General features: G+C 45.2%; 1 protein-coding gene across 1 annotated transcript; it reads left to right on the top strand.

Moving 5' to 3' along the window:
* The first annotated feature begins 35,969 nt into the window (after positions 1-35,969).
* Positions 35,970-97,966, top strand: GRXCR1 (glutaredoxin and cysteine rich domain containing 1). The gene is made up of 4 exons (XM_054990606.1): positions 35,970-36,362; positions 74,807-75,046; positions 91,816-91,881; positions 97,787-97,966. The coding sequence occupies exons 1-4, from the start codon at positions 35,970-35,972 to the stop codon at positions 97,964-97,966; spliced, it is 879 nt and encodes a 292-aa protein (XP_054846581.1).
* Positions 97,967-144,179: the final 46,213 nt, after the last annotated feature.

Raw genomic sequence — 144,179 nt, 5'->3', positions numbered from 1 at the left:
TTCACTGCTAGCAAAACGACTGTCATTACTTTTGGGGACTGGCATGGCAGACTCTCCCTGGCTGTGCTCTGAGATCTCCTGTTGCTTGTCCATGGGGGGGGGGGGTTGTCTGCCCCTCCTGAGAGCGTATTCAGTGTCTATGAATTCAATCATAGCTGCCTTGCAACACACAATATATTTGAAGGACAATCTGCTTCCGTTTGTTGCTGTGTGCTATCTATGGTCTTCGGGCAGCCATCTGTTGGCCATCCCACCTCTCAGGGTGGCCTGTCTGGTATCAGTCAGAGCTTGGGATTTTTCCACTGTGGCCCCTGCTTTGTGGAATAGGCTCCCTGAGGAAGTGAGGGAAGATATTGGAGATATTTAGGAGGAGCTGCAAGGCCTCTCTGTTTGCCATGGCCTTTGAGGAGTTTCAAATGGCAGGCAGTTTTTAAATTTTACTACATTTATAACCCACCTTTCTCTGCAATGGGAACCCAAAACAGCTTAAACCATTCTCCTCTTCCCCGTTTTTTCCTCACAGCAACCCTGTGAGGTAGATTAGGCTGGCCTAAGGTCACCCACTGAGCTTTCATGGCAGAGGGGGTGGGGGAATCAAATCTGAGTCACCCAGATCCTGGTGTGTGTGTGTGGGGGGGGGGGGGGTTGGAGGGTTGTTATTGGATTTTGTTTTAACTGCAAATATTTTTAATCTGTTATTATAAGCTGCCTTGAACCATGAGGAAAGGTAAGGTAAAAATGCTTTAATAAATAATATCTTGCTGGGACCTGGCATGGGGCACAGTTCATGATGACACCCAGGGCTTTTTTTCTGGGAAAAGAGGTGGTGGAACTCAGTGGGTTGCCCTTGGAGAAAATGGTCACATGGCTGGTGGCCCCGCCCCCTGATCTCCAGACAGAGGGGAGGTGAGATTGCCCTCCGCACTGCTCAGCGGCGCGGATGGCAATCTAAACTCCCCTCTATCTGGAGATCAGGGGGCGGGGCCACCGGTCATGTGACCATTTTCAAGAGGTTCTGGAACTCTGTTCCACTGCATTCCCGCTGAAAAAAAGCCCTGATGACATCCCAACACACCTCTGCTGAGGGAGATTAACTGCGCCCTCCTTTCCTGGAAGTAAGCTCCATTGAAGAAACCTGAGTAGGCATCTAAGTAAGCCTGCTTAAGATTGCTGTCTAGGCAATCCAGAGCTGTGGAGGCTGAAAATCTCACAGAATTAAACTGATCTCCAGGCAACAGAGATAATAACACAGATAGTTCCCCTGGAGAAAATAGCTTCACTGGAGGGTGGACTTGAGGACATTATACCCTGCTGAGGTACTTAGCTTCACCAAACCCTGCCCTCCCTAGGCTCCACCCCAAATCTCCAGGAGTTTCCCAGCCCAGAGGTGGCAAATCTAGATGGAGACGGGTCTGAGAGACCTCTCAGTGATCCATCCCCAGCCAGAAATGGCAGCCAGTCCTTGTCTTAGGGAAGAAAAGCAGGGAGTGTTTTGCAAGCACAACCAACACACCTCAGACTGAAGATAACAAATCTCAAGTTTCCAAAGGAGGCACCAGACCTGCACCTTTCATTTTATAAATTAAGCGCCATCATTCATCCCATATGGGATTTTCTTTTGACTCATACAATCTATGGCAATTCTCTGAAGGTGAAAGCACATGCCCTTCCTGAGCCTTTGGGGCTGCAGTCTGCAGAGCACTTTAGCACCAGCCCATCTCATCTTAGATCTGTTGTCGACTTACGGCCATCTATGTTCCCAAAAAGACATATTAAGGAAAGCCAATATTTGGAAGGGGCTGTGGGTCAATGGCAGAACATCTGTTTGACACGCAGAAGGTCCCATGTCCAATCCCTGGCAACTCCAGTTAAAAGGCTTAGGTAACAGGGAATGAGACTCCGAAGAACTGCTGGAAGTCTGGGAAGGCGATGCTAAACTCGACAGGCCAAATGTCTGACTTAGCCTGAGGCAGAGTCACGGGTGTTCATGTGTATCTTGCTTAGCCTAAAAATCCTCTTAGGACATATCTGATCCATGGCATAGCGGGGTGTGCCCTGGAACACGTCAACCCACCCCTTATGTCAATATTTACTGGTAGGCCTGAGCTTGAAACGTGAAGTAAATAGATGAGAACAAGGAGCTTAAAGTGGTTCTTTCTTCTTCGTTTTATCTTCACAAAACCCCGTGAGGTAAGTTAGACGGGGATAGTGCGAGTGGCTCAAGGTTCCTCTGTAAACATCATGAAGATTTGATCCCGTCTCCGAGATCTTAGGCCAACACTATAACTATGACACCATATTCAATCTCTGAGCACATGCAGAGTGCTTGTTCTTCACTTCCAGATAACCACAATTTACTGCAGAAAAATCTGGGTCAGACTGGGCCTTCAGAAAGATCCCAGGGAGAATGCATGAACTTCAGCAGCTGGAGTGCCCTTTCCTTCTTGATCGCTGCTGCCGGGTTTAAAGTAATAGCTCGGTGACATTTATAACTTGATGGTACAGCCATGGATTTCTTCCCTTTCATTACTAGGCTACCCTAGCTATTTTTGAATCTCACCCTTAAGGTAAATTTTTAGCCATTTTTATTCTAAAGACTGTCCAACTGATTTCAAAGGGAACTATTCCAAAGTAAGCATCGTCAGAGAACCTTCATAAACGAAGAACTACTTAGTTCAAGAGAAACTCGGGTTTCTGTCAATACGTTTTCCCTCTAACACTAATGAAAAGGTAAAGAACATTTCCAGAGAAAACTCAGTTTTCCATAAAAACTTCTTTCTGCTCCTGCGGGTTCTGCCTAACCCAGCTGTTTTTTTCCAATCCACATATGTGGGTTCTAAGTCTGGAGAAATCCAGACTGCAGAGACAAAAATCGTCTGAGATAAGGGGCAAGTGCCAGGGAACATGGCAGGCATCAGAAAGAGGTTTTAAAAATGTATTCAGTTAAAATAATGATTTTGGATAAAGTTGGCAGCTGCAGCTTAGCCATGCAAGAATTTTGCCCCCTTGAATTTTGAAGAAAGCAAGCCTAACTGAGGGCCAAGCTACAAGTGACGAATGACACTTGAACAGCAAGTGTATTTCTCCCTGTTCACTTGCCCTCCACTCAATCCACTTGCCATTCAAGTGTCATTTGTCACTTGTAGCTTGGCCCAGAGGCAGCTCTTGCCCAGTGGACGTTTTGATGCATTTATTAGTATGTTGGCACACATACCCTCATGTGGCAGCGTGGAAGAACTACATCTGCACTGAAAGGTGGTGATGTTGAAAGCTGTCAAGTTTTATCCTGGGAGGAGGAATCTGAGAAACCCCCAACCTGTCTCTCTCTGTCGAGAAGTACAATGTCACAAATGTTGGCCTGGGCAACCCATTGGACTTGCATGCCATCTCCATTTCTTCAGAAGCAGGGTTTTTTTTCAGGGGGGAACGCGGGGGAATGGAGTTCCGGAACCTCTTGAAAATGGTCACATGGCTGGTGGCCCCGCCCCCTGATCTCCAGACAGAGGGGAGTTGAGATTGCCGGAGGGCAATCTCAACTCCCCTCTGTCTGGAGATCAGGGGGTGGGGCCACCAACCGTGTGACCATTTTCTCCGAGGGCAGCCCACTGAGTTCCACAACCTCTTTTCCCAGAAAAAAAGCCCTGTTCAGAAGTAAGTTGTTCGGTGACAGTGACAGCATTTGTATGTAGTGGCCCTGTAGAGACCAACTAGATTTTCAGGGTATAAGTTTTGAGAGTTAAAGCTCCCTTCTTCAGATACAGGGAGGAGTGGAAGTTTGAGAAGAAAAGAGCTTTGACTCTCAAAAGCTTATACCATGAAACTCCTGTTGGGCCGTTTTCACACGGCCAGGCGCCCAGAAGATCGCACGAAACTCACGGCATAAAAGCGTCTTCCTGGCACAATTTCTCAGCACGATCCTGTTCAATGGCCCTTTTTCTGATGCCATCGGGCCATTAAAGGAGATCGTGCCGGGAGATCGTGCTAGGAAGACACTTCATGCTGTGAGTTTCGTGCTATCTCCCGGGGTGCTTGTGAAAACGGCCTTGGTCTCAAATCCTACTGTTCTACTGTAGACCAACATGGCTGCTTACCCGAAACTATCTGTTGAGAGTATACCAAAATGATGTATGTAATTTGCATAAAGCAACTCATGCCTATATCTGCATGGATTCCTATTGGCCCAAATAGAAACCACACTTGGGGAGCAATGAAAAACTATCCAACTCCAATGTATCAAATATATAAATTTATCACTATGTGTGCAAAGTGCTAAGTGCATAAATTGGAACCCACCCATCGATTGAATTGACAACTACATGGGGGTACTCAGTACCGGGATGGTCATTCAGAAGTTAAAGAACAAATGACCATTCATTAAAGAGACTTATGAACCGGCACTGAAGGACTACTGTCTATTTGGATTGTTTTGAAATTTATGACCTTTGTATATATTCCCTTCTTGGACGGAAGAGTGGATTATTGTACTGATATGTGAACAGTATTGATTGTATTTTGACTCATTGATTGTATTTATTGCACTTAGCACTTTGCACACATAGTGATAAATTTATATATTTGATACATTAGAGTGGGATAGTTTTTCATTTCTCCCCAAGTGTGGTTTCTGTTTGGGCTTGTAGGTTTTGCTTGGGGACGCCTCTTTTTGGTTTGTGCTGGATTCCTATTGGAGCAGTATTTCTGACGGAGAGAACTTCGTTTTTGAGTTAAAATCAGAAGCTCATTGTTTTTGCACCTGAAAAAAAAATCACTTTTAGTAGTATATGTAGAAGTATGAGTTACCCGCTCCAAATGATGTCTCCCCCCAGTGTTTCTTTGTGAGTCGCTGCAGTGGACATGTTTTCTAATTGGATGGAGACAAGCTCAGCACAAGGACTCCTGCTGAGCTGCGTCCCCCCAGAACAAGTGATTCTGCTCTGTCCAGTCACATGTGCTGCAGAACTGGAGCACAATTACTAACTCTCAAAAAAGGCTAATTGTGAAGGCCAGGCTAGACTAATGAAGCAAGCAGGGGTGCAGCAAGCGACTTCCTCTGTGGGTAGGTATTTCAGGATCACAGGGACCTCAGAAGTTTTTTCATACGGCAACTCACAGCTGTTGCACCGCACACTACCGCAGCCAGTTTCCTTTCCTTTATATTGTCGAAGCTCCATGAGCAGTGGAATTACCAGTATCAAGCAACAATGCTCGCAGTTTATCTAACCTCTCTAGCATCTCAAGCACTGACAATGGGGCCACTTCCGCCCCCACTGCTACACCAACGCTATGCATTACCAGATCTGTTAGGAATAAGGTTGCCTGCCTTGCTGGGATGTAGCAGGAAGAAGAAACTAATATGGCTGTGGGACATGGCTACAGGAAAATGACATGGTGTGTCTGTCCCAACTAATTCCATCTTGGCTATACAGTCCTACACTAACCGTGCTATGGCAGTCAAGGAGGAGGGGTTGCTATTACTCTTCATAAGTCCATCAACTTTCACAGGCTTCCAGTATGAGCTATAGCTGGCACTGACTGTATACTCCTGTCTTTGGGAACGAACGATAGACTGGGTATTCCGCTTCTTCAGAGACTGCCTGGCTCCCCAACAAGCATCCTGTCTGAGTTGGCAGAGGTGCTAGCAGATGGGGTGGAGACACCTAGACGTATTGTTCTGGGCCACTTCAACATCCATGCTGACTGTTCCAGGTCATGTCTGGCCCAGTAATTTACAGCTTCCCTGGCAACCCTGGGTCACAAATAGTGTCAGGCCCTACACATGAAAGAGGCCACACCTTGGACTTCATATTTTGCACTAAGCCTTTGAGGTAAAGTCTTGTTTCAGCATTGGAGATTCATCCTGAACCATGCTCAGACCATAGTTTGGTGTAGCAGTTAAGAGCGGCAGGACTCTAATCAGGAGAGCTGGGTTTGATTCCCCACTCCTCCACTTGAAGCCAGCTGGGTGACCTTGGGCTAGTCACAGCTCTCTGGAGCTCTCTCAGCCCCACCCACCTCACAGGGTGTTCTGTTGTGGGGATAATAATGACATACTTTGTAAACCACTCTGAGTGGCCGTTAAGTTGTCCTGGAGGGCGGTATATAAATCGAATGTTGTTATTATTACTATTATTATTATTATTAAAAGTGAATATGGCCCCAACAGCCCGCAAAAAGGGGGGGAGTCCGCTCACAGTCGGCGTGCTTTTTCCTGCACAGACTGTTTGAGCGAGAAATCCATCACATTTGACACAGGCCCATTAGATGCTGAGTAAAAACGACAGCAATTGTTTGTGTTTGAGAAACTGCTCACATTTTTTTTTAAAAAAAGCTGCTGTTGTGTATTCAATCCATAATCTCTTTATAGATCTCAAGACCTCGACTGCACTCCGTTTAATTAAATGGCATCACTGTGGGTTGAACCTCAAATCCATATTGTTGCCATTGGTTGTTTTTCTGGCTTCGGAGGCAAAGATTCTGATCTGGAGAATGTTGCTCTGCCTGTTTTCTTTGCCATCTAATTTGTATTATGCACTTCTGATTCAGTTCGTTTCATCTCAGAAGAACCCGAGCGGCTCATTTGGGCAAAGAATTCCCTGACTCCATATTGACTGCCCAACCAGCCGAGAGGGCTGATATTCAGACAAGTATCAGTGACTCTAACAGTAACCACCTTACAGTGCAATTCCTAGCAAAGCCACACCCTTCTGAGCAAATTGCATTCAGTGGGCTCAGTGGCACTAGTTAGTTTTATAGATGGTAATAGTGAGCAATAGGGTTGCCAACCTCTAGGAGGAAATGGTTGCTTTGGAGGGTGGATTCTATGACATTACATCCCGCTGCAGTCCCATCCCTCCACAAAGCCCACCCTCCCCAAGCTCCACCCCCAAATCTCCAGGAATTTTCCAACTTGCAGTTGGCAACGCTAGCAAGTGACAAACAGTGGCTACTAAAGCTCTTACCAGCTAGATTGAGCTCTACTGAAAATGTACCTCCTTTTTTCCTCCTTTGCAGTTGATCCACCCTATCATCCGAGATTAATTACAGCCCAACATCCCATCCGTCTGGCACAATAAAACTCTTCTCTCGTCCAGCACATCCGCAAGTCCTAGGATTACTGGAAGAGGCAATCAATCCAGATCCCTGGCTGCCTTGATGGAAATGGCTTTTAAAAAAACGGAATTATTTCCAAACAATGAAATGATGGGTTTAATTAATTAGCAAGCTTCCATGTTCACTGGACGTACGCGGCATGCTTGAATGGCATGCTTGGCATTGTCAGCTTGTGGCTAGATAAGGCTCTTCCTACAGGTTCCCTTTCAAAAGCAAACAGGAGTCCATTGATTGAATAAGGAAACTTTACTGCAGAAAAGGTCCATTATAGTCCACAGTCCTGAATAGGAGACTCAGGATGGTACACAGTCATTGTTACCAATGAAGGGCAAAGCATGAGGTACAAAGTAACAATACCCATCTGGATTTGCCTCCCCCCACAGTTCTCATAACAACATCTCTCAGTCCTGGGAAGCTGCTCTCCTCCAAGGCCAATGCTTGGTGGAACGGTGTTAGACAAAACAGTCGCCTCCGGTGGGAATGCTGCCTGGGAACTGGTGCACCTGGGAAGAAAGCACTTAAACACTAGAAGCATTAGAAAATGGAGTCAGTACAGTTTAGATATATACTGGACCTGACATTCTGCCCCCCTTAAAACAAATCCCCCCCTGGTTTATATGGGTAGCGAGTATGAAAAGCTTTGGTTAATCTAGGAGCATGAACATGTACAGAATTCACCCACTCATCGTACCCAGAATCAAAGTCCTTCCACCTAATGAGGTAAAAAAGCTGATTCCGTTTGAGTTTAGAGTCCAAAATTTGTTGTACTTCATAGTGTATTTGGTCGTCAATTAAAGTTGGAATGGGTGGAGCTTTGATGTGCCACTTGTCATCGGTAGGAGCTCTCTTTAGAAGACTGACATGGAACGTATCATGAACATGGCGTAAGTTCTTGGGCAAAGTTACAGCAACAGTCACTTTATTGATTATTTTGCGCACAGGGAAAGGTCCCAGGAATTTCAGAGCAAGTTTGCGGCTTGTCTGAGCTAGTTTCAGGTTCTTTGTGGAAATATACACATGATCTCCAGGTTGTAAATCCCATTCGGCCACACGATGGCGATCTGCGTATTTTTTGTAATCCAGTTTGGCTTTTTCAAGATGTTTCTTAATAAGAGTCCATTGTTGCGCCGCCTCCCCCCACCACGAAGATACATCTGGCAGATTAGAGGAATGGAGAGGGGGAGCGTCCAACGGGAAGGGGTTGAAGTGAGCTCCATAGACAATTTTGAAAGGGGCCTCTCCAGTTGAAGCGTGTACACTGTTGTTATATGAGAATTCGGCCAGAGGGAGAAGGTCTACCCAATTATCTTGTTGGAAATTAATGTAGCAACGAAGAAACTGTTCTAGTATCTGGTTTGTTTTTTCGGATTGTCCGTCGGTTTGTGGGTGGTGGCTTGAACTGATGCCTTGCTCAATATTCAACATTCTCAAAAGCTCCCGCCAGAAGTTGGCAACGAACTGTCCGCCGCGATCCGAAATCACCTTGGACGGAAAAGAATGTAATTTTACGATGTGTTTTAAAAATAAATCTGCTAGTTTTCGAGCTGTGGGTATAGCAGTACAGGGAATAAAATGAGCTTGTTTGGAGAACAGATCTACCACGACTAAAATGCAATTATGTCCTTTTGAAACAGGTAGATCAGTGATAAAGTCCATAGATATTATTTCCCAAGGTCTGTTGGGTGTTTCCAATGGTTGCAGGAGACCCGGAGGTTTTCCTTTTCTGGTTTTGGCGCTGAGGCAAACGGGGCAGGAACTAACATATTGGGAAATGTCTTTGCGCATGCCCGGCCACCAGAACTGTCTTTGGATTAGATGCAATGTTTTCAGATACCCATAATGACCAGCAGTGGGAGCATCGTGACAGCGCTGCAAAACCTCCAGCCGGAGGCTGTCCGGGACGTAAAACTTGTTCCCCGCTAGCCAATCCCCCTGTGGGGATTGGACCAGCTTGTTTCGCGGAGCTTTATCCCCCTCCTTTTCCACCTCAGTTTTAAGTTTCGATTTCCACTCCTGGTTGGCCGGGAGGGGCTGTTTGGCTCGACTGCGAGTAGTTACCACGCCCCCAAGTTGCGTAGGCGAGAAGACCGTGTCGACAGTCTCCTCCCGTTTGCTCTTGTGTTGGGGCATGCGCGATAGGGCATCCGCCAAAAAGTTAGTCTTGCCCGGGAGATAATTTAGAGTGAAGTTGAATTTGGAAAAGAATTCCGCCCATCGCAATTGCTTGGCATTCAGTCTGCGTGGGCTTCGGAGGGCCTCCAGATTTTTATGATCTGTCCAAACCTCGAAGGGGTATCGCGCCCCCTCCAGCCAATGTCTCCAATTAGTAAGGGCTGCTTTTACTGCAAAAGCCTCCTTCTCCCACACATTCCAATTCCTTTCCGCCTCTGAAAATTTTCTAGACAAGAACGCACAAGGCCGCAACTTTCCATCCTCCCCCTTCTGCAGTAAAACCCCCCCTATTGCTGTATCGCTGGCGTCGACTTGCACTATGAAAGGGGACTGTTCGTTGGGGTGGGCGAGGATGGGTTCCGTTACAAATTGCTTTTTCAGGCATTCGAAAGCAGTTTGGCAATCGGAGGTCCATTGTAGCTTGGAGGAGGGTTTTTTAGCTTGGTCCCCTTTATTTTTTGTTTTCAACAATTCTGTTAAGGGGAGCGTGATTTGGGCGAAATTTGCTATAAAGTCTCTATAGAAGTTGGCAAAACCCAGGAAGGATTGTAGTTCTTTACGGGTGGTGGGTGTTTGCCATTCTTGAATCGCTTGTATTTTGGTTGGATCCATTTTTAAACCCTCTTGGGAGATGCAATACCCAAGGTAAGTGAGTTCGGTTTTATGGAATTCACATTTGGACAACTTGATGGGTAGTTTATTATTCATCAATGTGGCCAGGACCTTTTGTACCATTTGAATATGTTCTTCCTCTGTGTCTGAATAAATTAAGACATCATCAAGGTACACCACCACCCCTTTGTACAGAAATTCGTGCAGAACTTCGTTTATCATGGACATAAAAACAGACGGGGCTCCCGTCAACCCAAAAGGCATAACTAGGTATTCATATTGTCCGAGGGGCGTATTAAATGCGGTTTTCCATTCATCCCCTGCCTTGATACGGACGTGGAAGTAAGCATCTTTTAAGTCTAATTTTGTAAAGATCTTACCTTGGGCCACGACGTTGAGAAGGTCTCGGATGAGTGGTATAGGATAGGCGTTGTTGGTGGACACTGCATTAAGTCCTCGAAAGTCCGTGCACAGTCGTAGTCCCCCATCCTTTTTTTTCACGAAAAGAACCGGAGCGGCGTGGGGGCTGTTGGCTGGGCGGATGAACCCTCGTTGGAGGTTGGTGTCGATGAATTTCCGGAGCTCTTCTCGTTCATGGAGACTCATGGGATAGAGTCGTCCTTTGGGCAGTGAGGCTCCGGGTAAAATTTCCACCGCACAGTCCGTTCGTCGGTGCGGGGGTAGAGTATCAGCTTCCTCCTCGGAAAACGCGTTTAGAAAAGGCCAATACGGTTCGGGTATTTGGTTGATTTCTTCTTGAGTAAGAAGGGCCTTTTCAGTATGAGTTGGATCATTGCCCCAGTTTTGGTTCCAACGGTGATTTTTGCAGTTGGCATGATTAAAGGTGATACTTCCTTGTGCCCAGTCTATGTAGGGATTGTGATCACATAGCCACTTGCTGCCTAGAATTAACGGGTATTTGGCAGTGGAGCTGATGACAAAAGACCTCTTTTCCCAATGTTGTCCCATGCCTGTGATCACTGGGATGGTCTCAGTGGTAACGGGGTTCATATTGGTGCCATCCATTTGTTCAAAGATTACTGGATTTTGTAATTCCCGAGTTGGTAAGACTAGTCCATTGACTAAAGCTGGGGCGATGATGTCTCTCGAACAGCCCGAGTCGATAAGGGCTTGCACTCGGATGTGCATTTTTCTCTCTGGGTTGATTAAAGTTACTGGCATGAATAAGATGGACCCAGGCGGCCGGTTCCGTGCAGGGACGGGCTTGGGGCGGATCTGTCGTTTGGGCCCTTTTACGACAGATCCATCTCGTTTCCCGACTGGGGGCTTTCTGGATTGACTTCTGCGTTTGGGGAAGCGGGGTCGTATTCCATAACTTCTTCCGCTTCCAGTCCTCTCTCTGAGGCGGGCCTTTGGGAAGCGCCGCGGCCTCTGTTCGCGCGTGGCGCGGGAATCGGACGTTGGAGAGTAGGAAATGGAGCAAGGGTTGGGCGCCGTAGTTGAAGCGGAGGTCTTTGCACAGGCCGGTAGGGGCATTGTGCTGCAAAGTGACCGGCTTGTCCGCATTGCAAACACAGCCCTTGTTGCCATCTAGCATCTCTCGCTCCACGGGTGGCGTACCCAGCTCCCCGTCCTCCCTTCTGTAAAGTCAAGGGTCTTCTTTGTCCCGTTTGTTGTTGTTGTTCAACCAAACGGACTTCCAAAATGCGATTTTCAACTTCGCATGCAAGTTGGATCCAACCTAACAACGTAGGGGGATTGTCCTGCATGAGGGCTCTGTCCAAAAGTCTCGGGTTTAGTCCTTGCTTGAACAGAATGATTTTGGTGGACTCCTCACACCTAGGGCATTTGGCGGCCAATTGTCGGAATTTCGTAATATAGTCTCTCGCCGACATACTGCCCTGTTTAAGGGCTTGCAATTCTGTTCGGGCCCTGGTTTCCTCTAAGGGGTCTTCATATTGCGCTCGGATAGCATCCACCAACCCCTGGAGAGTATCGAGTTCCGGGGCCCCGATATTGTATAGTCCTACATACCAGTCCGCTGCTTTGCCTTGTAAGCGGGAGCCGAGATGTTCAATTTGACTGGCCTCGCTGCCGAAGAGGTGTCCCCACCGGTTGAAGAATTGCACCACTTGCACTAAGAAAAATCCCAGTTTGGAGGGATCTCCATCAAAGGTAGCTTCCAGTTTCACCCAACCCATCGGGAGGTCTTGCCTCGGAGCCGGTGCTGGGTAGAAGTCCGTCGGAAGCATCAATGGCACTTGAGGTATGGGGGGACCCGGTTGTGGTAGCGGTGCTGGTTGCGCTGGCGGCGGCCTCACCGGTTGAGCCGGGGGTGGCGGTCTCGGCTGGGCTGGCGGTGGTGCTCTCGGCTGGGCCGGTGGCTGCAGTCGTGGTCGGACAGGCGGCTGCAATCTCGGTCGGGTTTGCGGTGGCAATACAGGAGGTGCTGGCAGTAGCGGTTGAGGTGGAGGTGGCCTGTGCGGCTGTGTAGTGACTGGCCGCTGAGGGATGGGTTGGTGGGGTCGTAGTGGTGTAGGTCCCACCGGTTGGTTCGGAGGTGGTAACACGGGTTGATCAAGTGGCAAACGTATCGGTTGCTGCAACGGGGTTAACTGCGGTCGAAGCGGAAGGGGCCGCAGCGGCGAAGGTCTGATGGGTGGTGGGTCGCGCGGGCTTGCCCCTCCCGACGCCGTGATCCTGGGAAGCAGAGGCTGATCTTGAGGTGCCGGTAGGCCGTCCCTCGGGGTTAGTTGAATAGGGACCGCTTCTTGTGGTTGTTGTGGCAATTCCTCCCCAGGAGGAGCCGGAGGCTCTTCCGTCTGAGTCGGCTGTACCGTCGTTGTAGAAGCAGGAGGGGGTATCACCGTCGTCTCAGTTGGACGGGTTGGTATTTCTTCCCCCTCTCCAGGTCGCTCAGCGGGAGTCTCCTCGGCAGGTGTATCCCCGTCTGATTTAGGGGTTTCCGTTGGAGTCTCTCCGGGTGCCTCAGCTGGAGTATCCCCGCTAGGCGGAATTTCGTCTAATCTAGGGGGTTCCTCGGGCGTTTCCCCCGGTTCTCCAACGTCCTCCACTGGATAGGACATAACGCTTTGGAGGGTGGCTATTTGTACAGCCATTTCTTCAGGTGAAAGCCTCTCTCCTGCCCCCATCGATGAGATTAGGTGGATGGCATGAGCCAAACTTTCCTCCATATCAATCAGTCTAGCTTCCAACTGTTGCATTCGGCTTGGACCCGGTTGCCCCGCAGCGGAATCTCCCTCGGTTGTACTCACCGGGGAAAACGGCCCCCAAGGCGGAGGATCTCCTTGATCGACTCTCGATCTCGCTGCTAAAATTCCTTTGGCTAGACCCGTCACTGCCGAGATCCCGGAATCTACAGCATGGGTGCGACTTTGCATCTGCACCCAACTTTGTTCAGGAACTTCCGTTGGCTCTTTCCATGGGGCAAGTTCCGAATAATCCCAACTCAGGGCGCCGCGGTGGGATGTATTCCCGTCCGTACGTTCGGTCGTCCTGTTCCAAAACAGCCACGGTTGGCTGCTATCCAGCTCAGGGACAGTTCCTAGGCTTCGGCGCCCGTCCATCGAAACTCTAGGATGTAGTCCTCCGGCCCGGCGCTCTCGCGTTTCTCGGGGTCTGGGTCCCCACTCCGACGGGGTGGGTAACGAGATCAAGGGGAGAGCGGTAGCCTTCGGCCTGGTCCCCTCACCACCGAGGTCGATGAGAGGCGGTGTGGAGGTCGAAGCTCCGGCCCCGACCGATACCGATTCTTGAGGTTCTTGGGGTTGCGCTGTTTGACTGTCGGGGGACGCATACGGATCAAACAAGGGATCCTTGTCCGGGACTCCCTTGGATTCCGCTGGGCCCGACTCAGGCATGATTGGTAACAAAATGTCAGCTTGTGGCTAGATAAGGCTCTTCCTACAGGTTCCCTTTCAAAAGCAAACAGGAGTCCATTGATTGAATAAGGAAACTTTACTGCAGAAAAGGTCCATTATAGTCCACAGTCCTGAATAGGAGACTCAGGATGGTACACAGTCATTGTTACCAATGAAGGGCAAAGCATGAGGTACAAAGTAACAATACCCATCTGGATTTGCCTCCCCCCACAGTTCTCATAACAACATCTCTCAGTCCTGGGAAGCTGCTCTCCTCCAAGGCCAATGCTTGGTGGAACGGTGTTAGACAAAACAGTCGCCTCCGGTGGGAATGCTGCCTGGGAACTGGTGCACCTGGGAAGAAAGCACTTAAACACTAGAAGCATTAGAAAATGGAGTCAGTACAGTTTAGATATATACTGGACCTGACAGGCATAAGGTTTGAAATATCCCTTTCCATTTTATATTGGCCAGTGTGGCCAGTGAGGCAGACTGGGACCTGCAGCCACTGTGGTGTAATGGTTAGAGTCACACTAGAATCTAGGAGACCCAGTTTGAATCCCGACTCTGCCGTGGAAGTCTTCAGCCCCTCCCTCTCAGCCTCACCTTTCCCGTAGGGTGAGAAAATGGGAGGAGGGGGCAATGTTGTAAGCTACTCGGAACACCCATTGGGGAAAAAATCAGGGTCTAAGTAGCGAAATAAACAGACAACATCGAAGGTGACTTAGAGGAAGGGACTCTATACTGGAAGCCTTCAAGAAACAGCAGAGCCATGCGGAGGAGCCAAGGGCTGGTTCTAGCTTGTGGGGGGGGGGGGCTGGCACAGAGTTCCCAGGACTCCCCTCCCCTCCTCTGCCCGCCACTTATACTGTCCTCCCCCCCACCTGCCTTAATTTCCTTCCCTTATCTGATCATAGCCCTCTGCCATCCTGCACCACCCACAACCCATTCTCTGGTGGCACTGGGCAGTGTGTGCAGCTGGAAACACGGGTGAAGGAGCATTAGCAAGTGAGTGGGCACAGTGGACTTTACCGAGGGTTGACAGTTACCTTACCCTTCAGCAGGAGAGTGGGTACCTGGCACTCACCCTCTTGGCATTCCCATGCCTGCATCATCACTTCCGGGCAACTGCATCACACGGACGTAGAAGCACGTGTGCACGTCACCAGGGGCGGAGCAAGGGTTTACCTCGCTCGTGCCTGGCCGGCCGGGCACCCCCACGTGCGCACGAGCGCGCGCGCACACCGGCCTGCGTGATGACGTCACACGTAACATTATCACAGAAGCGCACGCGCCGCCGCCGGCCCGATTGCTGCACAGGCTCAGCATCAATGCTACTTCTGCTCTCACTGGAGACACTCACTCATTTAAAGGGAGAAGAATGTCTTTTTGCTGCCCCTCTTGATAACCTTCAGGCAGCATTGTTAGCAAGAAGACCGCATACGGCTGGGCCAGAAAGAACCTAAGAACATAAGAGAAGCCCTGTTGGATCAGGCCAATGGCCCATCCAGTCCAATGCTCTGTGTCACACAGTGGCCAAAAAACCAGGTGTCCTCAGGAGGTCTACCAGTGGGGAGGGACTCTAGAAGCCCTCCCATTGATTCACCCCCCCAACACCAAGAATACAGAGCATCACTGCCCTAGACAGAGAGTTCCATCTATACCTTGTGGCTAATAGCCACTGATGGACCTCTGCTCCATATGTTTTTCCCGTCCCCTCTTGAAGCCGTCTGTGCTTGAAGCTGCCACCACCTCTTGTGGTAGTGGATTCCATGTGTTAATCACCCTTTGGGTGAAGAAGTACTTCCTTTTATCCGTTCTAACCCGACTGCTCAGCAATTTCATTGAGTGCCCATGAGTTCCTGTATTGTGAGAAAGGGAGAAAAAATACTTCTTTCTCTACCTTCTCCATCCCATGCATAATCTTGTAAACCTCTATCATGTCACCCCTCAGTCGTCGTTTCTCCAAGCTAAAGAGCCCCAAGAGCGTTAACCCCCTATGAAGAAAGGTTAACGCTCTTGGGGCTCTTTATCTTGGAGAAATGACGACTGAGCTCTGTGGTACTTCCATCCCTTTAATCATTCTAGTTGCCCTTTTCTGCCCTTTTTCCAGTGCTATAATATCTTTTTTGAGGTGTGGTGACCAGAATTGTACACAGTATTCCAAATGAGGCCATACCATTGATTTATACAGGGGATACTAGCGGATTTGTTTTCAATTCCCTTCCTAATAATCCCTAGAATAGCGTTGGCCTTGAACATGCTGTGTTCCAGGGTCTGTTTATCTTCTCCCGATCTTGCTGGTTTTCTGTGTGCCATATTGTCTCCTGGGGGAACATTCAGTCTTTCATTCTCCCGCATACACTCTGAAGCAGGACCCTCCAGGAACTGTTATATCACACGATCACCTGGGGCTTTAATCTCCCAAGGCTGTTGCACAGTTCTGGGCCAGGGATGCAGCACAGCGCCTATGTTTTTCTTACTCCACTAGAACTATCCCTATAATCTTAACTGAGATGTAACAGACTCCTGGATTGAAGGGAGTCAAAACGGAGAGTTTCTGCTTGCACCTAATTAGCCTCATCCTAAAAGTTTCCCCAAAGCCTATGCGGCTCTGAGTGACTTTCATGCTGAGGTGTTAATGAAGCTGTTCGTGTGATTTAACTACAGTGCTGCTCCGTCCCCTCGGTGCACCTTGGCAATTGCCTGGGAGGCCAGAGGTGGAGGGGCACCAACCATCCCAGTCGCTGCCCCAGTCCCTTGCGGCGCTGGGCTCTGCTGTGGCAAGTGCCAGCCCTGAGAGGGTGTCCCAGTCCCAGTTGGAGGTCTGCGGGGGTCTGTTTCTACCCTCCCTTTCTTGGCGGGCAGAGATGGACCCAGGCACCACCAGCCCTCTTCCTCCTTCCACCTCGCCCAGATGTGGGGCAACAAGGACACCGATAGTCATGCAGGTGGGAGGAGGGTGAGCTGTGGCTTCCTCATGGCACAGGCAGGTTTTTGCCATGCAGGGTGCCAGAAATCATCAGACCAGCTCTGTTTACCTACCGACTGACAGAGCTGTCCTTTGCAGAGTTACACCTTTCTAAGTCCATTGACATTAAGAGACTTAGAAAAGCGTAACTCTGCTTAGGACTGCACTGTGACTTACATCATATCAGTATACTACATGGTATTTTGTGGAGAAAAGGTGGAAGAAAACTGTTTTTGTTTACGGAGCCTAGGGAGTTTTGGTGCCTAAATCACATTTTGCTCAATGTAAAAATTTGCAAGAGGAAATTTTTGAGAGAATAATATGGAGGCCATGAGAATGACTTAAGTTGCTTTGGGTCCTCATTATGGAGAAATTGAAGTAAATTGGGAACTATAGGTGAAGATGAGGGGCAAATCAACAGTGTTTAGCAGGTTTGATGGAAAGGAGGAGGTAGGGAGAGATGAGCATATGGAGGCTGCCAGGAGGAGGCAAAGAGGAAATAGTGTGGCAAAGGGGACACGGAGGAAAGCGTATCTCCTGCAACTCCTTACGGATTCCCCACCATGCAACTGGGTTAAGTTCAGCTGGCACCATGCGATTGGCCCAGAGGAGAGAGGCTGCCAGGGGTTAGGGAAAGGGAAAGACGGGGACAGACAAAGGTGGGTGGAAAAGAGAGAAGGAAGCAAGAAAAGAAGAAGAGGCTGTGGGGGGCAGGGAATGGAAAGGGGATGTGGTGGGCAAGGGGAAATCTTTGTGGGTTCCCACTTCTACCTTTTCAGGGCTTTTTTTCTGGGAAAAGAGGTGGTGGAACTCAGTGGGTTGCCCTCGGAGAAAATGGTCACATGACTGGTGGCCCCGCCCCCTAATCTCCAGACAGAGAGGAGTTGAGATTGCCCTCCGTGCTGCTTGGCGGCGCGGAGGGCAATCTCTACTCCCCTCTGTCTGGAGATCAGGGGGTGGGGCCACCAGCCATGTGACCATTTTCAAGAAGTTCCGGAACTCCGTTCCCCCGTGTTCCCCCGGAAAAAAAGCCCAGTACTTTTGTATTGTTAATATAAATCAGGCCCAGTTGGTGTACTGTCCTATGCATCTGAAGAAAAGAGCTCTGACTCTTGAAAGCTTATACCACGATAAATGTTCTTTACCTTTAAAGTGCCACTGGATTCCCATTTTATTTTTTATGAATATACTTGTGTAACATATGCCTCGATTTTTCCCCTATGATGAAGGATTCTCTTTACTAGATTTCAAGGTGAATATGGTATAGGAATGGCCCAGAAACCACTCTTATTGTTTATTTATTTGTTTTTAAATTTATTTATAGTCCGCCTTTCTCACTGAGACCTGAGGTGGATTACACAGTGCAAGTCAATAAGAACAATTGCTATTCAAAGAACAAATACATTCGGGTATGGGTTGAAGAAATTTGAAAGGGGCATAAACACAGAGATGAAACATTGCTGAAACAAATGTAAGTAATTAAATGTGACATTTTTACAACTTGAAAACTACCCAGTAGCGGTATATCTACATCAACAGTACCCAGTAGAATAGTCTACATATCGAGCAAGCGCCACACCCACTGCCCCCTAGAGGGGAGGCAGCCCACTTTCGAGTCCAACGCTTGTACACAGGGCCAGAGTAAACTGGTGGCTCCCATTGTATCGAATGGGAGTTTCCTGGGGGCATCGGATTTGGGAATGTATAACTCCAAGATCCGTGTTGCAATCTTGATCAAACTTGGGGGATGGCTGGAGGAGAGTCTGCTGATCACTCCCTGTGAATATGGGCTCTCTAAGTCCAACGGGGGCCGTTCTGGCCCCCATGAACAATGAACACCAAACATGTTCGTTAACGAGACATGTTCGTTACTGTTCATCTGTTTGTGTTTGTCGACGGCAATGAACTACGAACAGCGTGTTGGTTTTTTACCCCCATTTGTGTCCATGTCTACTCCCAAACACTGCTTCAACAGTATGTAGATTTTTCAAGCTGTGTCACCTAACATGTCAAAGATCAAGAGAAAAGGCAGACTAACAGGTAAAAAAAAAAATCTGCTTCACGTAACAGTCTAATATATAATGGCCTTAAATGTAGTAAATACGAAGTAGGAGATTTCATTATAATAGCACCATCCTTTCTCCCACATGCTAGGAAGCAAAAATGCAACTTTTTTTCAATATATTCAAATTTCACATGGTCACTCTTTCACCTAGTTTGAGTTGATTGTATGGAAATGTGTTATGTGAGTCACAAGCAAGAAGAGGTGACCATTTTGGCACACATACATTTTCCCACTCTTGTTATCTCCTGTTGAGAGACAAAGGTTACAAGAAGTTGTGTTAGTCTGCGAGCATATCATGTAACACCTTTGACTGGGATTATCTGAAATATGACAAAAATGCACATCATAGAAGAATATGCATGAGATTAAGTTGTTTCAAGGCATGGTTGTCAGATTACACTACATTGTTGAGACAAAGGAGAGGAAAAAGAACTGGTATCCTCCTTTTTATCAGTACAAAACCAGCCAAATGTCTCTCAACAGGACAAAGGAGATAGGCACATGCTCTGCAAGGCAAAAAAAAACTAAAGAGAAAAAACATAGTGGTCCTTATATTGACCACACAAGAGGCAAATGGTATCTATATTATATTTAGATAACAGCTTTTCACATAGTAATACATTTGGAAGCACTTGATTGTAATATACTTGAATAAGGCAGTAAGAGATTTCCACTTAAATGCTAACAGAATGCTGCAGGAAAAAAAGTTGTAATACTGTATTTACTCAAAAGGAAGACACCCCAAATGTAAGATGACTCCCCTCCCCGATGTTATACACAACAAAAATTATTACTGGCCTTAACTGTAAACCCCTCCTCCCACCTCATACTGCCTCTTAATTTGTTAGTTTTAAGCAGACTACTAAAATATAAAAAAACTAGACCACATTTAACTGGCTGTGAAAATCAATCATGAGAGCATAAAATTTTGCAATTGAACGAGTGATAGGTCTACTATTATCTGCTAATAAAAGAGGTAATGTCTCCACGTGATCTGTTTTTTGGAACAAAGGAAGAATTAAAAGATTTCTAGCCTCAGATAAATGACTGCATTCAAAAGTCACATGATACAGAGTGTCCCTACTACATACTCCACAGTCTCATACTCTGTCAGGGTGTGGTACCCTAGGATTCCTTCTTTGCAAAGCCCTAGATGATAAGGCATTTAGGCACACCAACATAAAGGCACACCTATATCGAGGAACAGTCAATTATGAGTAATAGTCAGGAAGCTAGCCAGATGGAAAGAACTGAGTAGGGCAAACACATGGTGCTCTACAAATCATGCTACTGTAATCATATTTAAATAAACATGCTCATAGCTTCCTGCCTGGTAACTGAATGAATAGAGTCCAAGGGAAGGTTAAGGAGCTGGTCGTTGCTCTGTAAGTTTATCTCAATGGGAAATGTAAGAGTTCTCTCTGATCAAACTGAGGTATCCCTCTTGGATGTCAGAGTGTAAAATTCTGACTTCAAGTGAAAAAGTCTTCAGCCAAGCTCGAGCTTCAAAAGATGATTGTTCCAGTTCAGCTTGGAGAGCCACACCTGCTACACAGTTCAGAATTCCAGAGAATTGGATTCAGGTATTTAAGGAGAATTGAATCAAAGACTCTCTTAGTTTAGTTAGAGAGCCAGGTTGGTGTAGTGGTTAAGAGTGTGGGACTCTAATCTGGAGAGCCGGGTTTGATTCCCCGCTCCTCCACTTGAAGCCAGCTGGGTGACCTTGGGTCAGTCACAGCTCCCTCAGAGCTCTCTCAGCCCCACCCACCTCACAGGGTGTTTTGTTGTGGGGATAATAATAACATACTTTATAAACCGTTCTGAGTGGGCATTAAGTTGTCCTGAAGGGCAGTATATAAATCAAATGTTGTTGTTGTTGTTATTATTATTATTATCAATCAAGATACCAGCCCCATATAAACTTTGTGCAGCCACCTTGGCACTGAAAAGTTTAACGGCAGTTGGAATATTGGGGGCCCCAGACGAAAAAAAGAAATGACAAACGGTGTTTGTTGCTACTGTTGCCAGTCTTTTAACATGAGCAGCTTGCACTGACCAAGTTAATCTCTGGTCAAACCAGACCCCAGATATTTAAAATGGGGGACCTCCGCGATGTTATTGTCATGCATTTGCCACTTTCGAGGTACAGCAGATTTTTTGACCTTGGTTTTTTGATATTAGTTAACAATCAGGCTTTCTTCTAAATGGTAAAAGATAAAAAAGCCTTTATCAAAGAGGACAGTCCTGCTGTTGTTCTTGACAGGAGAATGGCATCATCAGCAAAAAGTAAAATAGAAACTTTAACATTAGCAACTATAACCTGTATGTGAATTTAAGACCCTCCCCTCCAGGGCTTTTTTTCAGCTGGAACGCGGTGGAATGGAGTTCCAGCACCTTTTGAAAATGGTCACATGGCCGATGGCCCCACCCCCTCTGTGCTGCTCCAGCGATCTAAACTCCCCTCTGTCTGGCGATCAGGGGCGGGGCCACCGGCCATGTGACCATTTTCGCCGAAGGCGATTTAAACTTTAAAAAACTCCAGAGTTCCACCACTGAATTCCACCACCTCTTTTCCCAGGAAAAAAAGCCCAGCTCCCCTCCATTTTATGACATATCTGGGGAGAAAAACCTAGTCTTGCATTTGAGTAAATACTTTAGTTCCTATGTGAAAACCAGCCTCCTTGAACACCAGCAAATTGGTAGGAACCAAAAAGGACTCACCAAGAGCCAGTTCATGCCTGCCTGCTCCGTCAGCATCCAGGGTGACTTGCATGAGTGATCGAAGCCACAGATTGAACTTTCATACTGCCTGGTATCACTTTTCAGTGGAGCAGATTCACACCTTCAGCGGAGACATCAAAAGCAGAGTAATTGAGTGGCAGTCACATGTGTGTGAATGAAATCCTTTATGGTGACATAGTCCCACTGATTTAAATCCTCTGAGGCCTCACATTGTGGTCCTCACATGAAATGTCTGAAGACAGCAGCGAGTAGCAGTGCACATGGCAAAGCTCACTGAAATTCCGCCAAGCGATGAATGGGCAAAATAGGAGAAGATCCTGGCTGCCACCACCAACTGGTAACCAAGGGGGAAGACAGTTTGTTCTCTCAAACCACTGTGGTTTTGTTGCTCTGCAGGACATCAGGTGCGGTGTGATTGAGTGGCAGAGCTTCTGCTTGGTATGTTAAAGGGCCCAGGTCCAATCTCTAAATCTTCAGTTTAAATGGGAAGTGGGCCATCCCTTAAAGAGCGTGTGGAAACGGCAAGAGGAGACAAGAGTAGATATGCCAGTGGTCTGACGCATGCCTATGCGTCTCCTCCAGCTTCATGCGTATGTATAGCCTCCACTCCCATGAATCAATAAAATGGATTCTAGGTCTATCTGTGGTTATCAATCAGGAGAGCAGGATAGGAATTTCTTTGCATAGAGCTGCTGGGATCCAAAGTTCAGGATTAACAACGTTGCTTTCATGTCCTGTTCGTGGGCTTCCCAGAAACACCTGGTTGGCCGCTGTGGGAAACAGGATGCTGGACGAGATGGGCCTTTGCTGTGATCCAGCAGAACTCTTCCTATATTCCTGTGATGCCACTGGCATGCACAAACTGCATGCAGTCACTGAGAACTGCAACTGAATTGTGTGACAGCGACTACTGTATTTTTGGTAAACGTCTGGACAGTGTCTTTAGAGCGTTCCTTGAATGAATGAAATCTTGCCCTCAAGTCAGGGTTGACTTATGGCGAACCCTGATGGGGTTTTCATGGCAAGAGATGAACAGAGGTGCAACCTTGGTCTTTGCTGGAGGAACCTCTGCAACCTTGGTCTTTGCTGGAGGTCTCCCATCCAATTACTAACCAAGGCCAACCCTGCTTAGCTTCTGAGATCTGATGAGATCGGGCTGCCTGGAACTATCCAGGTCAGAGCAGAGCATTCCTTGGCACACTGTTATTAGACATCAGTTGGAAGGGCGTTTTTAAAGCTTTGCCAGTACATGCCTCTGAAATATAAGCATACCTGGAGAAAACACATGTGGGATGGTGACCAATGAAAGGGCATTCTTATGTGCACAATGTTATCTGTATTTAGTTTGCCATATAAATATAGGAGCGGAATTATATAATCCTGCACAGTACTGTATGGCACTGTCTTGTGTTTTGGTATCCACGCAACCCCCACAACAATTAGATGTTAAACACATAGTCATAGAAAGATAAATAAGGTATTATGGAGCTTTTAATGCACTTGTCAATAATCGAGGAAACAGAAAATCTGCTATTTTGCCACAACCACTTTCTAGTCCAGGATTCTTAATTATTACATTTTGCTGAAAACAATCTCAGCTTAAAAGTGGACCAAGAAGGTCCTAATTTTTTTAGTAGAAGCATTACACAATCACTTAATGTTCTTAATTTTTGTTGCATTTTCTATTTTATTACATTAATATTTTCCCATAAAAATACTAATTGTTCATTATTTGTATGCAGGGCTTTTTTTCAGTGGGAATGCGGTGGAACGGAGTTCCGGAACCTCTTGAAAATGGTCACATGGCCGGTGGCCCCGCCCCCTGATCTCCAGACAGAGGGGAGTTGAGATTGTCCTCCACGCCGCTCAGCGCTCAGCGGCGCGGAGGGCAATCTCAACTCCCCTCTGTCTGGAGATCAGGGGGCGGGGCCACCAGCCATGTGACCATTTTCTCCGAGGGCAACCCACTGAGTTCCACCACCTCTTTTCCCAGAAAAAAAGCCCTGTTTGTATGCATCAATGAATTAGGGACACTACCGGATTTCACAAACCCAGTGTGTAGTCTTGAATATCCCCATTTCAGTTGTGCTTCTTCCTTGTGCTAACTTCTGTGAATTTCTTTTTTTTCTTATAGCCTGTTCCCTGTTAAAACTATTTTGCATTAATTGGATATAAATGATGTATAGCATATAAATGTTGTTAAAAGAAACAAATTAGGAATGCTAGAAAATCAATGCAACAAAAATATTCACAACAATGATATGCAAAAGCAAAAAGAATTTTAAAAGGGTATATTTGTACAGTCTTGCAAGAAATCAACATATGCATTATCCATATACTATATATATAAATGGCATGCATGTATGCATATTAGTTGTATAAACCATGCAATATTAAAATAAACCTAAACGTCAAGCGCAAAAATCAAACAATCAAAAGCACTGACGAAACTAAATGTGAAAAGAAACAAATTGGGGAATATTAATGTATCCCTTCCCCTACCTACTTGCGCCCCACCCCCCGCTAACCAATTTTAAAAAACAGAAGAAATGTAGGAAAAATGAAAAGCACAAAGCTTGAAACTTTTTACATTTTTAATTTAAGAACCAAATTTGGATTGGAATCATGACATGGGGGGATTTATCCTGCCCCCTACAACATTTTCCTGACTTGAAATAACCCTGGGTATGTTATTTTCCCTATCGGGAATGGAGGCTGTATGTGTATTGATGGTGTACATATGCAGCTGCCCCAGTGGGGCAACCATGCTTTTTTTCAGCTGGAACACGGTGGAACGGAGTTCTGGAACCTCTTGAAAATGGTCACATGGCCAGTAGGCCCCGCCCTCTGATCTCCAGACAGAGGGGAGTTTAGATTGCCCTCCGCACTGCAGCACAGAGGGCAATCTAAACTCCCCCCTGTCTGGAGATCAGGGGGCGGGGCCACCGGCCATGTGACCATTTTCTCCGAGGACAACCCATTGTGTCCCACCACCTCTTTTCCCAGAAAAAAAGCCCTGGGGTTACACTATAAATCATGAAATAGGCTGCAAATGCAATTTTAAAAAATAAGACATTCAAAAGTTAAACAAACGAAGGGGTGTCATCAAAGACACTTCTTGCCTAGGGCAATGCAGGGGCAACCCTTCTTAGAAGTCTGTCTGTGAAACAGGTTGGGACAATCCAGAGAAAATCAAGCTGGAAAGAAGAGCACCTGGATCCTCGGGGAGGTGAGCGAAGCTACTTCCCGCACATGCACACATTCAGGCCACTGCCACAAGAATCCCCTTAGGTTGCTGCTATGCCTTTTAGGAATGCGATGTGTGAAGTTGTGCTCAAGAATAATATAGTCCACTCCAGGGTTAAAGATCTGGGCCGTTTCCACATGGCTTACCTGAAGCCGCGCCATGCCGCAAACTTGCAAATCGTGCCGGAGAAAACACGAAATATCGCGTTTTCTTGCACGAGTTTTGCGCGACATCACGGCTTCAGGTAAGCCATGTGGAAACAGCCCTGCTGTTTAATGGACTTTGGTTGTTAGTGACTGATTAGTAATAAAAGGCTGGTCAGCAGTATCCTTTTCTGCCTAGAAAACTTGGGAAGAAATAGTCTTTCTTACTTCTTCTTTTCTTTTCAGGAATGTGTAGTGTTGTTCACCAACTAATGTTGCCTGCAACTCCCCCTAGCGAGGCTGCTATGAAAACTACAGCCATGAATAGGAAGTGCCTGAGCAATACTGATCCCTCTTTTTCATTATAGGTATATATTAAAATCTCAATAGGCAAAATACCATTTTTCACAATACTAGGGAACTGTGAAATAAATCATATTCATCTAAGCAATAGAATGAAAAATAGCAAAATGCGACTTTTTGGAAAGGGATGAGAAGAGTTTGCAGCAGGAGAAATTCCAGTTACTGTGATTGTTTTCTTTTGACTGCTATTTGATGGAAAGTCAACAATCTCAAGAAAATACACTTGCTTGAAGTTCTTGAGTAACTACTCATTTGGAGTGGCCAGAGATCCTTCAAGGAGCCCGATTTCAGTCTAAGAGCAAAAACAGTTTGGAACAGCAGATCTGTTCTTGGGCCTCAAAAAAGCTGCTGGAGAAATAAGGAGGGTGGTGGTGGGGGGGGGGAATCACAGAATTAATGCTTCTCCCCTGTGCAATTTCCTGATTCCAAAATGCCCCCTGGGGCTGATTTAAGCTACAGTCCAGGGGTGGCGGTGGGGAGGCAGGCGCAGTATAGATACCTGTATTTCTTCTTTACCAAGGTATAAAGCTGTCAGGAGGGAGATTTTCAAATGAGGAAGGGACCCACATGGAAGAGTTAATCCTCCCTTCCAGTGTCCTGGTACATATTTGCTCCCTGCCCCCAATTAGTGCCTTTTAAGGGCTTGTCTTCAGAAAGGACTATGCAAACCACTGAAAGTTCATATCCTTACCACTGTAATTGTTATTTCTCTCTAACTGTGATATCTCACCAGGCATTGTTGACACAGTTTCAAGCTTGACTACTAAATCATGAGGACGAGAAAGTTGTAGGTACCATTAGTGGATCGTGCAAGACGGATATGTGAGCCGCACTTTCTCAATGAGGAAATTAATCATCTAAACCACGCACTCCAGGCAAATGGCTACTCCAGAAATGAAATCCGAAGAGCAATCAAACCCAGGATGAATCAAACAACCAAGGAAAAACAGTCTCCTACAGGAAAAGTGTTTTTGCCATATATCAAAGGAATTACTGATCAGATGGGAAAGCTTATGAAAAAGCATAACCTTCAAGCAGTATTCAGACCCACCCGAAAAATACAACAGATGCTACAATCAGCAAAAGAAAGTAGAGACCCCCTCACCTCTGCAGGAGTATACCGTATACCCTGCAGCTGTGGACAAGTTTACATCGGGACCACAAAGCGTAGCATCCAGACAAGAATAAAAGAACATGAAAGACACTGCAGACTTGGACAACCGGAAAAATCAGCAGTGGCTGAACATAGCCTAACTCAAACAGGGCACAGTATCTTATTCCAGGACTCCAAAATACTGGACAACACTTCCAACTACTTTGTCAGACTGCACAGGGAAGCCATTGAAATTCACAAGCATAAGCAAAACTTCAACAGGAAAGAAGAAACCTTAAGAATGAACAGAGCATGGTTTCCAGTTCTGAAAAACACCAGGCTAACAAAACACTCTATACCCGACAATAGCCCTGCAGAGAAGATTAGCACATCAAGCACCAATCCATATGCAAAAGAACCTCCTCAGGATACAGTGAAGCCTCCTGCCATTAGCATTCCACACCCTGGGAAACTCTTACAGGATGACTCAGCTCAACCCCACCCCTCCTGAGTAGATATAAATGACCTGCCAACATCTTTTCCACACTGTGACACTGAGAGATCTCTGTCTTTTGGTGCTACACCTCTGAAGATGCCAGCCCCAGCTGCTGGCGAAACGTCAGGAACTACAATGCCAAGACCACGGCAATACAGCCCGGAAAACCCACAACAACCAACTTTCAGAGTGTCAGCCACACATTACACTATTGGGAATTCATTTCCGAAGCCTGTGAATTCCTGATTGATTTGGATGGTGGAGTGGGAGCAAAAGGGGATTCATTTCCCCCACCACCCTCCATGCTGTTTTGCCAAACTGAAATAGCCCCAAGAGCATTAGTTGCCCCCAGAGCTTTTTTTCTGGGAAAAGAGGTGGTGGAACTCAGTGGGTTGCCCTCGGAGAAAATGGTCGCATGGCTGGTGGCCCCGCCCCCTGATCTCCAGACAGGGGGGAGTTTAGATTGCCCTCTGTGCTGCAGTGCGGAGGGCAATCTAAACTCCCCTCTGTCTGGAGATCAGAGGGCGGGGCCCACTGGCCATGTGACCATTTTCAAGAGGTTCCGGAACTCTGTTCCACCGTGTTCCAGCTGAAAAAAAGCCCTGGTTGCCCCACTGGGGCAGCTGCACGTGTAAACCACCAATACACATACAGCCTCCACTCCCAATAGGGAAAATAACATACCCAGGGTTATTTCAAGTCAGGAAAATGTAGTAGGGGGCAGGATAAATCCCCTGCATGTCATGATTCCAATCCAAATTTGGATCCTACACGCTTAGATTGAGTTCCTAACAGAATGATACGTTGCTGATCATAGAAAACTTGGAGTTGGACAGCTCAGACTCAACTTGCAAAAGGTCTAGTTTGGCCCTTTGGTTAGGTTTGTACTGTAAGGTGCGCAGAATGCTGAATTCTGCACTTGATCTCAAACTCCATGTCTCTACAGAGCAATGGAATAAACAGAGAAAATACAGCATGCCTCGCCCCACCCTTTCTCTGCTTGTATTAACAACTATGTAACTTTGGCTTCCATGGGGAAAACTGATCTCAAGCCAGGTAGTCATGAAGAGAGACCAGAGTATTTGTTTTGGAGAAAATCAGAAACCTTTTAGTTTAGATTGTTTGTTTTTGTTGTTTTTTCTGTATTGTGTATGTTTTTGTACCTTGATTAGTTGTTTCGGGTTTTGTTTGTTTTATTCGTATAGGTATAATTGTAGCTTTATTAGGTTTCTTTTTAATTATATAAAACTTTTAATAAAAAAATTAGGAAGGTACAGGTGTAACTTGTTCAATACAAGGAGCAACATCAAGTAAATATATATATCTAACTTAAGAACTGGGAGAGTTCGTGTCTATGACAGCGTGATCCCACCTTGTGACACTTGCATTTATAAAAATAACAATGAACCAACTTGGGGAAAAAAAATCTTATTTGGAACAATAATAAAGCATATACAACAACAATCATGTAACAAATCGGGCCTGTTTTACTCAAGCAGACCCGGGTCTCATTCTTTCTGACTTCTTCTGGCCAGTCCCTTGAAATGCAACAACTTGTAGCTGTGCTCTGCATTGGGATGTCTTCTGTTCTTCACAGGAGTCGAAAACATTAATAGAGAGTTCATAGAAAGGAGTGCTTCTGAGGCGAGAGGGCTTCTCCCTGCAGCTTCAGGCCCTCCCGTCTCTCAGGGGAAATTGTGCCTATTTTCCTTATTAGGAATACCCCAACTCTTTAACCCCTTCTAGTTTACCAAGGGTTACACAGGGATCCAAGCTAGTGAAATAGCACTTCTTCACCAGCTGATCTTAAGGATAGACTATTGGAAGCCTTTTATCACTAACTCAATGTTTGGTTATTTAGATTTATTCTTAACTCTCCCATGACAGATGTTTGTTAGTCTAACATATTACTTAAAAAAAAGTTTGTGCGTGAGAATTTGGCCCTCCCAGTCAGCAGCCCACAGCTGTCGGGTCCGGGGGGGCTGTAGTTGCAGCCCCGGATGAGGAAAGGGCAGCAGGCCTCTTCCCAGGCATCCTGGTATTTTGCTGGGTGGGCGGGGCCAAAGGCATATAAGCCAGTTCCGCCTCCCGGCCCGCAGTTGCCTCCTTGTGGTGGCCTGAGCAGAGCACACCTCAAGCTCTCTCAGCCGAGCTCCTCTGAGGCTGGCTTTGCTGAAGGTCCTCAGGGCTAGGCGGCGGCCACTGCCATGGCAACAACAACAACAACAACAACAACAACAACAACAACAACAACAACAACAACAACAACAACAACAACATTCAATTTCTATATCGACCTTCAGGACAACTTAACTCCCACTTAGGCTGTTTTCACACAGTCTATAAATCGCACGAGACTCACGGAAGGCTGCCGGCTTCCTCACGTGATTTTTAACACCATCAGATTACAAAACGCCGTAAATCACTGTTTGTGGCGTTTTGTAAACAGATGGCGTCAAAAATCGTGCCTTCCGTGAGTCTCGCGTGATTTATAGACAGTGTGAAAATGGCCTTAGAGTGGTTTACAAAGTATGTTATTATTATCCCCCATAAGAAGCTGTGTACTGTTCCAGCAGCAAGATGAATATATTACTCAGTTAATCAATATGTACTAGACTAGAATGCATGCCTATAGTTTTAAGCAAAATCAAAAAGAGTCCAGTAGCACCTTTAAGACTAACCAATTTTATTGTAGCATAAGCTTTCGAGAACCACAGTTCTCTTCGTCAGATGCATGGAGGGCAGAAAGAAACTGGTCAAATATAGAGGAGGAGAGGGGAGGGGGGAGGAGGAGAGGGGGGATGTAAACAACTCCTTTGATATGGAGATGCAAACAGCTCCTTTTGGTGTGGGGATCAGTTTGCTTGTGTAAAGGTTCAAAGGAGTTTGCCGTGTTAGTCTGTAGCAGCAAAATCAAAAAGAGTCCAGCAGCACCTCCAAGACCAACCAATTCCACTGCAGCACAAGCCTTCGAGAACCACAGCTCTCCCCGCCAGATGCATCTGACAAAGAGAACTGTGATCCCCGAAAGCCCACGCCAGGCGCCACTGGGCTCCCCGACCTCGCCTCTGTAAATGAAATCAGTTACCTGTGATAATGAGATAACCATTCATAGTCCCTATTCAGTCCCAGCTTGACAGAGTCAAATTTGCATATGAATTCCAATTCAGCAGCCTCCCATTGGATTTTGTTTTTGAAAGGTTTCTGTTGAACCACAGCGACCTTTAAGTCTTTGGTGGAATGTCCTGGTAGATTGAAGTGTTCTCCCACTGGTTTTTGGACGTTTCCATTTCTAATGTCAGATTTGTGTCCATTTATTCTTTTGCGTAGAGGTTGGCTGGTTTGTCCAATGTACAGAGCAGAAGGACATTGTTGGCACATGAGGGCATATATCAGATTGGAGGATGAGCAGCTGTGAGAGCCAGAGACAGTGTAGTTGATGCCATTGGGTCCTGTAATTGTATTCCCTGGGTAGATATAGGGGCAGAGCTGGCATCTGGGTCTGTTGCAGGGCCTGGTGCCTGTGCTGGTGACTCTGCTGGCCGATTCATGATTGTGTGTGAGAAGTTGTTTAAGGTTGGGGGGCTGTCTGTAGGCAAGGAAAGGTCTTCCACCCAGGGCTTCTGAGAGAGAGGTATCATTTTCCAGGATGGGCTGTAGCTCACTGATGATACGTTGGATGGGTTTGAGCTGGGAACTATAGGTGACAACCAGTGGTGTTCTGTTGTTAGTTCCTTTAGGTTTGTCCTGGAGCAGGCTGTTTCTGGGTACTAGTCTGGCCCTGTTGATTTGTTTCCTCACTTCATTTGGTGGGTACTGTAGCCCCAAAAATAGTTTTAAGAGAAGTGCATCTTGGGAGTTGTAGTGTCTTACCCACAGGTTCAGTTCCTAGGGCATTCAGAACCCATCAAAACTTGTTAGGGCCGTTTCCTCCTTAGTTCATTCACACCGTCGCAGGGAGAGGAGCAAGTCATGTCTCTTTTTTTCACCCCATTCACTGGGTCTACAAAGTTCCACCAAGAGCCTTCATGCATGAAAGATGCACTCTCTCCTTTTGCTATTTAGTAAAACTTTGAGTAGAGATTCTTTAAATGTATGAAGAAGTTGAATAAAAAACATTTAAATTTGTAACCTGTGCGTGTGCGTTGATTCTTGACGACAAAGGGTTGGGATTCCCTCCTTGTGTCGGAACAAGCTGTGCTCTCCCCCTGCTTGCTACTGTCTGGTCTTGCCAGGTAAATCCCCAAGCACTTCACTGCATCACTTCAGTGTACGAGTATCTTTAAGATACTTTATTGATGAGATATACCAGTATCAAGATATTCAGACAGTAGCATTGGCAGAAGTGACGCAGGGTGGCAAAGCAAGGTTAATTATAGGGGAACGTTCCCGCCCCTGGGAGATAAAGTCCGTTAGGGTTTTGGCGCGAAGGTCCAGGATCTCAGAGAGGAGGGGGGAAGGGGAAGGATGAGCTCATCCCAGTCCTTTAGAGAGGGTGATATGGCTCCGCCTGGAACTTCAAGGCCACGTTCTCAAGCCGGCAGGGAAAGAGTAACCAGACACCTGCAAGATAAGCAGCTAGCAGCCAAGCAAGCAAGCAAACATGTTCCCTTTACATATTCTCAGAGGCAAACATGACAGATCTACAACAAGACAAACCTGGCAGATATACTGGGGTGTATCTGACAGCTACCTTCAAACTCCAGGAGGAGAGCCAGGGCCCAGCGCCAGGCACAGTGGTTTGGCAGAGACTTTCCCCCCTTATTTACATTTGGGCCTGTTGTCTGTCAGTGGGGAGGGCTAAAACAGGGTTGGACCCAGCCCCTGCAGGCCTCTGGCCTACTTAGGCTTCTCTCTTTCAGCAAAGGACTCTGCTGCAGGCCCCTCAGGATTGCAGCCAACTGAGGGGTGGATTCCTTCACACGTTATGGCTACTGGCCCAGCAGGGGCCTGCATTCCCAGGGTGGATGCTGGTAGTGCCCCCCCCCCCCCAAATGTGTTTTTCCTGCTCAACTTTGCTGCCTTTTTTAGGCCTAAAGAACTGCTATTAGACTTTCTCACTCACGCCACCTGATGGCATATTGTGTTATTGCGTCTGCTTTAGTAATTGGGTTTTTGTGCAAAGAAAGAGAGGGGCAGAAGAGGAGAGTTGAAGTTACCCATTTGATTGGCAGTGTGCGGGATTTGATGAATAGCATTTCATTTACAACAAACAGAACAAATTGATGTTAAAGGACAATCATCACAGTTACTAGGTGTCAGGCTTTGTGGGTTGCTGTAACAGCATGGTGGAATGCCATCCAAAAGCCACACCAGAGAAAGGGGGAGCATGTATGTGCCCCACAACCTGGAGACCCCTGAGGCAAGTTTCCTCATCTTCTGAGTATGAGGGGGCATCAGGGACCTAGTGGCACATCTAGATGCCAGGAAAGGCCAGGGCCCAGAAGAGGGAGGCTACGTGGGGAATCTTCTGAGGCAGAAACCCGCAAAGCTGTCACGCAGGGGCACAGAAGTCTAAGATGTTACCTGACCTTTCTAACAGATTAGCGCAACTGACTGACGGTAGCCAATTTGGGCTAGTCTGCCTTAATCTGGTCCTTTTGCGGTGACAGTGGACCCAATTGACATAGTTGGGCCCATCTGGCCTGTGAGGATCGTCTAGCGCCCCTGGTGGTGATGATTCTGGCGAACAACTTCCAGTGGGCTTGACAGTGGAAAGTGACATGGAAATGGCCAAAGGAGGCTGGTCATTGAAGCCTGAGCTGGTAGCAGTGGCTGTGCAACCACTTGGTAATGTACTGGGGGCATCTGCCATGCTGGTGGTGAGGCAAGCGGATTCCCTTTGTCCGTGTTTGGTCCACCCCTGTCTGGGTTGGTCCCAACTGGGAGAGCTAAGAGGGTTATTTGGTAGTTTATTGTATTTCGTATCTTTTTTTAAAATTTGGAGTGGTAAGCTGCCTTGAGCCATGGGGAAAGGCAGAGAATGAATGAATGAATGAATGAATACAAACTGGCCAGCTCTGTTACTGAAGCCCAACCACCACAGGAGCTTTTGTTGCCTATGTCATTTCCAGTTTTCAGTTATTCACTTCTGTTGGAGGACACTGGATGATAGTCAAGTCCAGAGTGGCTATGGTGAGCTCGTCACCCCAAGCACATGCATGTTTAACATAGCTAGGATTCCCCGCAATTAGACAGAATTAGATTCTGATCTTTTCCCAGTTGCCACTTCTACGTTTTCATTGTGAAGCCTGGAAACTGATTCACAGTTGAGGCTTGCCAAATGTGTTGCCATTTAAACACATTCACTACTTGTATCTCCTTGTGAACAGGGTGCTAAAAGTGGTTCAGATTTGCCAGAATGGAAATTCATCCTATGTTCCTGGTACAACTGAACTCAAAGACTTCAGCAAGAGATGGTGAGTTTTAAAACGGATCTCACCCCTACAAACTGGATTCTTAGATGTCACAGAAATTCATGTATACAGCTATGATCTTCCCAGCAGCTGCTGCTCAGAATGCTGTTGTTCCTACAAACAGGCCATGTTTGCTTCTCCAAGAACTGAGCATTCAGAGGTACACTGTCTTTACACATGGAGGTCTCATTTAGCTATCATTGCTAATAGCCGTTGAGTGAATGAATTTATATAATCCCTTAAAGCCATCAACACATTATAAAGCAGTTATTTCCATACATTAAGTACATGACTTGAAAATAACAAGCTACTTTACACTCATTACTGTCAGGCTATGGATGACAGGATATGGTAGATAGATCCCTGGACCATTGCAGCAAGTCAGGACTGCTCATGTTTAGTTTCCAGTCCACTCTTACCCCAAGATCTCTTTTGCATACACTACTATCCAGAAGTGTATCCCCCATCCAGTATTTGTGCTTCACGTTTTGGTGGCCCAGATATAATACTGTGCACTTCTCTATGTTGAATTGCATCCTGTTCACAACCGCCCACTTCTCCAGAGTATTCAGGTCTTATTGAATTTTAACTCTATCTTCTTGGGTGTTTGCCACTCCTCCCAATTTGGTATCATCAGCAAATTTAATGAGTAGCCCGTTTACCCCTTCATCCAGATCATTGATAAAAATATTGAAAAGTACCGGGCCCAAAACGAAGCCCTGCGGCACCCCATTGGACACCTCCCTCCAATCTGATGAAACGCTATTGACTACCACTCTTTGGGTGCGGTCCTCTAACTAGTTCCCTATTCACTGAACTGTCCTATAGTCCAGTCCGCAGTCTTCCAATTTACCTATTAGAATGTCATGGGGGACCTTATCAAAAGCTTTACTGAAATCCAGGTAAATCACGTCGACAGAGTTCCCATGATTCAGTAAACTCATCACTTGATCAAAGAAGGAAACCAGGTTGGTCTGACAAGATCTGTTGGGGACAAAACCATGTTGACTTTCCCAGATCACTAAGCGGTCCTTAAGATGCTTACAGATCGATCCCTTTAAAATCTGCTCTAATATCTTCCCAGCAACAGATTGACTGGCAAGTGTTTCCTGGGTCATCCTTCCTCCCTTTCTTAAAGATTGGGATAACATTCGCTCTTCTCTGCAAGTTCTCTTGAAAGTAGTCTGAGCACTCTTGGGTGCACACCATCCAGCCCAGGGGATTTATATTCATCCAGTGCAGCCAGCTGCCTCTCCACAACCTCTCTGTCAATGTCAACTAGCACCCCAGGTGTCCTGTCCTGTCTTCTACCATCTCTAGATGGGCTCAAGTTCTTCAGGGAGAAAACAGAGGCAAAAAAGTCATTAAGCCTGTCTGCTTTTTCTCTGTCCTCCATCAGAGTTTCTCCTTCTACTCCCAACAGTGGTCCAATTTCCTCTTTAACCTTCTGTTTTCTTCTCACATATCTATAGAAGTTTTTCTTATTGTAGAGAGCCCCCCTGGCCAGACCCAGTTCATACTGAGCTTTGGCTTCTCTGATGGCTGATCTTCAGTACCTAGTAACACTCATATATTCCTCTTTAGGGGTCTATCCTTCTCTCCATTTCCTGAACATTTCCTTCTTCTCCCTTAGCTTATTCTCCAACAACAATACATTTTGTCCTTCCTCCCCTTATTTCCACCCATATACTTTCCACCGGGTTGTCAGCCACATTCTCCAGAACTTGCTGACAATCAAGCTGTCTCCTCACATACAATGCTACTCTGCCACCTCTTCTACCCTTCCGGTTTTTCTTGAACAACTCTTACCCATCCACTGGCGCATTCCAGTCATGGGAATCATCCCACCAAGTAATTCCTACTATATCGTAGCCCTCTGCTTGCAAGAGAAGCTCAAGCTCTTCCTCCTTATTACCCGTACTTCGGGCATTGGTATATAGGCACTTGTACCTTTGTTTGATCTGTCCTACCCAGGTGGGCCCCTGTCCTACCCAGGTGGGCCCCTGCTGTTATCACTTCTTCATTGAAATCCCCATGTTGATTGTCCCTTTCCCCATGTGGCATCAGTTTAAAGCTGTCCCGATGAAGCTCTCCAGGTTCTTTCCAAACATTTTCTTCCCTGACAGCCCCACTGAACATCGACAGTCAGGTGTAACATGCAACTGGCCTGAGACTGCTCCAGAAGATGTCATTTGAGGACATCAGGATTCCGATAGGCATATTTGGGATTTGCCAAAGAGCCGCCAAAGAGAGAAGCTCAAACTCAGGAGTTCATGTCCAGCTTTTGACCTAAATTCTTCCTTTACTACTTCTTCTTCTCTGTCAACACATGCAAATCAGCAGATTTGTCTTGGATATAGTTTTTTTAAAAATAGAAACTTTCACCCTCTTTTTTCATTTTTTCCTTCTGCCCCTGAAAAAAGCACACAAAGAGTTGTTAATATTTAATCAATGATCTCAATTTACAGGTTTTAGTTTAAAGGTAACCATAGCACACACACACACAGACATGCATTATTGATTGTCGAATGGCACGGAAGGTTCTTGGGAATCCTCTTTCCTCTTTAGACGTTCATATGAGCAGCACCGCTGACACCGGCAAACAACTTTGATATTGTTTTAAGTGTGAGAAACTGGCGAAAGTGATGACAGCCGACACCAGGAGGATGTAAGCAGTTCATCTTGACGGATGGGACAATGATTAAGAGCGACACCAAGGGCGAGGGCGAGAGGCAGCCAAGGAAAGTCCGGTTCAGAATTGCATCTTCCCATAGTGGGAGAGTGCTCAAGGAGGTGTACGCGGATGGGGAAACATCCGACTCTCTGGATTCCGAATGCACGAGCAGCTCAGAGACAGACCAGAGCAGGCTCAGTGAATCTGAGGGGCCGCACAACGGAAAATTAGGATCTGAGTACGACGAGAACGAGAAAGGCTCAGAGGATATGCTCATTTTTGTGAGAGCCGCCAAAGAGAGGGGATTTAGCGTGAAAAGAGTCAACATCCTCAGCAAAAATGGTACAGTTAGAGGAGTCAAGCACAAAGTCAGTGCTGGTCAAGTTCTCTTTGACAACATGTCAAAAGTGTTCCAGGTAAGTGAAGTCCACTTTGCTCCTTAGTCAACAAACACTTTCTGTCTCCTCTTCTATGCGCACCCCCAAAGCACACTTTTTAGTTTTGCTGAAGGAGTGTTTGGTCTATGCATGCTTAGGAGTTAGAGCTCATAACACTTCCTCCAGTGGTTAAAGTCTCAAATGAGCAGTTCCAGCTATCAACATTTTTGCAGCTGAAAAATTAAATAAAATTGTCACTTTTGCTCAAGAAGAGCTCATTCCTTTAACTAGCAATGTCCAAAATATAGTGACTTGTTGTCTAGATCCAAAGTTTACAACAGAGAAAGAAAAAGGAAAATATCCCCAAGGTGCCTTTTTCCTTTGAGCACTTCTGAATTTACCATTTAGCGTGGTTTTTGTTGGATCCTGCATACACACACTCTTCGCTTGCTCCCAAGTCAAGTGCTAAGAGAACAGCACTTGACATGCATCCCAATTGCCCATATATGGGAAACCACGTCACTGCCGAGGGAGGAGGCACTGGTGCCGAGGCAAGCGTCGGGTTCAGTTCACTCATTCAGAATCTCAGTAGTTCCTATGTGGGATAGGGACAAAACATCCCACAGCACCGCCCTCCACGCCTTGCAGCCCTGTTCACAAGTTGCAGTGGACGCAAGTACAATCTACATCCAGTGCACACTTGGTTTTCCTTCACACACATGCATCGAGTCATTCTCATGTTACATTCAATGCATGTAAGCCTGAGCATGTGACTGAAATTGAACATTTATCTAGATGCTCGTTCCTGGTTTCATTTGTAAAGTGAACGTGCCTTGGTTCCTTCTTACAAACAGATGTATACATGTATATGGAGGATGTACATGGATCCACTGTAACTTGTGAACTGGGCTTGTGTGAGATGAGTTGTATACAATTAGCTAACATGGTTGACTAAGCATTTCTTTTACATCAGATGCAATGAGAGGTATAAAGGAATCACAAAAATTGGTGCATCCATGTATGCTCAGCGGGCAGCGCTACCTCATGGTGCATTCTGTGTCGATGGATTGATCCAAACTGATGGAGACTCAAAAATGGCCGTTCTGCTGGAATTTGTCATTCAAAATGGTCTACTTAGTGTCACCTGGTTGCGAAGATTTCCCCTTAATCCTGTTACCTAGGGCTTCTTCAAACATAACAATTTCTATATAGTCGAATATACAGTCTGGTCCAGTAGCACCTTAAAGACCAACTAAATTTCCAGGATATGAGGTTTCGAGAGTCAGAGCTCCTTTGGTCGTTGCTTTAAATTCTCCAGAGTACTTCACGTGCTAAAGCACATCAGGAGGAGTATCCCCATACTGCAGATGGGTGTGTGAGTGGAATAAGTTTGTGGTGGCTTCTCCTAGACTTTTCAGTTGGCTCCAGCTAGAAGCAAGATTTGAACTGCGGCCTCCCCAATCACTGCTCAGTCTCTTAATCACTAGTTTTTGGGTGGAAAAAGTTACATACTCTTTGCAAACTCTTTAATACATTATGTAATACATTAAGTTTCATTAGGAAATTTGAAGAAACTGCTTCTATAGATGTTCAAAGGCTCATATATTCTTGTTCACCCTGGCAATTCTGATCCTTAATGAAGTTTGGCTCAAATTAACCTCTAGAAGCTCATGCTGTTTAATACAAGCCCACGGGATGTAATCCATCCATAGAGGACAGTTAACTGCAGGCCTAATGTCCTCTGGAACGTGTTTCATTTGGGCCGGGTCATGTCCATGCTTCATAATGAAGAAGGCGGCTATTTCTTGCAATATAAACCAAGCCCACAATACAAATAAATTTTCATTCTTTCCTTCATGTGATTTTTTTCAGGCTGAAAATAATGAATGTTATTTACACATCATGTTAAGGTTTGTAATCATTACGTATGGAAAGCAGTTATTTTTAGATTCTGCATATAGATTAAGGTTGGAAATATTTAGGTATATCACCTTCCAGTAAGTCGTTGTCTATCAGTATAACAGGCTTAGCCAGCATGTCTTCTATCCTTTTTATTTCCTTCTATTCTTTTTATGTGTGTGTATGTGGGGAGGGGGGTTCCCCCTTATTGGGGGGGGGCAGCTGCCACTTCTTTTGCCTCTTCACAGCAGCCCCCACATACCCATCTTTCTGTCTGTCAGGGCTGGGGCAGCAGGTGGGGAAAGAAGGACGGAGGAAATGCCTCAGCCGTCCCTTCCTTCGGTCAGCCACCACTGCTTACTCTCCTTCTGCCCTGCAGAAATGCAGCAACAGCAGGCTCACCTCCTTTCCCTCCCCTTCCTCCAGAGCCAAGCTACAAGTGACGCCTGACACAGGTTGGACACTTGTCAGCTTCCCTCAAGTTTTGATGGGAAATGTAGGCGTCCTGGTTTTACAGCTTGGCTCTCCATTACAACTGCAAGACCAGGATGCCTACATTTCCCATCAAAACTTGAGGGAAGCTGACAAGTGTCCAACCTGTGTCAGGCGTCACTTGTAGCTTGGCTCTAAGGGCGTCTCCCTAGTGAGGCTGAAGACTTTGGGTGGAAGGAGAAAGATGTGTCTCTGGCATCCTCACTCCGGCCATCTCCTCTGCGTTTACCCATCCAGCTTCTTTTGTATCTGGTGGCAGCAGCAGCCGCTGCACCAACAACAACTATCCACCAAGGTTCTTCCCTTCCCCTTATCTCTGCTTGGTTTCTCCCAGCCCACCCAGTTTCTTCCTCTCTGCCATTGGCTGCCTTCATCCCCCAGCCCCAGATTTCCAAGGCCTGTTTTCCTGTGTGTGGTCTGTGTTTGTGCAGATGACGCTCCCCCCCTTTTTGTAACCCCCCCCTCATTTTGTAATGTTTGGGATATTTTTCCTTAGGTTTCTTCTACATTTGTGGGAAAATCCCCCACCCTGTTTGTACACGACCCAGTTATGTGCATCTTTTGACCCACTTTCTAAGTACATGTTCAGAATTAGATGAACCCTTACAAACATCCACCTACTGATAACAGCAATTCATAAGCAAAAGCATTACGGGGGAGGGAGAACCTAATCGGAGCTCTCCTAATGAGGCTGCAAGGAAGTATTCAGTGGAAATGGTTTCCATTGAAGTATTAGAAGGGAGTGCGGCTTTCCCTGCTATGGATTCAATGGAAATGGTTTCCATTGAATCCCCCACCCCCAGTTCTGCATACTTCCTGCACAACTTCCACTGAGTACGTCTGTCCACTCAGATGTAAGTCCTGGTCTTTTCAGCGGGACGTACTTCCAGGCATTATGGTTATGACGATCCTCTTCCTCACAGTTTTACCTCTTCTTCTATGGCCTCTACTTTTAGAGCTGCCTTGCTGAACACTTGAAGCTAACTCAGACTGACTAAGCTGGTCTATCAAAATCAGGACTGTCTCCTCTGACTGGCCGAGGTTCTACAGGAACTGAGGTTGAAGACTTTTATCTTCCTGATTTGTTCAAGTGGAGATGCCAGGAATCGAACCTGGAATCTTCTGCATGCAAAGCAGGCATTCTTTGACTGAGTACCTTTCCTGAACGACTGACTCGGGGCCCATTGATTCCCTCAACATATTCTAAAGCAACCTTCCAAAAGCAAATTAAGGTAGAGGAGATTGCAAGAGCAGGAACAAAAGCAGATCAAGCCCACAGGTAGAGGGAAAATTCAGAGGGCCGGCTCTGAGATTGTTCTCTGTTATGAACCTGCAGATAGACCCCTAAATGAGGGGTCTCATGATAATACTGCACTTCAGGGACTTCTGCAACCACCACAAAGCCTTCAGAAGGCATTCTTCAACAGATGTAAACCTCTCCACACAGGAAAGTTAGTGGAAATGTGCCTTCATGTTGCTTCTACACAGTTTGTATTGCCAAAAATGAAATTATGGTTTCCAACACCTTGTGCCCAACTTTCTTGCTTCCACACTGCAAATATTTCCTCCTGCCCTCCAAACTGGCTGTAAAATTGAGCATGTAACTTTCACTGACTTGCAATTGTGAAAGATGTATTCTAGAAGATGGGAATTCAGCAAACCTGCCGCACCTTTCATTACAACCTTAAATCGATCGATCAAAATGAAATTGATGATTTTTTAAAAAAGTAACTCTCCAGCCCTTTTTGTTGGGGAGATATGCCTTTTCCATTATACCTTTACCTAAACAAATGAAACAGAATTCTGACGACCTGCTGCCCCTATTATTACAACTGTAGATCGATCTATTGATATGAAATTCAACAAGACCTGAATACTCTGGAGAAGTAGGTGGTTGTGAACAGGATGCAATTCAACAAAGACAAGTGCACAGTATTACCTCTGGGCCACAAAAATGTGAAGCACAAATACTGGATGGGGGATACACTTCTGGATAGTAGTGTATGCGAAAGAGATCTTGGGGTAAGAGTGGACTGTAAACTAAATATGAGCAGTCAGTGTGATGCGGTGGCAAAAAAGGCAAACTCAGTCTTGGGTTGTATCAAAAGGGCCATTGCATTGAAATCACAGGAGGTCATAGTCCCTCTCTATACTGCCTTGGTCAGGCTGCACCTGGAGTACTGTGTGCAGTTCTGGAGGCCTCACTTCAAAAAGGATGTGTACAAAATCGAGAGTGTGCAGAGGAGAGCGATGAGGGTGATCAGGGGTCTGGAGACTGAGCCCTACAAGGAAAGGCTGAGGGCCTTGGGAATGTTTAGTTTGGAGAAGAGGAGATTGAGGGGGGACATGATTGCTCTCTTTAAATATTTGAAAGGCTGTCAAGGATTTGTTCCAGTTGGCAGCAGAGGATAGGACCTGTAGCAACGGGCTTAAATTACATGCAGATAGGTACTGGCTGGATATTAGGAAAAACTTTTTCACGGTCAGAGTAGTTCAAAGATGGAATCAGCTGCCTAGGGAGGTGGTGAGCTCCCCTTCACTGGCAGTTTTCAAGAAGAGGCTGGATGAATCTTTGTCAGGGATGCTTTAGACTCATCCTGCCTTGGGCAGGGGGTTGGACTAGAAGGTCTGTATGGCCCCTTCCAACTCTGTGATTCTGTGATTCTGTGTGAATGGGTGGGACAAATAAAACCAAAAGAAACATTATGCCCGAGGAAAAAATAAACTCAAAGTAAGCTTTTCCAAAAAGGACTGGGTTAAAAGTTGTCTCAGAAGAACCAGAAGAAATCTGGGGAAAATCCAAAAAACTTGAAGTCAAAGGTAAAAAAAATGCATGTGGAGGACAGAGAACAAATTGAAGCAGTATGGGGCCAGAACCAACAGAAAAAACCTAAGTGGAAAACTGTTCAAGGTTTCATATCTCTCAATGTCCCTTAAAAGGCAATACTTTTCAATGGTGGCAGTTCACACATTCTGCCAATCACATGATCAGCACAGATGTGTGAATCAGCCCAGTGCTACATGGGGCTTCCAACAGTCCTGGAGAAAAATGTCTGGTCCCTTCAATGGAGACTTAATTTGTAGAAATGGACAGCCTTGAAGATACATTGTCGAAGGCTTTCACGGCCGGAGAATGATGGTTGTTGCGGATTTTCCGGGCTGTATAGCCATGGCCTTGGCATTGTAGTTCCTGATGTTTCGCCAGCAGCTGTGACTGGCATCTTCAGAGGTGTAGCACCAAAAGACAGAGATCTCTCAGTGTCACAGCATGGAGAAGATGTTGGCAGATAATTTATATCTACTCAGGGAGGTGGGTTTGGGCTGAGTCATCCTGTAGGAGTTTCCCAGGGTGTGGAATGCTAATGGAGGGAGGCTTCACTGTATCCTGAGGAGGTTCTTTTGCATATGGATTGGTGCTTGATATGCTAATCTTCTCTGCAGGGCTATTGTAGGGTGTAGAGTATTTTGTTAGCCTGGTGTTTTTCAGGACTGGAAACCATGCTCTATTCATTCTTTCCTGTTGAAATTGTGCTTATGCTTATGAATTTCAATGGCTTCCCTGTGCAATCTGACGAAGTAGTTGGAAGTGTTGTCCAGTATTTTAGTGTTCTGGAATAGGATACTGTGTCCTGTTTGAGTTAGGCTATGTTCAGCCACTGCTGATTTTTCCAGATGTCCAAGTCTGCAGTGTCTTTCATGTTCTTTTATTCTTGCCTGGATGCTACGCTGTGTGGTCCCGATGTAAACTTGTCCACAGCTGTAGGGTATGCGGTATACTCTACTGTCTTTTGCTGATCATAGCTTCTGTTGTATTTTTCTGGTGGGTCTGACTAACCAACTTTATTGTAGCAATAGCTTTCGAGAACCCTGTGAATTTTTTTGAAGGGGGAAGCACTCAGAAAATGTTTACAGGAGGTGCCTGGACCTTTCTTAAAAATCCAGGTATTGGTGTGCATAACAGTGCTGCTTTTTAAACACAGGGGCATATGCACATCAGCACTCAGTGGTAGGGCTGTGAGCAATGCAGCTTTGTTGCCTTCACTGACATGATTATACAGCCAAATCTGATTGGCTTCATTAGACCATGAAGTCATCATCACAGTCACTACTATGTGATCCCTAATTGTCTGGGATCAGTTTCCAAACAAAAACATCACATCAGAGTAGCAGCATAAAGGAATAAGAGAGTCAGCGTGCTCTCTGACGAAGAGAGCTGTGGTTTTTGAAAGCTTATGCTACAATAAAGTTGGTTAGTCTTAAAGGTGCTACTGGACTCTTTACTATTTTGCAACTACAGACTGACATGGCTAACTCCTCTGGATCTATGAGGGTGGTATAGTGGACAGAGTTTGGGGTTGGGATCTGGGGCCCTGGTTCTAATCCCCACCCTGCCAGGGAGCTTGCTGGGGAACTTTGGGCCAGTTACACCCTCTGATCCTAACCTACCTCTCAAGATTGTTGTGAGGATAAAATGGAGAAGGGGAGAATGTTGGAAGCTACTTCAGGTCCCACTGGGGAGAAAAGTAGGACATTATTATTCATAACGACTGTGCAGAGAAATGGAAAAAGTGTGAAAGGGTAGAACGTAGTGGGGTTTTTAAAAGACCCTTTTGTGCCCTTAGAAAGAATTACTTTGCATCAGAAAGTGAACATCCCAAAAAACTAGCAAAGCACTCATTTTCACAACCGGCAGTGAAAATTTTCACAACACAATGGATGTGCCACAACTTGGGATCCACAATCTTTCAATAGATGCCCTCCATGCATCTGACGAAGAGAACTGTGATTCTCGAAAGCTTATGCTACAATAAAGTTGGTTAGTCTTAAAGGTGCTACTGGACTCTTTTTGACAATCTTTCAAGAAAGTAGTTTTTACTGATGCCGTAATGGGAGCATGACTTCCCCCCCTCTTTTGATTCCTGCTGGTGTTTGGACTGGGGAAAAGGTTGCTATAGCAACACCTCCTCCCTTATCTTCTTCTGTTTACTTCAATGAGGAGGGAAGTGCAGTTGCCCTGACAACAGCTTTAGCCCTCCTCTTGGTGTGAATTCAAGTAGCCAGAAAATAAGATGATGTAACAATTTCTTGGTGGTCTTTTTTATGTTTTGTAATTCAGAACAAAGTCCTTCAGTTTCCCAGCCTGTAACAAGCAGAGGGGTGCTTTGATGCTATTAATGTTACCGAGTTTCTCTTCCAAGTCTTCCAAAGTCACAGCCAATCCATACATTTACAAAAGCCTTCTGTCCCCCCAGGTGTTTCATTCACAGGTGTAGTCTGAGCATTCAGGACTTGGACCTAGCCTCCCAAATATGCCTGGGCCTGGCTGGATCAGGACCATAGCATATGGGGAGAGGCAGGGCTTTTTTTCAGCAGGAACGCAGTGGAACGGAGTTCCGGCACCTCTCGAAAATGGTCACATGGCCCGTGGCCCCGCCCAATGATCTCTAGACAGAGGGGCGTTTAGGTAGCCCTCCGTGCCGCTCGGCCTGGAGATCAGGAGGCGGGGCCACTGGCCATGTGACCATTTCCGCCGAGGGTGATTTAAACTTTAAAAAACTCCCCCCCCCCCGTTCCAGCTGACCCAAAGTGACATCGTTGTGCAGTCCTGAGTTCCACCACTGAGTTCCACCACCTCTTTCCCCAGAAAAAAAGCCCTGGGGAGAGGTGCTGAAGCCAGAAAGGGCCTGAGGGAGCTGCTGTGTGCCCCGTTGAGGAAACTTACGAGTAGCCAATAGAACATGTAAGTTTTATTATATTATTTATATCCCGCCTTTCCCTCCAATGGGGTGCCAAAGTGGCTGAGTTCTCCCAGAGCAGCAAATATAGCAGCCCCTGGGACTGTTTCAGGTCCGGAAAACGATGTGGTAGGAAAATTTTAGCACCTCTGCCCTATGCATGAAAGTCTGGATCCAAATTGTGCCCACTCAGACCTGGAAATTAGCTTCTCAGCATGGAAATCCAGCACACACATCTGATTGACAGGATCTGCGGCAACCACAGGAACGTCATAATGTGTGAATTGGCCCTATAGTCTTCATTAGCGGGTGGAGTGCTCTACTTAGTGAGGGGAGATATATGAGTTCAAATCTCAACTGGTTTGTGCTGTACTGATCAGCTTTATTGAAATCCTCTCCTTTCAATGGTGACGTGGCCTACAAGGTTTCTTGTTATAAAGGAAACAATTACATGGTAATATTCTAAATCTAAATAATTCCAAGTAGATGCTGTGGAGTAATCCAGTGTACAAAATAGGTGTGTGGTATTTCCAAATTAAGTTGGAGACTTAGTAGGGCTGCCAATTCCCCGGTGGAGGTGGGGGATCCTCACTCCCACCCACCCCCCGCCACCACTCACTTGGCCAGCAGGGGGGAAAGGCGTGCTCCCCCAGAGTGATATTGTTGTGCTTGCCCCATGAACGCTCCTGTGTTTTGTGTGTGGCTGATTTGGGCCCCAAGCAGGCCAATTCTTTAAGAATTGGCCCAGTGTGAAGCACGGAAGTGCTCCAAGTGCCTGCGCAATGATGTCACTCCTGGAAGTGATGCCGTCATGCCATGCTGCACATGCATGAGGAAATGTGAAAGGTGAGTGTGGGAGGGTAAGGGGACCTGGCTTGGTCAAAGATGATGATAATATGATCATGTCAAAGAGGTTGCTCGTATTTCAGAAAGGGAGAGGAAAGATTCAGCAAGGTCCACAAACCTACCCTTGCATACATTCAAAGTCAAATTGTGAAATGGTAGCACACTTTGAAAACATTTGTCCCTATTATTATCTTTTTTAAAAAATCTGGCAATTATAGCAATTTTATCAAACACAGGAAAAACACGCATTCCTTTTTCCTGAGGGGAAGGAGAGTTTGTGCTTTATCATGCGTATTCGACTACACAGATCCAAATTAATGTTTTTATCAATACCTAAGTGGTAAAACCGATGAAATGCTCAGAATTGTGCAGGACCAAAGGGGGTCTGAAACATGGGACTAGAGATGGCAAACTCCCCCCCTCCCACAATCTATATATTTAACTAGCTTGATGCCCGTGCTTCACTATGGTATTTAACTACTTTAAATCCAGTTATAATATTTATGGGTATGCAATTTTTTTGGTTGGGGGGGGGGAGGTTTGAATTGGTTTTGTAGTATAATAGCATAGTACCCTAGCTTCACAAAAGTGTTTGAATAAAGCAAACATGTTGATGCCTAAAACTGATGAAGTGAATTTCAAAATGCTACATTTATTGAAGAGATTTTTAAAAGGAAAAGATTGTAGTGCAAGAAATAAAGTGAAAAATACGTACAACCATTTTTTCCCCACTGAAGGATCTCTTTGTAGACCTCATGGGTGGTTTTCCCCTCAGGTGCTGGGATCACCAGGCTGCTGCGTGAGCTCCCTCTGGAGCAGGCCACGTAGAACTGCCCGTGTGAGAAGCAGTCCTCCCTCAAGCCAATTCCTGCCACCTTCAGTGTCTGCCCCTGGGACTTGTTGATCGTCATAGCAAAGCAGGTCTTAAGGGGGAACTGCAGTCCCTTGAATTCAAAGGGGTTCTCTGATGGTATGAGTGATATTCACGGTATGAATACTGACTCCCCCCACCCTTGAGCACTGCTGGTGAACAATGTGGCCTCGATGATGTTCCTGTGGAGGGCTTTCACTCGTAGTCTGGTGCCATTGCAGTGTTTAGGTGGGCTGAGGTTCTGGACCAGCATCACTGGAGCCCCCACTTTGAGAAGAAGCTTGTGGGCTGGGAAGCCAGGAGGGTTGAGCGTGTTGAGGAACTCCACAGGGTAGTGGACCGCATCATCCATTTGCACCTCTGAGTCCACAGATCTGTACTCCATTTCTGCCCGTTCGAGGGAGTGTGTCATTAATGATGGCAGCCTTGTCGTTCTTGGGGGTCAGAATGGCACGCTTGCACAGCCAGTCCATGGACTTCTCCATGATAGTGGCAATATCAGGGTATATCTTGACTAGGGTCAGCTAGGGTCGTCACTACTGTGCCCAGGCCTGCAGGGATGGTCACCTTTCCCTTGGACTCGGGACTTGCTCGTGCTTGGCCACTGCTACTCAGTGTAAGATGTACATATTTCTTTGTCGCATCTCTAAGTTGCTTACTCCTTTTTGCATCAATATATCTTGCACAACGTTTGCCAGGAGGCTTCTTGGGGGCGGTAAGAGATAATGGCTGCAAGAGGTGTGAGGTGGAGTTGGACTGAGGGAGGGGTGGTGTGGTGGTAGGGTTGCCAGGTCCAAGTTGGGAAATTCCTGAAGATCTGGAGGGGGCGGGGAGACTGGAGATGGTGTGGTTTAAGGGGAGGGGCCTCAATGGGGTATGATGCCATAGAGTTCACACTTCAGATCAGCCATTTTCTCCAGGGGAACTGGTCTTGGTTGCCTGGAGATCAGTTGTCATTCTGGGAGATTGCAAGCTACCACCTGGAGGCTGGAACCTATGTGGTGGGCAATTGGCACCATTTCCACATGAACATATAAAAACTCAGTTGCCATACTGATTTTTATATAAGGTCCCTATTCAGAAGTCTTGTACCATCTTTCTTCAACTGCCTGCAGTTTCCTTGACCTGATTTTTACCTCAGAACACAGAGTTCAACAGCTGACCAGTCAGAGAGGGGGGTGCAAGCAGGCAGGCCCCACAGTAGGGTTGCCAGGTCCAGGTTGGGAAATTCCTGGGGATTTGGGGGTTGGAGTCTGGATAGAGTGGAGTTTGGGGAGGGGAGGGGCTTCAGAATGGTATAATACCATACAGTCCACTCTCCACAGCAGCCATTTTCTCCAAGGGAACTGATCTCTGTCACCTGGAGATCAGTTGTAATTCCGGGAGACCTCCAGCCACCCCCTGGAGGCTGGCAACCCTACACCACAGGGAGATTGGCAACCCTAGTGAACTTTTAGACTGGGAGGTGCATTTTACCTCAGGACACATTCAATGACTCCCTTTGCAACTGTTTAGAATGTTGGGCTGAGCCCCAATCAGGCTGCATATGCAAGTGACCTTGAAAAGCCGGCCCAATCAGTGAAGAGTGGCCGAGCTGGCAGTTGGGAGTGGGGGTGGGGAAGTAGGCTGCAGCCTGCCAGCCACACAGGGAATCTGTATCCCCATGGGAAAACACATTTTACCCCTTTTTACGGCCGTAGGGGGCGAATTTCTTAAAACCTCTTCTTAGTGAGCCTCTATATCACAAAAGGAACATTCTCCCCAAATTTCACGTTTTAAAGAGATTTTAAAAGGAAAAGATTGTAGTGCAATAAATAAAGTGAAAAATACATACAACCGTTTTTTTTTCTACTGAAGGACCTCTCTGTAGACCTCATGGGTGGTTTTCCCCTCAGGTGCTGGGATCACCAGGTTGCTGGGTGAGCTCACTCTGGAGCAGGCCACGTAGAACTGCCCATGTGAGAAGCAGTCCTCCCTCAAGGCTATTCCTGCTACTTTCAGTATCTACCTCAGAAACTTGTTGATCATCATAGCAAAGCAGACCTTGAGGGGGAACTGCAGTCTCTTGAACTTGAAGGGGTTCTCTGATGGTATGAATGATATGCATGGTATGAACACCGACTCCCCCCTCCCCAGCACAGCTGGTGAACAATGTAGCCTTATGATGTTCCTATGGAGGGCTTTCACTCATAGTCTGGTGCCATTGCAGAGTTTGGGTGGGGTGAGGTTCTGCAGCAGCATCACTGAGCCTCCACTTTGAGGAGAAGCTTGTGGGCTGGGAGGCCAGGAGGGTTGAGCATGTTTAGGAACTCCACAGGATAGTGGACCGCATCATCCATTTGCACTACTGAGTCCACAGATCTGTACTCCATTTCTGCCCCTTCGAGGGAGTTGTGTTTCATTAATGATGGCAGCCTTGTCATTCTTGGGGGTTAGAATGGCACACTTGCACAGCCCGTCCATGGACTACTGCCTGATAGTGGTGATATCAGGGTATATCGTGACTGTTAAGTCTGCTAGGTCGTCACTGCTGTGCCCAGGCCTACAGGGATCATCACCTTTCCCTTGGACTTAGGACTTGCTGGTACTTGGCCACTGCTGCTCAGTGCACCACAGGAGAATGATGTGCATATTTCTTTGCCGCATCGCTAAGTTGCTACCTCCTTTTAGCATCAGTATATCTTGTATGACATCTGCCAGAAGGCTTCTTGGCGGCAATAAGAGGTGATGTCGGCAAGCGGTGTGAGGTGGAGTTGGACTGAGGGAGGGTTGGTGTGGTGGGCACTTTGGCAGGTTCATGTGAGAGGTTCCCATTGAAACGCCCCCTAGAAAGGTTGTGTACCATCTCCCTGTGAACATTTAAATCTTAGCTGCCATACTGACTTTTATATAAAATCCCTATTCAGGAGTCTTGTTCTGTCTTTCTTCAACTGTCTGTAGTTTCCTTTGCCTGATTTTCCCCCTCAGAACACAGAGTTCCACAGCTGACCCATCAGCCTGCCAGCCACACAGGAAAGCCAGGCCCCACAGGGAGGTTGGCAACCCTAGAGGGGCAGGCTGGGAGGTGTATTTTTACCTCAGGACACATTCCCAGTACTGCATGTGTCCTGCACAGTGTTTAGAATGTTGGGACGATGACCAATCAAGGCCGCATATGCAAATGACCTTAGGGAGGCTGAGTTGGCAGTTGGCGGGAGGGGGTGAGGTGCACCCTGTCAGCCATGCAGGGAAGTTGTATCCTTATGGGAAAACACATTTTACCACTTTTTACCCCCTTAGGGGGCAAATTTCTTAAAATCCCTTCCTAGTGAGCCTCTACATCACAAAAGGAACGTCCTCCCCAAATTTCACGTTTCTAGGTCCAGCGGTTTGGGCTGGGCGTTAATGAGTCAGTCAGGACACTTGTCTTTATATATGTAGATTATAAATATACATATGCTTGTTTGGGGCTTATTCTGAAGACCACGCTAGAACTTATCAACAACTTCATTTTCTGGAAATATATATCAGTGCTTTTGTCTTACACTAACTTATTGGAAATAAGGTCCAGTTGTCTTAAGGAGACTTATTTATTTGCTTGTTTAGATGTTTATACCCCCACTTTTCTCCTCAAAGCAGCTTACAGCATCTCTCTCACCTCCTCATAGGGTTTAGAAAATGATGAAGCAGTGGTATATCTTATATCCCTCCGAATTTCTATCCATCCTGTAATTTTCTTTGCTCAGAAACACAGTTTTAAAAACTTATTTTGGTACGTTTTTATCCCTCCCTCCCTCAAAGGACCTCAGCGTGGGATAAGTCAGTCCCTTCTCATCCATTTTCTCCTCACAACAGCAGTCCTGTTAGATAGGCGACACTAATACAGAACACCTGGCCCAAAGTGATCCAGCAAGCTTTCACAGGGATTTGAATCTGGGTCGCTCTGACTGTAGGCTGAAAACCTCATCATTATCCCACGCATAAGACTAGGCTGCATTCCTCCTTGCAGGCGCTTTGCTTTACTTGCCGAGTGCTGGAGTGTGAGGTGCTGACATCCTCTTTGGGAGCTCGTGGTTCTGGTCTTCTGATACCAGATCTGTGAATTCGCCATAGCTAGCCTGAGCTGAACGTTTATAACTGAAACAGTTATGCAACTTCTTTAGCAATCATCAGGGACACCACATGGATATAATTGCTCACCCAAGCCTAAAGTTCAAAAAGTTCCTACCAAGTGTGCAAAGAGCTTAATGATCTGAAGGCCAAACCCAGGCAGGACACGGGAGACCCGTAGCTGGGAAGCTGACCCCCTCCCTTTATTTCAAAGAAGCTACCAAGGGTGAGGGCTTTCTCATGTGACTGTGGAAGGGGAGCTGAAGTTTGGAATTTCAACCTTCTGGACCAGTATTCTCAAATCTAAATAATGTCCCATGATCTCTGCAGCTGCTGTTATTCCTGGTGTGTGTGTGTGTGTGTGTGGGGGATGCAGACAACATAACAGTCCCTAAACGCAGTTGTGTGTGTGGGTGGGTGTCCTGGAGAGAGAGTGCGCTTTGGCTCTCTTCTTCTTCCAGTACTCCTTCTTCAGTCAAATTAGCAGTCCCTTGAGGTTGCTTTGAAGTAAAGATCCTCTCATGCGGTGTCTGCTTTGGTCCTCAGAAGTTTAAATAACCCAAATTCGTTTCTACATATCCAGGCTAAGGGCAGACTTCATTATATGTCTGTAAAAATAAACATAAAAGATTGAATTCCATAAAAAATATATTTGTGGCTTGCATGTCTGTGCATCAAAGGGAATCGAGATGTTTTGTTTTTGTTAGATCCTTTTAAAGATCAGAAGTTCTCTGGGCAGGACAGCGTCGTTTTTATAAGGCATGCAGCCCTTACTACATGGTTTGGCCCTGTGTAAACATTAACCGAGTCATAGTAGTAAATGGGATCTCTGCTGTCACTCAAAGGAGCCAGTTATTCTATTGGTTGATGCCTTCAATTGTCTGGAGGGTACAATTAACTGAAATGTGTCAGGCTTTAGAAACAGCAGTTGGCATAGAGGATACAAGCAGTGGAGAAAAATACGTAGAACTTGGCCTCACGTCTTAAACACTCACAGAATTCTGGCGGCTCTCTTGTGCAATTCCTGACGTCACCATTTCCAAAACGGAAGCAGGCAGTTATGATTCTGTTTTCGTGGTGCCCCGGAAATGGAATCATAACTGCCTGCCTCCGTTTTGGAAATGGTGACGTCAGGAATCACGCAAAGAAGCCGCCGGCGTTCCATGAGTGGGGCGCTATGATTAGAATGTGGAGAAGCGGCCCTAGTCTGGTGGAGAGCTTAAAGCATTGGACTAAGACCTGGGAGCCGGGAAGCTTGCTGGGTGAGCTTGGAGACTAGGTTGCCAGCCTCCAGGTGGGGCCTGAAAGTCTCCCGGAATTATAACTGATCTTCAGATTCCAGAGATCACTTCCACTGGAGAAAATGGCAGTGTTGGAGGGGGAACTCTACGGCAGAACACCCTCCCCAGGCTCTACCCCCAAATCTCCAAGAATTTCCCAATCCGGAATTGGCAATGCTACTTTGAGTCATTCTCTCTTTCCCTCTCTCCCTCTTCCTCAGACAAACCTCCCTTACAGGATTGTTGTGAGGGTGAGACAGAGGTGGAGAAACCAATGCATGCAACTTTGAGCTCCATGGAAGAAGGGCAAGAAAAAATGTACTGAAATGAATGAATCTGTGTTTGTGGGCAAAGCAAAAGCCAAGACCAGTGGAAAATGGCAGGAATAAAAGTGTTACTATTATCTGCTTCTTGTCTACATCCAAAATCCATTAGCAGAAAATAGCTTTTCACAGTAAAGGATTGTGAATTGTTGTGCTTTACTCCTCTGTTTGCCCTGACTTGGATAGCTCAGGCTAGCTCGACCTTGTCAGATCTCCAAACCTAGCCAGCGTGAGCCTTGGGTAGGCTGGGAGACCTCTGAGGAAGACCAGGGATGCAGAGGGAGACAATGACAAACAATCTCTGTTAGTCTCTGTTGGAAGAGGAGGATCCAGCGCTGTCTTCCTCCTCAGATTTCAGAGGGGGACAAACCAAAGAGTTAGAAAGATAGAGAGGTCAGGGCACTCTGTTTACTGTTTTCTGCTCTGACTGTCCTTTGAGATGTAGATCGCTATTCTCAGGATTTCCTCCTCCTGACTTCCTCCCTCTCACTTCTCTTCCTGGCATTGTTCCAGGCAACACCTCTCTCCTTCTCCTCCCTCCATCTTGGCAGCATGGATGCATGGATGCAGGCCTTGCCCTAGCATCTATGCCCATCCTTAGACTAGATTGGTAGTTAGGATCTGTCTCTCCTCCTTTCCTATCAGAGTATGGAGTTCCTGCAATAAAGAACACTTATTTCTTTTCTAAATATAAACCAAGTGTATGATTTTATTATTTTCATTCCTGCACACACACCAACCAGCAGAACCAGCTCACAACTAGACATGGACACAAACCAAAAAAACCCCCGAACCATGAAGTTTGTGATTCATGGATTTTGATGAACCAAAAACCACAAACTGCCATGGAAATGGGGCCAGTTACGAACCAGGGCAAGGGATTTTTTTTGTTTCCTTGCTGACTGTGCATACGTATGCCCTGTTATGCCAATAAAGGTATTCGATTCGAATTGACTTCGAATTGACTTGGATATCTGGGCATAAAAGAAGATCACAATTGTTTACACTTTCTTACGAAGATACCTTGCAGTATAATCCCATGTGTTTACACTTCTAGTTATTTGTCATTATATAATTGTGTTGCTTGATATATTTTCTAATAGATTATCTATTTTTAGTATATTTGTGGTTGGGTGTATTTTTCCCCTTTGTGTTGATTACTTTTTGTGGATGGTTTGAGGGGCTCCCTTTGCTTTAAGATTTACTAATGTAAATTAGATTTACTAATTCAGGAAAACTTTTACAATAAAGTTTATTGGCTATGGCCAAAGTCCGTTTACAATTGATGCATGTAAAAGAATCTAACAGAATTATAGATCACCATTACAAAAGTCAATGTTTAAAATGAATGAAAAGGTACTAATCGAACCATTACTAAAAACAGCTCTGATCCAATTTTTTGGCTGCTACAGCAAAGTGTGATACTCCATAGGAAACGAATGGTTCAGTGTCTGAGAGGAGAAAAAACAGCTTCTCTATAACTGGGAAAACCTTTTAACAACTCCTCCAGAAATTTAGTACTAGGCTCAGCATATAAAGGACAGAATAATAAATAATGTGGTAGGTCTTCTGGGACTCAGGCTCCGCATTTGCAATAACAGAAAGCCTGAGGTATTTTGCAATAACAACCAGTCAACATTGCAGTTGGCATGGTTTGAAACTGCAGAAAAGCAAAGGCTGTTCTGAGTTTGTAAGGAAGACCCACCAGATAGGAGGGTCTATTATGGTCCCTATGAAATAATTGGGACCACTAAGAGGGTTTAGAGTGGGAAATTAGCTGTCTATCCAGTACAGCATCACAATGAAACACTCAGACTCAAAACAGATGTGATGAAATACCTAGATTCAACTCGTATTCTCTTACCTAAAGGTTTGTCGGGAAGTGTAGGCGTCCTTGCAGCTTAAAGTTTAGCATTTACAGTGCAGGCGCCCTTGCAGCTTAAAGTTTAGCATTTACAGTGCAGGTGTCCTTGCAGCTTAAAGTTTAGCATTTACAGTGCAGGTGTCCTTGCAGCTTAAAGTTTAGCATTTACAGGGCAACAAGGAGGGAAGTGCAGGTGTGGGGCGCCTTTCCTCCCACTCTCAAGGTGCATCACGGCATTTTCCCTTCCCATCACCCGGCTTGGCCCTGCAGAGCGATGCCTGGTTGCACCAGGAGACTTTAAGCTGCAAGGACACCCGCACTTCCCTCTCTGCTGCTCTGTAAATGCTAAACTTTAAGCTGCAAGGCTGCCTATGCTTCCCGACAAACCTTGAGGTAAGAGAACACGAGTTGAATCTAGGTATTTCGTCACGTTTGTTTCGGCTCTCAGTCCCAAAGATGGGAGCCAGCTATAGAGACACAGTGGGTGTCATCATAAATGGAATAGCTTTGGAAAATGTTGTTATTGCTGGTTAACTGAGCATTGTCACTTTGCAACAATATTTCATGACATTGTCTACAAAATAAATTGGTGGTTTCGGTACTTTGTTTCCTCCAAAATCTTATTAACATTGCATATACATGAGCTCTTACTGATGGCAAACCGAGCTCATCTCGCATCAAGCGCTACAGAAGTGCTTTTGGGTAGGACCAGGAAAGCTGGTTCCATATTCATTGTTTCTTCTCCGGAAACACTAGGAAGCCACCTGTTCACTCTGGTCTGAGGCTAGATGGGTGGCAAGCCAAGAAAGGGCCTTCTCAGTTGTGGCACCAAAACTTTGGCACTCCCTCCAGAAGGAGATTTGTCTCTCCCCCTCTGTTGCTGTTTTCTGCCCATGAATGAAGACTTCTTTGTCAGTTGGTAGGTAAACAGAGCTGGTCTGATGATTCCTGGCACCCTGGGTGGCAACAAACTGCCTGTGCCACCCTCCTCCCACCTGCATGACTATCCGTGTCCTTGTCGCCCCACCTGCATGACTATCCGTGTCCTTGTTGCCCCACATCTGGGCGAGGTGGAAGGAGGAAGAGGGCTGGAGGTGCCTGGGGCCATCTCTGCCCGCCAAGAAAGGGAGGGTAGAAACAGACCCCCGCAGACCTCCAACGGGGCCGGGACACCCTCTCAGGGCTGGCGCTTGCCACAGCAGAGCCCAGCGCCACAAGGGACTGGGGCAGCGACTGGGATGGCTGGTGCCCCTCCACCTCTGGCCTCCCAGGCAATTGCCAAGGTGCACCAAGGGGACAGAGCAGCACTGTAGTTAAATCACACAAACAACCATCACTTCCCATCCGATACAACTGATCCCAATACCCAGGGCTGCTGAACAAATGATTTAAATGAGGCTCCACTCAGTTCCAGTCTTTTCTTTGTATTTATGAATCCTGCTTGGAAGAGACTCTGTAGGGCCATCCTTTCTTTTTTGGTTGTTCATTATGGAGGGGAGGGGAATGCTTTGGGGAGAAGGGTGGGGTATAAACAAAAGAAAAGAAAAAGAAAAGCCTTTTGAAGGGTGTGCCATAGAGTAGTCATAATAATTAGGGGGGGGGGGAATGATGGCCCATGTTATTTAATTTGTTAATGCTTGTAAAGCAATTGGAAGATGAAAAGGCCTATCCGTGTTCTAGACATTATTAAATAATGAGGAGCAGTTGGGAACTATGGTTCCAATTATATTAGGTAAGTGAGAAGGGAACTGCAGGCTCTTACAGCTCACTCTGGTGCAGTACTAGGCAAACCAGAAGAAGACAACCGGCGAGAGGGTGGCCCTTTTCTGCAGTCGGAGTTGGCTGCAAGGGACGGCAGGCACCCCACAGTGCCAGGACTGAGGCAACACTGCTTTGGCACTTTGCTAGTTGAAAGAGAGAGCTTTTTTGGGGCTTCATTAACACCTCAGCATGAAAGTCACTCAGAGCCGCATAGGCTTTGGGGAAACTTTTAGGATGAGGCTAATTAGGTGCAAGCAGAAACTCTCCGTTTTGACTCCCTTCAATCCAGGAGTCTGTTACATCTCAGTTAAGATTATAGGGATAGTTCTAGTGGAGTAAGAAAAACATAGGCGCTGTGCTGCATCCCTGGCCCAGAACTGTGCAAGAACCTTGGGAGATTAAAGCCCCAGGTGATCGTGTGATATAACAGTTCCTGGAGGGTCCTGCTTCAGAGTGTATGCGGGAGAATGAAAGACTGAATGTTCCCCCAGGAGACAATATGGCACACAGAAAACCAGCAAGATCGGGAGAAGATAAACAGACCCTTGAACACAGCATGTTCAAGGCCAACGCTATGCTGGGGATTATTAGGAAGGGAATTGAAAACAAATCCCCTGTAGTATCCCCTGTATAAATCAATGGTACGGCCTCATTTGGAATACTGTGTACAATTCTGGTCACCATACCTCAAAAAAGATATTATAGCACTGGAAAAGGGGCAGAAAAGGGCAACTAGAATGATTACAGGGATGGAAGTACCACAGAGCTCAGTCGTCGTTTCTCCAAGCTAAAGAGCCCCAAGAGCGTTAACCTTTCTTCATAGGGGGTTAATGCTCTTGGGGCTCTTTAGCTTGGAGAAACGACGACTGAGGGGGGACATGATAGAGGTTTACAAAATTATGCGTGGGATAGAGAAGGTAGAGAAAGAAGTATTTTTCTCCCTTTCTCACAATACAGGAACTCGTGGGCACTCAGTGAAATGGCTGAGCAGTCGGGTTAGAACGGATAAAAGGAAGTACTTCTTCACCCAAAGAGTGATTATTTCCACATGGAATCCACTGCCTCAGGAGGTGGTGGCAGCTTCAAGCACAGACGGCTTCAAGAGGGGACTGGATAAACATATGGAGCAGAGGTCCATCAGTGGCTATTAGCCACAAGGTATAGATGGAACTCTCTGTCTAGGGAAGTGATGCTCTGTATTCTTGGTGTTGGGGGGGGGGTGAATCAATGGGAGGGCTTCTAGAGTCCCTCCCCACTGGCAGACCTCCTGAGGACACCTGGTTTTTTGGCCACTGTGTGACACAGAGCATTGGACTGGATGGGCCATTGGCCTGATCCAACAGGGCTTCTCTTATGTTCTTGGGTTCTTTCTGGCCCAACCGTATGCGGTCTTCTTGCTAACAATGCTGCCTGCAGGTTATCAAGAGGGGCAGCAAAAAGACATTCTTCTCCCTTTAAATGAGTGAGTGTCTCCAGTGAGAGCAGAAGTAGCATTGATGCTGAGCCTGTGTCTTCACAGATAAGGACTGAGGGGTCGTGTTAAAAGAGAAAAGGGAGGCTGGGCAAGCACCATGTACCTGCAGCTACTAACCTCAGTATCCTGTGTCTGTGAGCCAGGGCCAGTGTTAACACACCCTGTGGCAAGACAGCTGCCAGAGCCAAGAGTTTCTGGTAAGGCTAGGGTTACCAGTCCTCCGGTGGGAGCAGGGGATCCCCTGTTTCCATCATCCTGCCCCTGCCACCACTCACCTGGCTGGCAGGGGGGGGGGGAATGCAGGAAGAAGCCTCCCAGGTGTGCTCCTAGGGTGGTGTGATGACATCACTTCCTAGGAGTGACGGCATTGCCCTGCCCTGAGAGTGCTCCTGTGCTTCACAGTGGGCTGATTTGGGCTCCAAATGGGCCCGTTTGGGCTTCAAATTTGCCCGCTGTGAAGTGCCCACGTGCTTCTGCGTCTGCGTGATGCAGTTGCCCGGAAGTGATGTCATCATGCAGGCATGGGAATGCCAAGAGGGTGAGTGCCAGGTACCCACTCTCCTGCTGAAGGGTAAGGTAACTGGCAACCCTCGTTAAGGTCCACTGTGCCCACTCACTTGCTAATGCTCCTTCACCCGTGTTTCCAGCTGCACACACTGCCTAGTGCCACCAGAGAATGGGTTGTGGGTGGTGCAGGATGGCAGAGGGCTATGATCAGATAAGGGAAGGAAATTAAGGCGGGGGGGAGGACGGTATGAGTGGCGGGCAGAGGAGGGGAGGGGAGTCCTGGGAACTCTGTGCCAGCCCCCCCCCCCAAAGCTAGAACCAGCCCAGTTGAGAGGCTTGGCTGGCTAAACAGCACCTGCTCCTCCGCATGGCTCTGCTGTTTCTTGAAGGCTTCCAGTATAGAGTCCCTTCCTCTAAGTCACCTTCGATGTTGTCTGTTTATTTCGCTACTTAGACCCTGATTTTCTCCCCAATGGGTGTTCCGAGTAGCTTACAACATTGCCCCCTCCTCCCATTTTCTCACCCCACGGGAAAGGTGAGGCTGAGAGGGAGGGGCTGCAGACTTCCACGGCAGAGTCGGGATTCGAACTGGGTCTCCTAGATTCTAGTGTGACTCTAACCATTACACCGCAGTGGCTGCAGGTCCCAGTCTGCCTCACTGGCCACACTGGCCAATATAAAATGGAAAGGGATATTTCAAGCCTTATGCCAAGCATGCCATTCAAGCATGCCGCGTACGTCCAGTGAACATAGAAGCTTGCTAATTAATTAAACCCATCATTTCATTGTTTGGAAATAATTTCGTTTTTTTAAAAAGCCATTTCCATCAAGGCAGCCAGGGATCTGGATTGATTGCCTCTTCCAGTAATCCTAGGACTTGCGGATGTGCTGGACGAGAGAAGAGTTTTATTGTGCCAGACGGATGGGATGTTGGGCTGTAATTAATCTCGGATGATAGGGTGGATCAACTGCAAAGGAGGAAAAAAGGAGGTACATTTTCAGTAGAGCTCAATCTAGCTGGTAAGAGCTTTAGTAGCCACTGTTTGTCACTTGCTAGCGTTGCCAACTGCAAGTTGGAAAATTCCTGGAGATTTGGGGGTGGAGCTTGGGGAGGGTGGGCTTTGGGGAGGGATGGGACTGCAGTGGGATGTAATGTCATAGAATCCACCCTCCAAAGCAACCATTTCCTCCTAGAGGTTGGCAACCCTCTTGCTCACTATTACCATCTATAAAACTAACTAGTGCCACTGAGCCCACTGAATGCAATTTGCTCAGAAGGGTGTGGCCTTGCTAGGAATTGCACTGTAAGGTGGTTACTGTTAGAGTCACTGATACTTGTCTGAATATCAGCCCTCTTGGATGGTTGGGGAGTCAATATGGAGTCAGGGAATTCTTTGCCCAAATGAGCCGCTCGGGTTCCTCTGAGATGAAACGGACTGAATCAGACATGCATAATACAAATTAGATGGCAAAGAAAACAGGCAGAGCAACATTCTCCAGATCAGAATCTTTGCCTCCGAAGCCAGAAAAACAACCAATGGCAACAATATGGATTTGAGGTTCAACCCACAGTGATGCCATTTAATTAAACGGAGTGCAGTCGAGGTCTTGAGATCTATAAAGAGATTATGGATTGAATAAACAACAGCAGCTTTTTTTAAAAAAATGTGAGCAGTTTCTCAAACACAAACAATTGCTTTCGTTTTTACTCAGCATCTAATGGGCCTGTGTCAAATGTGATGGATTTCTCGCTCAAAGGGTCTGTGCAGGAAAAAGCACGCCGACTGTGAGCGGACTCCTCCTCTCCGTGGTGAGGAAAGGAGACCCCGCTGTTTTTGGGGCCCCTCAAAGCACCAGGCCACAGCCTATGCCGGGCCCTGGGCTCTTCCTGCCACGGAGGCACGCTGTGTTTGCCAAGAACAGGAGGAAACACGGCGCACAGACTAGGGCCCGTATACTTATTTATTTACTTGTTTATATTCCACTTTTCTCCCCGATAAGGATGCAAAGTCGTTTAAATCATTCTCCCCTTCTCCATTTTATCCTCACAACAGTCCTTCAAACAGGTTAGGCTAAGAGAGAAAGTGACTGGGCTGAGGTCTCCCAGATCCCAGTTCAGCACTATAACCACTGCACTACACTGTCTCTGGAGCCCTCACTGCCTTGAGTAGGGACGAGGGAGCTGTGAACCTGGATGCCTGGTAAACTGGGTGGGGGAAAGGAGGAGGGTCTGCGGCGCGCTGAGCCAACCTTCTCCTCTCGCACCCACTCATGGCCACTCACCAACACAGAGGCTTGAGTTGCAGCCAATGGCAGCTGCCCAGGACAGCCCCACAGCAACACAGACAACCTTAATCGACAATGGTCTAGACACCATTTCCAAGTTTTCTCTTACACAGAAGTGCGATCTGAGCAGGAAATGTTTGAGCAGGCTTTGCAGGTGCCCCCCGGGGGGAGGGGGATGCAGTGCTGCAGAGCTGAAGATGACAAGCAGGTTTTCCTAGCCTGAGGCAAAAGAGAGAGGTGTGGGCTTAATGGCTTGACCCTATTTACCATCCTTTTTCACATCGCATCACAACGATCCTGCTTGAGGGAGAGCACTAGAGCTGCAGAGTGACAAAGAGGGAACTGGAGCTAGACCTGCTCAGAGCTGTCTAATGAGCTAGAATTTGAACGCAGGACTCTTGTAGAAGCTTAAATCAACCTGGTAAACGTTTGCACACTTCACCTGGCAGGAGGCGGAAGTGCGTATTTCAGTGCTCTCTGAGCAGGAAATGGTAAAACCATGGAGATTCTGATGATTCCTAGAGCTGCCATATGTAACTTCTGGCTTTTCCCTGAAAGTGACATTTAACATTTTTTTGCTTCTAAAGCCACTCTGAGCTGAAATAATCTCTGGAAAAATAGTTGGCGCTGCATTTTGAGGATTGCTACTTATTGTTTGTGACTCAGATTGCGGCTTGAAGACTGCAGCCATCATTATCACAAGGAATTCTGATTTCGGTTTTGTTTTCCCGGCCATGTCGGACGCTCCTCTCCGCAGGTCCGGGAGGAACCGTCTGAGCAGCCTGACCGGGCGGTTGACCCGCAAGGGTTAACCCCCAGGACTCCCAGTGAGGGAGCCAGGGTCCGGGGCGTCGCGGGAAGAACCCCCTGGAAGCAATGCAGGGGGTAAATTGCCCGTTTGCTCCAATGGAGGCCAGCAGACTTGCGCAGCACTCCGTGTGCTGCCGGGCCATGGAGAACGGCAATAAGCAGATTTAAGGTGAAGACCTGTAAGTAAGCGAATCCCTTCTAATTTTCAAGCGTATGCGAAGGATTGGTGGGAGTTGAAGCTAAAAAGGCGCGGATTTCTTCCCCTGCACCAAGTTTCGGAACTTAGTTGGCACCCCCCCCCCCTAAGATGGCGACGAGAAAGCAGAGCCCAGCAATGAGTAAATCGGTGATGGCAACGCTACAGGGGAAGGGGGAAACTTTGGAAGAGATGGTGAGATGAGCAGTCTTTGATGCCCTTTGTTGCGAAACTGAATGAAATGGGGCAAAAGGTTGATTCAGTGGAGAACGAAGTGAAAGCCATTAAAGAAACAGCGACCGGAGCAGAGCAGTCTGCACACGAGAACGCAGTACTCATGAAAGCAACAAGTAAGGAAGTGAAGCTTTTGGAGAATCAAATAATAGGATTACAAGTGGACCGTGCCCAAACGGTACTGCGTCTTCAAAAAGATTTGGTGTCTGGACTTTTGGCGTCATTTGCAAAGGCAACTAAAGAAGAGCTAAAAAGCGATATTTTGGAAGTCCAGCGGACATCTTCAAAGTATGTAATGAAGCGTCAGCTGCCTCGCGAGATTATTATTGACTTTTCATCTAAGAAGATTCGGGACACCATCTTATATAATTCGTACAATGTGGACTTGCATTATTTGGGCAATAAGGTTAAAATATTGAAGGATGTTCCATTTTTGGCTCGTAAAAGAAGATTCAAGTATAAAGGACTTGGGGCTTTCTTGAGGAAATGTGATGTAAAATATAAGTGGCTGTTTCCAGAAGGCGTCTGGTTCAGATATAAGGATCAAACCTATAAGATTACATCGGATGCGCAGCTGACAGACTTTTTGTTCAACCATCAGGAGTTTCAGCAAGAAGAAAGTTCGAAGTCTGAAGAGGAAAGTGGGGGGGAGGAAAGAACGGGCACAGCTGCGCAGAGAGAACTGAGACCGAGACGCAAGGGGGGGGGGGAGAAGTCCTGATCCTGAATATAGTCTGTATTGTATAAGATCTACCAACCTGATAGCATATTAGAAAGTTAACTTTTAAGAAAAATTGCAGCACGAAGGGAATACAAGACATGTAGTGTAGCGTTTGTTGTTTGTATGTTGCTTTTCCCTTTTCCCAGTCCTCCCCTCCCTTTCCCCCCCTCCCCCGTATACTTTTGTAGTCTTTTGTAGTTTTTTATGTTAGATATTAAAAATAATAAAAATTTTCAAAAAAAAAAAGAAACAAAAATTATCACAAGGAATTCTCCAGTGGGTCCTACTTAGACAGTGGAATGTTCCCCTACGTAACCCAGTCCCTGCAGGGAGAATAAGCTGTTGGTACAATAACTCCCGCTACCGCCTGGTGTTTGGGATGAATGCCTGCTGAAGAGGGAAGAACTGAGAAAGCAGAGGGGAAATCAGAGGGGAGTCTGGGAGCTGGACTCTGGGCTCTGTTCTTAGCTGGCGAGAGTTCTTATTCATTGTTCTACATAATGAGCCTTCTCTAAGATTTTACATGAAGAGAGCTTTTATCACCGTAATTGACTAAGCAGTCTAGAATACTCCCTCCCTGGGCAACTAAATGAAAGAAAAATATTCTTCCTTCTGTGGAGAAACGGGGCCTTTCCTCGCACTGGTAGACCCCGCTCTGCCTACCCCTCCCTTTTCGCCTCTGGCCAGGCATCTGAAAGGGCTGTCTTCCTTTCTTGTCTCCGGGTAGTTGCTGCCACCACTGTCCCTGTATGGGGTCCTGGTTAGGCGGGACAGCTTCCTAACCTCCCTCCTCTGCTAGTGGGCCCAAGCGGTTGGGGGACTATGTGGAACAGAAGAGCTTTCTTCCTTCATAAATTCCAAAAAAACATTTATTTAACTTCTAACTATACACAGGCAAATATACAGTGAACGGAAGGACTAATAAAGCATAAACAGAAGCCCCTACTCTCTCTCCCTCATGCCCTGATTAGATGTAGCGTAGGGCAGGCCCGATCCTTTGATACCTGGGGTTACACTAGATCTCCCTCTCCCCTCGGAGCCATCTCTCCCTCCCCTCTCCAGCCACCAACTGTCCACTTCCAATTCCCGCCCCACCAACTGACTCGCTCTCCCCCCAATCACATTCCACTCCAGGACTGGCCCCTCCCCTCCGCAGCCCATAGAAAGTTAACGCCACAAACCAAAAGGGCGTGTCTCCACACTTTATAAGAATAAGTTGCTTTGTCCAACAAAGCAAATCAAAAGGGAAATGTGGGAGGCCTCTGAGCAGAGCACGGGGCCAGATCTGCCTCCAGTGCTAGTATGCAGAGGGTTACCAGCTCTGAACATGGAGGTTCCCTTTAGTCACCCTGGCTAGTAGCCTTTGATGGGCCTTTCTTCCGTGACTCTGCCTAATCCCTTTTTAAAGCCATTGATGCTCATGGAAGCTCATGGCTGCCACTGCATCCACTACCAATTTCTCCTCGGAATATTCCTGGAGATTTTGGGGTACCACCTGAGTATGGGAGGGAACTCGACAGGAATGTGGTGCTATAGAATACAAGCTGTGCAGCTGCCATTTCCTCCAGGGGAACTGATGGTTGTGTCCTTAACGCTAGACTTAGGAATAAAGAGGCAGCCTTGTTTCCAACAGAGACACGGTTTTAATCAGTCCCATTTCTTCTCTACCTCTCTAGCTGCTGTTACAACTTCCTTCTTTCCTCCCCCTGTTCTCGCCCACACCAAATCCTGGAGGGGACTAGAGTAGTCTAGAACAGTAGCCAGGATTAAACGAACATGATTATCAAATCAACACACTGATCTCATAGTCTGAAGTTATAATTCCAGGAGAACTCCAGGTCCCACCTTGAGGATGGCATCCCTAACTGGTAGGGATGTTTAATTAAGTTCAATTACCCATTGAGTAGAGAAGTACTTCCTTTTATCTGTCCCAGATCTATTGGCCATCAATTTTAGGGAGAGGTCATGAGTGCATTAGAGGAAACAGAGAAAAAGTTCTTTCTATCCACTTTCTCTACCCTATGCATCATACTATATAAAAGGCTACGCCTGTTCCAGACAACTCACTTCATATCCTGGTGCGCCAGCAGAGAGGGCACTGTCATGGAGGAAAGCCCAGATGAGGCAGCCCATCCCTTCAGAGAGTGTGGCATAGAGGGAAGCCCACGGTGGGATCAGGCACGGAGCAGGCAGGAATGCCCACCTCCACCTTTACCCAGCTGGGATCAGGAGTGGAGAAGGCGGCAATGCCAGCCCCCCTTCACCCAACTGGGATGAGGAGAGGAGCAGGTGGCAATGCCCACCCAACACCTTCACCCAGCTGGCATCAGGCGCAGAGTAGGTGGTGATGCCCACCCCCTGTCTTCATCCAGCTGGGATCAGAAATGGAGCAGGGGGAAATGCCCACCCCCAATCACCCAGCTGGGTGAAGGCACAGAGCAGGTGGCAATGTCCACCACCTGCCTTCACTTAGCAGGGATCAGGTGCAGAGCAGGGGCGATGCCTGCCTCCCACCTTCACTTGGCCAGGATCAGGCATGGAGCAGGAGGAAATGCACCCCCCCTTCAACCCGTTGGAATCATGCCTGCCCCCCTTCACCCAGCCAGAATCAGGCGTGGAGCAGGCGGCAATCCCCACCCCCCCCATTCACTGTCAGATGCTGGCAGCACCTGCCATACTCATGCCTGAGGGCCAGGGGCTGGATGTTATGATCATCTGTACAATTAAGTTGTGCTGTCAACCCTTTCAAAGAACAACAAAAGCGTTGTGAGCTAGGACTTCCCATTACAGAAGCCATGCTGAGTCTTTCTTAGTTAGGCTTGTTGCTTTATGCGTTTCATAATTCCAGAAATCTCCCTAGAACAGAGGTTAAGCTAATTGGCCTGCAATTTAGTGGATCTCCTTGGGATCCTTTTTAATAACAATAATAACATTCGATTTATATACCGCCCTTCAGGACAACTTAATGCCCACTCAGAGCGGTTTACAAAGTGTTATTATTATTATTACCCCACAACAATCACCCTGTGAGGTGGGTGGGGCTAAGAGAGCTCAAGAGAACTGTGACTCGCCCAAGGTCACCCAGCTGGCTTTGTGGAGGAGTGGGGAATCAAACCCGGCTCTCCAGATTAGAGTCCCGTGCTCTTAACCACTACACCAAACTGGCTCTCACTACACCAAACTGGCTTTTGTTACTTTTGTTACCTTTCAGTCTTCAGGAAGGGAGGCAGATGTTAGCAACATTGACATATTTTTTGCTAGGATATCAACAATTTCAGAACTGAATTTCTTAAGGACCTTCACATGAATGCCACTTGGACCCAGTGATTAGATTTAATTTGTCCATAAGTGTCATTGGTGCTAATATGTGCTCTGACCACTTGCTCCTCCCCTGTACTACCCATCGGCCTATCCAGACAGCATGTAATGTCTGCAACGCATTCCCAGGCAGGCAAGTCACTGTTTGGTCAAGTCATCCACCACAGGCACAGCTCTCTATATGCCTAAATATTTTATTGCCCACTACCCAAAGCCCCCTCCTGCCAGTCTCAGGTCACTGCTCACAGGATATGCCATCAGTTCACTGTCAGCTCTGCAAGCTCCCCTCATGCAGCCCCAGTGTTGTTCCAGAAGAAAAAGGATGGGGGCTTAAGACTATGCACTGATTGCAGAGGGATCAATGTTGTTTCCATGTCCAATGCTTCCCCTCTTCCCCTCATCAGAGACTTGTTGGGGGTTGTTGCCAAGGGGAAAATCTTTACTAAGTTGGACTTAAGAGATGCTTACTTCAGAGTCCGCATCAAGGAGGGGGATGAGTGGGAAACCACCTTCAATACCCCCTTTGGGCAATTTGAGTATTTAGTAATGCCGTTCGGGCTTCAGGGAGTGCCAGGAGTATTAATGAACCTGATCATTGAGGCACTGCACAAGTTCTTGTACAAAGGGGTGGTAGTTTATCTTGATGACGTTTTGATAGCTATGAAGAGCATGTGAAACTGTCAGAGAAGTGTTGAGTGCTCTTTATGCGAATAAACTGTATGCTAAATTGTCCAAGTGTGAGTTTCATAAGGAGGAGCTGGACTTTCTAGGATATCGGGTCTCCCCAAAGGGCTTGGGGACAGACCGGGCCAAGCTGCAGGATGTGTTGGAGTTAGAATTACTCTTTACCTCTCAACACATCCTGTGCCATCCAGATGTGAACAGAAAGTTCATTGTGCAGGTGGATGTGAGCGACACTGCAAGGGGGGAGTGATATTGCAGGAGGGGGAAGACAGGTGGTTACACTCCTGTGCTTATGTCTCCCATAAATTTTCTGACACAGAGAAGCATTGGTTGGTGTGGGACAAGGAAGCAGCTGCTGTTAAATTAGCTCTATCAACTTGGCGCCATTGGCTAGAGGGGGCAAAGGTACCGTTCGAGGTGTGGACAGACCACAAGTAATTTTACCTTTTCAAATGCCTGCTGCTGACACTCATTAGACCAGGCTAATTTAGCACTCGGCTTTACTCCATCCAGCCCCTTCCCTTTAGTCTTCAGTAGATCGGTCAACAGCAATGCAGTCTGGATGAAATTTTTTATGAATGGTCTGTAAAAGTTCGCGAAGCCCAGAAACAATTGGAGCTGCCGCCTTGTTATAGAGGCTTCCCACCCCAACACATCTTGCAGTTTGGCCCGGTCCGTCCCCAAGTCCTTTGGGGAGATCCGATATACTTTGAGTCCCACACATGCGTTTATAGTCTCCCGCTGGGAAACACATTTCCCCCACTTTCCACTGGATGTACGGTTCATGATCCTGAAGCCAACGCACTCCTAACACCGCGGGGAACTTAGTGGTTGGACTCACGATAAAAGCCCTTCCCTCCCAATGACTTCCCATCCCCAGTGGGGTTAAGTCAGTCTCGTAAGTGGGAGGGGCCTCCTTCATGAGGGTTCCATCCATCAGTTTAAATCGAATTGGTTCTAGTAGTGGCACCAAATCAAGCCCCAACCCTGTCACTAATGAAGGAGTTATCAAGTCTCTGCTGTACCCTGAGTCAATTAAGGCTTGGACCCTAATCTGCAGCATCTCAGCATGCATGTGCGTGCACACATACACACAGAGCATCCTTTGGTATTTATCCTATGGGGAAAGAAGCAAAAGGGAAAGAGGATAAGTCATGGTAAGTCATGGATGTAATCTTGGTGAACTGCTTACTTTTGCACAGAGTGCTGAAACTTCAGGTTTGTACAAAATCTTTCACAACCATGAAAACACACACACATACCCTGTTTAGCACAACAGCTATTGGGAAACACTTGTCACTCTCAGCACACTTTTTAACAGTGGGCCAAGCTACAAGTGACGAATCACACAGGTTGGACACTTGTCAGCTTCCCTCAAGTTTTGATGGGAAATGTAGGCAGCTTGGCGGAATGTTGGACAAGTGACAGTTGAAAAGTCCATTGGACAGCAGTCGGAGAGCCAAGCTGCAAGACCAGGACGCCTACATTTCCCATCAACACTTGAGGGAAGCTGACAAGTGTCCAACCTATGCCTTTTGTCACTTGTAGCTTGGCCCAGTGACAAAGCTGTGATTTTCACCTTGAAAGGCACAAATTATGAGTTTTCCCTGCACAACAGCTATTGATATTCCATAATATTGAATACGACTTAAGTGCAATGCAAAATGTATGTGCTAAAATCTATAATGGATTTTGGATTCTGTAGTTTGGCACTTGTTTTATGCCTAGTCCTGTACCATTAAGTTCATGAAAAGCAAGTAAAACCACAATTTTTCTGGCGATTCCTAGAGCTACCCTCTGTCATTTCCAGGTTTCCCCTGGAACTGATGTAACAGCACGTGACACTGCTGTCTAAAACTTTTTTCTCCTGCCACTGCTTGGACTGGCAGCAGGAAAAAGCGGGAAATTGAAGAGCGGGGGAACTCCCATCTCAACTGGGGGATTGACAAGCCTATTTGCCAAATTCAGGTGAGGCCTGGAGTTCCGCTGGAGTTCCAACTGATCTCCAGACTACACAGTTCAGTTCCCCTGAAGTAAATGTCATCTCCAGAGGCTGGACACTGCGGCATGCCACCTCCACTGAGCTACTTGAGGGGAGCAATCAGCCAACCACAAAATGGCTGCTATGGATGCTGAGGCCAATCACAACATGTTCCAAGCTGAGGGTCATTTGATGTTGGAGGCAGCTGTTTCCACATGGGTGCTCCCTGAAGACACAAAGTAATAGCTCATTTCTTTCCAAAGTACATACACTACCATCCCTAGAGAGAATGCCAAAGCAGGTGCGGGGCTTAAGCAGAGTTGCCAAACCGTTATGGAAGACACCTGAGGTGGCTGATCTTTTGTGGGAGCAGTGAACATATTTCTTTTAGGTTCACACACACACACACAAAATTAAAACTGCACAGCAAAAAGGGATGGGGGCTATGGGGGACTTGAACTCAGGTCCCTTTAAGGCGGCTCTTCCACTCCTGGGTCCAATCCATTCCAAATGCTGAAGAGGACATTTATTTGGGCTGGTCTCAGCCTGGGAGTGGACAAAAGGAAGAGCTCAGAATCCTAGTCTGACCATTTTTTCCATTTCAATGGGGTAGTGGGGGTGCAGCGCTGAGTGGGAAGAGGGTTTTTTTAGATGTTGCTAGCAAGCAACTGGGAGTCTTTCTGGAATGTGCCCACTGGCGTTATTTTATTCACAACTGCACCTGGTGCTGGAGGCTCTACTTTTTCACTAAGTTGTAGGCCTGAGCATTTTAAAACGAGGAAACAGATGCACAAACGTCTCTGGATTAGTTCAAGCACTCTTAAACCACACAGGCACAACACAACCTTTTCTTCAGAGTTGCTGGTTTGGGAAGGCCAAGACAAAGCTAGTTGATGTGTAGTTGCAAGCACTGGGGTTTTTTGAAGCAATTTAAGTCTTTTAAGGGAACTGCGCTTTTTACTCCTGTTTGTCTGGTTTGCAGGATCATTGCAAGAGGGCACAGTCGCAGTGGGCTGTACATAACTTGGATGGATATGGGTCCGAAGATTTGTTGGGGGTTCTATGGAAGCCAAGACAATTGCTTGAGGAATGACTTTTAAATTCTGCACATGCTCAGAGGCTAGAATGAATTCTGAGTTCTTGGGCACGGAAACTGAGGCAGGAATTGAAGTCAGCAAAGTCTGGTTATTTGTTTCGCTGCCTTTGGTGGGGCTGAGAGCTGATTCAATCACTGATTGTTCTTCTAAAGTTTTTAATCTAGCCCCAGTGATTTTATGAGAGGCCATTAGATTTTGCACCAGAGTTTTTAAAGTGGCAGTTTCAGTTTTCTGTGTCTCCAGCTGAATTTGCATTGTGTTAATCTCAAGATGGCATTGTTCTTTCTCCCCTGTACATGCAGCTCATTTTTCTCTCAGTTCTTGATTCACCTTATTAAGCTCATTTATTTTAAAATTCTGTTCCCTATTTATATTGATTAGTTCCTGGATTTTATTTTGCAGCTCTGCCAGGTTTTCCTTAGGGGATTCTGGCAACGTTCGTGCTGGGCTCTGGGTGCGAATCATCCTTTGAAATTTTTCCTTCTCTCTTTTAATTTTGGAGCTATCATTCGTTCCCAGAGGTTGAAGGCTAGCTTCAGCCTTTGGTCTTCTCCTGAGGGCAGTTAAGTGGGGAGAAGAGTATGGGATGCCCGGGCCTCCCTATAGGAGAAAGGGGTTCCCAGCCAGTGGCAGCTCTCCCATTATGGCGGCTACTGGCTGTGAATACTAGGGAGAGCCATTCCTAAGGGTCTTCAGAAGGGCAGAGAGAAGCGCCGAAGTGGGCTGTTTATCAAACTGGGCCATGTCCATTCCAGTTTTCCCAAGATGGGCTCAAATTGTGGATCTGTGTTCATCCCAAGCAGGAGGCAGGGAAGAGCGGGGCTGGGCAGGCTCTGGAGAGGCACTCGGCTCTTGCCGTGGAGCAAAGGACCGGTGCTGGCTGGCAGGGCCTGGGTTGTATTTAGGAGGGTAATCTCTAGGCTATTTTCAGTTTCTCACCCAGTGGACGTGGGGCTGGTTGGAGCGGTAACCTCCCATATTCCTATACTGGGAACAGGGGGCTTTATTTGCATAGGTTACTGTTTCTGTGGGCCCGGGGTGTTCATGTTCGGAAATTTTGCGGGGAGCTTTAACATGGAGGGCTCAGGTTTCCCGGAGGAGGTCGGCCACAGTCCTAATTTTTTCAGCAATTTCTAGCCATGAAGTGTGAACTAGATCCATGGGGCCCATGGTGATTTTAGTTTGGGAGTTTAGGCCTGCATAAAGGGCTTGTTTAAAGTGTTCCTGGTCAAACTCATAAATGCCTCCCTTCTTCCTAACCTTCTCTGCTATTACAGCTAGGAGCTTTTTATGGGCTACGTAGGCTTCGGGATTTTCTCCGGGGGCTTGGCATTCAGTAACATAGAACATTTCTGTGGCTTGTCCAGGCCAAATTAAGTGAACTATTTCTTAGCCAGGGTTCCGGGTCTAGAGTGCTCAGGCCTCGGGTGGCAATGGCAGCCTCTATGGCAGGGACACCGGTTCCCGATGCACATAAATGGTCGATTTGGGTTAAGTCAGCTTCCATGGCGGTTGGATGGGCACTAGTAAGGGCGGTGAGCCAGCGAATCCCTGTGTCCTTATTAAGGGGGCCAAGTTGATCGGCAATGCTCTTGGCTTCAGTAGAAGTCCAAGGGACTCACTCCGTGATCTCCTGGCTCTCACGTTTACTATCAGCAGCACGTTTTTCAGTAGTTTTCTCTTTTACTAGGTTAAGGGGAGCTGCTGGTTCTTCCTCTGGCTGAATATTGTAAGGGGCTGAAGGCAGGGCATCCCTTGGCAAGGGCTGGAAGGGATCAGGGCCTGGGAGATCTGGAAGTGTTTCGGGGTGTACAGAGGCTATTAGGGCAGTCCGGAGACCTAGCTTCTGTTTTAAGGAGCGGATCTCTTGTTGGCGCTCATCGTGGCTTCCTTCTGTGTGCTGCAGTTTTGCCTGCGAGGTGAGGAATTGGGCAGCCTTTCGGGCTTGGTTTAATTGCTCCTGGAGTTCGGCTACCTGTATCTCAAGTTCTGTAACTTGGGTCTGAGCTTCATTATGTTTCTCCTCATTTTTCTGGGCAGCTGAGGCAAAGGAATTTTTTTCTACTAGCAGGTCAAATCTTTCTGCTCTTCGCTTATCTAACTCAGCGGCCTGACTTCTAACTGTTTCTTGGGCTTCTACTGCCATGCTGGCACAGTCATTTTGGGCTATCCATAAACCCCAGGCTGCACAAGCATCTTTCTTTGAGCTTCTTAGTTTCTTTTCCTCACATTGTTTCTTAAAAGCTTCTCTCAGTATTACAACGGGGCTTGGACCCTTAAAGGAGCCCACCTCCCAGGGGTTTGAACCCTGTTCCACTATCCAGCGCTCAATTTGATCTAGACTCGGACTCTTTTTAAACATTTTCTTTCCTTTAAACTGGCGGCTTTCCGCAATGAAAGAAGTCCAGGCAGGAGAGGATCTGCACTCCTTTCTCCTAAGGAGCCCCTGCTCACACTACACAAATGCTCAGCTCTAGAGACCTTAGCGATCCATGCACCACTGCTGGTTCCTTCCGGGGAGTGAACCTAGAGAAAGGGGCCAGTGTCCAGGGTCTGGGGAGGCTTCTCCTGGCCTAAGAACCTTTCTCCTACTTCTCTTGTAGGGTAGATAAGGGGGAAAACGAACTCAGCGGAACTTACAGCTGCAGCTCGGCTGGGGTTAAGCAGAGTGCAGGGGGAAGAGGGCTTTTAGGAACCAAGCTGGACAACTATATTTAAACTGGCTAATTTTCGGAAGGGAGGGCACCTACTCCTCGACCGGGATAATTGCTAACCCTATTTTAAACAGATTCTGTAACTCACTGGCTAGTTTCTTTCAAGTTAAGCAGCTTGGTGGCCAAAATTCAAAGTCACATGGTTCAGTTTTAAATCTTTCTCTGTGATTTTTAGAGAGGCCCGTCCCGACCTCTATGCAACTGGGAGAAATCTATCCTGATCCCTAATAGCTGGGCACTAAGTTTTATGAAGGAGGGGGCTGGGGAAAGTGTGTCCTAACTTTTCCCACTCAACAAATAGACCAAAAGAACGCGTGGGAACAATTCCCAGGGGATGAAAGGCAGAAAATTGGGTAAAGGTTCCCTTCCAAAACCGGGGCAACTAAAGAGGCACACACACAAGATTCACAATCGCTCACCAGGCCTGAATGCTTTGTTATCTTTGTTGGCTTTATGGGGAAGATTCCCTACGTCTGTAGATTTATTCCTTGTGGTCGCGAATCACGGGAATAAAAGTACAGGGTGTTGCCTGCATTTCTCCACCAATTAATCTGTTACCAGAACTGGTCTCCTTGCAATAAAATGATTTGTGGGGGAATTAGCAAGCAAGGAAGACAGCTATGTGAGAGGCTGGTAACTATGGGATCTGTCACCAGTTTCTACTGGGCCCCTTCCCAAAACAGCAAACGAGGCTGGTTCTTAAGGTCCAACAATAACTTTTATTATGAACAAAATGACATGCACATGCACTCACAATTACGGGGTAAAAATACTCTCTCACACACAGAATCCTAGGAAGCTTAGTCAGAAATTGGGAATAGAGACAGAGGGAGCAAATATATCTACCTATTCTGAAGAGGGGTCCAGTCTGCAGGAGAAGAGAGTAGTGTTGAACAGCCAGCATCCTCGGCCAAGAGAGCAAGAGGCTTGGGTAAACCTCAAGGGAACAGTGCTTATGGATCCAGAAGCATGTACAAGCATGAATGAGGCCAGGGCTCTACCTTTATAGGTAAAATGTGCCCTGAGGTGGAAGAGCCCACCTAGCCGTTAGGACAAAGACTCCAATGGTCAGTTCCTGGGTTGGACAGATGGTTTGAGTACCTTGATTGGCAGCTGCTGGGGTGTGTGAAAGCATATGCAACACGTGTTCTAGCGCTGCACAAAACGGATAGTTTGTTGGTGAATTCCACCAGAGCTGAATTGATGGTTTTTAGGTGGGGACTGTACTTTCCCAGGAACAACTGTATATTCCTGTGAATGTCATTTGATTAGCTCCTCAATCAAGGACAGGAGATCTCATCATGGAAGAAGGGAAAGGAATGTGTTAAGTGGGGATGACTCTGTGAGACCTTTGCTGCACTGGGCACCTTTGGGGCTAGAAGGATAGTAAATCCAATCGTCTCTTAATCACTCTGCATTCCTGTGCAGCATTCCATGCATGCCAGGTTCTCCCGGGTGGGACACAGCAACTGTTAGAGGCTCTCTAGTGGCAATACCGCAGCCATTTTAACTCCAGAGGCCTGAACATCTTTAATATCACAAGCAGCCATATACAGAACTGCTTATTAAAATGGTGGAGGCCGAGTCGACCACTTACACCATCTCTTTGTGAACTTTGTAATTTGTTCTAGGAGTTTCTCATCCAAGTCTTCTGTTTGGCTTGGTGGTCTATTTCTTATTCCTTTTATTTTTACCCAGAGACTCTCAACTGAATTCCCATGCTCAGATACATGTATTTCCTCACAAGTATATACATCCTTTACATATAATGCTACGTCTCCCCCTTTCCTTATTTGTCTTTCCCTTTTAAACAAGTTGTATCCCTCAATCCTAGTATTCCAATTGTGAGTGTCATTCCACCAAGTTTCAGTAATGCCTATTATGTCACAGTCCCCTTCCGGTATTAGGTCTTCAAGTTCCTCCTGCTTGTTTCCCATATTCTGTGCATTAGTGTGGAGACACCGGAAGCCGTGAGTTATGATGTGCCCTGAAGTTTTCGTTTCTGTGCTTACCCGCAAGTTGATGTTTCCTAGCATATGTGCCACTCCCTGCAGGTCATCAGTGTTCCCTTCTCCAGTTATAGGCTTTGAATTTTTGTCTCTCCTCCCTCATAGGATTTGGTTTAAAGCCTTCCTTTATCAGGTTTTCAAGGCTCTTGCCAAAGCCATTTTTTCCTACCCTCTTGATATGCAAACCATCTCTCAATAGAAGAGCTTCATCTCGAAAGCATAAGCCATGGTCCAAGAAATCAAACGGCTCCTGATGACACCATCTACGTAGCCAGTCATTTATTTGCCACATACTTCTTTCCCTTCCTAAACCATGGCCGATGACAGGAAGAACTGATGAAAACACAACCTCTGCTCCCAGGTCCTTAACCTTTTTACCCAGAGCCACATAGGGCCAAGCTACACGTGACGAATGACACTTGAACGGCAAGTGTATTTCTCCCTGTTCACTTGCCCTCCACTCAATCCACTTGCCGTTCAAGTGTCATTTGTCATGTGTAGCTTGGCCCATAGTCTCTTTTAATGCATTCTGGACTGTGCTGGACAACATCGTTTGTTCCCACATGGATCAGGAGGAAGGGATACTAATCTGTGGGTTTGATAAGTCTTCCTTCCCTTTCTGTCGCACCCTGGATGTGTGCACTTGGTAGACAGCATACCTCTTGAGATGACAAGTCTGGATGGCACACTTTACCCTCTACCCCCCTCAGTAGGGAGTCCCCAATTACCAGCACACGCCTTCTCCTATATTGAGGAATGGAAGCTCGAGTCTTCTCATCTGCAGGGGCCTGAGAAATTTCTTTCAATTTTCGAGGAGTCTCAGGGAGTAGCTCTTGATCCAGTGGCCCAGAATCAGCATCTATGGGGAGATCCTGGAACCGATTGCTTAGCATCAGAGGCTCAGAAGGTCTCCTGGTTATCCTGCTCCTGTGGGTGACTTCCTTCCAGGGTGCCCGCCTCTTGCACTGGGTGCTCCTCCAGATCCTGAGATGCCTTTCCCTCCTCCTCCTCTTCCTGTTGCCCTCTGTTCCCACTGTCCTCTGTGACATTTCAAAGTATGCTGCAGTACACCTGTAATATTTCACATTCTTCATTGGCTTCTGTAAACATATGATTGCCTCGCCGGATGGCTTGGCTTCCTTGTGTTGTTGGACCAGCTCTGTATTTCACTGTGTTTCTCAAACCAATGGAATGTAAAGACATTGCAGCAGAAGTGAATTATCTTACTATTCCTTAGTGAGAACTGTTTTCAAGGAGTGGGAAAAAGTAATAATAATGCTCTTTCCTCACAGGTATCATCTGTTTTGGAATATGGGCGCATAATAATTTACACAACCAGCCTTCGAGTGGTAAGAACAACTTTTGAGAGATGTGAGCTGGTTCGAAAGATCTTCCAAAACCACCGTGTTAAATTTGAAGAGAAGAACATTGCACTGAATGGTGACTATGGAAAAGAACTAGATGAGCGATGCAGAAGGCTTGGTGAGACCCCCTCCCTACCTGTTGTGTTCATTGAAGGCCAGTATCTGGGGGTAAGTACAACATGTAAGTCAGCCGACTCCCATAGTGCAAACAACAACCTATAAATAATTAGGAATGCAAAAAGAAAAAGATTACGGTGTACAAGAATGCAATCCTAAGCAGAGTCACACCCTTCTGAGCCCATTGAGTTAAATGGATTTTAAAGGGTGTAACTGCTTAAGATCGCACTCCAATCTTCACAAATAAGATACAAAAAGAACTCCATTATTTCATGAGTTTCTCAAAGTTCAGTAGCAAAACAGACTACAATTGCAAAATCAGTTTTGACACAAATGTAAAACATAAGAGCTATAACCAGAACAAGCAGAATGACTTTATGAAATGTGTACATTTGAAATGTTTACATAAAAATAATCGCTATGCACCCCCCTCAAAAGTGAGTGATTTGTAGCGAGTATTCCAGAACTGCCAGATTTGTTTCGACCTACTGAGTCTTCTTCAGTTGCTACCAAGAAAAGGATTTCTACAAAAGTTGGATACTCTTCAGATGTGCAGAAAAACGTATGACTTTGTAAATTAATCAAAACATCTCCCCTTGCCCCAAACAACCTGATGAGGGAGTATGGAATGCTAAGAACAGTTGAGAGTCAATGAAAGGGAAAAATGGAACATGAATTGACCTCGTGAAGCTCCTGAGAGCTTACAGAACCCTTGAAGGTAGATTTTGAAGTTTTTGTGTGTTTCAACTTCCAAAGCGTTCCTTTTTTTCAAGTAGGGTTCCCAGCTGGGCAAATGCCAGATTTGGGGGGGTAGTGCCTGGGAAGGAGTTTGGGGGAGGGTGCAATGTCATTTTTTGGACGTGCTTTAGGCTACCTCCACTAGTCTCCATGGCCATTACTATTGGAAGCTTTTATATTTAGGTTTCTTGGTTTGAAACTATTGTTATGTGAAACCTTTATAGTAACACAGCAGAGTAACAGCAGAGTTACTTAGGCAGAAGCGTTTAAACCCCAATAACGTGCATTAATTAGTCTTCAGACAAAATCATAGAAAGATACAACTTACAGTTTTATTGAAGTAGATTTCTTCCATAGCAATATCTTGTAGTAAAAGGGGAAGATACTAATCTAAAGAGTTACATTCCCTAATTCTAAACCACAGCCTGAAACTAGGTAGTGAGGGTGAAAGTGGGGGTCTGTGGATGAGGCCTTAATGGCGGAGCATGGAGGGTTACATCGTTCTCCTTGGAAAGCCACGAGGCAAGAGAGAGATTCTCCCAAGGGGCATAGAGACAAGAAGGAGGAGTCAGGAGGCGTTCCCACCTTAGACCAAAGAGTGGCAGATTGCTAGGGCTACGTATATGTTCAGAGAGACATGTAGCTCCCCCGAATGTCCAAGGCGTGCTGAGTTGCCTGTCCCAAAAATTACCATAGAAACTAGGGGAAATTCCTAGAGTGAAGGACATTTTTTCTCTTGCCCCTCAGTTCCTAGGAAGCAAGAAATTGGGATTGGGGGCAAGGAATTCCCCACCTAAGGCAGGTAAATGGGAGGCTTAGTCACTATTCCTCTGAGGCCCCAGCTTATGAACAACTATACATAAAGAGAACAACCAGGCTTCCTTGGTTCACTAGGACTTATCTTTAAATCTTCAACAAACTGTTGTACTCTAGTTCATTCAAACCTGTTTAATTAAGAAGATTACAAAATCTGAATTTTCCAATTTACAAATATTGGTTCTCCCATATTGCTCCTGAATCAAAACCAGCATATTTGCCACTGAAGACAAGTGTCCCAAAGAGACAGCAGGCTAGCAAAACTTATCACTTGATCTGCAAATGAAATGGCGCTTAATTATGCAATCGGTTGTATAATTGGGTCAATCTTGATGTGCTGCAATAACTTAGTTTTGTTTTAGTGTGTACCACTGCCTTTGCTTTTGAACCACGAATATGATAAACAATGAAGCCACCTATGTATGAGATGTATAGCGCTTACTGCTGCATGTGCATTCCAAGCAGGAATCTGAAGCACAGTTATGGATAGTGACAGACAGTGGTGCCTCTTGAAAATGCATCAGTTATTTAGATCTGGTTTGCAAAAAACACATACCCACTTTTGTAGATTTATATATGGAGTATGACGTACCAGAAAGTGCAGAGGCAGAAAATGTTTGTCAAAATAAATGAGCAGGTTTTTCCCATCACCAAAAGTTAATATGCATTTGTAGGCATCTGCAAAGGAAACATAGAAATATAGAACTGAGAGGGTCCCAAGGGTCATCTAGTCCAATCCCCTGCACAATTCACAGCTAACCCCACCCCCACTGCCTCAGTGACCTGTGCTCAATGCCCAGAACACCTCCTTTCCCTTCACCTTTCTCTCCCCCCCCCCCACAGCCATCTTCTAAGGGGACAAAAATCCCTTTTCCTGATAAAAATCTGCCAGGGTGTCAAGATGTTTAGTCCTCACTGATTCATTCATTAACAAAAAGTAGTCACAGCTAATATGGTACTGGATGCTGTTGAAGCTGCTTCCCCTCACAGGTCAAGCAACTAAAGACTGGGAGAAAGAGAGTTTGCAGTAATCATCAGAAACATAAGTTTGAAAATGGCTGCAACCCACATCTGTGCATAAAGATTTCCTCTTCCCATGTGTGGCTTTTGTTATCATAGAGCCGTAGAGCTGGAAGAGGCATTACAGACCATCTAGTCCAACCCCCTTCCCAGTGCAGGATCAGCCTAAAGCATCCTTGACAAGTATTTGTCCGGCCACTCCTTGAAAACTGCCAATGAGGGGGAACCCACCACACCCCTAGCCAGTCGATTCCTCATTATCGTGAGTCCTTCCTTTATTACCAAAAGGAACAGCCCCCTCCCTTTCCCTAATGGACAACCTTTTAAATACTTAAAGAGAGCAATCCTGTCTCCCCTCCACCTCCTCTTTTCGAAATTGAACATGCCGAAGTCCCTCAGTTTTTCCTCGCAGGGCTCAGTCTCCAGGCCCCTGAACATCCTGGTTGCTCTCCTCTGCACCCGTTCCAATTTGTCCACCTCCGTTTTGAAGTGAGGCCTCCAGAACTGCACACAATACTCCAGGTGGGGCCTGACCAATGTGGCATATAGTGGGACAATGACCTCCTGCGATTTGGATGTTATGCCTTTGTTGATACACCCCAAGACTACATTCACCCTTTCTGCTGCTGCATCACATTGACTGCTCATATTTAATTTCCCGTCCACCCATATCCCAAGATCCCAGGATACGCAACACAGAAGTGTATCCTTCATCCAGTATGCATGTTTTGCATTTTTGTTACCCAGGTATAGAACCCAGCACTTATCCTTGTTAAATTGCATCTTATTCAAATCTGAATTCTATCTCTAACTCCAAGGGGGTCTCCTACTCTTCCCAGTTTGGTGTCATCTGTAAATTTAATGACCCTCATCCAGATCATTTATAAACATCTTGAAAAGCTCTGGGCCCAGGACCGAGCCCTCTGGCGCCCCACTGGGCACCTCCCTCTGATCAGATATGTTGCCACTGACAGCTACTCTTTGGGTGTGGTTATCCAACCATTTCCCTGTCCATCTAACCATCCTAGAGTCTAGTCCACAGTCCTTCCGGTTACCCATCAGAACATCATGAGGAACCTTGTCAAAAGCTTTACTGAAATCCAGACAAACTACCTACTTCATGTTACTTCATGTATGGCTGCTACTTCTTGGTGCAATATTCAAGTGCAGCAGTTTAGCAAGCCATTGCATGATATCCCCACCCTTTGGAACTGTATGGGGTTGTAAAAGAATCCAAAGTGCATAACGCGCAACTGAAGACAGCAACATGACGTCTCTGGATGCAGGAGTTTGATGAGACCTCCTAAAGGCTGCTGTGATATTTCAATCCACTTCTAGTCAGTGGCAAAGAGTCTTTTAATAGGGGGTGGGTGTGCTGGCAGTCAGGAGTGTATTCATGTTCACACTATGTAAGCTGCATCTCCTCGTATATGTAGATGCATAGAAATGTATAGGTTTCATCCACCTGTTTGAAAAACAGTTTCTACAAGTTTACATGTGAAGAATTGGATGATGCTGAAAAGGAAAGGAGTCAAATGCACAAGCTCTGCACAGCACGTTGTGAAGGCATAAAGACTGTGTGCAACTGTAGACAGGCATATGGAAGATGGGATGAGAATTATCTGCCCACAGCTGTGGGAAAGATCATCGCTAAATTTATGGTGCCAATATTCAGAGAAGTTCTTAAGCCATGTTTCAGTAACTGTTTAATCTTGTTATGATGTACAAACCCATTTACTGTAAATAAAGGTAGTAAGCAGGGCTTTTCCCCCATCTGGAACGTGGTGGAACGGAGTTCCGGAGCCTCTTGAAAATGGTCACATGGCTGGTGGCCCCGCCCCCTGATCTCCAGACAGAGGGGAGCTTAGATGGCCCTCCGCACCGCCAAGCGGCGCGGAGGGCAATCCAAACTCCCCTCTGTCTGGAGATCAGGGGGCGGGACCACCAGCCATGTGACTGTTTTCTCCGAAGGCAACCCACCGAGTTCCACCACCTCTTTTCACAGGAAAAAAGCCCTGGTAGTAAGGGTTTGCGTGCTGGAAAGGAGCCTCAATGTGAAAGGCACAAACCAGAAATATTTAAATGCAGAGATAATTGAACTTTATGTATATAAAATTGAGCCATTAAACAGAGCGGACTGCTGAGCATCGAGATCCCTTTGTTTCTCCAGCCAGATTTCTTTGAGTTTTGAAGAGTTTGCCATCATTTGAGTTTCCCAAGTACACAACCCTGATGTTTCACACATGAGGTACTCAGGTTAGAGGAAATGCACGCATGCTTGTAATCCATCAGGTCTGAAGGCTAAGCATTTTACTGCATGGGCATGTGTTGAAAAACTGCTGCTCTCAATGCCTTAGTTGTATAATAGGCTTTCCTGCAGACTTACCGAGGACTAGCCTGGGATTGTTTCTGCGCGTTGCAAAGATTGCAACCTTAGTTATATTTTCTGGTTTTGTGCTTCTTGTGTAATATTTGAAAATGGATTGTGTGTGTTTTCTCAGTGAGAAAGACACTCCTGCACGAACACTTCATGTGTCCCCAACCACCACTGTGATGCAAAATCTGAAATGAGCAATACAAGCACGTTGTAAGAGGGCTTTCTTTCCAGCCGAGAGAACCCACGCAGCCTCCTGTACTTTGGGGGAACTAGGTTTGTTTGGAAATGTAAACCTTCCCCTCAGTTGTTTGATGTTCTTATGGTAAAGACTGTAAAGGTGTTGTATTCTCTGCTGTGAGGTAAGTTTTGTGGCAAGTAAGAAGAACTCGGAGGTCACTGAAGTAGGAAGTTTATAAAAATAACAAAGGTTTATTTATGTGCAGGTTGTTTTTAAAGTACATGTCAGATGCGCCCTGCTTATCTACCATGTGTGCCTATTATACTTTGTATTGTATTCTGGGCCTCTGAGAATATATAAAGAACTGTCTGGGTAGCTGTCTAATTGTGTAGCTGTGACTCACTTATCTCACAGGTGGCTGCTTTCTCTTTCTCGACTGGCATGGGAAAGTGTCCTTGAAGTGCCGGCTGGAGCCGTATCTCCCTGAGACATGAAATGAGCTCATCTTTGTCTTCCCCTCCCCTCCCCCCTCCTACCTTCTGGGCCCTTCATGCCTAAATTCTAACGGTCTTTATCCCAAGGCGGGACTCCTGCCCTATAACGAACATTGCTTTCCCCCTTTGCGTCACTTCTGCCAATGCTGTAGCCTGAGTGCACTGATACTGATTGTTCTCTAATAAAGAAACTTTAACTGGATTCTCGAAGTGTCTGCAGTGAAGTAAATGGGGGATCTAACTGGCAGAGCCTGACAGTACAGATCAGCAGCCCAGGTCTCTCAGCCTTCAAAGGGGAAACGTGGTTGAGGCATATAAATTCAAGCTACTTATGGCTTCAGGTTATGATTTTAATTCCTTTTAATGCTTTCAAGTACAAATAGGTTTTCACTGACCAGCCATCAGGTTGGATCCTTTCTCACATGCACAAGATTGCACCCACATCAGCCGACCCTTTCCCAAGAGTCAGATTAAAGGGCATGAGGGCTGCTCATCACCAGGGCTGGTGCATCCATGGAGGAGGGTCCAGCAGCCACCTCAAGTGCTGAGGTGCTGGGGGGGGGGGCGCCGGGACTGGGGGGCACACCGTGGAGCTGGCAGCAGCAGTGCCAGCGGCTGAGCGGGAGGGCTGGGAAGCCACCCTGGCCACCTGCCGTACCTGGCCCACAGCTGTGGGCCTGGCCGGGAGCACGTGCTGGCATTGGCAGTGCGGGGCAGTCTGAGTGGGTAGCCTCTCAGCCCTCCTGCTCAGTTGCCCTGTGCTGCTGCCGCCATGCCTGCGCACAGCTGTGGGCCAGGCACGGCAGGCAGCTGGGGCGGTGCAGGGCAACTGAGCGGGAGGGCTGAGAGGCTACCTGCATGCCATCCCAGCTACCTGTTGCACCAATGGGGCTGGCTCGCAGCGGCATGCCGTGTGATGACATCACATGCAGTGACATCATCACGCAGTCTGGGTGCATGTGCACACATGGGGGCAGCAACAGCCCTGAAGCTGCCCCTGGCCTCAGGCACCAGAAACTCTGGCACCAGCCCTGCTCATCACCAGAGACAGTCCTCACAACCCTGTCCTTTCTCAGAAGCAGTTTAACCACCCTGCCAAAACAGGCAGAGTAACACACAAGACTGTCTGCTCCCTTGCTGAGGCAGGCCAGATCCGACCTGCCCCTGCATTTCCCTCCAACATTCCAGTCCCTCTTTGAAAGGTGATGGGATGCTGAACCTCCACTCCCAAAGTCTCAGGGCTCAGGATATTTTACCTTTCAGGGATGGGGCAAACCTACTGTCCGTCACACACATCACTGGCACATATTTTTGAAAAAGACTCGCCAGGTCCTACCAACAACAGGTTAGGGGTAACAGAGACCTTTTGGGCAGTGCAGGCCCGTGGCAGCAACGTTGTTACATTGCTGGTGATGTGCTGATGTCACTTTGAGAAGTGACAGCATTTATTTATTTGATTCAATTCTGCTCTCCTCAGTTTATAGTCTGGTCTCATGACGTTGCCAGGGGAACTGGAAAAACTGATATTTGGGCAAACTCTACTGGTTTTGCCCCAGTACTGGTGTTTCAGCTGGTGATGTGGTGACATCACTTCTGGGCACAAGGGAAGTGACAATAGCACATTGCTGGTGATGTATGTCATTGATGACAAGGGCCACGATTCCTGGTTAATCTCCCCCCTTTCCCCTCCACCAACCAGCTGAGTGGCAGCAGGAAGCACCGGCTGAGGGCGGGCAGCCCTGGATTCAGTATAAAGCAGCTTTGTGTGTTCAAAATGGAAAAAAAAGTTTCTCAAATGTTCATATGGCCAAATGAAACAGGAAGCTTGGAGTTCAGTCTCAAGAAATACCCCCCTGGGGCAGTTCAAATACCTCGTAATGCCTTTCAGCCTGCAGGGGCCCCCAGGTGTGTTCATGAATTTGATTAATGAAGCGCTACATGAGTACCTGTACAAAGGTGGGGTTGTTTATCTAAATGGCGTGTTGATTTATTCTGCCGATAAAGAATCCCATGTGGAATTGGTCAGAAAGGTGCTGACCGCTTTAATGAATCACAAACTGCCAGTAAAATTGACTAAATGTGAGTTCCATAAAGAGGAACTGGATTTTTGGGTTTACTGAGTCTCCCATCAAGGACTAAAAATGGACCCAGCAAAAATCCAAGTGGTAGTGGGGTGGGAACCCCCCAAAACAAGAAGGCAGCTGCAGTAATTCCTAGAATTCGCTAACTTTTACTGACCCTTCATAAAGAACTTTGCTCAAATTGCCCTCCCCTTAATGGACTTATTAAAAATGAAAGGGGAAGGGATTGCAAGGGGGAAAGCCCTGTGCCAAGTTGAACTGGACTAAAGAATGCCAGGAGGCTTTCAAAAACCTAAAAAAACTGTTTATTTCTGAACTGGTTCTACAGCACCCCAACGAGAACTGGAAATTTGTGGTCCAGGTCGATGCAATGGGGGGGGGGTCACTTGTATCTCAGCAAAGAGGGAAAACTGTATCCCTGCACATATATTTCTAAAAAAATTCTCTTAATCAGAACGCAATTGGAGCGCATGGGAGAAGGTGGCTTTTGCAGTAACTTGCCACCTGGCGGCATTGGTTATAAGGGGCTAAATTGCCTTTTGAAGTATGGACTGAGCATAAAAACTTAGAAGCATTACGCACACCTTGCAAGCTGAACGCCAAACAGTTAAGATGGGTGGAATTCTTTTCCAAGTTCAACTTCACGTTGAAGTACCTCCCTGGCCGATCAAATTTCCTAGCGGACGCACTTTTGCACATGCCCCAACATGACAGCCAAAAGGAGGAAATAATTGATACAGTTTTCTCACCAGCTCAACTGGGAGGAGCGGTGACGACACGCAGCCAAGCTGTGAAAACACAAAGCAGCACGAAACCTGATCTCTCAGAGTGGGGAGAGAGGATAAAAGCTGAAACAGAAAGGAAGGGGGAAAATGTGCCCAAAGCTGATCTGAAACAGGAGGGAGATGGCCACTGGTACAGAATGGGCAAATTATACATCCCAGCAAGCTTATGAAAAGAAATTTTACAACAATGTCATCATGCCAAAATAGCTGGACATTTTGGGTGTCTAAAAACCCTAAGTACAGAGACAGTTTTGGTGGCTAGCAATGAGAAAAGATGTTTCTCAGTACGTATCCTCATGCCCAGTGTGTATAATGGGTAAATCTAGGAGAGGAAAAACCCCGGGACTATTACAACCCTTAGAAACCCCTCCTAGACCATGGACTGTGATCTCCATAGACTTTATCACAGATCTTCCCCCCTTGAAAGGACATAAAGTCATTTTAGTAGTAGTGGATTTGTTTTCAAAACAGGTTCGTTTTATTTCATGTATTATGATCCCTACAGCCAAGAAACTAGCCAGCCTGTTCATCAAACACGTGGTCAAACTACACTCCTTTCCTAATAAGGTGGTCTCCGACAGGGGCCCACAATTCGTTGCCAACTTCTGGCGGAAGCGTCTCAAACTTGCTGGTATTGAACAAGGAATTAGCTCTGTCTATCATCCCAAGAGCGACGGGCAATCTGAACGCACAAATCAGTTGCTGGAACAGTTTTTAAGATGCTATATTAACTATCAACTAGATGATTGGATTGATTTTCTTGATTTTGCCGAATATGCGTATAACAACTCAATACACAGCTCTACAGGGGCTACTCCTTTTAAAATAGTACATGGATATGAAAGAAATGCAGTGCTTTTTGCTACAACCCCTGGGTCCCAACAGCCAGAAGATCTAGAAGAATGGTGGACTAATTTATCTTCCCAATGGGGAATCATACAAAAGACTTCGGACAAAGCAAAAGAGGACTACAAAAAGTTTGCTGACAGAAAACGTTCTGAACAATGGACACGGCAACCAGGAGATCTTGTATACATCTCCACAAAAGATATAAAAGGGGAGCAACCAAGCAAAAGGTTAGGGTGGAGATACTTAGGTCCATTTCCTATTTAAAAATTAATTAATGTAGTGACTGTTGAAATAGAGCTCCCCAAAAACTTAAGACAAAAATCCATCCTGTATGCCACTTCAGCCTTCTGAAAAAGGTTCCCCCACCTGATCAATGGCATCCAGAAAAGGGATCCCCACATCCAATGCTGGTGGATGGACACATTCACTATGAAGTGGAAGAGATCTTAGACTCTAAAAAAAAATACAATAAACATTTTTATCTTGTCAGGTGGAAAGACTTTGATGAATCTTATAGAGAATGGGTGCAACAATCCCATATGAACACCCCTAGGCTTATTTCCAACTTCCACAAAAGTTATCCTGATAAACCTGGACTCTAGAAGGAGAGGGGCCATCTTTTGGGAGGCAGAAATGTCATGTCTGTGCCCCGTCCATGCCATTATTTTCATGATGAACCAGTGATGCTATTCTGGACCAATGTTTCATGCTGTAACTTGATGTCGTATTACCAATGCCATAACTGTTTTGCATTTACAGGCTTATAGAAGCTGCAGCTGCAGGCTTATCTAACAGACTATAGAAACTCCCAGTGCTTCTGACCTTGCTCACTCCCATGCACTGCTATGTTACAACTTTGATCTCCTGCTTTCTCAGAGTCTAGAGTTGATAGCACAAATATGTGAGACGTTCTCAGGACGTGTTCACGGCAAAAGTCCTGTTTGGCTGATGGGAGGGGGAAGGAGTAAATGTGTGAGTTAAGAGGAAGGGTTTTCCCACATGTTGCCATTCCTGTCAAATTGATCCTTACTGCTTAGTAGCTTACCTTGCTTCTGTGTAACCCTATGGACATATCTGTGGAAATGATTTGATTTCTGAATAAAACCATTTAACCAAGAGCCTGGATTCTTGCAGCAATGACGCAGGGATCTATCTGCCATAGCCTGTCATCCATAGCCTGACAGACATACCCTATGTTATCCTTCCTTTGTACCCATGCTTTAATTGCTGTTTTATGTCTTTATATACTTTTTTAAGCGCTGGTTTAATTTTTTGAATGATGTATGCTGGTTGATTTTAATTGTTTTATAACTTGATTTTAATATATATGTTTTAACATGTTAGCTCTGTTGGTGGCTTTTATGAGGGTAGAAAGACAGGATATCAATTTTGTTAAATAAATAAAATAAAATTAATATGAACCCGTCCTCAGCGTCTAATACCAGTGTCCTACAGGGATTTTACTTCAGAGCTGCACATTAGTTTAACTGGCATGAAAAAGGAGCGATAAAGTTGTTTATAATTTATCTCAAAGTTTTTGTTGTATTTCAAAAAGACATCTACATGGAAGTTTTGCTAATATGAAAATTGTATTTAAATCAATTGATTTAATAATGCATTAACTAGTTCAAAGGCAGAAGATTAATCAACTAATTGTTGAGTCTTTTACAGTTTGTATCCAGCTAAGAGTACACAGGGTCCTGCCATTATCCTCTTTTCCCTGTATGCATTTAAAATCTTCTGTGACGTTTGACTGAGAGAATATCTAAAAATGAATCCTGCCCTCTGCTGGAATAATGATGAAGCTTATTCTGAAACTCTTCCAGTTGCAGAGGTTTATGAAAAGGAACTTGGGGATTTATGTGGGAGCGGAATTTCATTCTAGAATTTTCCTCAATGTTTCTTAATTCTACTTTAATTAGGAGAATTTCTGTGATTTATGTCTGGAATTGGAAGAGGCAGAATAAACCAAAATTTTCAGCACCCTCAGTGCATCTATGTCTTCTCTTATGTCTGTTGTTTAAGTAGGTACTGCTAAGTCCCCCAAAGCAATCTTGATTCGATGTAGATTTGCCTGCATCAAGAGGATTTTTGGACAGGGCTGCACCCACACAAATATCTTAACACAACCAACCATACATACAATCAAATCAACATTGCTCTTTGTGCAGTGTTTTATCCATGAGAGAGACAGGAGAGATGCAAGTGAACAGGAATGAAAAGCTGCCACAAGTATCAGATATCCAACATTATGCACAAAATTTGGGCCATTGGAAGACTCTTAATGCATTGGATCCGCTTCAGAACCAGGATCAGGTGAGGGGTACTTTTGGATGAGGAGAGTTTCAGAAACATCCCTTGAATTTTTCTTTTTAAAATACTGACTTGAACCCTCTGACCATTTTTTCATGTGCAAGAGAAGAGCAGTTTTAGGCAATTCCTTTCTCTTGCAGCACACCTCTGACTCCTCAGGCCATGCCTGGGAGCATTATAGGCTGCAATAGGAAATGGAGGTGAAGACATATCCTATGAAAGGTTTTGAGAAATACCAAATGATAAGACGAGCCACGTCTGCCATCCAAATACAGTGCAATCTGGATTCTGACACTGACAAGGAGGAAACAGGGATCCGTCTGCCACCGTAACATCAATGACAGTGAAGGTACGGGAGATGGCCATAACTGGACACAAAACCCCTACAATAAAGGTCTCTGCTGATAGAGCATATATGGCAAATTTCTGAGCTGTAACATCCTTTTTCTTCTTGAGCCATAAAGAGAGAACAGCGGGGACAGTGAGCAAGACACTTAGATATGCCTATTGATTGGGAGACTAGTGTATAAGAAAGCGGAAGACAGAGGAAGAAAGACCAAGACTTGAAATGTCAGAGGAAGTGTCAGTTCCTGCCAGGTAGATCCCTCAGCCCCTCTCCAGTAGAACACACATTGATTCCAGTAGAAAAGCTTTTATTAGGATCTTTACAGTTCATGTCTGAACTCCATCATGGAGCTTGGTAGAAGGGACAAGGCAAAACAAAACGTCTATGTTATACTTGATTTTCCCGCGCTACTGCAACTGTTAAGGTTTTGGCGTGCAGGTTTACACGGATCCCGTGAGAACCCTTCATAGTTATGGCTAAATAGCGAGTACACAATAATAGGTTTCCAGCATCTGGGCAAAGCAGCGAAAGCTGGCATGTGGAGACTCCAAGGTCATCTCTAGCTAGGAGATGCCTAGTTCTGCGAACTAACAAGAGGGGCCCATCCTGGGTCTGGAAAAGTAACGATTATAATATGGAAAGAACATGGCTAAGGAGAGAATACACCAGGTTAGCATTAAAGCATTGTAACTTCAATATATTGTGGCATCAGTGACATAACAACCAAACAATCATGCCATGGCTGTACACAGACACGACAGGCAGTCTTTCAATAAAGGAGACTTTTCCTTCCTGATAATTTTTCTGAAATGCTCTTCATGACATATTTTCAGTAATTATTGTAAAAAAGTATTTTTAACAGTACAACCCGGAACAGATTTCTCCCCTTTCAAGCATGTTGACACCAATGGGTTTAGAAGGGTGAACCTATGGCTAGAATGCCACTGGGAAAGTACTAAATAAGGTTAAATAAAACATTTCAGTCCTGCAAATTATATGCTATATGAGAAATAAATTTTCCCAAGTGCAGCTTCTATAAAATGTGTATCACCCTTTTTTAAGTGCACTAACTTTTTATCATAGAACTGGGGTTTGTGGGCTTTGGGCCGTTTAAAGGGCCCTGCCACTTGCAAGCAGCGGGAAAAGTTTAAATGACCATTTTCCTGCTGCTCCAAGCGGCGGGGAAATGGCCATTTAAACTGCTCCTTTCCCTGCCACTTTGCAGCAGTACAGAAATGGGCATTGCTCTTTAAAATGAACCAAACAAACCGGTAAACCAGTTCATGGAAGTTCGTGAAAATGAGCTTCCATGAACCACTGGTTAGCGAACCAAGAACCGGGCTGGTTCGTGGGCATTTTTGGTTTGTATTCAGGTTTGTGCCCATCTCTAGTCCAGTGTGGCTGAGCCCCTCCTCAATTCCCCCATTTCAGAAAGGAGGTTGTCAGCCAGGCAGTTTGAGAAGTTGTGTGATCCTGGACCCATAGCAGAGTTGGTCTCCCAGCACACATCAGAGAAGCTGAAGTCTTTCATAACTACGAGGTCGTGTTTCATGCAGGACACTGATCCTCATTGGAAGGTAAGCCCCACTTGGCCTATGGAGCCCTTAGGGATAAAGATCCAGGGAAGAAGAGGCTCCTGAGTCAGGCGTTGTCTTTCTGATCAGCAAAGACCTAGGTGGATTGGATGTCTCCTGGCAAGCGGACCACATCGCATTTGTGGCAATGACTTGTATCCTTACTACAACCTCATCTTAACATGACTTCAAAAGAAGTAAATCCAGAAAGGAAGGCTCCTTTGTTCTTATGGCTCAAATGTTACGTATGTTTCCAGGCGCATGCTTTTTAGGAAAGGGTGACAGATACGCTACGCCTCTTTTAGTTCCAGTCTGGGATTACTACCCAGTGCGTAGGTAGATAAGCTGCGGGCTGTATGCCCCTGGCTGTATGTGTGGATCTCTGTCTCTTCAATGTACTGGTATGGGGGGGGGGGCGGGGGGGAACCTGAATGTAGAAGATAGTTCCAAGTTAAAAAGGAAAAGCTGATCTAGAAAGACCCTTCTGTGGTACAGATGTGGCAGCAACAGTGATAAGATGCTTTAAAAATGCCAGAAATTATATCTGCATGAATGTATTCCAAGTTTGATTTTCACACTTCAGGTAGCAGGAATATTTCCTTAAAAACAGTCATATTCAGCTTTTTAGAACATAAACCCTGACTGTCTTCACTGTTTCCATGGGTGCTATTTCTTCAGCCCCGTTTCTGCATCAACTTCCGTTTCTTGCTTTTGGAGTGGTGGAGCTCATCCAGTCAGTAATCCTGCAGTGAACACAGTGATGTCATAATGCTGGTAGCCAATTTAGCAACCAGATGATAGCACTGAAAGTATGTGGTCAATGTTATTACAGAAATGAATATTTTTAGGCAGATTGGAGGAAAACTGCCCCCAAAGAAGAGGGTGGCTGAGCACTAGAAGAATAGTACACAAACCCTCAGTGTGAGATGCATATTAAGTACAAACACCCAATAGTACTGCTCAGCTCTTCGGCAGAGTCCTCTCTGATTAGCAGAAGATGCTTTATATCTTCTTTGGTAGTTTCATTTTCTTTCCAGTAAGTTCTTGTTCTTCCAAGAAGAAAAATGGGGAGCCTCTTCATTAGCGTCTTGCTTTAGTGCTCAGAAATCCCCTGAGGTCCAATGTACTCAACCTCGAGTACTCAATGTACTCAATTTTATTATTCACTGCTGAATTTTGATTTTTAGCATCGCTATGATTTTTTTATCACCTTTGTTCCCAGGCTATTATATCCTCAACATACTCAATATGCATTCAGTGCTGGAAATGCTCAAATGATTGAAATACTGTTTTTCTCACGCTCATTTAGCCACATTCTCTGATGCTCTCTATATTTATGAAATTGCCTCCCTGAAATGTTAACAAGATGCCTCCTTCCTTAAAAAAAAAGTGTGCACTTGAAAATGAGGAGCAAAACTATCTGCGTTCTTGTAACCAACTGTTTATGATGCTAGGCTGAACAGTTAAATCTTGGGCAATATTCTCTGGGACTCATCACGATTTAGCAGCTTCGTTTGTTATGCCAGCGACGCCTGTTTCTCAAGGTAATGATCTGACCACAGTTATTGAGGCACTGGTCGCACCTCAGCTGTTCTACTGTAATGGACTCTATGAGGGGCTGCCATCAAATACTCTTGGCTAGCTTCAACTCATCCACAATGCAGTGGCTAGACTGCCGGTGGATTTCAGCTCTTGGGACTGTATCTCACGTTTTAAAAAACTGGCTCCTGATTTGCTTCTGGGCAGAATTCAAAGGGCAGGTTATTAACCATTAAGACTTACACAGCCTGGGATCAGGAGACCTTAAGGGCTGTCTTCTCCTGCCTGATAAACAAATAGTTATGTAGGCCCCAGAAAGCTAAAGGATTCCATGTTTGGGCCGTTAGTAGAGTCTATTGTTTGGCATAGGAAGTGTGATTATAGGTGGTTGTGAGCTGGTTCTGCTAGCTGGTGTGTGTGCCGGAATGAAAATAACAAAAGCATACACTTGCTTATATTTAGAAGAGAAATGAGAGTTCTTTATTGTAGGAATGCCATACTTTGGTAGGAAAGGAGGAGCGCTAGATCCTAATTACCTATCAAGTATAAGGAGCCAATGTTCCCTCTAAGCAGTGCAGTGGTGAGCCATCAGGCAAGGCCCATCAGGTAAGGCTGATGAAGCTGGGCACCTCTTGGCACAGAACGGCTGTGCAGGCTGGGGGTAAACAAGGCCAGTGATAAACACTGGCTGAGTTTGGAGCCAGGGTGGACTTGCCCAGTGGTTGCCCAAGCGGTTGCCTAGCGCATCCTACCCTCAAAATGGTCAGATTATTTAAATAAGCCATGACATAGATTAGCCATTTAAATGAACTTAAATAAACAAGCAAAACTAATTAAACCCACACTCATTGCCTCATGTCATATTTGGGAGTGGCGGAGGCAAAACGTCGTGAAGTTGAGGTGAAGACTTTTTTCATTGTCCCCAGCTTGAAATTTGTTCCCTGTCTGAGGCTGCTTCCACACACGTTGGATAATCCACTTTCAATACTCTTTAGTGAACTTTTGAAACTGATTTTCCATGTGTGGAACAAAAAATCCACTTCAAAAGGATTGCGAAAGTGCATTGAAAGTGCATTATTCAACGTGTGTGGAAATGGCCTGATTGTTCCTGAGCCTGTCATTAAATGCCCTGGTTTATCTGAGCAGGTTTTATTGGCACTACAGACTTTTAAAAATGTGATTAATGGTTTTAAATTTTGATCTTGCAAGCTGCCTTAGGCACTCTGGTGGAGAATCCAAGACAGAAATGTTCTAAATAAATAAGTGGTAGAGCATCTGCTTCACATGCAGAAGGTACCAGGTTCAATCCCCAGCACCTCCAGCTAAGAGAACCACAGGTGTGGCGTGAAAGAGCTGCTGCCAGGCTGGATAGGCGAGACTGACTGTGATAGACCGATGGTCTGCTTCGGTATAAGGAAGCTCCATCTGTGTTCATGTGAAGAATGGTTATGTATGGACCAATTTCATCTGGGAAAATATGTCTCATTTCTCAGCTACCTTTTCAAGCCCAATTATTGTTATTTAACAATGTTATTTTCATTCTCCATTAAGATAATAAAATCAAAAAGAGTCCAGTAGCTTATTGTAGCTTATGCTACAATAAAGTTGGTTAGTCTTAAAGGTGCTACTGGACTCTTTTTGATTTTGCTACTACAGACTAACACGGCTAACTCCTCCGCATTAAGATAATAGATGTCTGTTTTTTCATAGGGTGCTGAGAAAATTTTGTCAATGAATGAATCAGGGGAACTGCAGGATCTCTTAACCAAAATTGAGGTAACTGTGTTTTCACTAATGAGTTTATAGGATACTGCACATTTCCCATATATTGATTACTTAGGTTTCTTTACAAGAACCTTCCATGGTCCATCACACTGACACGAACTCATGCACAATGATAAACTGATGCCTCCCCAAACCTGGTAATTCAAATGTTTTGAGTGATTGTCTTTATCCTTGGGTTGGTAAAGGTCTATGACTGATAAAAATAATTTTTGTCTCAAAGGAAATGCTGTTTATTTTCTTTTGCATTTTGGTGAGCGCGTATGTTCATAGTTTTGTGTTCTGTGGTACACCTGTCATTGTACTGAGTTTTCTTCATACAAAGATGCCAATATGAAAGCCTCTAACCTGTCACCTAATTGTGTCACCATCAAGTGGCAGACTTCATGTTATGAGATAAAAATGTGGCAGCTCACTCTTATGTTTTCCTCATAAATACAGGAAGAGGGGTTGTTGTAGGGACAGTCTTTTCTCAAATGACCACTTTTTGGAGTACATTTTCCCAGTTTCCGCTTGAGGTGCACTCTGAAATCAGAAGTAACATTTGAGGGGAAAATATCCTTGAGGAAAAATTTTCAGGGGAGAATTGGTAGCGCTGGATGAGGGGAGTTAAGTACCTCTTCCCCCTACCAATTCTCCCTTACAATTAACTCCTGAATGTGTGTGATTGTGGCAAATTTAAGTTTGGGTATATTGTGGGTGCCCATCTCTCAACTAACACAGCCTAGCCTAGGATACAAGCCCAAAATCTATTTATTTTTATTTATTTACGTCAAGGTGGATTACACAGTGTGAGTTAGTACAGTCAATTTCAAACATATTTCAATGAACAATGGCCATTTCCACATGCCCTTAAAGGGACAGCACACTCACTGAACGCTGGCGGTGGCTTTTCCTCATGAATCCAGATGTCTCTGTTTGCAAAACGGTTGTGGGCAGTTTGGCTTTCAGGGTTTTTGGGTGTCTTTTTGGGGAAAGCATTTTTTGCTGTCCCAGAAAAGGTGCTGAAAAAACGGAAGCCAGTGGGCTCTGTAGAACTCTGTATCAGTTTCAGCACTTTTTTTTTTACCAGCATCTTCCAGTCCTCTTTAAGTCACCCAGCTCCATGGTAAACCATGTGGCTGGCTTCCATCCCAAGAAGAAGTTGGCATAGAGCAATATTGTTGATAGCTTCAAGGAGTTCACATTCCTAGCTCCTTCTGCACTGTCAATAGAGCACATGTCTGGAACCCTAAAATCCTGCAGGGCATTTTGGAATCTAGAAGGGACCATGAGCTTTTATGGGCAAATTATCTTAATGAGTCCACCCTTTTTTTTAGGAGTGTTGGGGCCATATTCAATTTGCCTTCAGCAGATGATGGTCTGACCATGGTTCAGACCGAATCTCCGACCCTGAAAAAAGACTTTCCCTCAAAGGCTCAGTGCCAAATATTAAGTCCACAGTGTGGCCTCTTTCATGTGCAGGGCCTGTCATTATTTGAGGGAGGCCCGGGGCTGTCAGGGGAGCTATAAATTCTGGAGCCGGTCCTGATGCAGAGCACCCTGCATGGAAGTCCCACAGAACAATCAGCCTAGGCATCTCCAGCATCCAAGGGCATCTCTGCCAACTCAGAAAGGGTGCTCACTGGAGAGCTGGGCGGTTGATAAACGAGCAGAATACCTCATCCAGCTTTAGTTTCCAGTGAAAGGAGCGTATGTGTTTGCAGAGGTTGAAGGATTTGTGAAGAATAATAGCAACCCCTCCTCCCCAGCTACCTTTGCGAGGTTGGTGTAGGACTGCATAGCCAGGTGGACTTAGTTGGGACAGACATATAATATCATTTTCGTGCAGCCGTGTCTCTGTTGTGCAAGCCACGTCCGTTTCCTCTTCCTACAGCATCTCAGTAATGCACGCAGCATTGTTCCTTATAGATCTGGTATTGCATAGTTATTAGTGTAGCAGTGAAGGAGGTAGCATTGTGTAGCAGTGAAGAGTTGCATTGTCAACTCTTAGGATGCTCAGAGGTTATGTCAGGTGCCGGCAAGTCTGTGCAGGGTGATGGCGGGGGAGGGGCTGTGCTGGCCTCTCCTGGGATGGGCTTGCCCTTCTTCCTCATCCGCAGCTGCCTGATCGGCTGCCCTGAGCCGCCTTGGGAGGGGGGGGGAGAGAGAGGGGGGGGGCTCCCCCACTGGCCTCAGAAAGGGTACTCTGTGGCAGGGCCCAGACCTTTTTTGTCCAGCAGTTAACCACTGAAGCTGCCTCTTACTTCAGGGGCAGACTTCTGCTTCCTCTCCTCCCCAGCCGGGGTCTGGAGCCCTTCCTTAGTGCCAGTCCTGCCCCACCTCCCACACTCCCGCTCCCAAGGTGATGCCCAACACCTGGGCCAGGGGTGGCCACATGCTTTGGCCCACCCCTGCCCATGCTTCTGGTAGGTGCCCGCCCCTGCTCTTTCCTGTTGCCCCCACCTCCTTCTAGTGACTGTCTGGGGCCCTGTTCGAATCGTCCTCCTCCAGCCAGTCTGGGAGGGCGGGTTCGCCCCATGGGTGGGCCTCCTGGTCCTGGGCTCGGCTGTTGGCATTCTGAGCCGGGCAGGACTGGCCCGATGCCAGGGGAGGCTCATCAGGGCTGCTCTGCAGAGGAGCTCTCGCCCTTGTGCCCCGATTGAGCCACAGCACTGCCCACCTCCCTGTCTGGGAGCCGCTTGCTCTCACCACCCCTGCCGCCACCCAGCTGGCTCCCACGGTGACTGTCTGTGGCTGGAGTGGCGGCAGACCTCCGCCGTCTGGTAAGTGCAGTTGGTGGGGGGGGGTGGCTTGTCGTGGCTGCCCCTCCCGGGGGCGGTGAGCGGGGCCAAGGCTGTCCCCAGACAGGTTAGATGAGTGGGAGGGAGGGGCTCCCTACCCACCTGCAAGCTATAAGAACAGAACGGAATCATGTTACTCAAAAGTTTCCCCAACCACAAACAGCAGCTCTCTGTCATGTTCTTACCGCTCCACTAAAATGATTAGTTTGCTTTACAAAGGCACAAACAGACCCCTTTCCAATTATTCTTGTTTTCCTTGGTTGTCAGCATGAGCCTTTGGGGCCGATTTTTATTGCTGATGTTCCTGCTTTGTGTGCTGTTTATGAGCTATTTTTACATCATTTATACACAAATACAGGCATCAATTTTGACAGTAATTATTATATAGAATTCTGTTGGTGTATCTGAGGGAAAAGACAACTGAAGTTTCCTCCTGAGCAGGAAGAACCCATGGCAGAAAGTGGAATTTTCCAAGTTAAGCAGCTTGTTCATGAATTTGATAACATCCCTCGTTGTGGCAAGCATGTCCATGCCTCCATTGCACTCCCCTGGGGAAAAGAGCCATGGTGTCTCAAGATGAGGCAAGTTGTATTAAATGTTACAGAAGAGAAGGGAAGATGCCAAGTGACAGCTGCCATTTTAGCAGGAGTCATATTTCAGCGCAAGGCTCATCCTGAACCCAATATCTGGGGGAGGGAGGGGGGAGCTGTGTTTTCCTAGCCCCATGGGTAAGCATGCTCCTACTGGAGGCTTAAGACACACACACCTTAAGGCACAGCTTTTAGATTGACTCATTTCCCTTAACCACCAGGTAGAATGATGATTTGGGGAGAGATGCCTTTAAGGAATTTTTTTTTGTTTTTCTTGTGCTTCTCTGTTCCTTTTTATTCTTAGTTCCATTCATTTGTTGTGATCATCAACCAGCCAAAGCAAATCAAATGAGTAATCAACACATAAAAATATATATATACCTACTATGAGGATTTCATAGTCTTGTTAATACTGATGAATTTGTTAAAATATTAAACCAACTGCTTATTTATTGAGCATGCTGAAGCACAAAATTTAGCCACTTCTAAGGGTAGTTTCATTAGAACAATCAGCAACGAGGACAAAAGTATAAGATTTATTAGATCTGCCCAGGTATTTGGATAGAATTGGGGTTATATATACTTGTCAAATGTCCTTGTAATATTAACAATGCGTTAGAACATGTTTAACTGTCTCAATCAAGCCCAATTGGTAAGGACAGATATGTAGAGAGCAGGGAATATGTGAATATCCTCCTTCCAGGAGACCTGAAGGTAAGATGTTAAAGTGAGTCAAAGTAAATGCTCTTCAGTATTTAGGGAATTCTAATATATAAAGATCATCTGCCAGGGTAAAATTTTTGCCACAATTCCCAGCCCAGAACCTGTACTCTATCACCTTGAAGGGCTTTGCCCCATATGCATTGGTCAGTCATTCCTTTAGCTCCCTTTTCATTCTGCATCAGTACAGATTTAATACAAATTATTGTTTCTTTCTTCCAAATGTCTGCATGTTAACTCTTTTATCTTTGATCTCTTCCTCTCTGTTTCTCTGTTCATTGATTGGATTTTCCCAACAGAACTCCTGGATATCCACTAGTGATGTTCTTCTCAAAGGGGATTTGTTATTTGCTGCCAAGTGATGGTGTCATTTATCTCATAAACAAAAATGAACAAAGGAAGAAAGTTATTTAATTTCTCCATGTGGTATCAGTTCCACTCCAGTGTGATTTCAAAGGCAACCCACTCCTTACCAAAGATTGGAGAAGTAGGAGGCCCGAGGGTCACATCTCGTGTACAATCTCTAGGTGTAATACTTGAAGCAATTCTATATTTATTTGGCTACATGATGAGTTTTTTAAACATTAAACTCCTGATAAAAAAAGAGATCAAGTCAAGTAGATTTCCTATTGCTAACTTAAGTTCCTTGGAAGTCTAATGAAACTATAAACAAAATATGACCTGCTTTGGCATTTTGGGAGATCAATTTGGTAGCAATGTATGAAATCTCGGTGAGAAATTTGCCATGAAGAAATAGAAAATTACATAAAAATGAAGACTCATGGGTTCTATTTGCACAAAGGAGAAGCAAAATCTAAATTGAGTCATAATAGGGGGCTGCAAAAATTGGGAAACTACTTGAAACTCTATTTTTCTTCTGTCAAGATGTTTTAAATCCTCTGGATATATGTTTTGAATGTTTTTCATTAGTTATTACCTCAACGTTCATTTTCAATTTCACTTTAGGCAAATGTCAGTGTTAACTTTGGTAGCTCTAGCTAGGCTGAGGAGCAAAATTAGTAAAGCTTAGTAATTAGCAAAATTAGTAAAGTGTCTGTTGGTAACGAGCCTGACTAATGACCTGATGCCCTCAGATCGCACAGGTTAAGCAGGGTTGGAACTAGTTAGTATTCGGATGGGAGACCACCAGGGTTGCTAAATAGAAACAGGCAATGGCAAACTACTACTGTTTGTCTTTTGCCTTGAAAACCCCAGCAGGGGTCGCCATACTTTGGCTACAACTTGATGGCACTTTCCAACCCACCAATGACTGGATGACACTATTAATAGGCAAAAAGGAAAGATAAAGTAGAATTTAGGAATACTACAGGAGCCACAGGTTCACAGACTAAGTATTGACCTTCAAGGCCTGATTCACAATCCGTATATATTTATTGTCTACCTTTCTTACTGAGACTCAAGGTGGATTACATAAACTAAGTCAAAATGATCAACAGTTGGTACATTCCATAAGCAATACAATGGTGTAATGCTAGGAGAAATTTGAAGTTAAGCAGAAATCAAATACAGAGCTGAAAAACAATGCTGAAACAAAGCAGAAATCTGATACAGTGCTGAAAAATACCCAGTGCTGAAACATAACATAAGCAGATTGTTGTGATGACAAATGCAGAAGTATCCATTAGGAACATACTTACAACAACAGACAGTATACGGTAATATAGTCTACAGACCCTATCCCTGTACCAAAGCCTCTTTCTGAACCATTTCGCTACAGCACAGCTCTATTACCTGTGTAAGAAATCAAATAATGAGCCGTGGTTTTCTCTTTCTCTCTGTTTGCAGAGGGTTCAACACCCCCATGCGTGCCTCTCCTGTGGGGGCTTTGGTTTTGTTCCATGCTCAGCGTGCCATGGGAGCAAGATGTCAGTGTTTCGGAACTGCTTTACAGACTCATTCAAAGCCCTGAAGTGCACCGCTTGCAATGAGAACGGCTTGCAACGCTGCAAAAGCTGCGTGAGCTAAAGATGGTAACCTCGATACATGTGACAACCTCGTTTTATTATGTCAATGCAGCAGTTTGTTATACTCTTTTATATTAAGAAAAAGCATCATGTTTATCTAATTCAATCAATAAAGTTCATTTGTAAAGAAAAAAAACGCACCATAGCCAGAGCCATTTGTCTCTCTGCAGGGAGATCCCACCACAAGCTGTCATATAAGAAGCCAATACAATAAATGACTAGAAAATCCCTAGTTTGATCAATACAGCTTTGGACACGCTACCGTGGTGTTAGGACCAATATAAAAGAACATCTGAAGCCAGTCCCAGAAACGCAAGAGTTGCTGACAATTGCACTGAAAGTGGAATATGGTCCACATTTCAATATTCTACCCACACAGAAATCCAGATGAAATCTGAGGCCATCCTCTGACGTGTGTGCGATTCCTGTGGATTCTCAGGCCTTCCAGTGCTTTATAGCTCAGTGACGTGGTGTCCTGATGACATTGAACTATGACAACATGTCGAGGTCACTGCCCATCTTGTGACATGTTGACCAGACCGGGCCTCCCCAAAATTCACTTTTGCTGCTGAGAAATTATTTTGTTGTGCATGGACCGCTGCATCTGAGAAACCTACTAGGACATGGGAAGTCATTTTCATTTCACATTCAAGAAGAACATGGCATGGGTTTGGAAATGCTGCCCAAATCCAATATCTAAATTTAGCACATAGCTTTATCTGTGGGATATATCTATTTATCTGCAGAATTATCCCTCCCATTTTTGTCCTATCTCCAGGGCTTTTTTTCAGCGGGAACCTGGTGGAACGGAGTTCTGGAACCTCTTGAAAATGGTCACATGGCTGGTGGCCCCGCCCCCTGATCTCCAGACAGAGGGGAGTTGAGATTGCCCTCCGCACCGCTGGCAATCTCAACTCCCCTCTGTCTGGAGATCAGGGGGCGGGGCCACCAGCCATGTGACCATTCCCTCCGAGGGCAACCCACTGAGTTCCACCACCTCTTTTCCCAGAAAAAAAGCCCCGCCTATCTTTAATGAATATTGTCAACTATATTTCCTTACATAAGAATGTCCCTCGAAAAGACAGGCATAATTCCCTTTCCTTCTTTCTAACTGCTTTTCACCTCAAAAAGTCAAAGAAGTAATGTCCATTTGGTTGAAAGCCAATTCACAAGGTTATATTGGTGTGGTGAATAGTACCATTCAACGTTTGCAGCTTTGCTATGGCATATGGGAAGATTTACAAACTGAGTGTGTGGTAGAGCAACCAACATATGTTCTACCAAGCGGTGTTGTATACAAAGATCTACACAACCTATGTTTTTCACATCCCAATTTTGATGGGAAAAATATGAGTTGTTATGAATAACAGATGGGTTATTTTAGATATATTTTTTATTTTATTAATAGAATTAAAAGCCCAATAAAAAGGGTAGAAAGCAAAGATAAAAGAGAAAGTAAAAGAAGTTTACAAGAGGGAAGAAACGAAAACAGAACTTAGAAATAAAAGAAAACAACAATACATATTTCATTTCCATTCTTCTTTACAACATTTATTTTAGCAACCATCACACTTAAAATTTTAATCTCTCCAAAATTTTCTTTTCCACTATTGCCTCCCTTCTATTTAGTTTCCCCCCTCAGATTTATCTTCTTAAAGACCAAAGCCACAAATCATCAAATCACAATTCCTTGTTTCACGCAGAAAGCCAGTATGGGGATTCCAGTTAGCCAAAAAGGCAGACAACGTTTTATCTCTGACCAAAGCTGTAAATTTAGCCATCTCCGCTAATTCTGGATGGGTTATTTTAGATGGGTTGCCATATTCGTCCATTGCAGAAAAAATAGAGATGAGTCTTGGGGCACCTGGCAAAAAATTTTATTCCAGCCAAGGCTTTCAAGGACTAGTAGAGACCATTTTTTCAGATGCAACGAGTGGATTCTTATTAACCAGTATTTTATGCAGAGGGATGGGAAAGAAATGTAACAGCAGCCACAAGCACCCACAAAACTCTGGAAGCACAAAGTGCAATGTAAAATTCACAGCTAATCTGGAAAAATACAGAGACCATCTGCTAGTTATGCTAGTTCACGATGGAAAATATTTACCATCAGGCTTTGGATTTACTTGATGCCCAACTGGGGACTATTCCAGTAGCTGGGTTGGTGTTTGTTTCTGACTTATCTTATTGAAACTGATCCTGGATTTTTCTTGGCCCTGCTGGTTTTACTGGCTGTTATCAGAGCAGGCAAACGTCTGCTTCTGTACACAAAGAACACAAACGGCAAGAATACAACCCAATTTTACTGATCATAAAAAGAATGAGTTTGAAAACAGATCAGTGAAGAGAGCTCTTCTTTCACAGGTACAGACACCGTTTGGAATAGAAAGGGCTTCAGGAGGAAGGGAGGCCTAAACTATTTCCAACATTTATTTATTTAGGACATTTCAGTGCTTAGTTCTCGTGGCCCCTTCTTACATGCCCAGGGTAATTCCGATCGCCACTTTGGGGTAAGGTAGCAATTTTCCCCAGGCCAGTTTGGCCAGGGATCCAGACAGTGTTTTACCATCTTCTGGGCATGGAGCAGGGGCCACTGGGGGTGTGAGGGGGAAGTATTTGTGAATTTCCTGCTTTGTGCAGGGGGTTGGACTAGATGACCGTAGAGGTACCTTCCAACCCTATGATTCTATGATTCTATGATATTTCTATGCCATCTTTTCAGAGTCCTGTTTGAGGTGGCTCACAATTAAAATCACAGTATTAAAAACAAACCAGTAAACCCAGGGCCAGGGTTGCCTGGGGGTCCAACCAGGGGGCCGGGGTAGTGGTGGAGTGTTGGCGCAGTGGATTCTTACCACACCCGTGCACACTCCTGCATCGCTGGCCAATGATATAATTTCTGGTGCAACATGGAAGCGACGGGTCACGCCTTGGGACTGTAGCGGCACTTGCAGAAGACTTTCATAAATCTGAGTAGTGGCGTGCCACCATTTCATCCTCTTGTTCAGGGCTTTGGTGGAACTCAATGGTGGAACTCAAGACTGCACAATGACGTCACTATGGGTCAGCTGGAACAAGGGGGGAGTTTTTTAAAGTTTAAATTGCCCTCGGCGAAAATGGTCACATGGCCGGTGGCCCCGCCCCTGATCTCCAGACAGAGGGGAGTTTAGATTGCCCTCCGCGCTCCTGCGCGGAGGGCAATCTAAACTCCCCTCTGTCTGGAGATCAGGGGCGGGGCCACCGGCCATGTGACCATTTTTAAGAGGTGCCGGAACTCCGTTCCACCACGTCCCAGCTGAATAAAAGCCCTGATCTTGTTCCTATCCTGTCTTGTGAGGCAGGACTAACTGTACATCCTTGGAGATGCTTTCTCCCTGTTTCACTCTGTTATTGCACTTGGGGGAAGGTTTGTTTTCATGTTAAACTTACAGGATGGGGATTTTAGGGAGGATTATAATGCTCCTTATATTGGACACTTGCCCTATAATGGGTCACCAGCTGGCCCCTTCAAGACCTGTGAAGTGTAAACACATGTACACACACAGAGAGAGGTGAAACCAAGTATCCTAAGACCTATATGAGTCCCATCGGACTGCCCCAACAGTTGAATCTCAGCCCCGACTGCTGCAGCAGCACCGTGCTGTGCATTCTGCCAGAGGGAGGCTCAACTACTACCATACTTCAGGGATTCTAAGCATGCATTATTCTCCTGCATTGACTCTTTCTATAAATATGATTTCTTTGCTGTAAACTTCTTTAGATTACTTAAACAAATCTATTTCCTTTCCACAAGTGCATTTGTTGTTCTCCAACAAAGAGCCCTGTGTGGCAACGCATGGCCAGTTCTCTGAAAATTACCCCCAAACTAAGTTTTTGGCTGACTTTTAAAGAATCCACTCCCATCTCAACCTGTTGCTTTTCCATCATGGCGGAATTTACATCATCGACTGGCAATGCAGAAAGCACGTCTCAGTCGCAGGCCTCCCAGTTCCCCCCACTGTTCTCTGTAGCCCTCCCCCACACGATGGTGGGATGGCAGCTGGCAGCAAATTGGGGAGGAGGAGATACCCACCCCCACTGCTGAAATGGCATCTCTGCCCCAGAAAAAACTTTACAGGTGGTCCAAGCACACTATTAGGAAATCTTGGGCCCAGACAGTCTTCAATGTTTGGCGTCATGAAGCTCCTCCTTGTTGTTTTATGTGGCAGCACTCTCTTTTCCTCTTGTTGGGAACTGTGATATTTCTGACACCTTCTACCCTGTCTCTTTTAATATGTTGCCAGAATACAACCTGCTGAATTTGCTCCTTAATATCCTCCTGGTATTTGACTTAGTATTTTCTTCCTTGTGACTATAGAAACAGTCTTTTGAGTGCTCAACATGAACATTTCTGAGATCAGCAAGAAATCAGCGTAGTAGTGTATATGGCTACATGGACTAAATTTCTTGTCAGTGCCATCCTAAACAGGGTACAGGGGCAAACCACTGGGAGTTTCCCTGCCACTGGTGGGCACTTGGGAACTCTTTGCAATGTGGTCACTTCAAGCGAACCAGACAATCTGGAATGAAAATGCCTTGAATGGTTGCCTGCAGGACAGAGTCAAACCCTTCAAGTCCATACTGACAAAGTCCATTTATGTTCACAGGAGGTCAGGCTTATTTAGAGACATGATGAGTGATAATTTCCCCCAAAACTGCAAGGACCAGACTGAGCTCTTAAATACAGTAGCAGGCTCAGGTAGTTCCATCCAGGCCACACCTCCTGGAGAAACTTGTTCTCCGGGTGGAACTTCTGGTGTCTTCAGAGAGTAGAGCTTGGTGATGGTGGTCTCGGAGACTGTTGGGAGAGCATGTCTTTGGGGTCTCTGGCTGCATACTGAGAGAGGGTACACGACTTGACTCTGGACTTCAGGTCTGAGGACACTTCGTTCCCCAAGATATTCTTCCACAATCAGGGTTACTAGTTCAGCCAGGCTATGTGCCCTCCCCCATAGACACCTTGTTCCTATGATTATCTTCGCCTTTATCAGGGCCTAGATGAGTTGACTCCTCAGCTATTTGACAGAGCTGCATCCGGGGCTTTTTTTCAGCTGGAATGCGGTGGAAAGGAGTTCTGGAACCTCTTGAAAATGGTCACATGGCTGGTGGCCCCGCCCCCTGATCTCCGTGCTGCTCAGCAGCATGGAGGGCAATCTAAACTGCCCTCTGTCTGGAGATCAGGGGGCGGGGCCACCGGCCATGTGACCATTTTCTCCAAGGGCAACCCACTGAGTTCCACCACCTCTTTTCCCAGAAAAAAAGCCCTGGCTGCATCTATTACAAAACTGACTCCTGACAGGCGAGGGAGGGCTTCCTTCACAAAGAAAAGGCACTCAGTACATGCTGGTCCTTCTTCAAAGCGATGGCTTTCCTACTGAAGAAGTAATTGGGGGACGTGCTGAGAAACAGTCACAGGTGACTTTTCTGAAGTTTCTTAGAATTCTTCTAAAGAGGTGGCAGCGTATCCTACCCTCATAATAAATGCACAGAAGAATACACGGCTAATGCTAAGTGAATAAAATGAGGATATTCATTCTGCCAGCATTTCTTCCTCTCTAATCCTCCACAGTGGAGGTTGGCTGTGGTTACTCAGTGGCAAGGACAATTACTGCACATGCTTAGGGGCACTCTTTTAAAATCATTAGCTCATACAGTCCAACTGTGAGCCTTGATCTCCTTGAAACTATTTTTTTTTTAAAATCCTTTTGCGCTTCTAACTTCCCTCCGCAAGAAAGCCCTTTTGGCCATGCGTTTTACTAAAGGAAAAAAACCCGGCTTTTTATTGCTGAATGGTGCTTCAATGATCACCACCACGGTTAAAAAGATGATTTTAAAAAGATAATCTTGCCATTTTGAGACCCTGCTGCATATTATGATATTAGAGCTAATTTTATTCACTCAGAATTAAGACACTTAATGTGACCACAAAAGCATTCAATGGGAAACTCCACCTAAATAATTTAGGTGGTGGGAGAATTTAGATTGCTCAGCTTACTTTAAATAATTTAGGGGTGATACGAAGGGATCGTGTAATCTAGTTACAATGTGCAGTATAAAAATTAGGGGAAATTATATTTATCCTCTTCTCTTTTTCCTATATCTTTTTTCTTTTCTTGCGGGAGTTGAATGAAGAAAAGATAGTGTTGCCTCGTAAAAGGTTATGCAACGTATAATGCATTGTAAAATGCTACTGGCTTATCTGTGCTATTATGAAAAATGGCTTTCAAAACAGTTAAAAGAGTTGAGAAATTCAATAAGTTCTTGCCAAAGGGATAGCATTTTGTAATGTTTCATGCAACACTTCCTTTTTCCAAACTCTGCACTTTGCCTTTTGAAGGAGCTAGTGTGTCTCCTGGCAAAATAACTTCTTTTAATAACCAATTCATAACTACTAAATGGGCACGGACAAGTATGGCATTTTATCCTATAAAAGCATCTCATTACCATCAGCCTTCCCTGGCACTCTGGCAGCAGCTTATATTATGAATAAAGAGATTAAATTTTGCTGCGAAGGCTCTGAGGTTTAATTGAAGTTGATAAGGAAGGCAATCGCTGTGCTATAGATTTTTGCTAGCACAATATTATGCTGGTTCTGGCCAAGTCTCACGTTCAGTGGGATCAAGTCACCGGTTATAGTCGGAGAGCTGCATCCTGACAGTGCCCTCCCCATTTCCTCCTTCCACTTTACAGACTGGTGGGGGGAAATGGGGGGGGGGCTTGCTGGTGTCACACCGATGCATAGGATTGCACCAGTGGTGCCCACCAGTGGCAGGCAGATTCCCAGGGGTTTGCCCGACTCCCTGCCGACCATCCAGCGATTGGCAAGAGGTGCCCACCACCAGCAGGCACCCTAGGAACATGTGCAGTGTGCGTGCTCCCAAGGGGTGCGACAATGTCACTTCCTGAAGGGATGTCATTGTACAAACTGTGGGTGTGCTCTCGCACTTTGTGGGCCAGAATTAACCCTACACAAAGCACGGGACCTCACCCATGGCCGGCATGTTGATGTCACTACCGGAAATGACATCATTGCACATCCACTAAGAGCAAGAACACACCAGAGGCACAAAGTAAGAGCCAGGTCCTCCCCCTTCCCCACCAGGAGGGTAGAGGGACCAGGCAACCTGTCAGTTTCTGTTCCATGGATCTTCCCAAAAATATCCTCACCAATCACATCAGGCCGAGACAGATTCAGCAAACGGATTTTTTAAATTCAGGAATCACAGTACAACCAACTAACATAAGGCAATTGCCAAGAATGACTGTTTAACTGTAACGAGGCTGACTATATACTCCTTGCCCCTCCCTTTTCCTATGGAACGGAACTCGTGGCTTTGACAGCCTTTCAACGCTAGAAAACTAAACTGCAACTATGTAACTTCCCTACCTTCTATAACTGACAGGCTAACTCCTGTCAGACATTAAACTGCAACTATGTAACTTCTGCCTCCTATGCCAGACAGGCTAACCCCTGTCTGACACAACCCTATGCGTGATGCTTCTTCTGATCCAAAACTGGAGGTAGCATTATTGAGTCAAAGTGATGTTGTAGAATTCTATAGTTTAACCAGTTTTGTGCCAGAAGTGACACTGCATGTGAATGTGACAAGGGTGAACAACCCGGCCCCCCAATTTCTCTCAGGTAGTTTCCCACCACAGCTGCCAACAGATGGAGGGACATAAGACTGTGATTTGCTGAGGGTTCTCTCTCTGAAGCCCCACAGCCCTGCATGGTAGGCGGAGCTAAGAAAGACTGCAACATCAGAGCCTCTCTGACATTAAAATAGATTGCCAATACTATCAAGACTGAGAATTCTGCCAGGAAAAGGCAAATCCTTCAACGAATTCTGGAAGCAGGCAAAACTAACAAGAATAATAGATGCGTCTTTTCATAATGGTCTGTTAGAGAAATCAGAAAATATCACAAAAAATAAAATTCAGTGGTTTAGGTATTTTCAACTGCGCAGTCTTGCTGACCATATCAATCTGAAAAAAATACTTGCCTCTCCTAAAACAGAATTTGAATGCCTTCTAGATTCTCCCTCGCTTCAAAGTAAAGGGTTAATCTCCAAGCTGTATAATATAATTCTATCCACCCATAAACCTATAACATGGAAATATCAAGTGCAGTGGTATCAAGACTGCCAAACTGAGCAGTCTATAGAAAGGTGGAAAAATATTTGGTCTTCCAACATTTACACCTCAAAGACAGTTGTAACTGAATCACAAACCTACAAGATAATTAATAGGTGGTACATAACTCCGAAAAAACTATCCCAGATCTCGTCTTCATCATCACCCAATTGCTGGAAAAATTGCGAAGAGGAAGGGAATTTTGCTCATTGTTGGTGGAAATGCAACCATATAGAAAAATTTTGGAAGGAGGTCCTTAAGGGAATCCGACATATTACTGTCATGACTGACTGTACCCATTCTGTCATGCCAATGATTTGGCTGTCAAGTGTATGCTTTATTCTGTCAGGGGTAACTCCATTTTGTATGCCTGGAAATATCCTTGTTGCTAACATTCCAATAAGTTCTCACATGTTCCCAGGTGACTGGGTGTTTACCAGTTTCAAGTTTTCTTCCTGCCGGTGCTATGTCTACTTTCTCTCTGTAGCTTGATAGCCCAAATATGCATACTGTTCTCACAGATCAAACTTGTTTGGAAGTTGGGAGGGGGGAAGAGGGATATAATTTTCCTATGTAGCCATTCTGGTCAACTGTCTACTAGAACTGCTTAGGTGCTTACCTTGCTCCTAAGTAGACCTTTGGATTTGATTTTGGAAAGTACTGATTTCTGAATAAAAGTCATTTAACCAAGAACCAGTGTCTTGTTACAATGAACCAGTGATCTGTCTGCTGTAGTCTATCATCCAGGGTCTGACAATTACAGGCTATGATGTCCCGCTGTTGCCAGAAATCCTTCTTTTAGATCAATGGGACAAATGGCAGACCCACATACCCACGATAAGGAAAGACCGTATAGCCACACTATTAGTGGCTGCAAAGAACGCGATAGCTGCTCTTTGGAAATTGAAATCCGTCCCATCAATTGACAACTGGTACGCAAAAATTTGGGATCACTTTATCTCGGAGAAACTATATGATAAAGTGTATCAGATAGAGCACTTCCCAAGAACTACAAACTTTATGGTTTCCATTTTTTGAGTACCTTGAAAGTAACAGTTCCCTACCAGGTTTAAAATTCTTTCATATGTATGCAAATATATAAGCTATCTTCATGCTCTTATTAAATACTGTATTACTGCGTTAAGATGGTTCATGTTGGATATTGTACAGTACACTCTCAATGTGAACTATAACTAACCAGCTATAACCTCTTGTAATTCAACGAGCTATATAATGTTTCATTGTTGTTTATATTTAATATTTTATGACCTTTCGTGTTCATTGTATGTTTGTATTTTATACAATTTCAATAAAAAAAGACTGTGAATTTTAAACTCCATCAGCATATTTGATGGACTTAAGTGTTGTACGCACTGCCCTCCCTTGGGATTTTGAATATCATCACTGGAGTACAAATCTGTTAATTTGTTTTGGAGTTGTTAATGAATGTTGACAGACATAAAGATGGATTTTTTTTGCTCTTTGAAGCTGAATGAGTTTCAGAGGGACAAAAAAGGCTGAAAGGTTTCAGGCTTAATCTACTAATCAACAGAAATCAGATACCTGCATGTGTTAATGAATACCTTCAAACCACTTAAATACCTTTCAACATTATTATAAAGAAAGTAGTAACTAAACTAAAGCATTTTAATGTGATTTGAATGACCAATCCACTTAATTCAACTATTGAAGTGTTGAGTTAAATTTGGGGACCTGAAGGTTATAATTATTTTTGTACTTCTTGAAAAATTCCTTTACTTTTCAGTGATCCCCCCCCCCCCGAGCGGGATTCAAAAGGCATTTTTTTAAAACAGAAATCCAGGCCCTGATATGCATGAGCACATAGCAAAGGAACTATTTTATTGTGCTTTAGTGCCAGCATAGGTTTAAACAGCAGCTTTTAATGTGCTTTAGTATAGACATAAGTACACAGCAATAGGAATTTATGCACATCTGTTCACAAGAAGGAGCTTTTTAAAAAAAAGAGTATTTCAATGTGCATTCACATGTATCATCAGCTTACAGCAACTGGGCTTGCAAATTAATACATTGTGCAGAAGTAGCAACAGATTTTTTTGGTGGAGGGGGAATGGACATCGGAAAAAAGGTACAGGGTAAGGTCTTTTTTGCAGGCCTTTCCAAACCCTTTGAACTAGTTTCACACTGAAAATCCAACATAACAATTTAGTGCAGCACTAACGGAAATCGGTTTCTTCAATTTGCAGAATTAGACATGTGTCACCTGAGTAGGGTTGGTCTAACCATGAAGCTTTGGATAGTACAGACCCCTGACCCCACAATCACACGAGAATAAATATGATTTCTACTGCATTTCTTCCTTTAAAGGGGATCAGATTCCTTACTTCTCAAAGTGTGAAGTAGGGGTGTGCACTTTGGGTTTCCGATTCGGAAAAAGTACCTGAAATGGACCCAATCTGTAAAGATTCAGGTTTTCCGAATCTGGGCCAGCATGCTGGGCCCATTTCGGCAAACCTGAATCAAAGCTTCCTGAAGCGATTCGGGTTGCTTCGGGAAGCTTTGGGGCCCTTTAAATGTCAGCTGGCCCACCAACCAGCTGAAGTTTAAACAGCCTTTTGGGCATGCTGGAGGGGAGGGGGAGTTTAAAGGAAAAAATGCTCCTGCGCTGTTTGTAAATGGCACGGAGAGCCTTCTGCCCTTTAAGTTCTCCCCCCTCCCTCAATCTGGCTGGATAGGGGAAGGGCTTAAAGGGTAGAAAGCTCCCAGTGCCATTTGCAAACAGCATGCAGAGCCTTCTACTCTTTAAATTCTTCCCCCGCTCCCTCCAGCCATCAGTGAAGGTAGTGGAGGAGGCTCTTCCTGCCCCTCAAATGGCCACCACAGCAGCCATTTGAGGGGCAGGAAGGGCCAGAGGAGCCGGCTCCACGCTTCCCCACCGCCCAGCTGGCTGCTGTGGTGGAGGAGGCGGCGGCACAGGCCCTGCGGGAGCCAGCGCTGTTCTTCCCTGCTGCCCAGCTGATCTGCCTCCCCTCTCCCTGTCTGCCAGGTAAGTGGGGGTGGGGGGTTGCTCCAGGGGGGTGGGGAGGTTTGCTCCTCCTCACTTCAGTATGCTCCAAATCTTTATGGAGCATACCAAAGTGAGCTAAATACCAGAATCCTGAAGCGGCTTGCTGCTTCAGGATTCTGGTAATTCCGGATTTTTTTCCCGCTTTGGGAAAAACCTGAATTTTTTGGCAGTGCACTCGCCTAGTGTGGAGTAGTAACCCAAACTAGCAGTGAGGATGAATCTGTTTGATGAATCTACAGACATTTGATCTGGAAGTTGACCCATCATGGCACTATTTTTATTGCACTGGAGAAAGGTCAGAGGATCCTAAGAGAGATTGTGACAAATGGGGAACTGCTGTGCCTCTAGATGAGTGGGGAAGTGGAATAAAAAAAGAGTTATGTCCGGAGAGAGGGATTCGGCATAAATTAAATGAGCAAAAGAGGTGGCAAGAAACATTTTTGGAAAATGGCAAAACAATATAAGTACTCAGGTAGTGAAATTAGGATGGCTGCATTGGTGGGTCTATATTGTTCTATTGTCAAAATACCCTGGGATTTGCTGGGGATCTCTTACAAACATTTCCCAGCATTGCACCAGCCTACAGTACCCCAAAGTTGTTTGGAGGATGCTGACACAGCCAATAAAATGGTTTCAGTGTGGAAGTTATACGCCATGTCATTTGGACTATGTATATAGACAGCTTCGTTTGGTGGGGTTGCCACATCCGTGTGCTTTGAAACAGAGTATCATAGTATGAATAAATCATGACAGTATGAATATTTAGTGAAAATATGTCCTAGGCAGATCCACCATAAAAGTCACTTTTCTTCCTTAATCACATGTGAAAATTTTCAGCATTAAAATCAGCCTTGTGAATGAATGTATATTTGATATATGTTATTCATTTATACATTCAGCATGTTCAGACTGTTCTGGTAGGGATGTCTGGCTTTTTAAAGATCCTACTATACAAAAGCCAAGCCGTATAGGTGATGACTCACTTTTTATTGCCACAGAGGCACACTGAGGGGCTTGCAGGTGTGTGTGTGTGCCAGGATAAAAGGTGAGTCCTTCGCATGGCGCGGTGACCTGGTGGGGCTGGTGCAGGGCCTTGGGAGGTCCATGCCAGGCCTCAGCAGGCTTCTGAGAGACCGTGGAGCTGCCAGGAAGGTGCAGTGTGGCCCTGCTGCCACCACAGCTGTGATGGGAAGACCACACTAGGGAGGCCGGGGCTCCCCATGGCTGCTGTGGTGCAGCCCTCCCAAGGCCCTGCTGTTAGAGCTCATTGTATTTCTTCTCACAACAGGCTCTGTTGCTAGTTATTCATAAAATTTCATTTATCGGTTATTATGAAATATAATTTATGCATCTGACAAAACAGGTTCTTGCTCACAAAAGCTTATGCCATAATAAATCTGTAAGTTTCTAAAGAACTACAAGACAACTTGCTAATTTTGTTTGAAGCAAATGGCTAGTGCTCCATAATTAATGTAAAACCTGCCACATATCTTCAGGATGGTTAACAATAACTAAACCCACAAACAAAATGCATGCAACTGTGGCATAATATAAATTTTAGAAAGAGCAATAAAAATAATTACTAAGAATACCAATTGGAAGCCTCCTAAAAATGATGGGTAGATCACACAACTTCTGAATACATTTTTTTCTGTTTAGATGTTGAGGATACCTAACCACCACTCCTTTGCATAACATAAAATCTGTTTAAGTTTTGCTATTATTCCAATCTGATGAGCAGAAGGGTGGGGGGGGTGACAAAATGGACCAATACTTATTCTGACCCAAAGACCGATGTTGACATGTCCTGCAAGAAATTAAGAAGCTCTTTTTTTCTTAAAAAAAGAAAAGAAAAATATACATTTTGTTATTAATAGCCTATTTCGGGGGTGACCCTATCACTATGCAAGGTGAGGCAAATTGACTCAAGTAGCAATTTTGGGGATGGCAACCATACAGTGATTTAGTTTATTATATTTTACCACAGTGTATGTGTTGGAGAACTCTTTACGTAGATATGCAAATGTAAAATAACAGAGCATGGGTTCATGCAGTCCAAAACAGTCGCTTGCTCTTCAAGGAAGGCTACCCCAGCCATAAACCCACCGTCATTGACCTGGAGATGCTAAGGAGTGGACTTGGGTCTGACTTATCTGTTATGTCACTGAACTCTGACCCCTCCCACTTGAGCCTTCTCTGACTATTTCCTTCTCCACACTCACATGCATTGGAACTAGGACAGTGATTCTAAGAGGGTGATCTTCAAATTTTGAGGTGCATTCAGAACTTGGGGGCAATTTGGGGGGTATTATGAAGTGTTGTTTTTTGGCAGCCCCTTCTCCTCACTTGGAACGGCTTCTGACAGTTTTATACATCACATCTCTCCCTGCACTGAGGATACAATCCTAGATTTCTCTGATAGATCCTTGGGAAAAGTGGCCCATGGCACATAGGAAGTGAGCCTAACGTTAAGGAGGTTTGACCCAAAGATTTCCAGGGTAGATTGCGACAGAATGATGCTGTTCCCTTCAGAACTGCAATGGCTGGGGAACCAACAGTTCCTTCTCGCAGAGAATAAAAGTTGTTTATTCTGTCACAGATGGCTGGGCCAAACTGATTTTCTCCTTGCCGTGGTGTTCTTTGTGGGACGGACAGAAGGAAACCTTCATGATTTCTGGATTGGCAGGATACCTTTTCCTCTTGTCTGCAGTTTCTGGGAACTTTACCCTCCTCATGAGTGATCAATGGCTAAACCCTGCTTGATATCACCTGATGCCTATTATGCAACACCATCATTCATGAGCCAAGACCTGGGCTGAAAGGGAACACTCTGTTTTCGTTCTAGACCTCCAGCAATGTGCTGCGTTTAAGGTTTACTATATTCAGCTGTCAGTGGCAACATCTTATATAACCCAGTGTATTAACACAAAGCATCACACACCAAAACAAAGCATGCAACCTTGAAAGTACTATTAGACACAGGAGAGCTGAAATGGGCAGAAGGGGAGAGTTTTCTTTGACTCTCAAGATTCATTTTTAAAAGGAACTTGGCACAATTTGAATGCACCCGACACAAATAAGTGAGAAAGGCAAGGGCATTTGGGGTTTAATGAGACTTCTGGCTGGCTCCTTCTCTCTCTCGAGATCACATGGCACCAGGTAGTCTAGGCAGTGAAATTAAACTGCTGTTCTAGCAGTCTTGGAAAAATATTATGGGAGGCAAAAGAAGTTCCTCTCTCTCCCAAGGAGAATGTAAAAGTCAAGTTTAAAAAGTCTTAACAATATCCGTTCCACATTGTCAGGAGGAACTTTAACATCTCTAAACAAGTGATAGCGATATCCCACTGGCCTCTAAGCTAAAGGGAGGTTTTGTGAATAATTTCTGGTCTGTTACTCTCTAAGACTGTAAATTGGTGCAACTGAAGGGTACTTAGCATCATAGAACTGAATGGTTGTATTCTGATGTATTCTTAGCAGATTGGCTCCTTAAAGCTATACTGTAAAAACAAGATAAGTCTTGGAGCACTTTCATACAAACACTGCAATCAAGTTTATCCACAATTTTTCCTCATGATGCCCAATATACTTAAATCAACTTCAGTCAATGTGACTCCCAGCTGGGTGAAGGGGGGGGTGAGCATTGCCACCTGCTCCGCTCCTGATCATGGTTGGGTGAAGGGGGGAGGGCGGGCATAGCTCTGCACCTGATTCTGGTTGGGTGAAGGGGATAGGCTTTGCCTCCAGTTCTGCTCCTGATCTCGGCCGAGTGAAAGTGAGGGTGGCATTGCCGCCTGCTCCACTTCTGATCCTGGCCGAGTGAAGGAGGGGTGAGCATTGCCTCCTGCTCCATGCCTGATCCCAGCTGGGTGAAGGTGGGGGCAGGCATTGCCACCTGCTCCACTCCTGATCCCAGCCAAGTAAAGGTGGAAAAGGAATTACCTCCTGCTCTGCGCCCAATCCCAGCTGGGTGAAGGGGGGAGGGCATTGCTTCCTGCTCTGAGTCTGATTCTGGGGGGATGAGGGAGGACGGGCACTGCCACTTGCTCCATGCTTGATCCTGGCTGGGTGAAGGGGGGAGTGGGCATTGCCTCCTGCTCCACATCTGATCCCAGCGGGGTGAAGGCAGTGGGCAACCATGACCATCTGCTCCTCTCCTGACCACAGCTGGGTGAAGGGGGTGGGCATTGCCACCAGCTCCACTCCTGAGCCTAACTGGGTGATGGCAGGGAATGACCATTGCCACCTGATCCCAGCCAGTGAAGGCAGGGGGCAGGCATTGCCACCTGCTCCACTCCTGATCCCAACAGCACTTGCGACAGAAATGATCAAATAGCTTATAACAAATTCATTATGAACATCTCATCAGAATTAAAGTTCTCAGTGCAAACTGTATTATTCACAGTCAAAGTTAATGAATTCTTGTTTAGCAAGTAATTAACAAGGAGAACGTACACAACCGTATCACTTTAAGAAAGTCCCGCAGTACAACAATAAAGTCCTAAATGTGTCTTCTTTTGCTTTCCTTAGAAGACTGGAGACTCCCTTGTGAATAGTTATGCTGTGAATGACGCTGATATATATTCCACGTTGTTATATGTAACCAAATGCCTGTAAGAGGAATTCCATGAGTTCTCAGTAATTTCTCTTGTATCCAATGAATGAAGATAATTGAAAGGAATTGACCAACGATAAATTGTATATTTTCTTAATGTAGGTGGACTCCAAAGATGGACGCAGGGACCCGAAGGCCCCCGCCCCCGGCCCTACAAGCTGCCGGCTTGAGAATCAGCTTGTTTCATGCCACTCCCACTTCCTCAGGGGCCAGTCTTGTTTCCACCGCTGCCAAATAAACTTCTATAAAGCAAAACAGTTTACTGTAGTCAAACTCCAACTTGTCGTTGATTGAACTAAAAAGCTCTGAATAATTGAAAGTAAACTCACTACATTTAAACCAGATGAATACTCACGTGCCTAAATTTCAACGCACACCAGTACGGCCTTTAAGAGAACCTCCCACCGCGGCAGAGTTTAAATACAAACACGCAGCCATACTGAATGATATTTAAAGAGACATGACTACCCAGGCATGCACCCATAACAGAAAATGGTTATTCACAAGATGGAAATAAACAAAGATTATACGATTACAAAAAACTTGATAAGTTGTTATCCAGATTCAGACCTCCTGGGTGCAAAGTGCCCAACTGTGTATCCATCAGGCTTCCCGTCTTAACAAATCTTTCTGTATATTAGACTGACTACCTTTAGTACAGACATGCAAGACAGTGAACTTGAATTCATTCTCATTGGCATGATGTAAGGTAAAATGTTCTACCAGTGGGGCATCTACAATGTGATTCCTTATTCTGGACATGAGTTCCAGAATGCGGATGCACACAGGACGCGTGGTGCTACCTACGTACAATTTTCAAACAGCCGCATTCTCAGAGTCGATTTGACCTGTATCTCAGCTTGTTGTAAAATTCTAGGGAGGTAATCTCTAGCTGAAAATGCTTTCTTCATATCTCAGCAACTGCTCTCAAAGTCTTCTTCCATACAAGAATTTCTCTTTAAATGTAACATTTGTCCATAGGGAATGTTATTTATTAAATGCCTAGGATGAAAGGAATGATATTCTAAATAAGAGTTTCTATCAGTAGATTTCCTAAATGGCCTCACATTGATCTTGTTTTGGGGATTACGGAAGGTGACAACATCAAGAAAACTGATGCAATTGGGGTCTGTTTGTACTGTGAAACTTATATTAGGATCTAAATTATTAATCCACGTTCCAAAAGCCTCCACCTGGTCTCGCCCTTCAAATAAAAGATAAAGATCATCAATGAATCATTTGTAATAGCCAATGCAGTTAAAGAAAGGATTGTGTTCGGGGGTCAGGATGTATTTGGATTCCAAGTCTGCCATATATAAGTTGGCTATGCTGGGGGCAGCCGAACACCCCATGGCTACCACCTTTATCTGATAGTAAAACTGAGACTGGAATCTGAAATAGTTCTTCTCTAGAACAAGGTCAAGTAGTTGTAAAAAGAACGGGGTGCTCGGGATTTGCATGTCCGGTTGATAGAGTATTGCTTCTACCACTGCCCTGGCCCCTTTGTGCAGGATAGAGGTGTACAGGGAGGTGACATCCATAGTCACAAAGACTCGCTCCCTCGTCATCTGTATACCCTCTATCCCACGTATGAATTCTCTTGTGTCTTTCAAAAAGGCAGGGGTACGAACAACAAACGGTTGTAAAAGAGTCAAGAAAAATAGCTAAAGGATCCAGCACGGAGTCACACCCCAAAACAATAGGTCTTCCAGGGGGTGGGAGAATATCCTTGTGTATTTTTGGCAGTACATAAAGCACTGGTACTCTAGGTGTAGAATTCATTAGGGCTTTATACACCCTTTCAGTAATTTCTCCCATCTCTACTCCTTCTTCAAGGACAATCTTGACTAGATTAGTTATATGATTAGTCGGGTCATGTGGTATGGGCAAATAACTATGTCTATCTTGTAATTGTCTCTCAATCTCTGATATATAAGTAACTCTGTCTTGTACCACCACCACCCCGGGAGACCATTACCCCAACTGGGTAATGGTAGGGGGCGGGCAGGGCCACCTTCTCCCCTCTGGATTCCATCCTGGGCTTCCCACCGCAGCGAGATCTCTGGAGGGACAGGCTGCCTTGCCTGGGCTTTCCTCTGTGGCAGCGCCCTCTGTTGGTGCACCAGAGTAGGAAGTGAGTCATCTGGAACACACTTACTCTTTTATATAGTAGGATGTGGATAACTGTTGGAAGAGATTATTTATTGGACTGTATTTATTAAGAAATTTAGCACTTGAACACTTTGCACTTCATTCTTTATTCATAAAAATTTATTCAGTATACATTGTATATAGTCTTTTCTGTATTTTCTCAAACTGTAGGTTTCCACATCTGATTCAGCAGGGGGAAGGGGGGACGGGCATTACCACCTACTGCGCTACTGATCCTGGGTGGGTGAAGGCTGGGCAGGCATTGCCACCTGCTCCATGCCTGATCCTGCCCAAGTGAAGGGGGGCAGGCATTGCCTCCTGCTCCGTGCCTTGTCCCAGCTGAGTAAGGCTGGGCAGGCATTGCCACCTGCTCCATGCCTGATCCTGGCCAAGTGAAGGGGGGATGGGCATTGCCACCTACTCCGCTACTGATCCTGGCCGAATGAAGGGGGGCAGGCCTTGCAACCTGCTTCACACATGATTCTGGAAGGTGAAGGGGGCGGGCATTGCCACCTGCTCCACTCCTGATCCTGGACGGGTAAAAGGAGGGCAGGAATTGCTGACTGCTCTGCTCCTGATCCCAGCCTTGGCTTCCTGCCACAGCGGGCTCTCTGGAGGGACTGGCTGCCTCCTCTGGGCTTCCTTCCATAGTAACGCCCTCTGGAGGCACATCAAGGTAGGAAGTGAGCTGTCAGGAACACGGTTAGCCTTTTATATAATAGGATTATCCCCACAACACTCTGTGAGGTGGGTGGGGCTGAGAAAGCTCCTAGCAGCTGTGACTGACCCAAAGTCACCTAGTTGACTTCAAGTGGAGGAGTGGGGAATCAAACCCACTTCTCCAGATTAGAGTCCCGCACTCTTAACCACTACAGATTAGAGTCCCACGATCTTAATCACTACACCAAACTGGCTTTCTGTAAGGATGCCAGGCAACTCTCAAGAGACTTCACTTCATGAGTAAAAGTTCTTTATTGATAAGATGCCAGTATCATACACTTACGCCATCCTTGCTAGGACTGGTGACTACAGACAAGTATCAAGCAGATATAGACTTACCAAGGCTACAACTAATCCCCCCTCCCCCTTCTCCAAACAGTCTTCTAACTCTGCAGTCAGGAAAACAGGCTGTGTGATTCATGGACTGCTGAAGGTCAAACAGGCTCCCAAGCTCAGGAGAGATTACCATAGTAACAAACACCTCCCCAGTTTTCCACCCTGGGTTCAAATAACAGAAACACCCCAATGGCATCAGCTTCAGCTCCAGTGGGTATTGAATATGACAGGTGATCCTGAGCACCTGACACTTTCAGTAGAAGCAACTAGGCTTCCTATTTGACTCTGCAGCCACTGACAAAGGTGAAATGTCAGATGGGCACAACCTTGTTTTTCCTCCACTCTTCCTCCTGTGTTGTCAGTCCCCCAGCAGGGGGTGGGGGTGGGAAATACCCCACCCCTGCCTTTTGTTTCCTGTCACCACTCGAAGTGGTTGCAGGAGAAAAATAAAAAGAATGGTTGTTTGGTCAGTGGCATGATGTCACTTGTGATAAAAACCTGGAAATGATCTCAGACCTCTCTAGGAATTGCTCGAAACCCTATGGTCAAAACCACAGAGTTTTTGCCAATTGCTAGAGGGATGCAGTGTTATGTCCAAAGTTTCCACTAAGTAACATCACACCATTATGATGCTGCCCCTCATGTCCCCATCCCCTGGTTACCAAATCTTCAGTCTTGTGGGGTCCTGATAGAATCTGCCCTCTTTGCCATCCCTCTGAATCCCTGAACAAGAGGATTGTCTATGTTCTTGGATGCTATGCTTCACTTGTTGTACATTGTGTGGGCTTGATGGCCTCATTGTTCTGCTGATTGGTTTCAGATTTATTATGAATTAATTATATATTATGAATTAGTTGTAAATTAATTATGCATTGATTAGGATTGGTTTCCGATTGAGTATGAATTAATTGCTTGTGATTCATTAAAAATCTGACCTGTGCTGTCTAGGCTAGGGAGAGAGTAGGATATTTGTGGCATACACATAACCTATAGAGGGAAAGTAGATACTGAAATGTGTGGTATTTTAAGGGATTATTGTAGGTTAAGCTGTGGGTTACAGGGTGATAATTACTGGTGAAGAGGCCAGCATGGAGTTAATCTGGGGATAGGGGAGGTATGTTGGTGGGGCAAGGTCTTGAGAGGGAAGGGCACAGAGATACGGTATGACTCAATGTCCTTCCAGCTTGTGCCCCAGCAGTGCGGAGGGCAATCTAAACTCCCCTCTGTCTGGAGATCAGGGGGCAGGGCCATCAGCCATGTGACTGTTTTCTCCTAGGGCAACCCACTGAGTTCCACCACCTCTTTTCCCAGAAAAAAAGCCCTGGATGGATCCAATCGGGTTCTGTACTGTCCTCCAATTGGGTTCTGTCGTCCTCTCTGCCCCCACACCAAGTTAGCTCCTTGGTAAACCGAGGAGATACGAGGGATGAAGTGGCAGCTGAGATGGCTTGAGCGAGCATAGAGGCAAGATTGAGACGAAGAGGCAAGAACATCTTTTAGGACATTTATGAAAGCCTATGAGGTGGCAGTGATGGCTATGAAGAAGGAATTCTACGACACTTCAGTTACAGCTGCAAACTCACGCCTGGCACAATTGTTCAAAATAGTTCAGTCCTTGGTCTCCCAATCACAGGGAGATGACCAAATTGCTCATTTGAGTATTAGCTGTGAGGCTCTTGGGGGGTTATTTCACAGGCAAAATCTTGTCTCTCTTCCACAACATACCAGCCAGAATTGAGAAAGTATATGAAATGGAGGCCCCTTGGCCATCTTTTAGATCTGTGTTAGATCATTTTAGTCTGCTCTGTCAGGACGAAGGCCAGTGTTGATGGTCTTCAGGCTCTGTTGGAGGCCATTGTTAATCTCCCCCTAAGCTCCGGGGTTTTTCCTGGAGTGTTAAAGGAAGTGGTGGTGCAGCCTCTCTTGAAGAAACCATCTTTGGGCCCAAATGACCTGGTCAATTACCACCTTGTCTTGAACCTCCTGGTTCTGGGTAAAGGTGATTGAGCAGGCAGTGGCGAGACAACCGCAGGCCTTCCTGAAGGATTCCTCTGTCCTAGATCCACCTGGGCCATTCTGGTTTCCGCCCAGGCCATGGAACAGAGACGGCATCGGTCACCCTCACAGGCCATCTCCTCCCACCTCAGATTTCAGTTTTTACTCATTTTGGTGTAGTGGTTAAAAGCACAAGACTCTAATCTGGAGGGCCAAGTTTGAGTCCCCTCTCCTCCACTTGAAGCCAGCTGGGTGGCCTTGGGCTAGTCACAGCTCTCTGGAGCTGCCTCAGCCCCACCCACCTCAAAGGGTGTTTTGTTCTGGGCATAATAATGACATACTTTGTAAACCTCTCTGAGTGGGCATTAAGTTGTCCTGAAGGGTGGTATAGCAATTGAATGTTATTATTATTCCCCCGTCACTGTCCTTTCCCTCTTTCTTACATTTTCCCTGCTATCCCCTTCAGCTTCTCATTCTCTCCCCTTCCACTATTTCCTTTCCTCCCTCCCATCCTGTGTCTTTTTTATTCTTTCTCCCTTCTCTCTAAGAGGTGCTAGCTTTTAGGTAGGGCCTGGAGATCTCCTAGAACTCTTCTGTGATTCATAGAATCATAGGGTTGGAAGGGACCTCTAGGGTCATCTAGTCCAACTCCCAGCACAATGCAGGAAGTTCCCAACTACCCCCCTGACAGCCCCAGTTACCCCCTGCTCCATGCTCAGAAGATGGCAGAACACCCCCAGGATCCCTAGCCAAACTGGCCTGTGGAAAATTGCTACGACTCGAAGGTGGTGATCGGCATTACCTTGGGCATGTAAGAAGGCCACGTGAACTAAGCACTGATGTAACCCATTCTATCCTTCCCTTCATGATCTGCTTAGGTTCGCAGATTCAGCATTGCTGTAAGATGGTTGTGGGATTGGCAAATATTAGTAAAGACTATGGATTAATCATAGCAATAATGGTGAGCTAGCAAGAGGCATAAGATGGATTCTTTGTGTTTTGAAGTGGCTGGTCTCTGTCTTTGGCCACCCCCCCTTCTTCTCCCTAGCTGTACATGGAAAGAAAGAATGTCTATCCTTGAAGATAGATAACTGGACATTCCTGCCAGTATATGAACAGGGCAAAGCTAGAAACAAAGGGAGAATTTTGTATAGAAAAGTAACCAGTTGTGGAATGAAGGAAGATGCTGCTATGGAGACCAAGAAAGGATGGTACATGATGTTGTCGCGAGACTGAACGGTGGACAATAGTCCAATGTAAAGGTATAAAAGTGATCAGGTGCCTTATTCTGAATGTGACTTTCGTTTCTCCAAAATGATGTCACAAGCCCTTAAAAGAAGCATGTGCTCCTTTGTTCTGTGGTACATTCTAAGCTCATTTTGTAAGCTGGTACCCTATATTTGCAAATATACTCTGTTACAACAGCCCTTGTCTGTCTCATCTCTCTTTTGCTCAGAAGATTGGAAGGGCAAAGGGAAAGAGCACTTTTTTGTGCAACAGAACTCTGGCGACCACGAAGGGACTCTCCAGCGCATTCTATCTTTGGTTGCAGAGTATGGACTCAGCTGAAGACCTGGGATTAAGCGCGCACTTTCCCATTTTTGGGGATTTCTCTGGCTTTTTCAGCTGGCCCATAAAGCAACAGGCTGGGGCACTGTGAGAGCCCTCTAGAGACAGTCAATGACTAAGCACCGCTCTCAGAGCGAAGGTGAGTGCCCCGGGGCTGGAGAAAACAAAAGCGCTTGAGAAAAATGCCGCCTCTGTAAATCCGATAGTTAGCCTCCTGAAGGAGCTGCGTGTGGGAGGTTCGAGCAATGGGAACTAGTGAAAGTAAGATTTCTAGGGGGAAAGCCCCTAGACTGTGTGGCTAAAAACTGGGAAATGGTTGCGGGAGAACCTGAAGAGTCCAGTAGAAGAGCCACAGGAGTAGTTGTTCTTTTGGTCTACCTGACAGTGGCCAGTGTATGATATGTATCATGGGATACATTGGCCAGCAAGCTGGCTTAGTCAGGTAATAAATCTGTCTGGGACAGAATTCTGTTGAGTAAGTGGGGGATGCAAAATGGTTAGCTTCATAGAGTGAAGCTGTGGTATTCCCCCTTGGGTCTTTGTAAAAAACTCTGGATTTTCAGGGGGACGCCCCTGATAGGTGTGGTTAGAAGTAAAAAAAAATAAATTAAAAAAAAAGGAGAGAGAGAGAAAAGTCTGAAGCTGTTTGAGCTTGGAAAATACTGTCTGTTGGTCTCAAGAATTGTGGGTTAGTTGGTTTTCTTGGTAATTGTTACATGTTAAGTGTTGAATGTTTATTGTTACTCGTTTTTTGAATGAGTGAGAAGCGAGTGTGTTTGTCTCTGTCCGCTGATAATGTTGAGAAAGAGAAAGCTAATTTGAAAAAGTGTTAAAAAAAGAAGAAAAAGAAGCTTTTGCAGCCTAAAGGACTGTCTTTGTTAATGTGCCAAAGTTTTCTGATAAAGTTAGCTGTTTGGCAAATGGTTGGGTGTCTACGTAGAGATTTTTTTTTCTCCATGGCACCTGCATGCTGTGAAGGCACTTTTACCTTTTATCTTTGGTTTTGAGATACTGAATTTGAGTACATTTGGGTTGGTTTGTATTGCTTGTATTTGAATTGAATTGTTTGAAAACAAACAATGAGAAAGAAAAAAAAATTGGAAAAGGAATTGAGAGGAACCAGATTCCTTTAGAATGCATACTAGAAAATTGGGAATCAGTAAGGAAAAAAGTTCAGTGCCCCCCCCCTTGACTGTTGAAATCTGATAGCCTATTGAAAGGGAAGGCAGTCAGAATATAACCTCTTAGGAGGATCTAAATGGCTAGTATGTGGTACTTTTGACCAGGATAATATCAGGGAACCATCAGATTACTGTTTGAAATCTAATATTATGGTTAAAATTCGATTATGGGGAGTTATGGTTAAAGATTGCACGAGAGATAACAGGACTCCTGGACAGGAGTTGGGAACCTGTTTCTTGGGCTTTGTTTAGGCAAACTGGATTATTTTGCCAGCTGTTTCTTTCCTCACCTTACAAATGCTGATTTTTTTCTTTGGAAAGCTGCCAGTTGCTCTCCTTGCTTTTTGGAGCTTCCTCCATGGCAGAGGGAGGAGGAGGGAAGAGGGGTGCTAGATAACTTTGTCATAGATCCAGAGGAGTTAGCCGTGTTAGTCTGTAGTAGTCTTAAAGGTGCTACTGGACTCTTTTGATTTAGATAACTTTGTGTGTTTATGCTTAAGTGTGAATTAAATTTCAGTGCAAAAAAAAATTGTTAACTCCTTTGCACATCTAAGCACTCTGTAGTTTTATTTTACTTGCTGAGTGGAACAGGCTGTTTCTTTCTGCCTGAAACCACCTGCAATTGAACAAGGTAGCAAGCAGAAAATAATCAGAATGGTAGAATCAGTATTTTTTTTTTAAAAAAAAAGGGGTTAAGTTAATGATTATAGATTATCAGGCTGAAACACTGGAAGAATAAATTTTAGCAGCAGTAACTCAACATTGGTGAGATATTACAATTAAGAGAGCCAAGCATGTACAACTCTTCTTTAGAATGGAGCAAGGGCAACAGAATGCAGAATGCTCCTGTGCCCTATCACAATCCTAAGAAGAAGGAAAAAGGAGGGTAGTTGTTGTTGTTGTTTTCTTTCCTTTTGTCTTTTGGGCCATAGAATCCGGTTTTGTGCTAGGTTCTGTGTTGTGGTTCTCAAAATCGGGGTTTCTATCTTATGGTTTCTGTGGTCCTATGTGATGGCTAGATGCCTCTTTCTCTGTTTAGCGATACTCAGAGAATTTTAGTACATGTTTCTTAAGTAAAGATCCATGTGGTTTTTGAATCCAATTATCTTAAGAGAGTTGAAATAGGAACACTGAAGGAGAAATGGTATGTTAAATTTGTATAAAATAAAGGGAGGAAGAGAGAAAAATAGATTCATATATGAGTTAGAGTCAAAGAATTAGAGAAGGAAAAGTCAGAAAGTTAAGGTGTTGGAATGTAGGTAAGGAATTTAGATAGATAACAAAAGAGGAGAAGGAAAAGCTAAAATATTTTAAGAAGGATTTTTGTATGTGTTTTAAGTGGTATGCATTAAGTATTTAGGGAAAGTATGGAAAGGAATTTTAAGAGGGTTTCTTAAAGTTGTGTGGGATAAGATTTTTTAAAAGAAAAAGAAAAAGAGAGAGAATTTTTTTTTTGTAGTCTTTGTTCATTTGCCATTTCTTATCCAGTGGTCTCGGTCCACTAGTTTTGGGCCATATGAGTGTCTAGGAAAAAAAAATGGGAATTTATTTCTTCCTATGATGTGAGCTTATTTTCTTTTTCTTTCCTTGGGACTATCATTTTGAAATTAATGAGTGAATACAATTATTCCAGCTTTGTTTACTGATGCTTTGATATTCCCTTCTGCATTGTTTAAGAAGGGCTGATCTGTTCTTTTCTTGTAAAGTGCCCTCTAGTGTTGGACAAAATCGAGAGGGTGCAGAGGGTGCAGAGGAGAGTGACAAGAATGATCAGGGGTCTGGAGACTGAGCCCTACGAGGAAAGGCTGAGGGCCTTGGGAATGTTTAGTTTGGAGAAGAGGAGGTTGAGAGGGGACATGATTGCTCTCTTTAAATATTTGAAAGGCTGTCATTTGGAGAAGGGTAAGGAGCTGTTCCAGTTGGCAGCAGAGGGTAGGACGCGAAGCAATGGGCTTAAACTACATGCACAAAGGTACCGGCTGGATATTAGGAGAAACTTTTTCATGGTTAAAGTAGTTCAAAAGTGGAATCAGCTGCCTAGGGAGGTGGTGAGCTCCCCTTCACTGGCAATCTTCAAGAAGAGACTGGATGAATACTTGTCAGAGATGCTTTAGGCTGATCCTGCACTGGGCAGGGGGTTGGACTAGATGGTCTGTATGGCCCCTTCCAACTCTATGATTCTATAAACTTAGGTTTTCTCCTGTCAGGCTCAGGTTCTATATTTCATTTATGGTTGTAACCAAAGAGACTCCATATTAATCTTTGTTTTAGTTGTGTTTAGTTATGTGCTTCTTGCAGGTGCCTGAATCAGTGCCAGGAGGAGAGAGACAAGAATGTTATTGCCTTCACGCCTTCTTGTTCGTCCTTGGAAAACTTTTACTTCTCACACTCCGGCCTTTTGTTTTAGGAATGGAGGGAAGGCTGGGGCCCAGTGGAAGGGCTTACCTTGTAACTATTTTTGTGTTAGTCATTTTTGATAATTCCACAGCTCAGCCAAGATCAAATGGTGCAACGTGGATTCCATCTGTATGTTTAACTATCATCATAAAAGCCCTTTTGAAATCAAAGGACTATTGTCTTCCTTGCAGATCAGATAGACTGCAGCTTTTGGCACACCACAGTCTAGCATCTCCTTCCTAGCGCCTAATAGTTAAAAGAGATTATGACTGAAATCTCAAGTTGTCTCAACATATGTATGTAAGCTTAAAAGTTATAATGTTTTGCCTTTGTTAAGAAGCAACAACGTGCTGTCATGTTGGGTTATGGTTTAGAATTATATGGGTCCAGATAAATGTAAACAAATTTGATAGGAGTAAATCTGCTCAAGAAAAAGCAAATTCAACCTAGTATAAGTATCCAAGAAAGCAAGGCTATAGAATTAAAGGTGTTATGTATTGTATTACCTTCTCTCATCTGTAATCTGACCTGAAACTGAAATTTAAAGTATATTTTCAAAGATTCTTGGTATTGTTTTCCTAAACAATTAATCATGATTCTTGTGTTTGAAGATGTTTCTTTCAGGAGTGAAGAGACCACTAGTAAGCAGAAAAGACATGTAGTCATCTGGCTACCAAATTATTTATTTTGTTTTTGGATCTGATCTTTCAAAATCATTGTTGTTGTTGTTTTTATAGAGAGACAGCAAGTGACTCCATTCTTAAGCCGTCCTCGGTACATAACTTCATCCATGTTCATGAACCAGGTCCTGAAACCAGCATCAGCATGTGATTAACGTGGTGCACTAATGTGGGGGAATTGAAGTGGTAAGCTCACTCCTAACCAGAAAGACTGCATGGTAAAGATGTGATAAGACATGGGCCTCTCAATCCGATGTGTTTTCATGTCAATGCTCAGTAAAAGGAATAAAAGGAGAATGTGGCTTATTGCACTACAAACCCCCTCTTGGCTTTGGATGTTGACTTCTGGAAAAACAGGTCCTGAGAGAGAGAGAGAGAGAGAGAGAGAGAGACCCCCTTAGGGTGCTTGTATTCCAGTTCCCCCCTCCCAACTGTCCTGTTTATTTTTTATTGGAGTCCTTGTAATCTCTGAAGGTTTTGTTTATCCTGACCAGCAGGAAGGGCCTAACAGGAAATTCACTTGTCTGTTCCTGCCAGCACATGGCCTCCTAGCCTCAAAGGTATTCAGTTAGTTTTAATTTTAAGGATTATTATTGTTATTAATTATAGCTTGCACAGTGGTCTGCTCTCTCCTCATATCTTAAAATGCCTTACTTGAAGATTCTATTTTCTGTGGTCCTCCAGTTACTTTCCTGTATTTATTTTAAGTAACTTTTTTTGTTTGTGTTTGTTTTTGTGCCTACCTTAAATCATTAATGTTGGAGTTAAGCTAACTTGATCCTGTGCTTAATCCAGTCCCAGCTGTATTCCCTCTGCTTTAAAGATGAAAACCTGAGCTGCCCATTTTCCAGTGTTTAGTTTCATGAATGTCATGGATGCTCTGATGTCAGATTCACAAGAAGGCAATCTACTGGTATTTCCACTCCCCTTTCAGGCCAAAGAGTAAGTTGTGTATGTGTTATTATCTATTTAGAAGATCTACATGAGGCCAGCACTCAGAAGAACTTTATTTAAAAGTAATACTCCTCAGGCCAAATGGACTTGGAGCTGCATTGATAACTTTAGAAAAATGTTTTACTGTGTGATTGGTTTTACAGATACAGCTCATCAGATTAAAAAAAAAAGGTGACCTGTCTCTTTTGCTAGATGAAATCCATGACTGGAAAGTCTATTGAAAGCTCTGAAGAGTTCAAATAGATGGCACTGTGTATTATCCTGCCTGCTTACCTACACTCCTTAGTATCTATGCTTAGGAATGCACAAGTTGAGCTACATCTTCATTTTATGTTGGTCTTCTTTCCCTATAGCCAAAGAATAGTATAATACTACAAGATATAAATGTTTTCCATGTTGGAAAGAACAATACCTGGCTCCTGGAGGAACAGCAGTACCTGATTAAAATCCTAACCATAAGCGAAGTCATCCCAGATGAACTATTTGAACTATTGGCCCTTCAGATTAGCACCACCTTTGTGGCTAATTGTTAATGTCTATTTATGATGTTGCCTTAGGATATATATATTGTCTTGTATGTCTATTAGGGATTGATATTGAATTTTTGGGCAATGCTTACATATTGTAATTATATTCTCTTGTATATATTTTATACTGTCTTGTAAAATATTAGTATCCGATACAGAATTTGTTCACCAGTATATAGAACACATGTGTCTATGTATAAGTGTCTTAATAATATAGAATGTTTCACTTGTGATAAGGAATCTCAAGAGAAACAAAGGGGGGATTTGTGGGATTGGCAAATATTAGTAAAGACTATGGATTAATCATAGCAATAATGGTGAGCTAGCAAGAGGCATAAGATGGATTCTTTGTGTTTTGAAGTGGCTGGTCTCTGTCTTTGGCCACCCCCCCCTTCTTCTCCCTAGCTGTACATGGAAAGAAAGAATGTCTATCCTTGAAGATAGATAACTGGACATTCCTGCCAGTATATGAACAGGGCAAAGCTAGAAACAAAGGGAGAATTTTGTATAGAAAAGTAACCAGTTGTGGAATGAAGGAAGATGCTGCTATGGAGACCAAGAAAGGATGGTACATGATGTTGTCGCGAGACTGAACGGTGGACAATAGTCCAATGTAAAGGTATAAAAGTGATCAGGTGCCTTATTCTGAATGTGACTTTCGTTTCTCCAAAATGATGTCACAAGCCCTTAAAAGAAGCATGTGCTCCTTTGTTCTGTGGTACATTCTAAGCTCATTTTGTAAGCTGGTACCCTATATTTGCAAATATACTCTGTTACAACAGCCCTTGTCTGTCTCATCTCTCTTTTGCTCAGAAGATTGGAAGGGGCAAAGGGAAAGAGCACTTTTTTGTGCAACATGGTCATTTGGCCTCTGCTTAAAAACCTCTATAGAAGGAGAGCCCACCACCTCCCAAGGAAGCCTGTTCCATTGAGGGACTGCTCTGTCAGGAAGTTCTTCCTAATGTTTAGCTGAAAGCCCTTTTGGTTTAATTTCAAGCTATTGGTTCTGAGCTGACCTTCTGGAGCAGCGGAAAACAACTCCATGCCATCCTCTATATGATGGCCCTTCAAGTACTTGAAGATGGTTATCATATCACCTCTCAGTTGTTGCCTCTCCAGGCTAAACTTACTGAGCTCCTTCAATCTTTCTTCATAGGCCTTGGTCTCCAGACCCCTCACCATCTTTGTTGCCCTCCTCTGGACACGTTCCAGCTTGTCTATATCCTTCTTAAATTGTCCCCTTAGAGAAAATGGAAGCTTTGGAGGGTTGACCCTGGCATTATACCGCAATGAGGTTCTTTCCCCTCCCCAAATTCCACTGTCCCTGGCTCCACCCCCAAATCTCTAGGAATTTCCCAACCAAGAGTTGGCATCCCTACTTCCTCTCCTCTGACTGCCAGAAACTGAAGCTTGAAAGGCTCAGAAATATTGTTATGATTGCCCAGCAACCTCCCAGTTGACCACTTAGATCTCAAAATATAGTCTTACATGGTCTCAAGAGCATTTGTTTCTTAAACGTAAAGATGCTGTTTCTATTAATTGAAGGCATGTGTGAGAAACCCTAATGCTTAAAAAAAAATCATTTTTTTTTTATTTTTGCAAACCTGGGTCTTCCTTCAGGTTTGCAGAATCATCCTCCATGTTTTTCCTTGGCCCTGTTGTGTGGGTTTTTTGATCCACACTCTAGGGCCTGATTCAGAACTAAGATACAAATATACTCCCTAGAGTTCTTGGGAAAGAAGGCTAGAAATTAATCATGTCAATGCCAGTAATCTTGGGGAAGGGGAAACTAAAGCAGGAACCAGATTAGAATTACTTTCTACCCTGTCCAAAAAGAGGCAGCATTTGTCGCACTGCTGCCTTGATAATATGTAGCCACAGTGAGACCATCTTGTTGTGGAGAAATTAATCTGGCTCGGCAGGCGTTCACAGGATTCTAGGAGAGCTCGTTGTAGTCCAGCAACATTAACTGTTCTAGCATCATTCGCTGCTTTGGAAAGTTTATGGAGATAAAACTGAAGATGGAGCTTGGACCAGGTATGTAAAAGGCCCCTAAAGGGCCGTCTTCTTTCTTGTGTAGGGCTGTCATACTCCAGGTGGTGGCTGGAGATCTCCGGGAACTACAACTGGTATCCAGGCCACAGAGATCAGTTCCCCTGGAGAAAATGGCTGCTTTGGAAGGTGGACTCTATGGAATTATGCCCTGTTGAAGTCCCTCCCCCCCTCAAACCCCTTCCCCCACCCCAGACTCCACTTTTCCAACCTGGGACTGTCACAACCCTGTCCACATGACCTAACCCACCAGCGGAGGTCACTACTGGCCAATCTGCAGGTGTCTGTCTACTAGAGACTCACAGAAAGTAAAGGCCGTTCCTGTAAATAGGCAACCACAAGCCAAAGAGGGGGGAAAACACCCCACAGGTTGTGTTTTTGTTTGTTTGTATTATCAGCTGCCACAAATATCCTGGGATAGAAAAGCGGAATGTGGTAAAATGGAACTGTGTACAAGAAGGCATTTTAAAAAAAATTGGAAATAAGATGGTTATTTTAATGGTTTGTGAACATTTTTAAGCAGTTTCTTTAATCCATACCCCACGTCCATACTCCACAGCATTGTTTACTGCCTAATGATGTAATCTATTATTATTGTTATTGTTATTATTTATTGTATGGATTTATTGTCTGGATTTTAGACCCAAAATCCTGCGTAAATTTCTTCTAGAAGATTCTCAGAGCTCAGTAACGTATGCTGGGGCCAAATTCTGTTCTTTAGCTATCAGTAAACGTAAACTTCTTTTAGTGGAAAATGTAACATAACTTTTTATTTCTATTATTGTTATTTTATTTTAACTTTTATCCCTTTTCTATCCTTGATCTTTTTGTAATGATAGTGTTTATCTATTATCTGGAACTTTATTGTTTTATACTGCTGGCTTTTGCTGTAATAAATAGAATGAATGAATGCATTTATTGTATGCAGGGCTTTTTTTCTGGGAAAAGAGGTGGTGGAACTCAGTGGGTTGCCCTCGGAGAAAATGGTCACATGGCTGGTGGCCCCGCCCCCTGAGCTCCAGACAGAGGGGGGTTGAGATTGCCCTCCGCAACTCCCCTGACAATCTCAACTCCCCTCTGTCTGGAGATCAGGAGGCGGGGCCACCAGCCATGTGACCATTTTCAAGAGGTTCCGGGACTCCGTTCCACCACGTTCCTGCTGAAAAAAAGCCCTGATTGTATGTATTGTACTGTTCCTTATTGCATTTTTCAAAATAATGCTATAATTTGCACCCAGTGTCCATTAGAAAGTCAGATGATAAATGAAGCAAGTAAATAAATAAATATGCATGTCTGAAAATGTATTTATTTCCCCCAAAATATTTTATCTTATGTACATCATGTACATCTGTCTGATCAAATAGAGTCATTTTTTCAGGAGGGCATTTTATAAAGGAACATTATTATAACAACATAATTATATTATTATTATTAATATAATAATTATTAAAATAATTATATAATAATTACAACAAAATAACTGTCATGTCTGCCCATCCATGCCATTATTTGATGCTGACCTGTATTACTGAACCAGTGTTTCATGCCATAACTTGACGTCATATTACCATGCCATAACTGCTTTGCTTTCACAGGCTTTCACAGCAGCTGCAGATGCCTTATCAAAGGAGCTCTCCGAGCGTCTGACCTTGTACACGGCTCACTCCCATGAATACTGTGTCTCAACTTTGATCTCCTGCTTTCTCATTGTCTGGACTTGATAATTGAACTATGCGAGAAGTTCTCAGGAATGGTTCACGCCGAAAGTATAATTGCTGGTGGGAGGGGGGAGAGGAGTGATTGTCTTTAAGTAGAATGGTTTTCTCTTGTATTGTTATTCCTGTCAAAGTGATCCTTACTGCTTAGTAGCTTACCTTGCTTCTCAGTAACCCTATGGACATATCCATGGAAATGATTTGATTTCTGAATAAAACCATTTAACCAAGAGCCTGGATTCTTGCAGCAGTGGTACAGGGATCTATCTACCATAGCCTGTCATCCATAGCCTGACAATAACAAAATAGTTGCATTATAACAAAATAATTTAGAAAGGCAATTCAGGAAGAGAATGGGACTGTGGACTATACTACAACTATGTATTATTGGTTGCTGTATGTTTTAATCTCGTTCTCACTGCATTACATTTCTACTTACCTAATATCGTTTCTTGCATTGTTTAATATGTTGTATTTAATACTTAGGCCTTGTTTCAGATTTCTGAAATCCTAGCCCTATTACATTGTCTGTTATACATCTCCTCATACTAATTGACTGACTAACTTACATTATGTAATCTGCCTTGAGTCTCAGTGAGAAAGGAGGACTATTAACAAACAAACCACTGACAACGTCTCTGTATCAGGCATCTGACAAAGAGAACTTGATTCTCGAAAGCTTATGCTGCAATAAAATTGGTTAGTCTTAAAGGTGCTACTGGACTCTTTGATTTTGCTACTACAGACTAACACGGCTAACTTCTCTGCATCTTGATCACTATATATGCAAACTATGGTTCCACTTGTTTAAATATCTTTAAATTATTTAAATTCATAAAATAATTTGATTACACTTTTATACATCTAGTACTGAAGTTCTCTCACTATTACATGAGGTAAAATAAATTATTAAAAATCCAAGGAATTAAAAAAAACACACTTTCTCTTCCAATGAAACACGTATAGGAGACCCATCACAATTGATATACATTAACCAGCCAATAAATAGTTACCATTGACTCTGTAGCATCTTCCAAGTTGCTTTGCTATGTTTGAATCGGCATTCCACAAGACAGCTAGTTATTTTGATGTGATTTTCATATTCAGACTTTCACTGGGAATTGATTTGGGCTATTAATCTGGTTTAATGCCACTGGCTAGGAAATAGCTTTACACAAATGTGTCACCAGATGGTGCTGCTATACTTCTCATCTTGGCTAACTGACCCGATTACCAAATATTGTTGCTAAAGGAGTATCACAAAGAGAGGCATTGTGGCATGTTATCGAGTAAATCCATTAAAGAGGGAAGTAATTGGAACAGAAATCACCAAGCTTATGTTAGTCACCAATGGATTAGGAAAATCTGCAGATATCCAGTCAGAATATAAGAGTCAATGGCTAAGGAAAAGGTTACTTTTTCTTATAACATAGATGCTACTTCCTGAGACGAAGACCAACGTGCTCTAGTTAGGATTGCCAGCCTCTCGGTGGTAGCTAGAAATCTCCCAGAATTACAACTGATCTTCAGGCCACAGAGATCAGTTCCCCTGGAGAAAATGGCAGTTTTGGAGGGCAGACTCGATGGCATTACAATCTGCTAAGGTCTGTCCCCTGCACAAACCCCGCTGTCCCCAGGCTCCCCCCCTCCCCCATATCCCCATGAATTTCCCAACCTGGAGCCAGCAACTTTATCTCTAGTGCAGGGCCCCGTGGATAGAGCATCTGCTTTGCGTGCAGAAGTCCCCAGGTTCAATCTCCAGCCTTCTCCATTTAAAGGAATCAGGTAGTAAGCGATGTGGAAGGCGTCAACCCAAGATCCTGGAGAGTGGCAGCCAGTCAAGCAGACAAGACTGACCTTGATAGACCAGTGGTCTAATTTTTTGTGCGTCTGTATGATGGAATGCTATTTGGAATGAGGAAACCCCAGTTCAAATCCCCACCCCCTCCCGAAACTCAGAATAAAAATGACAAAAACTTCAAATCTCTGTTCAAAGTAAATTGTCCCAGGGCGTGCTCTGATTCCAGTTGGGTCTGTGAAGTCTGTGATTCTCCCGAAGGCTCTGTCAGTTTCACCTTCCCCTCTGGGAGGCAAAGAAGAAATAAACAAACCCTCTAAGGAGCAATCTTTGCAGAGGTGACATTGACAAAGGCTCCCAATCTATCTTCTAAAACCTGGTTTCCCGGCTAACATCGTGTCTCCCTTCACTTGGTCATCCTCATGTAAGATGTCTTAGCATTGTTAACAGCAACAACAAAAATACATGTCCTTACTGACCTCCATTGTGCTGAGGTAGGCATATATCCTGTGCTGACTTCAATGAATGAAAGATTATAACCCTGAAGCCAGGCCCTGACTCTTCATTGATGAAAACCTCTTTGGGAGACGTGTCAGGAGAACGGTATAAAAGCAACACACAAATATGTTCCCTCATTTGTTTGTCCTGCCCTCCCTCCAAACTGGTATTTGGAGGTAAACATCCTCTGTACATCAGAAATTTGAGGTCTTTTATTGCCTAATAGAAAAATTCAGGGGCTGGGGGAAGTAGTGAGAATTTGGTGTATGAAGGAATTATGAAAAGGTTTTTACTTTATATTATTTTTATTCATTTCACTACATTTATACCCGGCCTTTCTGCCGTTATAAGGAAAAAGAAGGGGAGCTGCACCAAGGCAAAACAAAGGATGAGCAGCAAATGGTGCAAAAGGAAAAATTCTTTAATAGTAAGTAACCCCTATGTGTTTCGCATCAGCTTCATCAGGGCGATTGATCAATAAAACAACATATGAATAGATAATTAATACAACATCTTATGAGGACCACCAAAGTAGTGAAGAAATCTGAAACCAGAATTTAAAACATACATAATAAAATCACATCTTAAAAACCATTAAAACCAACAGGAAATCCATCATTAAATAAATTAAAACCAGAGATAAAATACACACACAGAGAACATAAAAACAGCAATTAAAATACTGGGCAGGAAGAAGCAATCACTGAAGGAGCCCCAAATGGAACAAAGAAGTCTCATCTGCTGGTGGGAAATGGCGACAGAAGTGGGAAGATGAGTCTCCCCGGAGTGGGAGTTCCAGAGTTTTGGTGGAGTGTCTAAGGGCCAAGCTACAAGTGATGCCTGACACAAGTTGGACACTTGTCAGCTTCCCTCAAGTTTTGACGGGAAATGTAGGCATCCTGGTCTTGCAGCTGGGCTCTCCGACTGCTGTCCAATGGACTTTTCAACTGTCACTTGTCCAACATTCCGCCAAGCTGCCTATATTTCCCATCAAAACTTGAGGGAAGCTGACAAGTGTCCAACCTGTGTCATTTGTCACTTGTAGTTTGGCCCTGAGAAAGCCCTGTCTTGGATTGCCATTTGCCTAATTTCGGAAGGTATGAGCACTTGAATTAGAGGCTCAGAAGATGGCTGTAGTGGTTGGGCAGGTTCATAAGGGAGTAGGCAGTCCTTCAGATTTGTTGGTCCTGAACCATAAATGTCTTTGGAAGGCCACACAAGCATTTTGAATTATGGCTGGAAACAGATTGGGAGCCAGTGTAGAAGCGCCAAGGCTGGAGTGATGTGTCAGGGCTATAGCATGAAGTCTGAGCCAACTGACGTTTCTGAACTCTTTTCGATGGCAGCCCCACATAGAGTTCATTGCAATAATCTAAGCTGGTAAAAGGCTCTCCGGTGAGACAGAACTGAGTGTCATCTGCAAACTGGTGACAACCCAGCCCAGATCTCTAGATGGCCTCATCCAGCTGTTTTCATTAAAGAGCATAGGGGATAAGACAGAACCTTCTGGGTTCTATCCTGGCCAAAGGCCAAGGGGCTGGGCAGCAATCCCTCGGACCGCCTTTTGAAACCTGCCCTCCTGGCAGGACTGGAGCCATTGCAGACCAGTGCCTCCCAATCGCAGCCTGGAAAAGCTGTCCAGAAAGATACCTTGATGCATTTTTTCTATCCATCTTCCAGAGCAGGTCATCCTCCAGGGCAACCAAGGCTGCTTCCAGACTGAAAAGGGTCTAAGCCATTCGCCTCAGCCAGGAAATCTTGAAGTTGTCCAGTCACCACCCATTCAATCACCTTTCTCAGGAATAGAACACCAGAGACGGTTCGACAGTGGTTGAAATCTCCTGGGTCCAGACTAGGCCTGTTACAAGGCTGGGGCAACCATCCCCTCTCACAAGGAGGCATTGATTGCCTCTTGGACCCAGTCAACCCCCCCCCCCCCCGCAGCCGATCAGATTTACACAGCCAGGAAGGGGAAGTGTCACAAGCAGATAGTAGACATCAAACTTCCAAGGATCCTACCCTGACTAAACTGAAAAGTATCCCAAATAACTGGACAAGTTGGCACCTTGGCACAAGTAAATGTCTCTATAGCTCAGGGGTCTCGGAAAAGTAGCTCATCATAAGTAGCTCATCAAATTCAGGTATTCAAACTGATTGGGGATTATTAGGGAAGATTAGGCCGTTGTTTCCATTGGGAAATGCTGCTCCCAGCTATCCAGGGGCCCGGGGGGGGTTCATTTTCTTCCCTAATAACACCAAATTTGCAGGGGACCCTCTCCCAACCCTCCTCTCATGGCCACCAAAGTTTCAGGGAGATTGGACTTCAGGGGGCCATATTATGGCTGCCCCAAATAAGGTCCCCCCCAGTTGCTGCCTATCTCCATTGTTTCCCATGGGAAAAATGGGGGGGAGGTTCCCAGGAGGCTGGGGGCGGCATTTTGCAAGCAAAATGCCCCAAAACTGCAGGGGAACCTCTCCCAACTCTCCTCCCACGGCCCCAAGTTTCAGGGAGATTGGACCTTGGGGGGCCATGTTATGCCCCCCCAAAGAAGGTCCCCAGCTGCATTATTCCCTATGAGGAATAACTTCAAACCAGAGAATCACAATAAGAAAAATTTGATTAAAATACACAACAAGACCATATGAAGCAAGTGAGCGAGAAACTAGAAGTGAACTAATGAACAACCTGGTGCCTATGAAGGGTGAGAACACAAGGGCTGTGGGCTCCTGGCCTGTGGCTCACAGCAGGATGTTTGATGAATGGTCTATTTCAGTGGACATGGGAGAGACGGGGGTGAGGTTTTTCAAAGATGCCCAGTATCTGGCAAGAATTCTCTCTCCGCCTGTCTAATTTCTGTAGCATCTGGATAGGTGACAATGCAGGGCCCCTCTTTCCCTCACCTTTTTTCTATACCCGATCAGTGAGGCACGAAACTGCATGACTCTCCAGGATGTTACAGAAAGAGGTAATTGATCTGGCTTGCATAACAGAGACACGGTTAGAGGAAAATGATGTCCTGTGTCTGTCCCAGCTAACTCTGCCTGGTTATGCAGTCCTCCACCAACCCTACGCAGGTGGCTGGGCAGGAAGGGCTGTCATTATCCTCCTTTAGTCCTTCAACCTCTGCAGACTCCTGGTACAAACTGTAGGTGGTATTGACTGTAAGCTTCTTTTGTTGGGGGCTAAGGATAGATTATGCCTTCTCCTTGTTTATTGGCCATCTAGTTCCTCATTGGGCCCCCTCTTGTGACAGAGGTGCTCTCAGATCCAGTGCTGGAGACTCGTAGACATAAGCAGAACCACAAGTGACAAAAGGCACAGGTTGGACACTTGTCAGCTTCCCTCAAGTTTTGATGGGAAATGTAGGCAGCTTGGCGGAATGTTGGACAAGTGACAGTTGAAAAGTCCATTGGACAGCAGTCAGAGAGCGAAGCTGCGAGACCAGGACGCCTACATTCCCCATCAAAACTTGAGGGAAGCAGACAAGTGTCCAATCTGTGCCTTTTGTCACTTGTGGTTCTGCTCTGAGATTCTGCAGGGGCAACATTCATGCCCAGGATTTTATAGTATCTGGGCCTCTCTCAAATAATGATAGGCCCAGCACATTAAAGAGGCCACACCTTAATTAATAAAGAGGCTACACCTGGTGGAAAAGATTAATTATCTTTTCCACCAGATCTTTGAAGGGGGAACTTGTTTCAGGGTTGGAGATTCAACCTGAACCATTATCTACTGAAGGCAAGGGTAAATTTGGCACTGACATCCCACAAAGGGATCAAGCAGTTAAAATGATCTGCCCAGTGTGGATTCCAACACCAGAGAATCACAATCAGAAAAAAATGATTAAAAATAAACAACAAAACCATATGAAGCAAGTGAGTGAGCAACTAGAAGTGAACTAATGAACAACCTCCCTCAGTGCAGCCAAACTGATTAAAGGGGACCAACCTCACTCCAGAGAATCATCCATTGAATTCAACCCAAACCAAACTGAACCATGTATTGAAAACTAGTGGGCTGTTCTAGGAGGCTGGGGGTGGCATTTCCCAAGCAAAATGCACCAAACTTGCAGGGGTAGGGGTATTGCCTTCGACAATATATCGAACACCTCTACGGGGAGGAAACATTCCAACAGACCCGGAGATTGGAAACTCTTCGGAACACTGAGAGATCCCTTTCTTTCGGTGCTTCACCTCTGAAGATGCCAGTCATAGCTGCTGGCGAAACTACAATGCCAAGACCATGGCAATACAGCCCGGAAAATCCACAACAACCATTATAATTGTTATTATAGTTGTTGTTTTTGTTATAGCTCAATGTGAGATTAGGTTAGTGATAGATGCTAACCGCAACAGGAAAGGGTTCTTGGTTATGTTTGGAGCAGGAAAAAGAATAAGGACGTGATAGGTCCACTGTAGGGAGAGGAAAGTGAAAGTTAACAGGTGATAATGAGTGGGCAGAACTGCTTAATTCCTACTTTGCCTCAGACTTCACTTGCAAGAGGAACTGTGATCACCCTGACAAAAAGGGGACACATGAGGAAGAAATGGAATTGAAGCCTTGGGTAGATGTTGGGGTAGTATGTTCTTTAAATGAAATCAAGTCCTTAGGACCAGATGAATTACATACTAAAGTAATAAAAGACCTTGCTAATGTAATTGCTGAGCCTCTGTCTATCACCTTTGATAATTTTTGGAATACAGATTAGATGCCAGAAAACTGGAAGTGGGCAAATGTTGTCCCCATCTTCAAGAAGGGGAAAAAAGTTTATCCAGGTAATTATTGACCTGTCAGTTTGACATCCATACCTGGAAAGATCCTGGAACAAATAATCAAACAGTCAGACCTTGAGCATTTAGAAAAGACAGCTGTAGTTACTAAGAGCCGGCAAGAGTTCCTCAAGAACCAGTCATGTCAGACTAACCTTATCTCCTTTTCTGAGAGAGTTACTACCTTGGCGGATCAGGGGGATGCTGTAGACAGTTTATCTTGATTTCAGTAAGGCTTTTGATAAGGTTCCACATGATGTTCTGATTGACAAGTTGTTCTTAGTAGATCATATACTGAACATGAACCAGCAATGTGATGCTGTAGCTAAAAAGGCAAATGTGATTTTAGGCTGTATCAGCAGAAGTATAGTGTTTAGATCACATGAGGTATCACTTACTCTTCTCTGGTTAGACCTCATTTGGAGTGCTGTGTACAGTTTTGGGCATCACAGTTTAAGAAGGATGTTGACAAGCTGGAACATGTCCAAGGGAGGCCAATGAAAATAATGAGGAGTCTAGAGACCAAGTCATATGAGGGGAGGTTGAAGGAGCTGAGTATGTTTAAAATGGAGAGAAGGCATCCGAGAGGTGATATGATAGCCCTCTTCAAGTATCTAAAGTGCTGCCTGTCACATAGAGGATGGAGCAGAATTCTTTTCTGTTGCCCCAGTGGGTTCGACCAGAAACAACTTAAAGCAAAAGAGTTTTTAGCTAAACATTAGGAAGAACTTCCTAACAGAGCAGTTCCTCAGTGGAACAGGCTTCCTCTGGAGGTGGTAGGCTCTCCTTTCTTGGAAGTATTTAAGAAGCAGCAAGATAGTCATCTGACAGCTATGATGATTCTCTGACTTAATATGAATGAACACAGATCAAGAGCGGGAGTGCATGAAGGGATAAGCTGGTGCTTCGCTCTTGTGGCCTTCTCTTATAGTCCCAGCGTAGTGCTGATTGCCACTTTGGGGTCAGAAAACAATTTTCCTCCTGGCCATATTAGCCAGGGATCCTGGAGGTGTTTTGCTTTCCTCTCAGGGGTCACTGAGGAAGGTGAGGGGATAGCCGTGAATTTCCTGAGTTGTGTAGGGTGGACTAGCTGACCTTTAGAGTTACTTCCAGCTATATGCTTCTATGTTTTATGGATTTCTGTGCCACCAAATTATACTTAAAATAAAATTGGAGTTGGAATTAGAAAGCCCATTCAAACAACATATACAGAAATGGAATGAAATCAACATAATATCAGCCAAGAGTTGTGAAATTTGAAGTCTTTTCTGGAGCCTTAACTGATAGACAGCTTGCTTCTATGTATTGTCGAAGGCTTTCACGGCCGGAGAATGATGGTTGTTGTGGATTTTCTGGGCTGTATAGCCGTGGTCTTGGCATTGTAGTTCCTGACGTTTCGCCAGCAGCTGTGACTGGCATCTTCAGAGGTGTAGCACCAAAAGACAGAGATCTCTCAGTGTCACAGATCTCTCACTGTGACACTGAGAGATCTCTGTCTTTTGGTACTTCACCTCTGAAGATGCCAGTCACAGCTGCTGGCAAAACATCAGGAACTACAATGCCAAGACCACGGCTATACAGCCCGGAAAATCCACAACAACCAGCCTGCTTCTAGTTTAAAGTGCAGCTTGCCTATTCAGCCACACAAACTAACAAACATAGGAGGTGCCACGCTGAATCAGACAGGTGGCCATCTGTTTCACATTGCGGCAAACGAATTCTCCTAGAGAGCCAACCAGCAGGGCACAAAGGCCAAGACTTCTTCAGATGTTGCCTTCTTGGACTGGTATACCAAAGTTTACTGCCTTTGAATGAGGCTTATTGCAGCTGCAGAGGAAATGCTAAAGATACTTCTGGCTGCACACACAATATTTCTACCTCATACAAGTCTTTTTTGGACTGCAGGCTTGGCCTTTCTCAGTGTGCTTTGCACCAGCAGACACAAGCATGGCTGGCATATAAGAAAGCAGGAAATCTTACTTCTATTGTGCATGGTACAGGATAACTGCGTTCAAATCCATCAAGTATTATTGTTACGGCTGGGCTTACCGAACATGCATAGCGGTGGTTTTTGTGTGAACTGGAACTTCCTCATAATTGGTCTGATTCATGAAAAATCAGTGCCTCCCCCTTGCCCAAAGGGCCGTTAATCCCATCCTCACACCTTGCCCCTGAACTCTGAAGCAGCCCAGTTTGGGTCTTCTGAAGATTCTTAAAGGGCTCTTACACGAGTGTCTCTCTTGTCTAATTGTTACAGAACCAGTTGTGATGGACAAGAAGGATCTTGCATAAGTGGAAGCAGCCTCGCCACGAGATGCAGGAGCTCACAAACATGGTAAAGGTCACACAAAAGCTGTGATTCAGCGGTCTGGCTGTTGACAAGACAGAGGGCAGCATATTTTTGTGGCATAATTGATGATGTAAGTCTAATGCACTAATACAGCAGTGTAGAGTTGGCTTTATAATTAACTGACTGTCCTTGCGTGCACCTGGTCTTGCTGATGAGAACGGAACAGATTCTTGCTGATGAGAATGGAATGGGGATTCTTTTAACAAGAGCACGATGGACATGGTTCCCTCCTGCACACACAAAAATTGGTTAAACAGAATAAGTCTATCATTTCTGCTAAGAATGGGAAGCTCAGCCTCAGATCAATGAAAAGCTGTACTCACATTTCTTAAGATTTCAACCAAGTTCTAGTTCTTCTTTCTCGCTTTCTTTCCTTCTTGCAATTTTGCAACTCTGCTTTTTTCTTCCTATTTTTTAAAACTTTGATGTATTCTTCCTCCACTCCCTTTTCTCTCTTTCAGACATTTTGGTGGGCCTTCTTCTCAAAACACCCCATCTAAGAATGTTGAGAGTAGAAAAGGTAGCTATGCAAAGTGCTTGAAAGGATTTATTATCTTTATTTAAAGATTATATTTACATCGAGGCACACAGTAGTGATCAGCACATTTAGATTTTTTGATGTACGGATTGCATAGTTAATATCTTTAAACATTAGGTTCTCTATAAGCAAATGCAACATGACCTTCTATATAAGGTGTGAATGTTGGAAGTGGAGCAGGGGCAGGGAGAGGAATGTAGGACTGCCAGGCACAGCCTGACAACCAATGGAAGACTGGGGGGGGGGGATATGGCACACCATCAGCAAGAGTGTGACATCACTCCTGGGGAAAACCCAGAAGTCATGTCATGTCATCATAGGCCTGACAGCCATGTTGTTATTTAATTTTCTCCTGCTGCTACTCTGAGCAGCGGTGAGAAATGGGAACTGGGGTCAACAGAAGGCCCCTTTCCAGTCACCTGCATGGAGTGTGCCATGTTTGTTTTCCTCCCAGAAGAGAAGACGGATTTCACTTGTCAGCAGGTCAGGCTTTTGGAGGAGAAGATTCAGAGGAGAGGATCACCAGGAAATCAAGGAAGGGGAGGATTTTATTGCATGAAGCAGGAAGAAATAAGTCCAAGAGAAGAAGGAAGAGTTGATCTCCCTTCTGAGCCTCCTCTCAGTTCTGCAGTACAAACCAGAAGACGTAGACTAAGACGAGGACTATGAAGCTCTTGGAAGGCAGTTGAAGATAGTGGGGGCACAGGTGGTATTCTCTTCTATCCTTCCTGTCAAAGGAAGAGGAATGCAAAGGGTGCAGACCATACTTGAGGTGAATCGTTGGTTGAGGTGGTGGTGCCGGCAGGAGCACTTTGGGTTCTGGGACTATGGGATAAGTTTCCTTAGAGAAGGCCTTCTAGCACACGATGGGATTCACTTCTCAAGGTCAGGGAAGAAAATGTTTGGAAAGAACCTGGAGAGCTTCATCAGGAGAGCTTTAAACTGAAAGGGAAAGGGGACGATCACCATGGGGATTTCAATGAAGAAGTGATAACTGAGGGGGCCCACCTGGGTAGGACAGATCAAACAAAGGTACAAGGTTACAAGTGCCTATATACCAATGCCCAAAGTATGGGTAATAAGAAGGAAGACTTTGAGCTTCTCTTGCAAACAGAGGGCTACGATATAGTAGGAACTACTGAGACTTGGTGGGATGATTCCCAAGACTGGAATGTGGTAGTGGATGGGTACGAGTTGTTCAAGAAAACAACAACAACAACATTCAATTTATATACCGCCCTTCAGGACAACTTAATGCCCACTCAGAGTGGTTTACAAAGTATGTTATTATTATCCCCACAACAAAACACCCTGTGAGGTGGGTGGGGCTGAGAGAGCTCCAGAGAACCGTGACTAGCACAAGGTCACCCAGCTGGCTTCAAGTAGAGGAGTGGGGACTCAAACTCAGCCCTCCAGATTAGTGTTCCGTGCTCTTGACCACTACACCAAACTGGCTCTCAAAACCTGGAAAACCAGAAGGGTAGAGGAGGAGGCGGAGTGGCATTGTATGTAAGGAGAGGGCTTGATTGTCAAGAAGTTCTGGAGAATGTGGTTGACAGCCCAGTGGAAAGTATATGGGTGGGAAAAAGGGGAGGAAGGACAAAGGGTATTGTTGTTGGAGTCTGCTACAAACCACCAGACCAGAGAGAGGAAATGGATGCTGCCCTCCTTGAACAGATTGGTAGAGTATCCAGACATCAGAACCTTATAATTATGGGTTACAAAAACTTCCCCGATGTGTGCTGGGAGACAAGCTCAGCAAAGCGACAAGACTCATGCAACTTCCTGACCTGCCTGGCCGATAACTTCCTTTTTCAAATGGTGGAGGAAGCTACAAAGGGCTTGGCCATATTAGACTTAATATTAACCAACAGGGAAGAATTGGTAGATGGGATGAAGGTGGTGGGAACCTTAGGGGGAAGTGACCATGTCCTCCAGTTGCTGTGGGGGGCCAAGGAAGTTTGTAGCCAGACTCGTAGGTTCGTAGGGCCAACTCCAATGAACTCAGAGGCTTGATGAGAGTCACTCCGAGGGGGAGTGTGCTGGAAGGGAAAGGAGCGAGTGAAGGGTGGGCCCTTCTCAAACACGAGCTTTTGCAAGCTCAAGCCCTCACTGTTCCAGCAAGATGGAAACATAGTAAGGGCTCCAAGAAACCAATGTGGATGAACAGAGAGCTCCAGAATAAGCTAAGGGAGAAAAAGGAAATGTTTAGGAAATGGAGAGAAGGACAGGCCCTTAAAGAGGAATATATGAGGGTTACTAGGTACTGCAGATCAGCCATCAGAGAGGCCAAAGCTCAGTATGAGCAGGGTCTGGCAGGGGGGCTTGCTACAATAAGAAAAACTTCTACAGATATGGGAGAAGCAAACACAAGGTAAAAGAGGCAATTGGACCGCTGTTGGGAGTAGAAGGAAAAACTGATGGAGGACAGAGAATAAGCAGACAGGCTTGATGACTTTTTTGCCTCTGTTTTCTCCCTGAAGAACTCAAGCCCACCTAGAGATGGTAGAAGACATGACAATACACCTGGGTGGCTGGTTGACATTGACAAAGAGGTTGCGGAGAGGCACCTGGCTGCACTGGATGAATACAAATCCCCTGGGCCAGATGGTGTGCACCCAAGAGTGCTCAAAGAACTTTCTATTTGTTTGTTTGTTTATGTCATTTATAGTCTGCCTTTCTCACTGAGACTCAAGGTGGATTACACAGTATGAGATTAGTACAATCAGTATCAAGTACATTTCAATACAGTATCAAAGACATTTCATAAACGATACCATATGGTAAATAGATACAAGTTTAAAAGACATCATATTAGCAAGAATCCAATACAGAGAAGAAATAATACCGAAGCAGAACATAATCAATTCTAGGACTAACATTTGACAACATGGAGCACTGGTGGTACATAGGAGTACATATTTAAAGCATATTTAAGGAATAAATATTTCTAGAGAACTTGCAGAGCCTCTGTCCATCATCTTCAAGGCCTCCTTCATTGTGATTGGCTACACTTGTCTAGCCAATCTTTCTTCCTTTCCATCTCCCTTCCCCTCCCTCCTTTTGAACCATTCCCCCCTCCCCTCTTTCCTCTCCATTTTTTTACTTTTTATTTTTTAAATCCAGCGCATGATCAATGAATTGCTGGTTTGAAAGCATGCAGGCTGAAGTTCCCTTTTTATTCTTTCTGCATTGGCACAGATGGGAATATTGTACTGGGGGCTAAATATCTGACTATCAGAAATGAAGATTTTAATATCAAGTTTTAGATACTCTTCATCCCATTGTGAAGAAACTGATGGTTGAGGGCAGCAGAGAAGGCAGGAATGGAGCTTTGCCTGCGATGCATTGCTGCTTTGATCACTTCAGTTTGGTGTAGTGGTTAAGCGCACGGGATTCCGATCTGGAGAGCCGGGTTTGATTCCCCGTTCCTCCCCTTGAAGCCCGCTGGGTGGCCTTGGGCCAGTCACAGCTCTCTGGAGCTCTCTCAGCCCCACCCACCTCACAGGGTGTTTTGTTGTGGGGATAATAATGGCATACTTTGTAAACTGATCTTAGTGGGCATTAAGTTGTCCTGAAGGGCGGTATATAAATTGAATGTTGTTGTTATTCAAAATAAAATTCCCTTTAAAAATATTATTTCTCTTTGTTTTGGGGAAAGAACATTTCCTTGTTCCTGCGAGTGATTCAAGCGCATGCGCAAATTGCCCTCCCGTCTTCCTCTATAGTTTCCACGGTTTGGCTGGCCAATAGACTATTCTCTAGAACGAACCCTAGTTTGTTACCAGCCACCGTCACAACCCTCCAGCCAATCACTTCGCAGCATGGTTCACAGAAGTGAATGAGAGCAGGGCTGAATGAGAGTCAAACTCAGGAGAAACAGGTTTTACCCAAGCCGTTTCTTTATGGCTGCCATTTCCAGGATAGCAGTGTTCTGTTCGCAGGGAAACGGGTGATTGAAGCAAGCCAGCTGGGGGACATGGAGTCTTGTTGCGGGAGAGGGAAACCAGGGAGCTCCTATCCATTTGGGGAGGGGAGAAGGTCCAGGAAGCGCTAAGCGCCTCTCACCGGAACACTGATATTTTCAAGCAAACGGCTGAGCAGATGGCTCGCCACAGGCACAAACATCCTGCTCTAGAATTCTTTGGAGGGG

Source organism: Eublepharis macularius, chromosome 10 (genome assembly GCF_028583425.1).
Source record: "Eublepharis macularius isolate TG4126 chromosome 10, MPM_Emac_v1.0, whole genome shotgun sequence".
NCBI lineage: Eukaryota > Metazoa > Chordata > Lepidosauria > Squamata > Eublepharidae > Eublepharis > Eublepharis macularius.
This window is presented reverse-complemented; position numbering and strand designations above follow the sequence as displayed.

Coding starts and splice junctions, on each gene's coding strand:
- GRXCR1 (XM_054990606.1), top strand. CDS start 35,970: ATGATTAAGAGCGACACCAAGGGCGAGGGCGAGAGGCAGCCAAGGAAA. Junction 36,363..74,806: donor ACATGTCAAAAGTGTTCCAG/GTAAGTGAAGTC, acceptor CTTTCCTCACAG/GTATCATCTGTTTTGGAATA. Junction 75,047..91,815: donor TTGAAGGCCAGTATCTGGGG/GTAAGTACAACA, acceptor GTTTTTTCATAG/GGTGCTGAGAAAATTTTGTC.